Genomic DNA, 141,624 nt, shown 5'->3' on the forward strand with positions numbered 1-141,624 from the left:
ATATTTTATAAAACTAGAAATAATCAAAATGGAAAACTAAATTTCTATCAAAAATAGCTAAAGCTATAAGCCTATAAACAAATAATTAATTGTTTAACTAAATGTATGTAAAAAAAAATCAATATTCATCATGTAAAATGCATGCGACATAGATATTGCAATCCACTAGATATTACATTGTTTAAACTAATTTGCTAAAAATATTACAAAACACATAGATTACTTTAATCAAACTCCAATACACAACAAATTATCTACAAAAAACCAGAAAATTTTCCACGAGGATTTTTCTCCCTAATTCTTGCAACTTCAGCACGCCTCTTCTCTGCAAATAAACGAACCATGAATTTTCATCAGGGTATTTTCATCATCAACTTCCACAAGAAAATTGTAAAATAAAATTTAAGAAGATTTTCCCAAAACTAAATATTATCCATTCATCACCAATGCAGCTATAAAATTACCGACTACACAATAAATTACAGATTTAACTGTCAAATACACCTATCCTTTAACTTTAAAATACAGACATGTCCTACTAATCAATCTCAATTTTCTTCTTCTATAACCTAAAGTGAGGTGTCAAGTTGGATTTAAGGAAGAAAACAGAGAATCACAGTGGTCAAGGAACTCCTAACAAACAAGATGTATCTTCCTTGGTTTTGTTGGATAAAAGTAAGACTTGAATTAGACCAAAGCACTACCCATATTCATGTACTCACCAAAACCTGTACCATCCTTTGTCTGATATAAACTGGAAACTAACTGCAAGAAGGAGCCACTCTATTTACCAATGAGCTGCCGACTCCAAGAAATGCACAAGCAAGATAGATAAGCATTGCATGACTGCAAAAACAAAAACAAAAAACTTAATTAGACAAAACAATGGATAAATATAGAAGTCTCGTTAGTCAAATCAATGGATAAGTTGAGAAATTAATAAAATAGAGTAGGTCTTTAACAACACTAATGATAAGTAAAACTTCATGCAACTTTGGTTATAACTTATAAGCATAATAAGCATCATTGGCCAAAATTAATTTCAAAAGAACTGGCTGATTATGCAAGCAGAAAACACTTATTCTAGATTTACTAGATCATAGAGCTGTAAGTATTAACGCATACCTGCAGCATATAGGTCATAGTCTCAAATCCTGCCAAGACAAAATAGAAGAACTGATAATTACAAGTTTACAACCATACATAGTTAATCTCAGCATGTAGAGCTAATTTACCAAGGGGAGACAAAAGGTTCTAAATTTTTTAACATGAATGAGAAGAGAGAGTCACAGCAGACTCGGTTGAAGATGAAGCTAGACGATCATTTAAAAAAATATTAAAAACTAAGTTAGATAGATAATAAACTGAGTTAGACATATATTAAATAAAATATTTTAAGTTTCAAACTTACTTTCAACAAACTCCCGAACGTCAACAAGTTTGGTCCTTAACCAATTTTGGATGCAAATGAGGATTTCGACAGTTTCTGGAGATAATGAATTCCTAAAATGATCCAATATGCGTCATCTAGTACTAAATGTGGACTCCAAGGTAACAGTGGAAATGAGGGTGGCAGACACATCACATGTTACCTCAGCAAGGACAAGATAATTTGCGTCATTAGCTCTCCAGCAATCTAAGATATCAAAACCGAGCGAGTCATTTACACACGCCTCAGATAAATACCTCTCTAGCTCCGATCTAAACTCAATAACACCCATCTCCTCAAGATATTTGTTGAACATGATCCAAAATTTAGTCGGAAGCGGTGTTGGCTCATTAGAACTCCCCCCACTAGTAGTGTTTGGCCTTCCTTGAGCCGCATTATAACTCCCTCCACTAGCCACACGAAATGTGTTATACTACTCAATCAAGCAACCTAAAAGAAGTTTAACATTGTCCTCTATCTTACCCGTCAACTCATCCCCTTTGTACTTTTGCAACCAAAACGTCATTGCCATCATTTGTATCATAGATCAAGCACAAAATAAACATATATCATCAAGTTGAACCTATTTGTGCTACCCTAATATTTGTTATACTTACTTTTCATATTTATACTCATGGTATTAGTAATAATATCATTACTTAAGCACATATCATTTTATGTATCTTCAATTGTGCAAAGTTGTTCAAAATATACATTAGCCGTCACATACGAAAAATCATAAATGTTCAATGTAATATCATAAAAAAATTTCAGCAACTCTACAAAAATTCATGCATTTTTCCAATCACCACTAGTGGGGTTTACGAATTGTTCATCTACAAACACATATTATTCAAAGGTTTGTTTATATTTTTTCAACGGTACACAACATCAAATATGTAGAGTTCCATGTAGGAGGAACATCTAAGTAAATCATCCTCTCACTGATCTTTTCCTTTACCACACGAGCCTTAAATTTGACAAATCTTGATGACGAATATTTCACATATCTGATGGCATCCCTAATCTTTGTTACAAATTCATAAACATCCTTCAAGTCGTCCATAACAATCAAATTTAATATATGGGCTACATACTGCATGTGAATAAATTCACCATCCAATATAGTATAATTAGGGGTATAACCAATCCGGTCCGGTCCTGTTTTGGACAAAATCTAGGACCGAACCGATATATATCGGTTTTGCATTTTTCAAAACCGATTACGCCCCGGTTACCCTCCTAAACCGGTACTTCCGGTTTAACCGGTTTCCGATCCGGTCCGGTCCTGTTTTCCTATTTTTTTTAAATGTAAAAAACATATAATAAAATGTTAATTCTTATGATAAAATGTTATTAATAATTTAATATATATATATATATTATGTTTAAAGCATATGATCAATTAAATTTTCATTTTTAAGATTAAACTTTTATTTTATAAATTATAATAATATTATCTTATATATAATTATATTAATAACATATGATTAAACAAATTACAAATGTTCATATTTAAGATTAACATTTTATGTTATAATTTATAAATAATTTGTATAATATATAAAAATAATTTATATATATTTTTTCAACCGGTCCGGTTTGGTATCAAAACTGGACCGGATCCGGCCGGTTTTCATAATATAGAAACCGGTTCTAGACCGGACCGGTTCAAAACCGGACCAACCGGTCCGGTTCAGTCTGGTCCGAATCGGTTTGCCGGTTTAAATTTACAACCCTAAGTATAATCATTATCATTTATTCTCCTCCTCATGTAATCAATAGTAACATCATTTGATGAGGCATTATCAACTGTGATGGTCAAAATTTTATCAACACCTCATTGATGCAATCACAAGTCTAACACTCTCCCAATAGTTCCACCCCTATTGTCAATAATCTAGCAAAACTTAAGTATTTTTTATGCAATCTCCAATTGCAATTAATAAAATGTGTGGTAATGCACATATAGTTTATATTTTACACTAATGTCCAGGTATCGGTGGTAAGACATTTTTTGACCATCCAACAATTTCTCACTGTATATTATATTCGTTATACAACTTAATACAATCAATTTTTAAAGTAATTCGAAATGGTAAAGTAAATCTAGACTCCAAATCAACTACGAACTCAACAAACCATTCGTACTCTACTAGCCTAAAAGGCAATTCACACGTAATAAAAAAATTTTGTAGTTGACATCATAAGTTTTTCTGCATCATACTTTACTAGACCTTGTGGGCTACACACTCTTCCCTCTACATCCCCTAGATGATTGACTTTTTCCAACTCCTTTAATTCTAATAAGATAGGTTTCACATGTATTATGGAGGTAGTGTATCATAAATAAAGTATCATTCTTGTAGTGGTAATTGTATAGCTTAGCGCAATAATTGCATTGAGCTATTGGGTTATCATGATTAATATGTTGCACTTTAGTAAAGTGTTTCTAAACCACTGATTGATTACTAGGTGTTATTTTGGATTTATTGGATAAAGGTGGAATGAGACATGTAGAGTGTTGTGTATACATAGATGAAGGGGTTGGAAGACTCTCATGCTTCTCTATATCCACTAGAATAGAGTGTGCAAATCTCACTTATTCATTTTGAAACAAAATAAGATTTACCATTAAAAAGTAATTTAATATATAAATATTAATCACTTTTACCTATCATAATTTATAAATATAATTTATCTTACTGTTTATATTTTATTAAAGAAAATGATAAAATTATTACTAAATAACAATTTATATACCACTAATAGTAATAAAATAATATTATTTTAAATTTTATTTTGATTTGATGTGTCTAAGGGTATGAGCGGTTTCAAGAGTCATGATGTAGCTTGAGAATGATTTCGATAAGGTTAAAAAAAAATCTCGATAGAAATGATCGGAAGTCAAAATAACCCCAAGAAATATTGTTTAGAGCATCGTTATTGGCTTGACCAAATAAAAATGTTGGCTAAAATTTTTATAATTGATGTCAAAAACATTTCACATTAAATTGAGTAAATCTAAAATAATTTAGACTTTTGCTATAGTGGTTGGCTAAAGATGGAGAACCACAATTGATTCACCAAACATGAAAATACTATTTCTCACTCTAAGTAAATATTAAAATATTAGTTTCTCATTCCAAGTAAAAATATTATTTGATTTGTAATTAAGAAATTTAGATAGAATTTTAAATGAATTTAATCAAATATTTTTTTATTAGTATTAAATGATTTTTGAAAATATAATTTTTTTAATATTAATTTAATTAGAATATAATTATTATTAACATTTAATTAGTATCGATACAAAATATGATAAAAATAAATTAAATAAAAATTATAAAATTAATAATATATTATTATTATATAGAGAGTGAATAGATAATTTAATGTGGAGATTAAATTTAAATGAAATATGTAAATATAAAAAAGTATGATATTGATTAAATTTTAAATATATATTTAACCAAGTCAATGAGGATGTTATTATAAACAATTATGCTACGGACAATTAGGGTGGGGAACCGCCAGGGAATCGGATGTGCCACGCTAGCCGGAAAAAATTAAAAAAAAAAAAGGGGAAGAAATCGACTGAAACATTAAAAAAAAAAAAAAAGAAGAAGAAGAAGAAGAGAGAAATTTCGTGGAAGGCGTCTTCTGTCTTCGTCGTCGCATCCTATATACTGAGGCCTGAGATAGACCATAGTTGCCCCTTCAAAAACGCCTGAAGCCCCGAAAGGAAAGAACCCAGATGGGTGGTGTTTCGGGTCACCGGGTTCAGTGAAGTTCCTCCAGTTTCCTTGCTAGAATCCCACTAGTATCACGAATGCTATGAACAAAATGTGTAGCGCCGTCAACACCATGTTCACCACCAAGCTCTCCCTCATACTGAAAGAACCAAAGAAAGGTGAAGTGAGATTGAAAAACTTGGAATGCAAACCAGAAAGTGAGGAAACTGAGGATAGGAATGATTTTTGTGAACTCGGACCTATAGCTCTTCCTCATACTAAGAGCATTCTCATTGGCTTGGCTAAATTCATCTTCAAAATTTAGCCAATATCACCATTTTTTACATTTGCCTATTCCATTTAAATTCAACACCCACATTGGATTATCCATTCACTCTCTATATAACAATAAAATATTATTAATTTAATAATTTTTTTATTTAATTTTTTTATCACATTTTGTATCTCTACCAATTAAATGTTAATAATAATTATATTCTAATTAAATTAATATTAAAAAAATCATATTTTCAAAAGTCAGTTAATGTTAATAAAAAAAATATTTGATTAAACTCATTTAAAATTCTATCTAAATTTTTTAATTACAAACCAAATAGTATTTTTACTTGGAGTGAGAAACTAATATTTTAATGTTTGTTTGGAGTGAAAAATTAATATTTTAATATTTGGTGAATCAATTATGATTTTCTATATTTGGTCAATTACTGTAATAAAAGTCTAAATTATTTTAGATTTATCTAATTTAATGTAGAATGCTTTTGACATTAATTATATAAATTTTAATCAATTATTTTATTTAATCAAGCAAACGAGGATGCTATAAAAGAACCAAAGAAAGGTGAAGCGAGATTGTTGATATTTTCCAACTGTTCTTCTACATGCTTGTTGTTTTGTTCACATAACATATCCAGTTCAAACCTGCAATGACTTGACTTCCGCGTGGCCCACTAAACAGCTTCCCTTCTTCTCTGCGTTTCGAAGTTCTTCTTAAAACCAATCCTGTTTCTTATTTGCAATTTGATCTCAGTCCGTCTTTCTTTGGAGCCTGAGAGTCCTTCTATGCCTACCTCTCCCACCAAATTTCGCTTAACTTCATTTCTTCCCGTTTATCTTCTTCTTTCGCTCAGACCCAGTTAGGAAGCCACAGTTCACAAGGTATAGCATATGCCCTCAAACCCGATTCAAAAAAATAGCGTGTAAAACAAGCTCGCTGGTCTCCGAGGCGTGTCGTCCAGCTTCTAGAAGGAAGGCTTCCCTGTTAAAGCAAGCTGTCACTTCCGGCACCGCAAACCTACTGCTCGGTGCCGCCTCTCTATCGAAGCATTATTCAGTTTCAACCCGTCCAGGGCTACGATGGCGGTGTCAATTTCCAGCCGCTTTTAGCGTCCATTGCCAATTTATTCTTGACTGGCACCTTGCAAGAAATCTTCCAAGAGGCAATGTTTAATTGCTAAAACCCTACCATGTTGCAGAGCCTCTCGATATAAAAGGCCACCAGTTCGGATTCATGTCCCAACCTGCCCGATCCAATTAAAACTTAGAGGATCTTGCGAAAATGGAGATGAAGAATATCAGAGGAGAAGAAATGGCGAAGTGGGAGGTGAGAAGGAGAAGGAGAAGGGGAAAACCTTCGAGGGAGATCACAAGGGAACGGGCAAAGGGTCTTCGTGAGATGCATATTCCGAATGAAATAAACCGTTTCATTAAACCACGTAAGATACGGTTACGCTGTGATTCCCCTATCGGTTGCATTCAACATTTTACTATTATAAAAGCACCGCCCAAATTGTTTAAACCAAGCCCGAGTATACAAATCCCCTTTCTCAAGCAACCCCTCTCTCTCTTTCTCTCTCCGAGAAATGGGTCAGGCTCCATCCGGCGGGCCGAATCGCCCAGGCGACCGCAAACACGACGACGGCAATAAAAAGGAGAAAAAGTACGAGCCCGCGGCGCCTCCCTCCCGCGTGGGCCGCAAGCAGCGTAAGCAAAAGGGTCCCGAGGCAGCGGCCCGGCTCCCCACTGTGACTCCTCTAACCAAGTGCAGGCTCCGACTCCTGAAGCTCGAGCGCATCACGGACTATCTCTTGATGGAGGAGGAGTTCGTGGCTAACCAGGAGAGGCTCAAGCCCCAGGAGGAGAAGAACGAAGAGAACCGCTCCAAGGTCGACGATCTCCGTGGCTCCCCCATGAGTGTGGGCAATCTGGAGGAGCTGATTGACGAGAATCATGCCATTGTGTCGTCCTCGGTGGGGCCCGAGTACTACGTTGGGATCCTGTCGTTTGTGGACAAGGATCAGCTGGAGCCCGGATGCGCCATTCTTATGCACAATAAGGTTTGTTTTCTTCTTTTTAAAAAATTTGCGGTAGTTTTTAGGTTTTATTTTTTATTTTTTTTTGTGGAGAGAAGTTTGTGAATTCTAGGGTTTAGGAAAAAATTCTAAGGGAAGGATTATAGAAATTTTGTGCTGGATTCAAGAGTGTTAAACTTCTTGAAAGTCATAATGCTTTATGGCTAAACGGTAGGATCTGAACCATGCGTCCAATCTAGGATGATTAATGTGACTTTCCCTGTCTCGAGTTGCAAATCCTTAACTCTCTGAATTAGTCTAAAGGAAAATCAAAAGACGGCCATCAATTACTCTTTTTTTAAGTCTCCAAGTAAAGAAAAAATTGGTCAAAGTAGTACTTAATATTAATACAGTTCTGACACTAAATGTGAGATATTCGTTGGTTTTCACGTGGTAATTTCTTGTGTTATATGTATAGGACACATGTGTTGATCTAAACGAAATATTGTTCAATTGTGTATTGGTTTACATGAGATATTAATTTTTGTGGTTAATTACAATTGTAATTTGCCCTCTCGAACTTTCACTAAAATCACAATGTACCTCCAAAACTAATAATAGCATCAAAGTGGACTCTCAAACTTTCAAAACTTCCTAATCCCCCCTTCCGTCTACCATCAGTGTCAAATCTAACGGAAATTATTCATACTTGCTTACAATTTAGGTATAAAATAATTTTATATATGGTTAATGGTTAATGATTATTGATTCATTATTAATTGATAGCATATATTATTTTATATTTTATATGGTCAATAATAATAAATTAGATGAAAATTACATTTTTACAGTGAATGTTATGCACGTGAGCAGCACGTGCAATGAATTTCCATTAGATTTAATGCTGCTGGTAGACGGAATGGGGGGATTGAGAAGTTTTGAAAGTTCGAGGGTCGACTTTGATGCAATTATTAGTTTCGGAGGCACATTGTGAATTGAATGAAAATTCGAGAGGACAAAGTGTAATTAACTCTAATTTTTTATAAATGGGGCGCAAACATTTACATAAGATCAAAACCTGTGACCACACCCTCCAACCCCTTTGTGGGGGAGGGGGTTCCATTTGGTCCAAAGGCAATTGGCTGTACAATTGACATTCATTTTAGCTACATCTTTCTCTCTATACAAAGGCGATGACCTAGAGAAATGGGAAGACTCTGAATGATTATAAGGAGGAATATAGGTTCAAAAATTAATCATCACAACTAGGTCTAGCTATCTGTCATCCCAGTATTTTGTTATCGAAAAAAAAAAAAAAAAGGAGAGAAGAAGAAAGTATTTTGTTATCAAATGGTATTGAAATTTTGAATGGTATTCTTGTTGTTCATGCTTGGTTCAGGTCCTTTCTGTGGTTGGGCTTCTTCAAGATGAGGTTGATCCCATGGTGTCCGTGATGAAAGTCGAGAAGGCTCCACTGGAGTCTTATGCTGACATAGGCGGGTTGGATGCCCAGATTCAGGAAATTAAAGAAGCGGTGGAGCTTCCTCTTACTCATCCTGAATTATACGAAGACATTGGTATCAAGCCCCCCAAAGGAGTCATACTATATGGGGAGCCTGGGACAGGGAAAACTTTGCTTGCCAAGGTAAATAATTTGTTGTTTTTACGGCATGGTCCACAGTCATCTCGGAATTAAAAAGTTTGTTGGAAGCTTCCCCATGAATTTGGGTTGAAGTCCCATGCTTGTACTTGAGTGCATTCTTCACATTCTTTCCAATTAGTATGTATTAATAGTTATATATACTTAATAAAAAAACATATATTAATGATCTCTTGGAATCTGAGGGGTATTTTTAGGCTTTGGAGTCCCTTTGCTAGAAGAGTTTGGCTTAGGTTCGAAGGCTTGACATACATTTTTTTGAACATGCTGAGCTGCACTTTGAAATATGAAAGTAGGAAGTCAGTTTGGCATCGATAGATTTTATTTTGAAGATTGGCATCTGCAAGTTAGGTAGAGTCAGTTTGGCTCTTGCTTTCAAATTGGATGGAATATTCCTCTTTTCTTTTTGGGGTGGGGTTCATTTCCGAAAGTGTAGAATATTTTATGAAAGTTGGGATAAACATTTAAGCTTTCATTGCACGTTTTTCTGTAACATTGCAGATATGCTTTTTTTTATTTTTTTTAAGTATGTAATTGTATTTTAGTAGAAACATTTATAATGCATGCATGTTTTTGGCACCTGTGTGGTATTCATTAAACATCTAAAACACAATTTTAACTATTCTCATAGAATTCACCATGGATTTCCTTGCATGTTAACCCATCATAGATGTGGTTGGGAACTATGATTATGCTTTTAAATTTTACTTCAGGCAGTGGCAAACTCAACCTCAGCGACTTTCTTGCGCGTGGTTGGAAGTGAATTAATTCAGAAATACTTGGGTGATGGACCTAAATTAGTCAGGGAACTCTTTCGAGTTGCAGATGAGCTTTCACCATCAATTGTCTTCATTGATGAGATTGATGCAGTGGGCACAAAAAGGTACTTTATTTAATATAGCTCTGCCATATTTCTTTCCGGAACATTCTTCTGATAACATATTTCGGTTTATTTATTTTTACCAGGTACGATGCACATTCAGGTGGGGAACGTGAGATTCAGAGGACTATGTTGGAATTGCTGAATCAGTTAGATGGTTTTGACTCGAGAGGAGATGTCAAAGTGATTCTTGCTACAAATAGAATAGAGAGTCTTGATCCAGCCTTGCTGCGTCCTGGTCGAATTGACCGGAAGATTGAATTCCCTCTACCAGACATAAAAACGAGGAGGCGCATTTTCCAGGTACTTTGGATACAATGTCTAGAAATGGAACCATTGTTGACAAAGTTCAGTGCGTTTTCTCTATAAATATCTTTTTGCAATGTGTATTCTTTTGGGAATGCAGATACACACGTCAAGAATGACATTGGCAGATGATGTCAACTTAGAAGAGTTTGTGATGACTAAAGATGAATTTTCTGGGGCCGATATCAAAGCAATTTGTACTGAGGCTGGTTTGCTTGCTTTAAGAGAGCGTCGTATGAAGGTGACAAATCTACTTTATTTCTTTCTCTGTCTTAACATTCCGAACCCCCTCTCAGCAAATAATAATAATAATAATTGAACCTATCAATTGCCTGTCTTGCTCGTTATATGTAACTTCAATTTCTTTTGGCATTTAGGGGGTAGACTTATTTTTGGCATATGCTTTAACACATACTCGAGGGTAGGGTGTGAATATATGAATGTAAAGTAGCAAAATATTGCATATCCGAACATGTCATTCAAAATTCTTCATTTTTTTTTTTTTATTCCATTCTGTGCTTTTACTTATAAAAAGAATTCTCGCTATTTTCTTTAGTTCTAAAAGCTGTGACTTTGATGCGAGCCTAGCTTCTATTTTCTAATTCATACGGTGATATTAGTTAGTCTCAACAAAGTACACGCACTTATCATAGCTGCTTGATACTTTTGACATTTTTAGGTCTACATTATATGTTGGCTGGTTGATTCATTGCCCCGAGTAGCTTACTTCTTTAATTGTTTGACTTGACTGACTATGACTTGTTGACACCGTTCGCACTTGCTTCAGGTAACACATGCAGACTTCAAGAAAGCCAAGGAGAAGGTGATGTTTAAAAAGAAAGAAGGGGTGCCAGAAGGGCTCTATATGTAGAAGGGTAGCTAGTTATGTCAGACCGAAAAGCATTGTTTTTTTTTTTTTCCAATTTAGTTTGCTTTTTTTAATCTTCATGAGAGAAGGGCCTTAGAAATGCTCAAAAGGCTCCAAAAGAAATGCACCAAATGGCACTCTGCTAAATCTGCAGAAACTGGGTTATGAAAGGGAGTTTTTTAGTACTACATAAGGGATATATGCCTCACAGTTTCTAAAACCAGCTATAATGCATTAATCTACTTAGTTAACCAAAGAAGAAGAAGGATAAATGGATTGCTAACTGTTTTCCAATCACATATACCTAAAGCATAGGACACTTAATTGTAATGGTTCCTTGAGGAACCAGATGGGAAATAACTCAATGAAAAGTGGCAAGGAAGATAAGACCCTAATGAGAAGATGCTTGAAAAATCCAAAACCATTACTCGAAGCACGGAAATTCACAAAACACATTATATCAGTTTTAAGTACCTTATGAAACTTTAACAAAGCCGAAAGGTTTCCAAAGAAATCCAGAACCGCAACAAACAAGGGATTGTTGGAAATGGGATAGAGCTTTAAAGAAGTTACAATTAGATAAAGATAAAGGAAATTAGGATCTTTGTTTCCAGTTCCTCCTCCTAGCTGATTGTCATGTAGATAAAGACGGAGGTATTTTAAGGCTATGTTTAGAACATAAATTCACTTCAATCCATTTCAAAACAATTATTGATGGGATCTATTACTTTTTTAACTTTCTATAAAAAATTTAAACCAGTGTCAACCTACTTCATAAAGTCTCTAAGATTTTTGGATATTGGCTTAGAGAATAAGTTTAGATTTAAAATAATGCTAGATACAATTACAAGCTGTGTGAGTGACGCGCACTCATTTTGAAGAAGAGAAATTTACCATTAAAAAATTAATTTTTATATAAATTATATATTTTTTCACTTCTTTTTAAAAAAGTACGTGATACTTGCGAGTGCCTATTACAGTAAATATCATCATTTCTCTACTTAAATCTAGTTAGGTCAACTTGGAGCAATTTGAAACAAAGGACGGGATACGACCACTAAAGGTCGTTGTTATGAATGGCCTGAGCTTCAAGTTCAGGGCAAGAATCTTAAATTCAAATGGAAGATTTCCGGACAAGCAATTTTTATAATTAGTGCTGAGATGTAGTTGGCGAAGGTTAGATAAGATTCCCAGCTCTTTCGGTATGCCACCACTTAGGGTTCTCAAAAAGATGTAGATGACTGATCTCATGCGGTAGAGAACCTGAGAGGCCGTTGTTAGTGTTATGATGGATGGAGATTAGAGTAAATAACAAAAATTCGACAATCATACAAAGAACATCGATATTTAAGTGGTTTGACTTGAACAATCGACTCTAGCCAATTAAAGTCGAGCTTTAGAAATCAAGCCCCCATTCCAATAGTTAGAAAAATCAAACGAGTCAAGGAAGTAGAGATTGCCAATTTGAGGAGAAATGGTTCCTTGGAGAGCCATGCATGAAAGGTTCAGAGCTGTGACTCTTTGCACGAGTTGGCTACAGGACACCCCGATCCAATTGCAGAAGTTTGTTGCAGTAGACCAGTTACGAGCCAAGCTAGTTTTGTTAGGATCAGAGCTGAGTTGAGATTGGAAGGCAATTAGAATTGTTTGATCGGTGAAATGGTTGGAAGATTCGGCCCACCCGAGCATGCATGAATGCAGTGACAACAAACCCCAAGAGCAAGAGAATGGACGACCTTTCTGCCATCATGTGTGCTCAAAGGAGATAAAAGTTGGAGAGAAAGGTCGGGTCTCCCATCATGTGTGAGCAAAGGAGAACACCGACCTTTCTTTTTCACTTTCTTGTGCAAAGGACAAGAAGGTATTTAAGAAGCGAACACATCCACAAAAAACAACAAATGGCTAAAGATCAGCTTCTGGTGGTCCAGCTAACCACGAATCAAACCATACTTCCAATTCATAATGGACCCAAAATACATTGACAAAATAACCACAGAAAAAGCCTAACCCTACTCTAGTAAGGCTTTTTATTCATAGTTTGCCAACTCCCCAAAATTCATAAAGAGATCTCGTACAAGTAAAATTTACAAGATTAAAAATAATACATTAAATCCATTTTATAGTAAAACGAGAACTACAATTTAACATATTACATCCAACTACATTAGCTTATGAGTTTTAAGTTTGTAAGATTTATTTGTGAACTAAACATTTATCTTCATGTTATGTTGATCCAAGATAGGTTGACGTTGGTAGATTGACACAATCAACTTTTGCATGTGGGAGTAGCAAGAGATCAGACCAATATTGTTCTAAGAGTGGGACGGTGGTTAGTGCTTCTACAGAGAGAAAAGCAACTTATTAATGCAGTTTGCGGACGCAGCAATAGAACCATCAAAAAGCGAAGGCAGTGCTACTTTTAACAAAATGACGGAAACGGCTGACATGACGTTAACTGCAAGAAGCCACCGTGAGTGGTGCCAAAGAACACTTTCCGATTACTAGAACTATTATTTTCATGAAATAAATAAATTCTACTAACTCGAGGAGTAGATTCGTTTCGACATTGCAAGTCACTTCGGGTAAAATGCTCTTGCTAACAAAATGGTTTGTAATGAAAACCGAGCTGCCAAAATGCACTTTCGGAAGTTATACGCGAAAGACTTTTAAGGCACACGAACCTCCACATATTATTTCTTAACCATAATCTTTTTCCTTTATCGTTGCTTCCACTACCTCTCTTCCCAATATTTTTACCCAAATTGACGCTGAAAATCCAGAATTTACACTTAAATCCTGTGGATTTTTTTCCCTACACGTATATGCAAAACTTAGCATGACTATCCAAGTTCACTCGGGCCAACCTTTTTTTTTTTGGGTAAAAGCAAATAACAATAGTCCTGTGTCACAACGCAATCAATTAACCAGAGAACCCAGATATGTACTCACAGAGCAAGTGGCACATTAACTAAGCCAAGGCTTGAGCCATTATAGAACGATGAGATAGCTGCCGCTCATAAAGCTCCCGAAATATATGGTATTTGGCATCATGGTACTTCTTCACCTTTGGGTCTGTAGATGGATGAATGACCTGCCGTAATTCAGACATGTAAAAATACAAATGAAACCAGAATAACGGATTCCAAAATCTTTTAAGTTTGAGAGAGCAAGATGCTAGGTGATATTCTATCGGCAGCAGTGGCAATTCATCATTGATAATTCTTTCTTATGGCTGCGTTTATCTCAGTAGTTAGGCTCTTTTCTCTTACTCATAGCACAGCTAGTAATCTAGAAATATGCAAGGATACAGGCAGTCTCCATAATATATGGTAAATTCACTCATGCACTTAAAACAGTACTTATGAGTCCACGCTTGCCCTTTATGATAAATAAGATTGATATATTCAAACCAACAGACCCAGGTCAATCACGGACAAATATCACCCTAGGATTCATATACAGCCTGACAAAACAAAGACATGCATACGTACATGCATATAGTTGGCGTGCATGCGCGCACCGTAGGATTCATATCTATACATAGCATGTAGAGACGTTATATGCACACACACACATATATACATATAACATCTAACATGCTATCATGTTGCTTTTGCAAGCTTGACGTATAAAACTCCTCTAAATAAAGGCCAAAAACAATGAAGATTCCAGAAATGATTGAATAAAGAAATTAAAACAAGAGGAAAAGAACCATTATGCATACCTGACCAGCTGCATTCAGGGCCCTCATGGCCTCATTCAGACTAGAATATTTCCTTGCAGCAACCGCACTGAGAATGGCAGCACCCAGAAGCACAGACTCGCTCTCTCGTGGAAGAATTATAGGGCAGCCTACAACAATCATGAACGAGTAGGATAAGGCTTTATATATATATATATTTATAAGTAAGAAGAATTTATTAATCCACATAATTAGGCAAAGCCAAGTACACAGTAAGTGTACAAGAGAAAAACCTAATTACAAGCTAAGTGCTGTGAAAAACAGCATAAAAGTCATTATTAAAGCTAGTCCCATTCATAAAATAGCCGAAGTCATCAATATGTATAGTTTATGCTTAAAAGAAGCTAAATAGAACATTCAAGACCTTCTTCATGACTTGTCTTCACTTGTATATTTAACAGAAAATTCTTTATCGGAAGGTCAGCCATAAAGCAGTGCAGTTGATATATTCATCATACTATTCATATTTGTAAAGTTCATAAGTTTTATTTGTAGGGGTACATGTCATATATGATATAGGTTTTTCTTATGGTCTAAGTGTGCTTTCTAGTCTTTAAGTTATCAGCTTTATTAGGTAATTTACCAAGTCTATTTAATTTTATCTTTTGTTTTTTACATGTTTCCGGCTTGTGGTATGCTTTCTTTTTCTCTTCATTCCCTTTAGTTCTCAGCATGCTATCAGTCTTGCTCCATACTACTATTCTCTGCTATAGGGTCTCTGTTAACCATTCTACAGAATTATACAATGAAATCAACACCCACAACCATCAAGTTCATTTCCCATCAACTTAGGATCATCCAACCGCCTTTCCTATGCAAAGCAAACCCTAACTAAGAGATTCTCTAGGCTAAAATTGCCGCCCGCTAAGCTTATGATTCAGTTTGAAGGACAATCAACAAACTGTAAGTTACAAAAATTATTTCCTAAAGAGAAGGATTAGTTATCCCAAATAATAAAGTGAAGAGAAAACAAATGAAAAGAAACCACAACATATTGATCATAAATGCCCCCCCTCCCCTCGCGAGTGCGCGCGCACACACACACACACAAGCACAAAGGAAGAGAGAGAAACCAAGGATATCCGCATGTTCTTGAATGAATAAGGGGTTCTTTGCAAGGCCACCACATGCAAGTATTGTGTCGATCTGTGAAACAAAACAACAGAAGAAAACAAGTTTAGGAAGAACAAAAGTTTCAAAAAGCATCGACCCATTCAACAGAAATATCTGGAAAGGTCCATAAGATGCATATCTAATTCCAAGTCTCTACGGAGCAGAAGGGTCCATATTCTTACATTGTGACCATGGGCATTGCAATGCTCTACAATATGACGTGTGCCATATGCAATACCCTGTAGGGTAGCCAGGTATAGAAGAGCTAATTGCTTCTCACTAGAGTCAAGCGTTAAGCCACAGACCACTCCTTTTGATTTGGGGTCTGCAAGAGGAGACCTGAGACATAACACATTTAGCAGCTTAAATTTTGGAAGAAAAGTTTTGGCACTATGGGCTGAGAGATCAAGCTTGGCTCTATAACCATTTACCTGTTCCCATGGAAGTCAGGGAGGACATGCATATCTTCAGTCAAAGAAGCAAGAAATGGACGCTTCAGATCAAGCATCGTTGTTTCCAATATCTCATTCAGAAGTTCAAACACAGAAATATCTGGAAGATTATGAAGGAAACATAGATAAAGCTATGTTAGGCTTCTTATGCAAAGACATTCATAAAAAAGTCCAGAAACCTAAATTGAGCGAACAATCTCACTTCTAGAAGCAGCACGATTAGCAAGGGATGGAGATGCAACATGGTTTTCAATTACATGATCCAATAATGCACCAGTAGCACTCTGACCACCTTCTGTGAGCCAATACTCAGGTACCATAGCTAAACATGTAGAAAAAACAGAAACAGATGATTACGCTACTACTTGTAGATACCAAATTATCAGCTGCAAAACTACTTTTTTTTTTATTGGTTATCAGCAGCAAAACTACTTATCTCATACAAAGGACATCAAGTTATAGAATTTTCTTTTCTTTTCTTTTATTCTTATTATTATTTTTTTAAAAAGCATCCCTCGCAATTTACTAATCAAGTATCTTTGTACGACGAGGAAAATCTTAAGTGTTCCATGCCACAAAAAATCACATTGTTCACTTAATGTTGTCTTACATTAGGAGGGAATGAGGATAGGACATGCTAGGACAGGATTATAATAGGATGTGTTAGGATTTCCAAGGTTCTTCAGCACGTCAACTTTCAAACATGATCCAATCCCTTCAGCCAAATACTGAACATGAAGTTCCAGAAACGTACCTGACCAGAATGGTCCCCAAACTCCTGGAATGAACAACTTGCTCCGTGATACAGCCATATGGCAAGTAGAAGTTCCACAGACTAAAACCATCCGGTGGCATATAGCTTCCATATCATCCTCTGAAGACATAGGAAAATATCATTTTTTAATATGCATATACATTATGCTAAATTAAGCTACTATATCATGATATAATATAATCTTTCGATAAGCCATAACCTTTAGCATCAGAAGCTAACTGTGGTACACTTTCCATTACCCCCACACCACCAGCATGAGCATCAATCAACGAAGTCCCAACAGGAATTCCTGCTACAAGACCCAGTTCCTGGAAATTCAAATGACTTAGGTAAGTAACAAACTAACCAGAAGATATGTGTCAATAGTATCAACTTAAAGCACCCTCCAAAAGCCACAGAAATTGGGATGTGTCGCATTTTAGTGCAACTGAATAAATATGTTTGTTTTGCTAGTGGACCTCAAGGGACGCCAGTTGAAATCAATGTGAAATCTTCAGTACAAAATTTCTTGCCTTCGCGGCAGCTGGAGTAAGACCAGAACCCAAAGGATGGCCAGGGTAAGCTACACTTCGTCCTGTTGACATTGTTCATTGCCATGTTACAGAAGCAGCAGGAATAGCAGAGTACAATAAAGAATTAAAATTGGGACTATTTTTTTATTACAAAAAGTAGATTATAGACTTTACCTAATAACCATTCAACAAATGATTATTAATTACTCAAAGTTTACCTGTATAAAAAATAAAGAACGAAGAGAGGAGATCTATTTCAGGAATACTACTACAAATAGGAACACAATTATTAGAGTACAGATATCCAGATCAACCACCAAAGGCTTTCTTTACTTTTTCATTACTTTTTTTTTTATGAGTGAGAAAATAACTCTAGCAAACTGAATACATAATGCTCATGTCTTGGCAGTTCTTTTATTGGCACTGAGTGTCCGGAACAAAGTCCCAACATGAAAAAACAGATTCAACTGTTCAAAGAAAGGTCGAAGGATTCTTTCCTCTTTAATTATCAAAAAAAAGAAAGGTCGAAGGATTCTAAGAATAGGATCAGCCCAGGAGTACCCAAATATTTATATCCATCTGTAAAACCATCGGCATACTTGTGCAAGAAAAGTAATTAGTTTTTCCCTTTGTCACACACACACTACGCCATTGTTCCACTCACAATGTCACTGTATGGTGGGAGTTTTGCGAAGATTAAGCTAAAACTAACCAAATATACAGTTCCCATAAAGTTATTACTATATAAGCATCTGTCGGCCATTCCCCAGTTATCATTTGACTTGGGGACTACCTCTCCAAAGATTACAAAAAAATGCTAACCTGTTCAGATATTATTCATTTTCAATCATCAACACTTGACAGAATATCAACTGTGTAAAAATCATAGGATTTGAAATATGTTAGACATAGTGGTCATGAAGTCCCATCACCAAATAATAAACAATAAAGAAATTGTGCAACAAGCATACCTATCTTCGCATGATGCCCATCTACAAGATCACCTAATCCAATCTCCTCCCAGAAGTCATCATCCCATCCACAAGCTTCCATATCGCGGGAATCTTTTTCACTGCCTTGATGCATGTGTGCATGCCCAAGATAAGTCCATTTGCACACTGTGGTGCATAAACTCCGAGTATCATCTCCTGTTGCCCTAGAAGAATACAAAAAATCAGGGTAATCTTCAAGCTGCAATCCAATTTGACTTGCACATAAGAAAAATACCAGGACGTTCAAGGAGATATACTCAAGACTGGCATACTTCTAGTACCTGTATGACAACCAATCGCTCAAGTCCATCCACCTGAACACCATTGACCATGATTCTTGCAAGTTTTCTTTCACCCATAGAAGCTGAAAATATTAGACCGTATCAGAAAATTGTCAAAAGAGAAACAGTATTTGCTACCCAAATTTTTTTTTTTTTAAATAATAGATGTAGTTGATTGCCATGCTAGTTAGAATCTAACTGCCTCACCAACGTACATTTTATACAATTTTATTTTGACGAAGAAATGAAATATGGGGATCTTTACGATGGTCATCAGCCTTTTTCAACAGTATCATTCATGACCCTGCATGCCCAGAATCACTGTTTTTAACTTATCAACAGACTCAAATTTCTAGATTTGCCATTTTGCTTGTCAACAAGCCTGACAAGTTTCTGGATGCTCCACCAACTCTTTGGGTAGTGACTGCTGTATACGTCCCCTACAGTCTTAGGTTAGGTTTGGATAGTAAGTTGAGATGAAAGTTAAAAGTTTAATAAAATATTATTAGAATGTTATTTTTTAATATTATTATTGTTTTGGGATCTGAAAATGTTGAATTTTTTATTATATTTTATGTGAGAATTTGTGAAAGTTATAATGATGAGATGAGATGGGTTGAGAGTGTTTCTCAATCCAAATTGAGCCTTTAGTTTCAGTTTTCACAGCAAAAACCCAAACTACTTCTGTGTTCAAGTACATCAAAATCGCTCACATACCTTGTTCTATGTTGCACATTGAGCAAGGACAATGATGCTGGTGGTTCAATTCATATTCAAGTTCCTTAAATTAATGAAAAACTTACTGACATCAATTGTGCAAGTTGTTTCATGCTACAAAACTATATTTTGTTATTTTAGTTTTCAAGTAGCACGACACTGATCAAGTTAAGAATAAAGGTTCTTTAAAAGATCTTCAGTATTAAGACCCAACTACGAGGAAATCATAAGAAAAATGTACAAACCATATTTCTTGTGTTTCCATGAAATCTTCCATACTTGGTCAACCACCACTTTATTTTAAAAATACAAAATAAAAATTCCATGCAATCTATGTGTCTAACTTTGGGAAATATGATAAGTGGCTGCAAATCAACTAAGGCCCATTTAGAGATAAAAGTTCACCCTATAAACACAAAGCAGACCAATTGCTCTTAGAATCCAACACGATGATAACGACAACAACTACCATGCATCTGGAATCTTGCTAATGTAAAACACATAACACACGGTTGTATAGTGCAAAAGCCATGATATTAGATTGTACAGATCATAGAAGTACCTTTGGAGGCTGCATCTCCGGGGAAAGGGATCCACCACAGTACTGTAACACCGGTGAATTGCGGGAATTGATCCTTTCAGCCTGTTCTACAGCTCTATGGTCCATCCATACTATGACATTTCTTCTTGAATCACCACTCCAAGAAACTGTGACAGGAGAGCCATCGGCATCCACGGCAACTGAAAGATGTAATAAGAAACTTATGACAGAGTTTTCTTTTTCAAAATAATATGCCAAAGCAAGCTACCTGCAATTACATACCAAGAGAGCAAGTGGCTGCAAATCCCAAACCCTTCACTTCGCCAGCCACAACATCAGCAAGGGAGCATGCTGATTTCACAGCCGCACAAATGGCATGCCATATATCAGTGGAAGATTGCTGGTTTGGAAAATAAATTTTGTCAAAGATCTATATCCCACGTTTAATACACATCTATTGCTTTGCTCGACAATTATATTGACCTTCGAATGACCTCCCACGTTACAGGTGACTAGGTGCATATAGCTATAAGCCTATATCATAGATACGGCAGCTTTAATTCAGAACCGTGCCCAAAAACGGAACCGAATCTCCCATTTCACTTTAAATGGATAATAGGATCTTTATCCAATTAACTAATATCGGTGTTAATGAATTTCAATGGCTCGCTACCATTACCTCAACGCAGTTTCCGTCTTTCCAAATCTGTATCGGGCTACTAGAAGAACCCAGAAGCTTCCCATCCTCATCAAACAGACCTGCATGAAGAAGCCGAAGGCAACAAAGAATTCGTACCGTTTAAGGAGTTTAGTGACTACAATTAACATTCTTCACAAAGATGCATCAAACTCGGAAATACGCGGAGTAGCAGTCCTATTAACATAGGGATCATCTCACCAAAACATAAAAATCAATCAATACAGAGAAAGTCGTTACATATTTATTATATATGTAAAGAGGAGAGAAAATACCTGCGCGGGCGCTGCCGGTGCCGACATCGACGCCGAGAAAGATGGTGCGGGAAGGGGCGGAATCGGGTGTGGCGGTGGAGGTGACCATTTCGAGGAAGGAGGACCGAGAGTGTAGAAGTGGGGTTGTTTCGGACCACCCTCTTCTCTTACCAGACATTTGCTTGCTTTGCTTATTCTCCCTTTTATCCACTTTGCCTCTCTTTATCTTTCGTGATTTGTTTGGATGATTCGAGGATTATACGTCTAATCATCACCTCTTTTTGATCTTCTTCGATGCATAAAGATTTGGAAATTTCCTTCTGCAGATTGTCCGTATCGTTTATAACGGACTGAAAGATTTGGATCTCGACGGTCTCGTGGTAAGTAAAGGTCCTCCCGGATCTTCTACGGTAAACATTTTGTTTGGGATGAATTCATATTAAAATTAAAAATTAAATAATATATTTTTAAAATATATATTTTTAAAAAAAAAATTTTTTTTTTTTAAATAATTGTATGTTAAATTTGTGTTTAGAAGACAAATTTAAATACTGGATTGTGGGATTTTAGTTTCTCTTTCTTTCGTTCATTTTCAATAAATTATATTTTAAACTTTTATAATGATAATTATTTCACATGATAAATAGGCAATTTATTTCTTAAGGGAAGACGTGTCATGCCGAGACCTACTTATTTAGTATAAAATTTTGAAAAATGTTTTGACCACAAAAAAAAAAAAAAATTACAAAAGTAAATCTACAAAAACAAATAGTTTGATGCGGTATGTCGAAATGTAAAATTAATTTTATTGTAAACTATATCTAATAGACTACGTTAAATTATAATAATTTATAAATTTATTTTTATGAAATATTTTTATGGTCTTAGCACTTCTCTAAATTTTTTTAACCAAAAATAGCACTTAATATAAATGTACTCATTTTTTCTAGGATTTTTAATTAATAAAAGGAAAAAAAAATCTAAATAGTAAAATAGTAGTAAATGAAATGTAAATATATCATTATCCATCCAAAAATTAGAAAGCATCTCGACTATAATTTTTTTTTTATCCGTCAACAATATTTTATTGATTATACAAATAAAAAATAGTCCAAATACATTAAATATATATATATATATATATATACACACATATACACACATATATGTATAGGAATGCCTATATGTGATGTTCTAATGACTACCTGCTATCTCTAAAATTCCCCTCATTTGTTAACCGCTCACAATCTTTAAGATACAATATTTAAGATGTGATTTAGATAGTAAGTTAAGATTGTAAGAATTAAGATAAAAGGTAAAAATAAAATAAAATATTATTTTTTAATATTATTATTATTTTAAAAATTAAAAAAATTGAATTGCTTATTATATTTTATATGAAAATTTGATAAAGTTGTAATAATAAAATAAAATAAAATTAAATACTTTTACTATCCAAACGGAACCTAATTCTTGTTATTCCCTTCTATTACTATAATTTTTATACATATGTATTTTATTAATTCGTCAATTGCGAAATCAAACTTGTTTGGGTTAAACATAAAATCAGCACCAGAATTTATGTTTATACAAATCAAGATTATAGGTTTTAACTTTCGCATTATTCATATATTAAGATAAAATAAAATAAAAACTTATAACTAAGCATCTCAGTCAATTTTACATTAAAAATTAAGAAGAGAGTGACGCGTGGCCAAGTACAGAACCAGAGCATCCACCAGGGGAAGCCAAAGTATATAGGTGAAAATATATTAAAATCATGATATCTTAATATATAACAAGATAATATTTAAAAAATATTGAATGATGATAAAATAATATTTATAAAGAGAAATTATTTATACAAGTTTTAAATAGATAAGTCTCATATAAGTCATTGTAAAAAAATCGATATCACCTTAAAAAAGTGTAAAAAAACTATTATTTATTAGTGAGACCTATTATTTTACAAAATACTTGTATGAAATTTGTTTATTTGATACTTATATCTAGTATTACTCATTTATAAAATACTTACAGAATATTTATAACGAAAGAATATTAAATGATGGTAAAAGATAAGATTTTTTATCAAGAAAAATAAAAACCTTTAAAATATCCATGAAGGCGTGAAGAAGGAAAAAATTAGGAGAGTGACACTACAATAGGAGTTTGGATTTTAAACTCATTTCAATTCATCTCATATAATCATTCTAATTTTTATAAATTTTAATATAAAATATAATAAATAATTCAATTTTTTTAAATCTACAAATTATAATAATATTCTAATAATATTTTATTTAATTTTTATTTTAACTCAACTCAATTAAACATTTAAACCAAAATAATCAACTGGGAGAAGCACATTGGTTTGGTGCAGGTCTTCAGCTTATTGCACATCTAAGAAGGGCCTGACGATGGTGAACAACACCAATTATTAGGGTGAGTTTGGTTACCAAACTCATCTCAACTCATCATTACAATTTTTTCAAATCCCAATACAAAATATAATAAACAATTCAACTTTTTCAAATCTCAAAATAATAATAATATTAAAAAATAATATTCTAACAATATTTTATCATCTCAACTCAACTCACTTCAACATCCAAACACAACCTTATCTTCAATAATTCTTCCACCTTTCATTTTGTAAGCTAAATGGACAATAACTTCACGGGTATAAGCTCTTGGAAAGTTCAACTCGTGACCTATTTTTAGAGGGTTTTATTATGAATAAATATAGATAGAAGTTATTATTAAAAACATTTATTTTATACACATGATATGGTATCATCTAGACCATACATCTCTCAAAGTGAGTGTTGAGAATAATCAATTAGAAGTAGTCACGCAGTGAGTATAAAATATGCACTGCTATAATAGTTTCTCTCTAATATTACCCTTTTCTTAATATCTACAATGCAAAAGAAGGAGAATAGATCTCAAGTAGTCAAAAGAGTATTCCTTTTGGGGTGAATTGGATTCACTCGTAGACTAGGCATGGTTTGTTTAGCAAGAGTCTTCCATCTCATTTCATATTATCACATATTTTTTCAATATAAAAATAATACAAACATAAACACCTTTCATTTTTTAATTTTTTTATATAATTATTACATAATCATTACAACTTTTTCAAATTTCAAAATATAACATAAAAAATAATTTAATTTTTTTAAATATCAAAATAAAAATAATCTTAAAAAATTAATATTTTTATTTTATTCAATATTTTATTTATCTGTTTTCAAATTTTCATAAAATATATTAATTCAGATTATTTTACTATTATTTACAAATTATTTTACTATTATTCACATATATCTCATCTCACTATCCATACTATTCTTAAATATAAATAATTCAATATCTCATTATTGATTATTATGGCCCATTTGAATGAATTAAATTAGTCGTAAGTTAACAAAAAAATAAATGGACTTGAGCGGTTGAGCCAATTTTGTGGGGCCAAGCCTGATTTTGATTGGGACCAGACTTTATCTATAAGATGTAGATGTATATGGGAAATATTAAATTTACTTAATAATAACTTATAAAAAATTTATTTATTCGATAAGTATCAATTATTGATATATTAAAAATTTTAAAATTTCAAATGAAAAATAAGAAAATAAATATTATAAGTAAAAATATAAATAAAATTATAAATATATGTAACACTACAATATATATATAGTCAATTTATATACATCAAAGAAGAAGTATCACTATTTTTCAAGTTGGAATTTGAATGTATGTAAAATTTATATTATTAGAAAAACATTATATTATTTATATTATTTTTTTTAGAAAAATCAAAATAGGGGGAGGAAGAAGGGGTCATGGCCGACTCAGCTCCTTCTAGTTCCGTCTCTACGCGTGGCACATCGATGTTTACAACTGACATGTTCTTCGCGAGAGCGGTGCTGCTTGGTGTTTTGAATATGGTAGCGGTGCTGCTTTGTGTTTTGAATATGGTATTGGACGCTGTACTGATTAAGGTATTGAAACGAAATATTTTGATATCGATATTGTTTTAAAATAGCGTTTTGAGATAACATTTTAAAATAGTCAATATATAAATAAATTATATATAAAAATTATATTCTAAAATAATAGTCTATATATAAATAAATTATATATAAATACATATATATAAATTATAAATAGTTTAGTCTGAATTAATAGTTAAAAAATAAACTTGTAGTTTAAAAAAATGAAAAAAAAAACATTGGCCGAAATATCAGCCGGTACGAAATAGATATAGTACCTGTACCGGCCGGACGGCCGGTACGAAAAATTTCAACCGTACTGGCCAGTACGGTATGAAATTCAAAACTATGGTACTACTCCCACCGTTGAGAGCTCCCGCTGGATTACTGCTAGTGGATTTGAAATTTGTTTTGTTTTTTTTTTTATATATTTATATATATATATTTTAATATATTTAAAAAAATAAAAAATTTCATAACATTATTAAAAAATATTTACTTAATTATTAAGTAAAAAAATAATAATAATAAAAAAATAAAAAACTCATAGCAGTAAAAATTAACGATATAAATTAAGAGTGAGAATAGTATTTTCTTCTTTACAATGGTTTACCTTGTATAAAAAAATAATAATAATAAAAAAATTACAACCCGTTACCGGTGTTAGCTGCACCTCACTGACAACGTGTTCATGTTTGGATAACATTTTTCAAAACTCATCGCAATTTTCTTATCAAATAATATTTTAATTTTTAATTTTCAATATTTTTATATATTTATTATTTAATCATTATAACTCTTTTATAAACTTCTGGATAAAACATAAAAATTAATATATTTTTTTTCAAAATAAAAATAATATTAAAAAAAATTAATATAATTTTATGATTTTTTTATTAAATTTTTTCTATCTCGCTTGACAAATTCCAATAAAACATTTTTACCTTGAACTGTTTTATTATTATTTACACAATATTTAATTACTATTCATACAATTATAAATTTTCAAAAGAGCTCTAAACCTCTATTTTTTAGTTTTATATTAAATATTTGAGTAATGTTATTCATCATTCTAATTTCTATCATCTTATGATGTGATATTAGATGATCAAAAATTATTTATTATATTTCACTTGTAAACTTATTATCTAATACCACATCGTGGGATGATGAGAAAATTATGAGAAAATAAATGATGAATAGATTTTTCCTAAATGTTTAAGATTTACTAATTGTGTCAATGAATATAAAACAACGTAAAAATAAAAAGCCAATGATTATTTAAATGAAATGAGATTACAAGTTTATGATTTTTTTTTTTTACTCAGTAGTCATATACTATATACCCGTTGAAAATAAAATAAAAATATAAAAAATAAAAGTAACTGTATGGTGTAAGGCTTTTAAGTAAATTTTTTCTTTTGTGAATAATAGTAAAAGATTTGTGAATAATAGTGAAATAGTTTGAGTTATAATATTTTATTAAATTTTGAAAAATAAAGAGAAATTTAAATAAAAATATTATAAAGTTAAAATATTATTAGAATATAATTTTTATTTTGAGATTTGAAAAAGTTAAATTATTTTTATGTTTTGATTGGAATTTTAAAAAAATTATAATAATTAGATAATGAATAGATAAAAAATATTTATATTTTAAGAATGTTTAGGAATAAAATTATAAAAAATTTTAAGATAAAAAAATACTATTTTGAAACTCACATATTTGATTTAATTTTTAATTTTTACGTTAATGATCTCATCTCAATACTCAATCGGCACCTAAGGGTAGGTTTGGAGGGTGAGATGAGAATTTTGTGTTTTGTTTTGAAGTTTAAAATATTAAGTTTTAATATTATTATTGTATTGGGATTTGAAAAATGTGTATTGAGATTTAAAAAAGTTGAATTGTTTATTATATTTTGTATAAGAATTTTAAAAAAATATAATGATAAAATAAGATGAGATGAAAATTTTATATTTTATTTGATGTCACAAACCTGCCCTAAATCGTGTAGACTATGGTTGGCAGCGTCATGCATTAATCACTCGTTTCATCTGGTCCCCAACATACACAGTACATATCCAACCTAAACTCCTCCCATTATTGAGTTTTGATAGGATTAGTCACTGCACACCGTGACAATGTTCTTTTTCTCTCTCTTTGTTATGTTTTTTTTAGACTTTTATTATATAAGAGCACTTTTCTTAGATTAGTTAAAATTAAAAAATAGTTTTGATAAATATAAAAAAAATTTAACTTTTAACTATTTTATTCACATAAATCTCTACATTTGAATAGATATTTTTTTATTATATAATAATAAAATAATATAAAATAAATTTGATTTTAGTTATTCACATCAAATCTCCACATTATATTATACATTTATTCATTATATAGTAATGAATAACTAATAATTTAAAAAATATTTAATTTTTTTAATTATTAATTTATTTAATTTTATCATATTTTACTATTTTACTTATTATATGTTAATTAATAATCATGTTCTTATTAAATTAATATATCACTAAGTCAAATTAATATATTAATTGTGATAAAATATGTGATAGAAAGAAATAGAGAGAGAAATAATTAATAAAATATGTATTTGATGTATGTACAGTAACCTTCAAATTTGAAAAAATTTTTGAAAGTCACTGTAGCTAAATTCTAAATATTTAGAATTTGACTAATCTAATGTGAGCATATTTTACTCTTTAATAGGTAAATACTCATTGGATTTAACTTTTAGGTAATTCAATGAGAGTACTCTAACCTTTACTACAGTTCACATTCCATAATTTTTTAAATTTAAAAATTTTAAAAATTTATTTTTTTTAAATTATTTTAAATTTTAAATTTATTATTTATATAATAAATATTTGATAAAAAAATAATAAAAATAATAAAAATATAAAATATATAGTATGAGGGGATCGTAAAGATTTTTGATTTTTGATTTTTGATTTTTTATCATATATGCAAAACGCACCAGACGCCTGATCTACCTCTCTCTCTTTCTCATTATCTACGACTCTCTCTCATAAGCTCTCTCCCTCCTCGGGTGTCTCTCATCAGTCTCTCTCTCTTTCTCGTCTACGATTCTCACTCATACCGCGATAGTATTTTGAATTCGGTGGCTTCGGAGTGAGTGGTTTGGCTCATACCACGTAGGTTGTGATCCGGATGATCCTAAATAGTGGCTGCTCCCTTCATTTCCTATTTAATTTTTCCACTGCCACTCATTTAAACCCCAAAAACCCAAAGCCCGCCACTCTCCCACCACCATGCCCCACCTCTCCCACCTTTTCCTCTGCCGCCGCTACCACCTCAAGAACTTTTCCACCACCACCACCACCACCACCACCACCAACACACCCGTGACTCGCTCACCTCTCTACCTCCCTCTTTCTCACCCCACATTCCTTATCTGGGCAGCCAACACTTCCCTCGGTAAAACACTTGTCTCTGCCGGCCTTGCCGCCTCCTTTCTCCTCTCCGAATCCTCTTCCGATCCTCGAAAATTCCTCTACCTCAAGCCTATCCAGACCGGCTTCCCTTCCGACTCCGACTCTTCCTTCGTCTTTCGTAAGCTCTCCCACCTCTCTCTCCGCCGCCAGCCCCATTCCCCACTCTTCTCCTCCAACCACGTCCTCAGAGCCTCCCTCCCCGCCGCTAATTCGGTTTTGGGCTACGGGTGCGGTACGAGTTGCGAGCGTGGGATGGGTAATCTGGGGTGGTACGAGGAGAGGAGGGTCGAGGGGGAGGGGGGAAGCGGTGCGGTTTCTGAGTTGGTTTGCAAGACTTTGTACGCTTGGAGAGAGGCCGTATCGCCGCACTTGGCAGCTGAGAGGGAGAGCGGGGTGGTGGAGGACGCGGTGGTAATGGATACGCTGCACAATTGCTTGAGAGTTGAGTTAGAAGGTGCTGGAGATACGAGGAAGGAAATAGATGTTTTCTGCGTGGTTGAGAGTGCTGGCGGGGTTGCGAGTCCGGGGCCTTCCGGGTCGCTTCAATGTGACTTGTATAGGTGCGCGATCATTTTTTCTTTTTCTATTATTTTTTGGTCCAAAATTGAAGACGAGTGTTCAAATGGCTGGTTTTGGTCGTTTTCTTTGTTGACTGGCGATCACCTAGTTTCCCTTTTCTTTTCCAAATTAGTTGAATATAATAAAGTCACTATCTCGTGTAAATTTTTATATGGGATTGTTTTGAGTTCTGCCCTGCTCAAGTTATTTTTGGATTAAGATTTTGAATCTGATATCGGATGTCTTTCTGATGAAATTGACTGACCGCTCAAGACTACTGGTTGTGTATCGAAACAGTGATCATATCAAGTGACGAAGGCAGGGAAATGCTAAACGAATTTTCATAAAGAGAAAAAACCTTAATGAAAAGGTGGTACTTTATAACAGGCGTAGCTTTGGTTGACTATATTAATAATGGGTAATGATAAAACACCAACTACTTGTTGTCTACAATGTTAGAATAAAATAATATATTTTTAAATATATATTTTAATTTTGATTTTGATTTTATGCGTTTAAATTATAAAAAAGTATTTTTTATTAATAAGTTGTAAATGAATGGTAGATAAGTTGTTGTATCATTACCCATTCATAATTCATCCTTTTAGTGCCGTATCCTAGACCGATTCATGTTTTCTCAACAGAAAAAAAGTGGTTTGCACTTGCCTTATCGAATCTGAATTTCTGCTGTTCAATGCTTCGTCAATTCACGCTTGCTAAAATGGTTAGCCAGTATAGGCATATGAGATTTTCTTGGTCCGATATCGGTAGAGTAGGCATCCTACTGTCATTTATAATACAATCTGGTCAGAAGCTGGCTTGCATTTCTGGAATGCAGTGACCAAGCTCACATAAATAAGTGAAGGGGATTGAAAAATGGCTGCCAAACACGTTAAATGGGTTACTCAACAATGGCCAATAACCAATGTGTCTAACACAGGCTACTATAGGCAGAAAATTATTTGTGTTTTTAAAGCTTAAAATATCTAGTTGTTCACCTATAAAAAAAATCTCTCTGTGACCCTTAAGCTCAGATCTTACACTTATTGACAGGCCTTTGCGTTTACCTGCTATTCTTGTTGGAGATGGGCGGCTAGGTGGTATATCTGGAACCATTTCAGCCTATGAGAGTTTGAAACTTCGAGGTTACGATATTGCTGCTGTTGTTTTTGAAGATCATGGCCTTGTAAATGAGGTGCCATTGTTGTCTTATCTACGAAATAGGTAAAATTGCTCTTACTAACTTTTTTCCCTTTTTGTTCACTATATGAATTTTTACAGACTTATATGCGAAGTATAACATGTTCATCACTATCTTTTTTTTTTTTTTTAATCTTTAACATGTTCATCACTATCTTGTTAACATTCTTTCATCATCCAATATTTCTAATTTTTCATGTGTGCTACAAGGGATTTCACCTATTATCCTTTGTTTTTATTAAGAGTGCCTGTACTTGTCCTGCCACCTGTTCCTGAAGATCTGTCAAATGACCTGATGGAATGGTTTGATGAGTCTCGTGGTGTATTTGATTCTCTGAAGGAAAAAATGTTATCAGCTTATTCAGAGAGAATTAAGAGATTGCGTGGCATGCCCAAGAAGGCGGGGGAGATTTTCTGGTGGCCATTCACTCAGCACAAACTTGTACCTGAAGGAGCTGTTACTGTGATTGATTCACGATATGGTGAGAACTTTGCGGTTTTCAAGGTTTGTGTCATAGCAACGGCCAATTGGTTGATATTCTCCTTTTTCCTTTCATATTCTTCTTCTTATTTTTTGTCATTTACTTTCCTCATTTTTTGAAAGTGTTTTGTCTCTAACCCTCTGTCTCTGTCCCTCTTAATCATCTTATGCTGTGACTGACGACTACTGTAATAGGAAAAACTAACTTTGTTATGTTTCCATTGTAGGCTCATAATAATGAATTCATAACACAACAGTTTGACGCATGTGCTAGTTGGTGGACTCAAGGACCTGATGCTACTTTACAGGTCGTTCTTGCGAATGGCTTCTAAGCTCTTTTTGTTCATTGAATTGTGTACCCAAAGCATTTGAAGTTTTCTTCTGTCCAAACCATCCAGTTGCTGTGCTGACATGATTTCCCTATCATTTTATTAATTAGATGTTTGACCAAAGCACAGAGCTATTCCAATTCATATTCTTCAGTGGCTGTATCTCTGAAGGTTTTAATGTGGTTTTTTTGTCTGGGTGGTTTCAGACTGAGCTTGCTAGAGATATGGGTTATGCTGCTGCAAGATTTGGCCATGTGATGTTTCCTGAGAATGTTTATGAGCCAGCCTTAGAATGTGCGGAGCTTTTGCTTGAAGGAGTCGGGAAAGGTTTGTCCCCTTTTCTTTCTTTTCCCATCCATTTTTAGGAAAAAATATCTTATTTTTTAAAAATAATTAGAAATTATTAGCACACATATTTTTGAAAGAGTGATGCTAGTGTGCCGCCCAACTTTTGACCGCTGGGTGTGCCCACTATTACAAATTCTATATTTTATTTTTTTGTTCTTTTCCTTTTCATATTTTTTAAACATCTTTAAACATTTTTAAAAAATAAAAAATACACCAATACACTAAAAGTCACTTTCTTAACCATTAAGTAAATAATAATAATAATAATAATAATAAATAAATATGAGAGGTCAAAATGAGGGGGCAAAGCTGGGTGGCATACTAGCATTTTCCTTTTTGAAATATCTTGATACTTGAGGCTGTCTCAAGTTATCAGTTGAATCTGTATTTTTGTAGATGACTCTCATCAAGTAGGTTTGAGTAAATATTTGTCTTTTGAGTATACTGTCATCCTTAGTTTTAAGGTCAGACAAAGACAATGCTGATGGTGGGAGAGGATCCAAGGATATATTAAGAGCAGCTTGTTTTTCTCATTTATTTTCTTGTAATTTCTTGTGTTATTCTTTGTTTCCTATGTAGTTGATGTATAGTGATGATGCTACGGTTGCTTTGCATTCAGGTTGGGCTTCCCGAGCATATTTTTCAGATAATGGATCTACGGCAATTGAAATTGCTCTCAAGATGGCATTTCGTAAATTTTCCTTCGATCATGGACTTCTTTCAGATTTTCGCAAGGATAACATGGCTGGAAGAGGTGTTGAGCTTATGGTGGGCCTTGCTAATCTTTTCCCCCTGGATTACTGCTAGTTTTCATGTTCTGTGATAAAGCAGTTTTTAGATAGTTATATTCTGCGATAAAAGGAGTACTGCAGTTTTTAGTTATTTTGTACGCACTCTGAATTTTCCCTTAAAATTAGAAAAGATACGCTGTTAAGTAAGGTGGGTTAATTTTTCACAGGTTTTAGCTCTTAGAGGATCTTATCATGGTGATACTTTGGGGGCTATGGAAGCACAAGCACCATCTTCTTATACAGGCTTCCTCCAGCAACCATGGTATAAACACTTTGTGACAAAAGCATGTATTGAAAAATACCAAATCTATTTCTTCTATGTTTTGCATTTTGGAGATGTTGTAGTCAATAAATGGTATTAGGCCTCTACTTTTCTATGATTTCAGAAATGTATTTCCAGGCTTTAGATGATATCAGTCAACACTTGAATAACTCATGCATTTGTTGTACAAAAGCAGAATTAAGACATTGAAACAATTCGGTCATCATATAGTTTTTGCAAATATTTTGAGAGGACAGTTTCCTCATTCTTGTCCAGAAAAATCAATTATCAATGGAAAACAATTAATCATCAATCTTACATATATATAAAAAAAAAACAATTAATCATCAATCTTGTTCATGAATTTTATAGGTACACTGGAAGAGGCCTTTTTCTGGATCCTCCCACAGTCTATATGTGCAACAGTACATGGAATCTTGCCTTACCTGAAGGATTTCATTTAGAGACTTCGAAACTTGAAAATATAGGTAAACACATATGCTGTTATTGTTTATTGTCACTTCAGTGCCATCTCTCATGTCCATGTGACATTTTTTACAGCCTTCAATTCGCGTGATGATATTTTTCATAAGAGAAGGGATGGGTCAGATCTTGCTGAAATTTATTCATCTTATATATCAAAACAATTATCACAATATTCAGGATCAGGAAGTTTTAACCATATAGGAGCACTGATTTTTGAACCAGGTAAGATAAGTCATATTGTTAGTTTGTTTCAGCTTCTTCTGTTGTCTGTTGTCTCTGGTAAATTGTCATTTGAGTTGAACCTTCTGAAACTGAAATAAACTTTTTCATCAGCTTCGTTCTATTCTTGATGCTTTGTAACTTGAAAAGGATATAATGAGTCCCATTCTGATTCTGACTTTGATGTCATCTACTGGATTAAAATTTAAAACTAATTGTGTCAGATATGCTGCACCAGCTTGAATCTTACACATATAATCATACACATATTACAAAATAAACTAGTTCTCGTTTTGTTCTGACAACTTTATCGTTGTTCATTGAGAAAATTCTTTCTCACAATTTTATGTGCATTTTCTGAGACCACTGCCCAAAATTTTCAATTTACTGGCTCATATGATTTTTCATATTTTATTGTAAACGGGGTTGTTTTATATATGAATTACCGTGTTCTGTGACTCTCAGCATTAATAATTCTATAGAAGCAGATCTTTTGCTAATATTGGTATCAGTGGATGCACACCTGCACACTGGACTGTGCATGGATGTGATTTTTTTGGTATTTGTATTAACCCCTAGGGGTCGGCTCAAGTGGTAAATGTCTTGGTCTTAGTGGTATGTTCCCTCAAGGTCTAAGGTTTGAATCCTTTTGAGTGCAAACAATTTCTAGGGGCCATCGGACTGGAGAAACTTCTTATTAAATTATCCGATGTCTACTTACGGGAAATTCCTTGTCGAGGGCCTGTGCACTCCCAGGATTAGTTGGGAATCTGTTCTTGGACACCCGGTGATGTTTGGTATTTGTATTTGTGACATGGAAGAGATCATGTAATGTTATATGCTTTATTTTCTATTGGCATACCTGCTCTTGCCAGGAACTACACATTTTTTTTCATTCGATGTTCTGAATGTCATGCAGTTATACAAGGTGCTGGAGGAATGCATATGGTTGATCCACTTTTCCAGCGGGTACTTGCTAATGAGTGCCGACTTAAAAGAATTCCTGTTATCTTTGATGAGGTCTTTACGGGTTTCTGGCGTCTGGGAAAGGAGGTTGGTTACCCTTTAGAGACATTACATTACCTTTTCTCCTTTTTCCTTGTTCTATTTCTGTCTAGATCACTTAATTGCCTGGATTTCTTTTTCCTTGCAGACTGCAGCAGAACTACTTTGTTGTGCCCCAGATATAGCCTGCTTTGGGAAGCTGATGACTGGTGGGGTTATACCCTTTGCTACCACACTGGCAACAAATGCTGTATTTACCTCTTTCCTTGCAGACTCAAAGGTAACTTATTGCACTGGGTTGCCTGATTTTTTTTTTTTTTTTTCTAAAAAATGAAAAATTGTATAGATAATAATGCTATCATAGAAGGATAAAGTGTTTTAAACACTGAATGACCATTTTATTTGTTTGACTGCTTTTACCCTTTTGTGCCCTTTAAAGCTTTCTGTTGTTATGTACGGGGAAACAAAGACTTTTGTGGTCTTTGTATTCTTAAAATCTGAAATACCACCCGTATCTGAGAATCTGCGCTCTCCCTATTGCGTACACTCTTGTTCTTTGGAGCTCCTGATTCTGTTTAAGGCATTATAAAGTTCTTTAATCCTCTTCGTTCTGGTTATAGCTAATGGCCCTTTTACATGGACACTCGTATTCTGGACATGCTATGGGGTGTACAGCAGCTGCTAAATCCATAAAATGGTTCAAAGATCCCCAGACAAACCTCAATGTTAATTCCGAGGGAACGTCACTTAGAGAGGTTTGCTGATTTTTATTTGCTTGTTTTCTGAATTTGTATATTACAAATCTTTTGTGAGCTTATATATGTATATATGTATACGATTAGGCATCGTGTCACTCCAACCTTATATAGTTTACAATAAATGCAATAGATTTTTGCCATTGGTTTACAATCACTCCAACCTTACCAAAAAAAATTTTACAATAAATATAATAGATTTTTGCCATTGGTCTTTGTACAAAATAGTATTTCCTTCATGCCAGAACCACGAGGTGCAAGGTAAGGTTATGGTTAGTCCAGTATAGTTGTTTGATAATACATCATTAAATACATATTTATATATTAATAAAATAGGAATCCAATTAAGATATTAACTGTCTAATCATAGTCACTTGTTCTGTGTTCTTGGCATCTTGCCATAAGTAAAATTTAAATTTGTAAATCAACGAATCTTCATAAAGATAGTGTAATCTTTTCTCATGCTAACTCTCATTAGATCTCTAAAGATTGTACTGCCTCATGTTTTAAACTCATATGAATCTACCTTAATTTAAAAGTTTCAACTACCAAAGTTGAAATGTATCCAGCTTCAATTTTTTTTGTAGAAGCCTATAATTTTATTTTGAGCTAGAGAAGCCCTCCATTTAAATTCCGAAGGGTCTGCTGTTTCTTTCAAGCTCCATTTTGTCAATGTTATTTGTAATTTCAATTTTGAAGTCTTATGGATATACTCATCAATGTTATTTGCTCCCTCACCCTGCCTGCTCCCCCCAAGGAAACAAAGCGTCACACATCTTATCAGAGTATACCCTAGGTCTGACTGATAGCTATCAAATTCGTTGATGTTTGCCTTATTGACTGTGCTATGATTTTTTTATTTATGGGATCCATAAACTTATCATTTGTCTTTGTAGTTATGGGATGAAGAATTGGTGGGACAGATCTCTTCACATCCTGCAGTTCAAAGAGTTGTTGCCTTGGGAACTCTCTTCGCCCTGGAACTCCGAGCAGAAGGCAGTAATGCTGGGTATGGTCTGATTAGCTTCTCCTTTGGATTATTTTTTAGCATTATCTTCTAGTAACTATCATGGTAGCACAGCTTGCACACCACAAAAATTTCCCCATCAAATTAGCTAGAAGGTTTGTTATGCACATATTGGTCCACAAACTTACTTGAAGCATCTTGTACTTGTGCAACTTCTCTATCTTGTAACTGTATAATAAGCAGTGCATGGTGGCCCCATATGGTTAACCATAGCTCTGAGATCATCAGTAGGATGTTCCAGATTAGGCAAGTAACCAAACGAGAGGATCATCCAATAGAATGCAATTTTTCAACGTGATTTCCATTGAAAAACAGGAAAGCTAAACTAACTAACTAATGAAGGGTCTGGGATTCGCCTCGCCCTAGTACACCAATCTAGCAATTATGGTTATTTAAAAACTATAGTTATTGATCTGATGATTTGAGGATTTGCAAGTAAGAGTAGGCAGTATCTTGTGTAGTGCATGATCTCAGTTACAACTCATTTGAAACACGTGGTAAAAGAAAGAAAGAATGAATGAAATAACTGATGAGGAGACATGATCTAATCAGGTGTTGTTTTACAGGTACGCATCGCTATTTGCGAGCTCTCTTGTTCAGATACTCCGTGAAGATGGTGTTTGGACGAGGCCCTTGGGTAATGTCATATATCTCATGTGTGGACCCTGCACATCTCCTGAGATCTGCAGCCATTTACTCGTCAAACTTTACAAAGGACTTGAGCAGTTTTACCAAATCAAGGCGTATTAAAAATTCCAAGACTTATGGTAGTTGAGTCATTCTTAGCTATTCTAAATTCTTCTCTTGCCGTGGAGTTTGGGTGTTTGTTATATGTAACGGCTTCACAATCAATAAATACCTATTTGTAAGGAATTATAATCATTGACATTGTCGAAATTCTTCATCCATGCTTTTGTGGTATTTGAAACGTAGCTTCTTGATAAATATGGCAACGATGGAATGGAAGCGTCAAAAGATTAATTTGAATCAATTGAAAGCCTTGCTTTCTGAGAAAATGGCTTCATTAGTTCTTGAGTCTTATTTGCAACTTGATATGAAGGGAAGGGCATTATGTGTTGACATGGTAGAATTTGATATGTGAGATAAGTTTAAAATTAATTATTTTTTTTATATAAATATTTTAACAATAAATTTTTTTCTCATCAATCATTATTCACTATCTTATATTTCATATTTTATGAAAAATATTCATATATCCTATAAAAAAATTCTTATAACTTATAAAAAAATTATTGGTGTGAGTTGTGAGAGTGAATAGTAATTAATGTATAATAAATTAATTTTAGCAATACCTAGGTAATGCTCTTATTTTGGTGGTTTTGAATGAATTACCCTCTCCCACCAATTGTAAATAAACAAAGATGCTTGACCCTATAGTCACAGAATGTGAGGATCAAAGCAATCAAGGCTCCTCTACTCCTTCCTGGTCAAATCACAATTGATGGCTGGCTCCATTTAATTTAATTTTCTTTTATTTTCATTTCACGCAGCTAGGGTGTCAAATTTTGCATGAATATGGCGACATAGTAAAATGATTGGTATGGCGACTAATGTTGCACCTTTTCTGTGGGAAAACACTGAAAACGTGGAAGCAGCCTCTGAGACTCAAGCGAAATGTGAGAGTCAATAAGAATTGATGCCAACAACTCCTTGACAGTAGTACTGTAAAGCTTTGAGACTTTTGTATTCACAGTTCATCTCAGTTCATCTCAACTCATCTCACTACTATTTATTACTATTCAGCAACTTTAACTTACAAATTTTATTACTATTTACAATTCATCTCATTATTATTTACAATTCATCTCATCTCAAATAATTAATTAATAAGACGAAGTGAGTTTGTTCCAAATCACTCTCGATGGAGATGAGACAAAGGGATAAAGGAAAAAGGAAATGAGAGAAAGAGGAGAGGAGAGTTGGGTTGTGGAGAGGAGATGAGAGAATAGAGAGAGAAGAGAGAATGAAAAAATGGAAGAGGAGATGGGACGAAGGGAGAAAGAAAAAATTTACTTAATTTGCACACACCATAATACACATAAGCCCCTTATGTGTTGAAATTCTATTAGTCGGTGTAAAAGGGAAAAAAAACCCGACCTGTTTGAAGCATTTTTCATCAAGAGACGTAAACGAATCATCTTATTAATTTTCATGCTCTTATCCTTCGAACATCTCCTTACTTTCATTTCGGATAATCGTGTTTCAGTGAAAAGATAGCCGCTGCCGTTCTATTTCTGTGAAAAGCTTTACAGCCACCGAAAAAGTGTGGATGCATTTCACGCGTGCTTTTGTTGCCTTTTGTCTCATACTTTACATGCAAATTGGGGATGCTTTCGTTGATTGATGATTTTATCCACAACAGTTTGCCTTTTTTATCTTATCTTTTTCATAGATACGCGACTGAAGATTGCTGATTAATTATGATATGATCTCTTCATTACGATTTAGACCGATAAAATTGATAAGTTTATTTGGACATTGATAATGATAGCCTCACTATTTTCTACCACTTATTTATTATTCTATAATATATTTAAATATTTTATTTTATTTTAAATATTTTTTTAACATCCTTAATTATTAATAAAAATTTTAAAAAATATACAATTTTACTAATAGTCACTTTCTTAACTATTAAATAATAATAATAATAATAATAATAATAATAATAAATATGTAGTAGTAAGTAGTAAGTCTATCATTATCATTTGGACATTTATTGGCTTTTCAATCATTAACCTGCTGAAAATTAGATCATACTATTGAAAAATTATTCTCATCAATCACTATTCATCATCCTATACCTCACATCCTATAAAAAATATCTTTATACCTTATGAAAAACACTCTCACACTTCATGAAAAAATTATAAGTGTGAAGTGTGTAATGTGAACGTTTGTTGATTTGTAGCAAAACTTCATTCCATTACCCTCTCTCAAAACATTCATTTAATGCATTCTTGTAAAATTTTACTCATAATTAGAAACAATTTTTCTCGAATAAACTTGATTTATTTAAATCCTAAAAGTTAAGATTAATCTCATTTGGATAGTAAAATATTTTATCTTATTATTATAATTTTTTAAAATTTTTAAATAAAATATAATAAATATTTCAAATTTTTTAAATTTTTAAATAATAATAATATTAAAAAATAATATTATAATAATATTTTATTCAAATTTTAATTTTAATTTTATCTTTTCTTTTCTTTTCTCATCAATAACTTACACCTAACTTGACAAAGCATTTCACAATTTCTGTTACCTACCATGTTTGACTTTATACAGCCATAAGGAATGTACTTCAGTTTTCCTTTTTATCTTTGTGTTTTTTTTTTTTTTTTTCAATTTATATTAATGGTATTCTAATAAAGCTAAATACTCAAAAAGTTTCGATCCCAAAAAAACTATATACTTCGAAAGTAGCAATAATCGAAATTTGGTCGTTAGACGTAAGCTAAAGCACTTGAGGTGACGTCAGTGAAACATGATTTATGTTATCTAACTGACGTGGCAAGTGCGTCAGAGGCTAACGTACGGTCAAGATTTCACACTAGCTTATCCTTCGGACGGTCCGAAGGCAACGGCCAATACAGGAAATAGATCTAGCAATCATCTACGAGAAATAATCTAGTGCTGTACAGAACACGATGGTTCCCTCTTCTTCTTTTCTTTGACGCAGAATGTAAATCAGAACTGAAAAGTCAAATGAAAAGTAACTCTAATAGGTGAAACTCCGTGACTTAGAATGTGGACTACCGTGGTCTTGGGGCGCAGTTGATTATATAGAAGTTTCAACAGCCAACAGCCAGCAAAGGGGTACACTGGGACAAAAAACAGGTCTTTAAGACCAAACCGAGACTTCAGATAATGTTACATTCCTTTCGATCTTCTCGCTCACCAAACAGTCAAAAATTTCCGAACAGGTTTTCCCTCACTTTCTTGCTTTGTAGGAAAGTTACAAAACCAAAAAGAAGGAATTTATTTATTTATTTATTATGTTTTTGTTTTGGGGGAGGGGCATCAATCTCTCTTCAAGTGATTTATATATATATTTTTCTGGAAATAGTTGGAAACTTGGGGGGTGGGGGTTGTTGGAAGTTCAAAACTTTAGGGAATTCTCGAAATATGGGTTTAATTAAGGGTTTCGTCGATCTGTACTGAAAAGGCCATATTTTTGTTTTTGTGTGTGGAGTGATGCTAGGGTTGCCGAGTATGGTTTTCGTCTCGGATTTTTATTTATTTTTTAAGTGAATTTAGTGTGGTTTTGGGGTGTTGCAGATCTGGGAAGCGTGTGGTTATAAATGCAGACTCGGTATATGGAGAGGACCAAATCTATGAGCAGAGGGAAGAGGAGTTTGGAGGGGGGAGGAGGAGAGGATGATCAGCCGGAGCGCAAGCGGCCCGCTCTCGCAAGGTAAAATCCTTGTTCTTGATATGATTTTTGTGATTGAATTGCTTCTCTGTGTTTGGGGGATTACGTTTGTTGATACTTCTTCTTTCAATATGTTAAGTGAACTATGAAGTGTAAAAAATCTAAAATGTTGCTTTAGTAGAGGAGTTCCATTATTAAGACAAGTGTAGCTCAAGATTTGTTAGTTGTTACTTAGGTGCACCAGAACTTGGTGCGGACATATTTTCAAAAAACAAAAACAAAAAACAAAAAACAAAAATTTGGTGCGGGCTTGGCTTTTTAAAAGAAAGTGTCATAATTTGCCCTCAAAACATATCAAGGGCTACCTTTTCGAAAGCCTACCAATCAAGGATGCGTTGCCTTGCGGGCTTGCCTTTTTGAAAGAAAGAGTGATAATTTTCCCTCAAAACATAACAAGGGCAACCTTTTCGAAAATCCTACCAATCAAGGACGCGTTGCCTCATTACATGGGAGGCTAATATCTGCCCTTAAGAAGTGCCGTGTGTCATCACCACATGAGCCCCCACCACAGGACGGTAATTCTTTGTAGGTGTTGTCTAATTCTTTATAAGTTGCTTTCAGATATTCTTCACGTCTACTTAAAGTTCTGGAGAATTATTTGAGGCTTATAAATATTCCCTGCTACAATATGAAGAATCTAGACATTTAATTTGAGGTTTCAACCCAGCAAAATTTAGTGGTAACTACAGTCTGGCGGGTCCTTAATTTTTTATTTTTCAATTTTTTGGATAAGTAATATGAACTAGGTGATAAAAGCTAAGACCTCAGTATCCAGGCAGTATATGAAGGAGTACCCTCAAAAGTTACAATCAAATTCAGTAAAATCTACAAAAGAAGGACAAGAGGCGTTTCCAAACGCTTAGACCACACGTGCAAACTGCAAAAGAATTACGAATTTTAGCTCAGATATAGGCAACTCAACTTCATTAAATGTGTGGTTAGTCCCAGTAGGATCTTGGATTTTTGGTGTTGCTAAATCAATGCCTTGTTCCCCATCTTGTAGACTAAAAGACCTGCAGATAAAACCTACTTATAAAAAAAGGAGGCTGCAGAGAAAATCCAAATTGTGTTACATTTCAATGACATATATCTATGATTTGCTTTCCCCCACATGCGCTGGCGTGCGCGCGCACACTTGCAATTATGTATTTATTTTCCGGTACTTGATATGCATCTTTGTATGACTCATGTAGATTTATATATATATATATATATATATATATGTTAGAATGTAGTTTGTTTTTTTAATGTTTTGCTCACGTTTTGCATTTAATGTTCTGAAGCTAAATGTTGTAGTTCAGTTTTATTTAGTATGCATATTCCTTTTTATTTAAAACCATACATGTCATGCAGCGTAATTGTTGAAGCTCTAAAAGTGGATAGTCTGCAAAAGCTATGCTCATCTTTGGAACCTATTCTTCGTAGAGTTGTAAGTTCTATGGATTTTACACGGTGTTTATTTACAATCTATTTTTCTTCTTATGGGTTTGGGTTGGCTATTATTTTATGCTTAAATCATCTTTCTGACATTTCCTTTATAGAATGGAAAACACTAAACCCACCGATAATGGGTCCTAACAGTGGGTCCCAATAGGTGTTTTTTTTTCCTTAATGATTAATGAAGTATTTTTTAATGATGTGAATTTACTTATAAAAAAAATGATGTTGTGAATTTTTTTACAAAAAATATTTAAGGGTATAAAAAAATGTATGAAAAAAAATAAAAATAAAATAAAAAGGCCAAATGGCCTTCTTGGGAGATTTTGTCGGGCTACACCCTCGGTTGGTGTAGCACGACTCTTATAGAATTATCCTTTGTTGTACTGATTTGTGTATTTTTTTCATTTTCATTTTCTAGACAAGTTTTAAAATTTGCATGCTTTAATCCATTGCTTCGATTCATTTTGTGTATTGCACATCTCGTTTTTCTCACTCGTTCAGTGCAATTGATGCTCAACAGGTCAGTGAAGAAGTGGAACGTGCTTTGGCAAAATTAGGCCCTGCTAGAATTGGTGGAAGGTCTAAGATATTCTTGATCCTATTTTTGGCAGTTTAGTATTTTTCTTGTCAATAAACCCCCCCCCCCTCCAAAAAAAAAAACTCTGAATTTACGTCCCTTTTTACTTTTAATTGGGGATTAGAATAGTTAATTTCTTGAATGTTTAGCTACAAGGAAAAAAAAGATAAGGAAAGGAAAGCTGATTTTTCAAATTATATTATAGTTTTGTAAGAGGCTTACCCACTTTTAGTTGTTAACTGATGTGTTGAGGGTTTGTTTACTGATCAAAACAGTTGTTGACTGATGTGTTGAGGGCAGATTTATATGAAGAAAAATCATAAAACCAGTTCCAATATGCATTAACTCTCTCAAACCCCACGGGGTTGGCCCAAGTGGTGAAGGCCTTGGTCTTGGGGTATCACTCCATTCAAGGTCCAAGGTTCAACACCTTATGGGTGCAAACAATCATTTGGGGTTACACCTTCTGGTGAAAAGCCAACTATTTAATCAGTTCTGTATAGGAAAACTTCCGAGGGTGCAGTGCACGGGACCGGGGTTTACTTCGCAGGGGTGGGTCAGAAGGGCACTTGGAGAGGTTCCCCAACATAGAAAAAAAAAAAAAAAAAAGCATGAACTCTCTCAGGATGTAATAGAATCTCATACTTATGAAAAAATATATAGAATATTTCAGTCAGCAAGTAAGATGCTTCTACACACATCCGTGTAGTTCTAATCACATGAACCATGTGCGATTTGCCCTTGACCCATTGAATGGTCTTTAATATTCAAATCAAGGTGACGTGGGTGTTCATGCTCACTCAAGTCGAGCAACTTTGTGCTAATCTCTGCTTGTTGAAGAACTTTTTCTTTTTTAGGAAGAGGATGGTACCCCTGTTATTGACCAACCCTCACTTTTGGTGGAGTACCTTTTACAAGTAAAAAGCTTAACTTGAGGATCGGGGATAATTTTTTCTATAAGGAGTTAAGTTGAACTAAAATTCCAGGAGAGTTGTAGGATGGTTTTCTATCGGTTAATATAAATGGTTGCATTCTTGACATGGTGCTTTATTTATCTGCTTCATTGCTGTGAAAGCTCTATCATATTTCATGGTTCATTTTTATTAGTAGCTTTCTATCCAACTCAAGAAATTCAGAGAATGGGGCCTACTTGGTATCTTCTTCTAAATATTAGATATTTGGGATTTTGGCGCAAATAACCTTTTGTTCGGGCTTTATTATTTATAACTCACTTCAGTGCCTATATTTTCATCATTCGGCTTGAATGAACCTTTTTACATCTGTGGTATATTCTTCTAACACTCAAGGTTTCAGGTCTTCCCCAAAACGGATTGAAGGTCCAGATGGACGAAACTTGCAGCTGCAGTTTAAGTCCAGATTGTCTCTTCCTCTCTTCACTGGAGGGAAAGTAGAAGGCGAGCAGGGTGCTGCAATTCATGTTGTATTGATTGATGCAAGCACTGGCCATGTTATGACATCTGGACTTGAAGCCTCAGTCAAACTAGACATTGTTGTACTTGAAGGTGATTTTAACAATGAAGATGATGAAGGCTGGTCCCAAGAAGAATTTGAAAGCCATGTGGTGAAAGAGCGTGAAGGTAAGAGACCCTTGTTGACTGGGGACCTGCAAGTGACACTCAAGGAAGGTGTGGGGACGCTAGGGGAACTCACATTTACAGATAACTCAAGTTGGATAAGGAGCAGGAAGTTCAGGCTTGGCTTGAAGGTTGCCTCTGGATTTTGTGAGGGCATACGCATACGTGAAGCAAAGACGGAAGCTTTTACTGTTAAAGATCACAGAGGAGAATGTATGCTCATACTCTGTCATTTCAATTCTTCCTTCTCTTTGTTTTGGAATGTTGTGTCAATTCATATTCTTCTTGTGTCAGTGTACAAGAAGCACTATCCACCTGTATTAGATGATGAAGTATGGAGACTGGAGAAAATTGGCAAGGAAGGATCATTCCACAAGAGGCTAAACAATGAAGGAATATTCACAGTTCAAGATTTTCTTCGTCTTGTGGTTCGAGACCCACAAAAACTTCGTGCTGTATGTGTGGGATTTGTTCTTGAATTAAATTTTCATGCTTTCTAGCCTTTTTCTGATATGTTTATATATATTTCTGTAGATCCTTGGTAGTGGCATGTCAAATAAGATGTGGGACGCTCTCTTAGAGCATGCAAAGACTTGTGTCCTGAGTGGGAAGTTTTATGTTTACTATTCAGAGGATGGAAGAAATGCTGGTGCTATTTTTAACAACATCTATGAACTGAGTGGCCTTATTAACGGGGAGCAATACTTTTCTGTCAATTCTCTTTCTGACAACCAGAAGGTGAGTTTGATGTATGTGATGTGCTTTCTTTGACCATTACATCTTGTCATTACGTGCCATAAGTTTAATAGGATTTGCTTTATACCAGTGGTGCTATAGCAGTTTTACTTGCCCCATTTTTCTCTCTTTCTTTTTGATGGGTGATTTATGTACACTGCTAGTGGGTGCTGAACCTACTACCTCATCTTCCACTCTGTCCTTAGAAGGGTAGGAAATGTCACGTGAACCAGAGTTCAATGGTAGCAGTGTTTGCCAGCCTTCAAAAAATTGGGTCCAAAAATATTGCTCTGTTGGCATCCTGAAACCTATGTGTATATTATCTACTCCTAAGAAATTAAAAATTTCTCTCTGTAAATCCTCATTGCTATCTGCCGGATTCAATATTTTCTATTTTGTAATGAACTTAATCAACGTCGGCAGATTATCATTTTTTTTTAAACTTTTGTGGCTTACCATGATTACCTGCCTTATTTACTGCAGACTTGATCCTTGCTGCCTCAAATTTTTTTATTCCTTGGATTCGGGATGGCAGTCAATGATTAAGTTTTTGCCACATTGATTAAACTGCCTTTTGGCAAACAATGCTTTTGATCAGGCCTTTTGGCAAATAATTCTCTCATTTTCTTTTCATAATCTCTCCTTCTATCTCTTCCCCCCAACCCCATGTCCCCTCAATTAGGTCTTCTTTGTATCCTTTTCCTGTTCAGGAAAGTTTATAGCATGTTTCCTCTGATAGCTCTTTCACTTGGTTCCTGCTTGTATTAGGAAATGAAGAAAATAATATGTCAATAGCCAACTTGAGTTTCGCAGCTATGTAACCTGATTCTTTGTAATTCTCTCCAATTGTTCTTTTGTCACATTGTAAACCTCGCAATAGAAATCTGGGAGAGGTCATGTCAATATCATTACCTGTTGTCAGATATGAAGCACATCTTAGATCAAATTTTGAGGAGAGCATGGTTCTGTTTTTTGTCAGCTTTCTCTGCTGATGCATTGGTTCTAAGTCACATCCCTTCATTAGATATGGTGTTCTGCTCTTATTCTAGTTTAAGACTTGCTACACAGAAATCACTAGGAAGTAAACATTTACATAAGACAAAAGGAAAGAAGAATGACATCAAGTGTTGAGAAGCTAAGGCCTCGTTTGTTTTTAGAGATAAGATGAAATGAGATGAGATGAGTTGAGATGAAAGTTAAAAAGTTGAATAAAATATTGTTAGAATATATTTTTTAATATTATTTTTGTTTTGAGATTTGAAAAAGTTGAATTGTTTATTTTATTTTATGTGGGAATTTGGGAAAGTTATAATGATGAGATGGGAGGTTTTCAAAGTTTTCAAAATTTTGGGTTTTAGTCTTGAAATCAAACCAGCCCTTAAGTTACCATGAGTGCCATGAGATGCTGTGATTTTAATCATGATATGTCCTGTAAATAAAGTGATGTAGAAGAGGTTATTGTTTTTAAGTACAGGTGATTTAGTCTTAAGTAAATAAATGCTAGTGTCACTTGCTGTGTTTACAAACTTGCTGGTACACTGTACACAACTTTTACAATCTGCAGTCTGTTTTAGTTTTCTCTGGTAAAACTAATCATCAGAGGTCCTGGTTTTGCAATTCCAGGTCTATTTAGATATGCTGGTAAAGAAAGCATATGACCATTGGGACCAAGTTGTAGAGTATGATGGCAAGGCATTCTTGAGCTTCAAGCAGAATAAGAGGCCCATTGCATCCCGGAATGAACTTGATATGAGCCCATTTGATTACTCTGGTGCTTTGGATCATCAACTGCATCTACAAAGCCTGCCAGTTCCTTCAGAGCAGCCTCCCATGGATTCTGGCTTACCTGCTGGAGGTAAGCATTGCTGGCTACATTAAAGCATGCTTTTTTGTGTGGAAATAAATGCGTGGATTATTCCTTTATTTTGCTTTTCATTTCTTTTTTGTGAGTGGCCATTGGGAGGATGGAAGGAGGGGTTGAGATAACTTGCTTGATTATAATGAATAGATGTTACTGAAAATACAGTCAGCTCGGTAAAGATTTTATGAGGATTGCCTCAGAAGTTTTGTTTTGGAAAAGGAGGATATCTCATAGTGATGTAGATATGCTGGATTGGTAGTATCCTTCTCTCTTGTCAGTTAATCTGTTTGATATGCTGGGGAAGCTATCATTAGAAACTTTGTACTTATTTTTCCACTTTCGTGGATATTATTTCCCATTCTACTAGAGATGTCATTATGCGAGATGTCTGTGGATGATTGGTGCCCACATAACAAATAAGCAGCTGATTGTACCAATTTGTAAGTTAGGTAGCAAAGGGTGTGTAGATGATGGTAAACTTTGTCTTTGTTGATCTCTCTCTCTCTCTCTCATTCTCATGCATGTGCGCACACAAACACACTCAGACCCCACTTTGTACACCCTTGAATGTGTGTATTATTTAACATCCACCCAATTGAGATGGTGTAGGACCACTGATGTTTGATTTTGACATTGAATTGCTAACTTTTGATTTTCCTTGTTTGTCTGTGGCTTTTCTTCAGCTTTAGGGTACAATGATACTCTGGCAACGAGGTATTCAACCCAGTCACAGATTGTAAATTCAAATTCTCGTAGCCTGCTTGACAGCACTTCTTTTGCACTACATGACCATTTGATAAGCAACTCTCACCAAGCCCAAAGTGCAAGACATAATAGCAGTGCTGTTGCACTGGCCCTTGGTCCTCCACAATCAGCTACATCAGGATTTCAGGCTAGTAACTCTACAACTCAACCATCCACTCTTAATCCTTTTGAAGACTGGTCACAAAACCGGGGCAAGGGAGTCGATGAGTTCTTTTCAGAGGAAGAGATTCGCATTATAAGTCATGAGATGCTTGAGAATGAAGATATGCAGCATTTGCTCCGAATCTCTAGTATGGGAGGTCATGCCTCCATTAACATGCCGGAGGATGGGTTCACATTCTCATCATACATGCCATCACCGATGCCAACCTTCGATGAGGATCGTGGGCGACCTGGAAAAGCTGTTGTTGGGTGGTTGAAGATTAAGGCAGCAATGAGGTGGGGTTTCTTTATCAGGAAGAAAGCAGCTGAGAAGCGAGCACAACTTGTTGAGTTAGACGATGAATAGAAGTTGCTATGAGGATGCAGTTAGGTTTTCTCCTCTAACCTTGGCGCTGCCTTGCTCTTTTGCAAATCATCAATACTCCTAATGATTGCCAACAAACTTGTTGGTTTGAAAGTCTTGGGGATCTCTGTTGTAAATACAGCAGGAGTTCTCTTGTACAGTTTGCATGTATAGTTTTTGTCAATCACCTTTCATTCTATTAAGATGCTTTCTCATCACCATACCTTTGGTTTTGTGAACGGTATATCGTCGCATTTGGGTTCCTAGGGGTAAATGTGCTTTTCAACCCCTTTCTTCTTGTTGACTGATTAGGGGAACATTTTTGGTATGACTTCAATTTGTTGTTTGTATCATTGTACAAGAATGGTGGGTTCTAATATTATGCTAGTTCTATTTTTCTGATTTTTTCAAATTTTCCACTTCAGATGAAAGACCGAAAAATATTGTTATTGAAGCTGCAATATCATCGAGTTAAATTGTATTATTTTACCTCAAAATAATTTGATGGTGTATGGTAATATTCGACTGAACTTTAATTGGAGCAAGTTGAGCAACCGACCTCGCCTCAAAGTCAAGAAGAAGATCAAGAAGAAGAAGAAGAAGACGCAGCAGCAAAGGTAAACGGCCCCAGCAGCTGATAATTGGTGTTGAAAGTAAATTGTCTCAAAATGAGAGAATGCAAGACCCCACTCTTGGCATACATCTTGCGCCACTCGAGTCCTCCCTACCTCGTGCCTCGACCTCCTTTAATCTTCACAGCCTGTATTCAGTTCTCTTCAATTGGAAGAAGAGCTGAGAACGTTGAGGGATTATCTGCTTCAGTAGTTACTAATTATTATTATTATTGTTATTATAATAAAATCGATCAACCACAATCAGAGGTTTTCTTTTTTTCCTTTCAATATATATATATATATTAAAAGAATGAAAGAATGGCTCTGACAAAAAAATAAAAGAATTGGCATGGCTACTAAACAAATTTAGTCTAGGATGTGAAGCATTCTGGAGGGAGGCCTTGGGGAAACCTCTTTGTGTCACTGCAATAGTTGTAAATCATGTAGTTCTTCTGCGCCCATTGCAACCTCTTCTGACTGGCTGAATCCAACTCTTGTGACAGCCATGAATTACTGCTAGAGGTAGAAGAGGTAGAAGCGCAGGAAGATGAACCGGAGGACCAAACACAAGCATCTGCATTGAAATTCATATAAGAAGCAGTAAAAGGAGCTTGTGTCCAATCTGTCTTGACAAGTCCGCCCCTTGTGGCCCAGTCATCAGCATTCCAGAGGCTGGAGTATATTCTCATTGGTTGGTTCTTTGGGAATGGTACACTGCTCGACTCCATGTTCTTGAACTCTCTGATGGGGGTGCCATCCACGGAGAAGCTGAAATAAGAAAGTATAAAGTCAATACAGAGTGTATACGGGGAGGAAATGGAACGGAAGGGATGCACGATTGAGACTGCGTTGTTGGAAAAGTACTGGAGCAATACTCACATAATGCGCTGGGGATTCCAAAGGATGGAATAGGTGTGAAAATCCGCAGTTGGGTCAAACCAGAGATAGAACTGCTGCTCTCTGTTGCCCTTGCCTTGGCTGAACACATTGGTGTGAAGGATGTAAGGATTGCCACTCAGATTCCCCAAGAACTCAAAGTCTATCTCATCCCAAGCCGATCCTTTTGAAGACAACTGTGTGTAACGTAATCAGTTATATGCGTTAGCTATTGAACATTTAAGTTTGGATAAAATGGAAGAAAATACCAGTAGCGGGTAAAGCTTACATAATAGGCAGTGACAGTCCCGGCAGAGTTTCCGGGGACAAGCTTGAGCTGCATATCGATCTTTCCAAATAGATATTCATTCTTGGACTGGAATCCTGAACCAGAAGCTTTGTCAAGCGAGAGAGTAAGAAGCTCGCCGTCGTTGAGTATCTTAGCACGGCCATCTCCCCAAGTAATTTCAAAGTCCTGGTGAAAGGGATTAGCCGAGGTCGTGATGATCATTGATGGAAGAAGAAGAAGAATAAGAAGGGGCAGCAGAAGAATTGACAATACACTTGAAGAAGACGTAGAACCCATGAGTGCTAACCGTGCTATATTAATGTGTGACAAAAAATATTGGAGTTTTTGTAATGTAAAGTAGTGATGTTTTGAGGAGAAGAGGAAGGGTGTGCTTAGCGTGAGTCTGGAAGCTAGCTTTTATACTAAGGGAATGAGGACCTAAGACAACAGCATGGGAAGGGCCATAGGAAGGAGGTCGAGTCCCCTATAAATGCTGTAGCCAGTTGGCATCAAATCGCACTAACACGGACATGTCTAAAGAAAGCGTAGACGGACAAGGACGCGGTTTTGCACTGATTTTAAAATCGACGAAAGTGCAGAGTACTTACTAGTTACTGCTGTCCAGTTCAGATGAACATGCATGCATGCCTACCTCTTATATTTTCCTACTTAAAAATGCATGAAAAATAGGGAATAAAAAAAAAAAAATTATTACTCAAGAGTCACCACTAGGAAAGACAGCATGAACCAGAAAGAATAATCCCAAGGCCCAATGGAGATCGGATATCACATACCGATGTAGAGAAATCGCGACTTTTTGAGAAGTAATGGGCCTGGGGCCCGTAAAGAGAGAAGAAACTTAAGATCCATATTGATCCGGATTTCCACATTTGCCCATCATCAACAATTTGAGTGAAGCATGAAAGCTAAACGGTTCGATCGATGAGTTTGAGCAGTGGGAGTTGGGCTGGTCATGTCCTAAGGTCAGATAGTTTCGAGTTCGATACTAACTATAATTGAATCAAGGTCTCTTGCAATCTTAATTCAGATGGGTTAGGAGTGATGTACCCCACCCTAAGCCAAATGAAGCAAGGGACCCAAGAAAGAGCTTGGGTTTTGCTAGATAACAGGCTCAAGAATTAATGTTTTCATTATATAACACTAAAAACAATACAGTGTTGTTTATATAGGCAATAAGAAGAGCCCAGAACATTTGGGCAAATTATCGAATACGTGCTGTGCATGATGCACACTCATGCTAGTCTATGTCAGAGGCAGTTACAACAAGAATCCTCACTACAAACAAATCACAATGTGTATTTACGTAAGAGGGCATAACTAATCTTGGGTTTGTTTGCCATCTGCTGAGTTGTAAATATTCTGCAATGGATGTTGACTGGTTTGAGTGCCACGACAGTGAGTTGCTGAGCTGGGAGAGATATTATTGGTGCTGCTGCTATTAGCCTCCCGCGAGTCCAGCATGGGTACCAGGGTGAGACTCGACCGTAGAAGCTGAAACCTGTTGGAGACCAATGGTTTTGTGAAGACATCCGCAACCTGATCTTTGGAGGAGATAAAAGCAACATGGAGAGTTTTGGAGGCAACTTGATTTCGGACAAAATGAAAGTCTATCTCTATGTGCTTGGTACGGGAGTGCATGACAGGGTTTACTGAAAGGTACGTAGCTCCCAGGTTATCACACCAAAGAGTGGGAGGCTTAGGAAGGAAAACACCAAGCTCTTTGAGTAAGGATTGAAACCAGAGAAGCTCGGCAGTGGTGTTAGCCAATGCTCGGTATTCTGCTTCGGTGCTAGAGCGTGCGATGGTACTTTGTTTCTTGGATCCCCATGAGACAAGATTAGAACCGAGAAAGATGCAAAAACCCCCTGTGGAGCGCCGATCATCAGGGCATCCTGCCCAGTCGGCGTCCGTGAAGGCTTGCAGAGTGTACTCAGAAAAAGGTTTGATATGCAAGCCAAGGTGAGCAGTGTGTTTAAGGTACCTCAATATTCGCTTGACAGCCTGCCAGTGGGGAACCTTCGGAGTGTGCATAAATTGGCACACTTTGTTGACGGCATAGGCAACATCAGGACGTGTTAGGGACAAGTACTGGAGACTGCCGACCGTGCTGCGATAAAGTTTGGGATCTTCAAAGGTTGGAGCATCAGCAAGAGTCAATGGAGCCGAGGCAGACATAGGAGACGTCACTGGCTTAGCAAGATCCATATTTGTTTTCTTCAATAAGTCACAAATATACTTGGTCTGAGATAAATGAAGTCCCGTCCCAAGTGATTGAATTTCCAGTCCAAGGAAGAAACGAAGTGGTCCGAGATCCTTAACAGGGAAGGAAGAACTGAGAGCATGGAGCACACTTCGAATTGCCTCAGGGTCTGAGCCAGTGAGGATGATATCATCCACATATACTAGAAAAAATAAAGTGACAGAGGCATGATGATAAATGAACAGGGAAGAGTCCGAAACAGAGGCTGTAAAACCAAGCTCCAACAGCCGATTGCTCAACTTGGAAAACCAAGCCCGTGGGGCTTGTTTTAGACCATATATAGCTTTGTTCAATTTGCATATATGATGAGGAAAATTGGGATTAACAAAACCAATTGGTTGAGACATATAAACCTGTTCATGGAGCTCCCCGTGGAGGAAGGCATTGCTAATATCAAGCTGCCGAATAGACCAGTGCTCAGTAACAGCTATGGACAGTATGGTGCGGATCGTAGTGGGTTTAACCACTGGACTGAAAGTCTCGAAAAAATCCACTCCAGCTTGTTGATGGTAGCCTTTAGCTACCAAGCGGGCTTTTCGGCGATCCACAGTGCCATCAGATAAACGCTTAGTCCTGAAAACCCATCTACAACCAACAACGTTAGTATTTTCAGAAGCTGGTACAAGACTCCAAGTATTATTTTGAAGAAGAGCCTGGAACTCAGTGGACATGGCAGTGCGCCATTCATGGTGCTTGACAGCTTCAGTGTAGCATAGAGGATCTTCAGGAACGGAGGAGGTAATGGTCAAAAAACTTTTCGGTGGTGGCCAAAGAACCGTGCCATCAGTGTAAACTCTGGGTTTGAGAGAATTGGTTTGAGACCGAGTAACAATGGAGGAGATAGAGGATGAAGGAAGCTGAGCTGGAGAGGAAGATGCAGGCGGAAGAGAGGGATTTTCGGGAGGCAGAGTGTTTTCTGAAGGGATATATGGGCTGGAAGTTAGAGTTGGATTAATGGAAGGGGATACGGGATTGAGCCGAGAGGAGGAAATGGGACTAATGGGCCGAGATAGAGATTCGGATGAGGGACTAATGGGCCGAATTGAAGGAGTTGGACTATTGAGTGAAGAGGAGGTTGCGGTTTGGGCAGGCTGGGAAATAAAAGGATGAAGGCCTAAAATTGAAGGAAGGGAGGAAGTCAGGGACGTGGGCTGGTTTGGAGAGGATAAAGGAAAAAGTTGTTCATCAAACACTACGTCCCGAGAAATGTATAATCGGTCAGTAGGGAGATGAAGGCAGCGATATCCTTTATGGGAATCACTGTAACCAAGAAAAAGACATTGTGTTGAACGGAGATCTAATTTATGGCGATTGTAAGGCCTGAGATGGGGCCAACAAGCAGTGCCAAAAATTTTAAGAAAAGAATAATCAGGTGGTTTGTGAAATAATTTTTCATATGGAGAACAATGGTGTAAGGCAGGAGAAGGCAAGCGATTGATAAGGAAAATTGCCGTATGGAAGGCATCGGCCCAATAAAGTTGAGGTAAGGATGCATGGGCCATAAGAGCAAGGCCCGTTTCGACGATGTGTCGATGTTTTCGTTCTATTGCACCATTTTGTTGGTGAGTATGAGGACAAGAGATGCGATGTAAGATGCCTTGAGAAGTAAGATAATTTTTAAAAGAACGATATTCACCACCCCAATCACTTTGGAGAGACAATATTTTTGAATTGAAAAACCGTTCAACATGAACTTGAAATTTTAAAAAGATAGACATAACATCAGACTTTTGCACAAGCGGATACCACCATGTATACCGAGTAAAATCATCTAAAAAGGACACATAGTATTTGAATCCTTCACGAGAAAGGACAGGGGCAGGGCCCCATACATCTGTGTAAATTAATTGCAATGGTCTGGAAGAGTGCTGATGAGATGATTTAAACGGCAACTGGTGACTTTTGGCAGCACGACAAGCTGAACAAGAAGTAGACGTAGATGGAGAGGAAGCTGGAAGATTGTATTTGGAGATAATTCGAGAGACAAGTTGGAGTGACGGATGACCCAATCGCGAGTGCCACTGAGAAGGAGTGGTGCGCTCACCAATAAGGGCCTGTGCCGAAGTTGCAGATGGAATGATGTTGGAGAAGGAGTAGAGGCCATTACGCATGGGACCACGAAGGAGAGGGGTTCCCGTCGTTGAATCCTTCACAAGAAAATGAGAACTATGAAATTCAAACACAACCGAATTATCATGACAGAAACGCTGTACAGAAACTAAATTTTTTGTAATGGCAGGGACATGTAACAGATTTTTAAGAAGAAAAGAATGAGAGGGAGTAGAGATTTTAGAGTCACCAATGTTGGCAATAGGTAGCTCGGTGCCATCACCAATCCGAATTTGCTCATTACCACTATAAGGTCCTGAAGTGAGGTTGAGGTTGGACATATCTGAGGTAATATGGTTGGTTGCAGCCGTGTCGGGATACCACGATGAATCAGGCGAAGCACTTGAGCTGCTGTAGTTGGCGGTGAGATTTCGCGGAGGTTCACTTTGATAGGCATGATCAAAGCGAAAGTAACATTTTATGGCACTGTGACCAACTTTGCCACAGACTTGACAGATGGGTTTGCCGTGAGGGAGAGGTGAAGGTGCGAAGGTATTTGCAGAGGTTTGAGAGGAGGAGTGACGACCTCGACCACGACCGCGAAAAGGAGCACGGTTATGACCTCGGTAATTTCCTCGTCCACGATTTGTGTGATTGGGAGGGCCAGAGGTGTAATTGGCAGAGAGAATGGTGGACGCAGGTAGGTGGGTGGAATGGGCCAGACGACTTTCATAGGTGAGAAGTAAACTGTATAATTCCTCAGGAGCCATTGGTTCAAGTCGGGCTGTTATGGACATAACAAGAGCATCATAATCGCTGTTTAAGCCAGCAAGAAGGTAAGAGGTAAATTCATCAGAAGAAAGAGGGGTGCCGGCAGCACACATAGTGTCTGAAAGGTGTTTAAGTTTCCGAAAATAATCAGAAACAGAGCTGGCTCCTTTTGAAATGGTGGCTAGCTGATAACGGAGTTGAGTCACTCGCGCATGAGATTGAGATGAAAAAAGTTTTTCAATGGCTGACCAGGCCGCTTGAGAGGTAGAATGCCCAACCATTTGAGCAATGAGGTTATCGGACAGAGTAGATATAATGGCACTAAGGATCATCTGATCAGTTTTGGTCCAAGCAAGAAAGGTTGGATTAATGGTGGTTTTATCCGAAAGAAAACGAGAAGGTGGTTTACTTGAACCATCAACAAAATGAAAAAGGTCTTGACCCCGAAGATAGGGAACCATTTGTGTGCGCCAAAGAAGGTAGTTCTCATGAGTGAGTTTGACGGTAACTAAATGGGAGAGGTGTGGAAGGGAAGAAGAAGAAGTGGGTGGCGGTGATGCTTCAGCCATGGGAGCAGACGTTTGTCTTTGTAGTGGCTCTTGATACCATGCTAGATAACAGGCTCAAGAATTAATGTTTTCATTATATAACACTAAAAACAATACAGTGTTGTTTATATAGGCAATAAGAAGAGCCCAGAACATTTGGGCAAATTATCGAATACGTGCTGTGCATGATGCACACTCATGCTAGTCTATGTCAGAGGCAGTTACAACAAGAATCCTCACTACAAACAAATCACAATGTGTATTTACGTAAGAGGGCATAACTAATCTTGGGTTTGTTTGCCATCTGCTGAGTTGTAAATATTCTGCAATGGATGTTGACTGGTTTGAGTGCCACGACAGTGAGTTGCTGAGCTGGGAGAGATATTATTGGTGCTGCTGCTATTAGGTTTTAACAAAAAAATTAAAATTAATTTCTTTTTTTTTTTTCACCATATTCCTTAAAAAAATGTGAGATTATTTACTTGTTTATGATCATCGGTTGTTTTAATCTTGATCCTGATGATGAAGTTAACATATGTAATGTGACAACTAATGCTAACACGTGGGGCTATATAGAAATCGATGGAAGGCATGCTCTGTTCGGCTACGTTGGATCACTCCGGCTAGTTTCGGCTCTGGATTGCTAGTTAAATTCGTTTCTGTCAATCCCAAAATTGGTTTGAGTCGTTGGACCATCAAAATCTAATCAATACCAATCCAAAAAAACACGATTGAAGTCAAACCATTTTAATTTATTATTTATCATTACTATTTATAAATCAGTATTTATTATTTAACGATTTATCATTCTATAAATAACTTAAATATTGTAATGTCAAAACATTCCATTAATCTTCATAATTAACAATGATGGTATCACGCTCTAAGCTCATATTTGTGGTTAAAAGTGGTACTACTATGCTGCCAGTAGATGCTCGCTCATTATACTATCTAGTGCAAATTATACTTTTTTATTTCAAATATTTTTTAAACATATTTAAATATTTTAAAAAAATACAAATGTATGAATGATCAAAATGAAAAGACAAATTGAATAGGCATAATATTATTATTTTTGTAGTTATATATATATATATATTCTTGATTATATATACGAAGATGAAAGTCCACTGATCTCATCGATCCCTTAAAAATCTTTATATGATTTTAATTTATAAATAAATATCGGAGAAACACTGGCAGTCCCCTTCGATTTCAAAAAAGTTGGCATATGAACAAGTCAAGCTCCAGTCCTGGGGATGATGAGATTAATATTTTAAGGCTGAATCATCAGATAGTGGAGGTCCAGAAAGTGGCAGAGAAATTAAGACCTTAATTTATACAAACCATTAAAAGAAATTTGAAGCACTCACGTACATGACTCTGTAAATCCAAGCTCTCTTTGTTGTTTTCCATCTCCCAACTTGTGAGTACTGCCGCCCACAAGAAATCTAGACAACTGAATCGTATTTGCTTACGTGGCAGCATATGGTTGGTTGTAGAAGAAACCTGCCCGCAGCTTGTTAGAAGTCATTATTTTATAGTTTGTTCTTGAAAACCAATGCCGCCGTCCTAGAGCAGCATGCTAATGGAGCAACTATATATATATGTGCGTGTGTGTGTGTGTGATTATGAAAATGAAGCCCATTAATCCACTACCGTGTCTATGCTTTTGCGTTCCAGCTGTTCGAATCCCACTTGAACCCACCCACCTAGTTTAATAAACTCAAAGGACACAGAAGATTCCCGTTTGTGAAATATAGACCGGTATAAATATAGACGAGAAAGTACAGTTTGTGAAATCGAACGTGGCTCAGATGATCTAAAAACCACTTCTCTCTCAAACATCGATCAACATGGCTGCCTTTATTTTTTCTTGTTACCCAAATGTCTTGCTACTGCTTGTTCTGACATCTCTGACGTTTGGCTCTCTGATGGTTGCCTTTGCTGTTAACTTTAATCAAGATGTTGATATCACATGGGGAGATGGCCGTGCTAAGATACTCAGCAAGGGCAAGCTTCTTTCCCTCTCCCTTGACAAAACCTCCGGCTCCGGCTTCCAGTCCAAGAACGAATACCTGTTTGGAAAGATTGACATGCAGATAAAGCTTGTCCCCGGGAATTCTGCCGGCACTGTCACTGCGTACTATGTAAGTTTCTTGTTCAATATAATGCTTAACTTGTTCTAGTTAACAAGAAGCTTACACGAATGTGTGATATCTTTAATTATGCGGCAGTTACGCTCGGAAGGTTCATCTTGGGATGAGATAGACTTTGAGTTCCTGGGGAACCTGAGTGGTGACCCTTACATTGTCCACACCAATGTGTACGCTCAAGGCAAGGGCGACAGAGAGCAGCAATTCTACCTCTGGTTCGACCCCACAGCTGGATTTCACACCTATTCCGTGCTATGGAATCCCGGACGCATTGTGTAAGTGATTAACTAAATCACAAACATGCATTCCAAGACAAGCTCATCATGAATTGGTTTTTATTTTGGTGGATCTTTGCTTACCTTCGTTCTCTGTTTTTCCAGATTTTACGTAGATGGCAGGCCAATTAGAGAGTTCAAGAACTTGGAGGGTTTCGGCATTCCTTACCCGAAGAACCAGCCAATGAGGGTGTACTCTAGCCTATGGAACGCTGATGATTGGGCGACGAGAGGTGGGCTGGTGAAGACGAACTGGACTCAAGCACCTTTCACTGCTTCCTTCAGGAAATTCAATGCCAACGCTTGCGTCTGGTCTAATGGTGCGTCTTCTTGCAGCAATTCTAATGCCACCAATAACGCATGGCTCTCTCAAGAGCTAAATTCCACGGGCCAAAAGAGGCTGAAATGGGTGCAGACGAATTACATGGTTTACAATTACTGCACGGACACAAAGCGATTCCCTCAGGGCCTCCCGCCAGAATGCAATGTCACCACCAAGGCATGACGAATGGATATTAACCCATAGCCGGCCATGGATTATTTACACGCTCAAGTCATTTTCACTTCATCGACGTTACATTCTCTGTGCCATTTTGATTGTTGAAATGGACAATTTTCAGTGTGATAAAATAAAGCAAGACGAATGAAAAAGATTTTAAGTAATTTTGCCATAGGAGCCAGTCTTAAATTTTGCATGCTTATTCCGAATCTAGAAACCAAAAAAGTTGTCGAAACATAACGGAGGAGGCAACGCACGTCCCTTGACACCTTGGAGAGGACATTCTCCAAAAGTCCAACCCTTCAGAGCCATGCAGATGCAAGCTTAATGATTGAGATGGCGTGTATATTTCCAACTTACCGATAAGTACTGTCAAAGCATTAAATTCTAACAAAACAAAACCCAGAACATGGTCGCAATAATTAAGATGGTAATTTACGTCTATTAATTTCCAACTCACAGATAACGGTTCATGAAGCATTAAATTCTAACAAAAACGAAGCCCTTAACATAAACAATCAGGATTGTTTACATCCATGAGGTTTTGAATCTTGAACTTTGAAGAGCATGATACATTAAAATCAAGGCCTTTACTACTTGGATCAATCTCTTGGAGTTAGATGGTAATAAATATTATAGGATGCACTTCATATATCTATCTTCTTACTTAGGCTCATCAAGTACTGTTTAAGTAAGAACTAGAAGGAATTTTATTTCCCTAAATTATTCTGTTGATTATGAATTCATATCTACTGAAATTTGACTCTCTAATTTAATGATTAGATTGATAGGAATTTGGATATTTTCTCCTCTCAGAGTAAAGTGTCATTCAAAAGAAAGTCAAAAGTTTTGTACAGATGTAATTAATACAATTCGGTAATTTGCAATGGTTGTTGCTAAATTTCTTTTGAAGTATAACTATATACGACATGCCAGGCCGCTGGAAGTTACCAAAATCTGCCAACAGTACTGCTGCGCTGGAAAATCCCAGTGCTGGAAAATCACCATTCGGCAAGCTTTGGCATGGAACGGACTTGAAGAGGCAATGGACTCTATATAATGCCATCCAGCTGTCTACATCTCAGCCTAGCCTCGGCATGGAATGGACTTGATGAGTGTAGCGTTCCAACACCGCCTAGCCTCCTATTCAATATAAATCAAACACTGCCTTCCTGCGTACAAAAATCGCAAGGTGATCTCTCTCTTGTATATCGTTAAGGAATGGCTTCTGCTGCTTGTTTGTTGTGTTACAAAATTCCTGCAGTGTTGATGCTGGTTCATCTCATAGTTTCCTTTTTGACTGCTGCTTCTGCTGGTAACTTCTACGAAAGTATTGACAATACCTGGGGCGATGGCCGAGCTAAAATATTCAGAAACGGGGAGCTCCTTACTCTCTCCCTTGACAGGGCCTCCGGCTCAGGCTTCCAGTCCAAGAATGAATATCTATTTGGAATGATCAATATCCAGATTAAGCTTGTCCCTGGAAACTCCGCCGGCACTGTCACTGCCTACTATGTAGGTTCCTTATCAGACAAATGTACCGTCCGTTCATTTAGCCTATACTTCATGCCTTAAGACCTTTATGTTAAATTGTTAATACGTGAAAATCAATTAATTTTATGATGCAGTTGCGCTCAGAAGGGTCGTCATGGGATGAGATAGACTACGAATTCTTAGGCAACCAGAGTGGTGATCCTTATATTGTTCACACAAATGTTTACAGTCAAGGCAAAGGTGAAAGAGAGCAGCAATTCTACCTCTGGTTTGACCCCACAGCAGATTTCCACACTTACTCCATCCTTTGGAATCCAGGACTCATTATGTAAGTACTTATCTAGCTGTTGTATCTCCTAAAAGTATCGAATTTCTTGGTTGTCATCTGGTTTCTGTCTTAGCTTCTATGTGGATGGCGTACCCATAAGAGAGTTCAAGAACTTGGAGTCCATCGGGTTACCATACCCAAAGAACCAGCCGATGAGGATACACTCCAGTCTATGGAATGCTGATGACTGGGCTACAAAAGGTGGTTTGATCAAAACAGACTGGACACAAGCTCCTTTCACCGCTTCATATAGGAATTTCAATGCCAATGCCTGCGTGTGGTCTTCTGCAACATCTTCTTGCATTTCAAATTCCAAATCAACCAGCAGTGCTCCGCACTCTCGGGAATTGGATTCCACTAGCCATGAAAAGCTCAAGTGGGTGCAGAGGAATTACATGATTTACAACTATTGCACAGACACAAAGCGATTTCCACAAGGCCTCCCTCCTGAGTGCGCACTCACCAACAAATCCTAGAATGAACATCTGTTCTGGCACGTGTAGCTTTTGTACTTAATCTAGTTCTAGCCAATAGGAAATAAGGGATTGTATAGTATGTAATATATGCCACGTACGTGATGTAATATATGATATTAGACGCTATATTTATCCTGTAAAAACAGTTTGTACAATCTACCAATGATCTTGCAGATGGCCTTTGCAGTTTGTACTCTTATCTCATAATAAATGTTCGATAATCAAGTTTCCATACTCCCAACTTGAGTACAATCTATTAAAAATGCCGAATAACAAAATAATTGTTCTATCAATAAATCACCATGCATGACCACGATAAATGGCACAAAGAAACCACTTTTTTTTTTTTGGAATAATTTGGGCTGTTTAACGAGAACTGTTGGGTTAATCACATTTTACTTTCTCGAATTTTCATTTAATTCACAATATATCTCTGAAATTAATAATTGTATCAAAGTAGACTTTCAAACTTTTAAAACTTCTTAATCCTCCATTTCGTCCACTAGCAATGTCAAATCTAACATAAATTTACTATAAAAATATAAATTTGATCTAATTTATTATTATTAACAATGTAAAATATAAAATAATATAGGCTACTAATTAATTATAAATCATTAATCATTAACTATATATAAAATTATTTTATACCTAAATTGTAAGTAAGTATGAATAATCTATGTACACAATGAAATTATTTGATACTCATTAACTATATATAAATTAATAAAAAAATTTATTTAATGATTTATAACTTATTATTAATTGATAGCATATATTGTTTTATATTTTATATGGTCAATGATAATAAATTAGATTAAAATTATATATTTACAGTAAATATTATGAATATGAGCAATATGTGTAGTGAATTTTTATTAAATTTAATACTGATGATAGACAGGAGGAGGGGATTGAGAATTTTTAAAAATTTGAGAGTTTACTTTGATATAATTATTAATTTTAAAGGTATATTATAAATTAAGTAAAAGTTAAGGGGATAAAGTGTAATTAACTTTGAAACGTTTAGATATCATATCGTGGTGAATATCTTGGCATACAGCTGTCTGCAATTAAAGAATTTCAGCTAGAAGAAGTAGAACGCACTAAATTAATGGACACATTTTAAGAACACGATATTCATATAACTCGACCAGCTAACCAACAATTTTTTTTTTTTTAAATATTTATATTGCAGTGGCAACTTAGGCAATATTATAACCCAGTCTATTCAATTATGATTTACTGTCTTTAATGCCTTTACTTTTTCAGCAGAGTTGGTACTCTGGGCCCAGTTCTTGAGATAAATCATTTCGCTTTGTATCATAAAAGGCTAACCCCACTTGATAAAGAGTGGGTGGGAGCTGCCATGCACAAAGGCGGTGATAGACGAGTTGTGAATGAGTTGAAATGAGATAAATTAAAATAAAAAATAAAAAATAAAAAAAATATTTTAATAATATTTTTTTAATATTATTATTATTTTAAGAATTAAAAAAATTAAATTATTTATTATATTTTATATAAAAATTTAAAATAATTATAAGTATAAAATGAGACTGAATAAAATATTTTTTTTTATCCAAACGGAGTATCTACTTCGGAGCTTCGTGGTTGTTCGATCGATCTGCATTGAACCGCGTTGTTGGATAATCATGAGAAGCGTGGCGGGCCGGCGGCACCGAACCCAGTTTGGCCAGTCGTCGGTAGGTGTCAAGGCTGGCTACTAGGCCCCATGCCCATATTTTATGTCACAGCCAGCCCATTTACAACCCACACTTTCACCCATTATAACTCCTACCAATCATTTCAAATATCAAGGAACTTTCCAAAACACACCGCTTCCTTCTTTTGTCTGCTTCCTTGTATTCTTTCGTCCTATTTATACTGCTCTACCGAAGGCACATTACTCGCAGAATCACAAAAACATCAAGCTTCATAGTATCATAAAAGACATTTACTCACCACCTAGTTCTCTTCCATCGCCTTGCACTCATGGCTTCTCCTTCGCTTTCTACTTCTACTTCAAGTAGTTCATTAATGGTTCTGTTTTCCATTTGGGTATGCTCTTTAATGGTTGCTTCTGCTGCTAACTTCAACCAAGAGTTTGATATCACTTGGGGAGATGGCCGTGCCAAGATACTCAACGATGGTGAACTTCTAACTCTCTCCCTGGATAAAGCATCTGGCTCAGGTTTCCAATCCAAAAATGAATATTTATTCGGGAAGATTGATACGCAAATCAAGCTTGTTCCTGGAAACTCTGCTGGCACTGTCACTGCATACTATGTAAGTCCCTTTACACACACACATACACACTAGCACGCATAGTTGTGGCCAATAATTGCCTCATGAATTCGTGCATGTTGATTTGCTAATATCTGCACATACATGCAGTTGCGGTCAGAAGGGTCATTGTGGGATGAAATAGACTTCGAGTTCTTGGGCAACCTAAGTGGCGATCCTTACATTGTCCACACTAACGTATTCAGCCAAGGCAAAGGTAACAGAGAGCAGCAGTTTTACCTCTGGTTCGACCCCACTGCTGATTTCCACACCTACACCGTCCTCTGGAATCCCCAACGCATCATGTAACTTCTAATCCTTCTAATTTTCCAAGTATTTGATATTTTTTCAACTTTCTTCAACATCATTAACCAAATTCTCTCTTCTTTTTTTTTAGATTCTCAGTGGATGGCACTCCCATTAGAGAGTTCAAGAACATGGAGTCGATTGGTGTTCCTTACCCAAAGAACCAACCGATGAGGTTACAATCTAGTCTGTGGAATGCCGATGACTGGGCCACAAGAGGTGGGCTTGTCAAGACTGACTGGACGCACGCTCCCTTTACAGCCTCCTACAGAAGCTTCAATGCGAATGCTTGTATATGGTCTTCTGGGGCGTCATCTTGCAGTTCAAGCTCCTCGAGTAACGATGCTTGGCTCTCAGAGGAGTTGGATTCCACGAGTCAAGAAAGGCTTAATTGGGTCCAGAAGAACTACATGATTTACAATTATTGCACAGACACAAACCGATTTCCCCAGGGTCTCCCTCCAGAATGCACTGCCACCAATTCGTCCTAGATAAAAGCCAGATTATTTGACTTTATTTTTCTCTTTTGAAATGTGAAATTCTTTATTTGCTTGTAATTTTATCTCCACATAAGCAACAAGTCACTATTTTTATCGTTTGAAATGGCAATAATTTCCTTTTGAATTATTAATTACAAGAATACGGTCAATGAGTTTGAACTTTGATATGCAGCAGCCATTGTTTGTGATTGGGAACTTCCAACACTAAATTGGAATAAAAATATAGCTCATTTACTTCGATAGATCCCATCTTCTTGAATCTTGGCCAAAAAATGAGCTCGTTTTTTAAAACAAAAGGGAGACAAATTAAAGAAAGAAAAGCGATCTCCTTCGATCACATTTAATAGGATGATCTTATGCCATACAATAGTTTTAGTATTTTACAATGTCCGGACATGTTTCAGTAGGTTAGGGGAGAGTATACGCTTTCTTGGTCAGCAAATAAAATGCAAGGAAAATGCATACATGTCAATATATAGCTCTGCTCAGGCCGGCTCAAGGGGTTGTTTGGAAATAATTTTCATCTTATCTTATCTCGTTTTTTTCACAAACATTACTCAAATACAAACGTTTTCAAACTAATCATTATAATTTTTTCAAGCTTTTAAACTAAATACAAAAAATAATTTAACTTTTTTAAATTTTAAAACAAAAATAACATTAAAAAATAATATTTCAACTTTATAATATTTTTTAATTTAACTTTTTCTCTTTTATTTTTCAAAATTTAATAAATACGTAACTCAAATTATCTCACTACTATTAACAAACCATCTTACTATTATTCACAAAATTCACATCTCATCTTATTTCTCAAGCATCCCTTAGGTGCCTAGGCCCCACCATATACAAGGCTCTAAATTTATAAGTGAAAGATATTTTCTATGTTAATGTTTTTATAAAATATAAAAACTATTTTATTAAATAAGAATTTAAATAATTTTTTATATTTTTCAATTGTGCAAGGCTCGATGATGCTAAATTTAATAAATGAATAATTTATATTTTTAAATAATATTTTCTAGAGGCACAAAATTTACAATGAGACCTCATTTTAAATTGTTATATTAAATATAAATAAAAAATTTATTTAAATACTTTAAATAAAGCCTCTTTTTATTGAAAATTTTGAAAAATATTTAGAATATTTAATAAATTAATATAGTCATTTATATTTTATTGTTTTATCATTTATATTTGAAAAATATCGATCGATGTCCCAATTAATGACAGAATTATAGTTAGAAATAGTATTCTTACTCGTCACATATAGGGGAATAGTGTCTATGATTTAAATCTAAAAAAAATGTTGGAAGGGGAAAGAAATGACTCTATTTGATATCATAACTAGTTGAGTAGCTGCGCGATGCCCGAATGTAATGTAATCTAAAAAAGTGATGATTATTATTATTATTATTATTATTATTATTAATTATAATAATAATAATAGATTAAATCAGACGCTAAAAAGATAGAGTTAGAGGAAGTGGCTCAAATATTAATTAATATTCTAAATTAGATAAGGTTTATTAAAATGACCTTTCAGATTACATATATAAGACCTAAATTATCACAACCTAACTTGAAAAGAACAAAAAAAATTATATTATTTTATGGATTTGACGGTGAACAAATGGTCTCCAACATCATCAAGTCACGCGGTATTACAACCACAAACCAATCTGTGAAAATTTCTCATGCGACCATATCATCATGGCTTTTGAAAACAGGGGATACCATGCATACCACCTCCGAAGAAACAAAGAAGGGGAAGTTGTTGACACTTCCACGTACCAATCATGATGGATGAGTTGGTAGAGGCAGTAAAAGTGAGCCCACACGCACAAGGCATCATAGGCAAAGCAACTTCAAAGTTTCGTGTTCGTTTTAGGCTCCAAAACGCGTGTGCCGGCTGGATATTAATCGCCAATGAGAGTGAGACGACACAGAATCCATCTGGCTCTCGTGATGGCTATGGCGGAAAAAGCAGAGTCAATGTCCAGCTGTTCTCACTATTCACTACTAATATCCCTAACGCAAACCCTACTGACCACGCGGCAAGGAACCTTCTCAACCCTTCGTTTTTTTCTTTTTTTGTCTTTCTCTGTCATCTTTTTCACCCCTATAAATAGCGTGGCACTTGGCCTTTGGTGCATCAGTCTCATGATCTCATCTATTCAAGAAACAAACCAAAGCTTCCCTGCTCTACTTTTTGTGCCTCCGATTCTTTTGCTATAGAATCAAATACCAATTACCGATGTCTTCTTTCTCTTCACTCTGTTCAACTGCTCTGCTAATCCTGGCATTGGTCAGCTCTGTGGGGATTTCTTCTGCGGGTAATTTCAATCAAGACTTTTACATTACTTGGGGAGATGGCCGTGCCAAGATACTCAACAACGGCGACCTTCTTACCCTCTCCCTTGACGAATCCTCTGGCTCTGGTTTCAACTCCCAGAACGAGTATTTATTTGGCAAGATAGATATGCAAATCAAGCTTGTCCCTGGAAATTCCGCTGGCACCGTGACCGCCTACTACGTATGTTCTTGTTCATATATTTGTTGCTTTATCTTAATACTACGTACATGATCATTTCACGATTGTATTTGCTAACAAATGGCTCGGATATTGCAGTTACGCTCAGAAGGGTCGTTGTGGGATGAGATAGACTACGAATTCTTGGGCAACGTTAGCGGCGAACCTTATATTGTTCACACAAATGTTTTTGGACAAGGCAAAGGCAACAGAGAGCAGCAATTCTACCTTTGGTTCGACCCCACGGCTGACTTCCACACCTACTCCATTCTTTGGAACGCCCAACGCATCATGTAAGCACAAAAATCCAATCCCATAACCCATAATCGGTTCCTATATCATGTTCTTACTCCTTTCTTCCAGCTATGATACTGACGCTTTTCATTCGTTGCTTTTCAGCTTCTCTGTGGATGGCACTCCCATTAGAGAGTTCAAGAACCATGAGTCGATTGGGGTTCCATTCCCAAAAAATCAGCCGATGAGGATACACTCTAGCCTCTGGAATGCTGATGACTGGGCCACAAGGGGTGGACTAGTCAAGACAGATTGGACACAAGCTCCTTTTACTGCTTCCTATAGGAACTTCAATGCGGATGCTTGTGTTTGGTCTTCTGGGGCATCTTCCTGCGGCTCAAGTTCACCTTCCACCTCCGCTACCAATGCTTGGCTCTCCGAAGAGCTGGACTCGGCAAGCCAAGAGAAGCTCAAGTGGGTGCAGAAGAATTACATGATTTACAACTACTGCACGGACGCAAAGCGATTTCCTCAAGGTCTTCCTCCAGAGTGCACTGCCACTAGCGAGTCTTAAATACCACAATATTGTAGAGCTGTTACCATTTTTTTTGTCATATATCGCTTCTGAAATTTGAGAAACACAATTATTTCATTCATTGTGGTTGTAATGGCACAATAAAATGGATCACCGAAACAGAGTTTGGATGTTAGTTTTACTGTTTGAAATGCATCAAAAGAGATTATTTTCTATATTTGTGACATCAAATACAAGCATTACGAAGTAGAAGTGATGTGCCATTTAACTGTTTAATTTCGTTCTTATAACCGTGCAGGCAGTTGTATGCTTGTAGCTCTGAACTCTTAAAAAATAAACTTCTCTCAGTGAACTCATTTAGTTTAAATGCAATATGGAATTTCAGAGAGAACTTTTAATATTAAAATTCATGAGAGGTTTTTTTTTTTTTTTTTTAATTTAAAAAAGGGTGTGATCCTATAATTGTATTAGTTTGTTTTGATAAAAAAATAAAAACAGAAAATAGTAGTACCATAGAGATACTGTGATGTGAGTCTTAAGATAATTTATTTTCTGTTGGTCCAAATTATGTTGGCTTCAAAATCCTAAAATTACTTAAACTTATAAAATCTTTTTATAGTTATACTATTTAGTACTGAAAATAGAATTTCATTTTGGTTAAGTTGTACAAAATCATTAAAAGCCTAAGTCCAATCCAAAACTAACCTCTGCAATGTGTCAGTTCCTTATTGCCATGCTCTGACCTTTTGAGCCCTGACGCGCATTCAAAGTGGGCCATGTGGCCCGTAGTCGCCCATAATTATCGAATAAAGCATGATTGCAACAAAAACATATATTGAAAGAACTTGGAACAAAAACACAGTGCTACCACAGATCTCCTTTACGAATCCATGCCTAAGCCCCTGTTATTTGCACCATCATGATTCATCAAGTCAATTTACATAAACACTAAACAATATTTTTAGACGCAGACCAGAAATATTTAAATACATACCAAGCCCGAATTAAATAAAAAGTATTATTATTTTGCCTAGGAAATTCGGACAGAGCGAATTAAAGGGAAATTGTAGTTCGATGAGTTTCCCTAAAACTACCTGCTATGAATATGATAACAATTGATTAAATTATTAAGCAATGGGAAGGAAGGAAGGAAGGTGTGTTTATTGGAGGACCCAAGTTCGTGGTAACCCACTAACCCTTTACGTTGCTGCCACAACCTGCATCCACTTTACAGCTCACTTTTCGCTTGCTTAAAACCATCCAAGTCTCTACCATCCCACATATTACTTGCGATTCCTTAGTGGTATATCATGAATATGTATTAATATTCTATATATTCCAATTGCTTTTAGGCCGTAGAACATCAAATATGGGAGCCATTGCTTCAAATGCTTCTGCAGGGCTGCAAATCTCTCTTCTGTTTTGCTTTTTGGTGGCTGCTTTTGCCGGTTACTTTTACGATGACTTTCGCATAACCTGGGGAGAGGATAAAGCCAAGATACTTAACAATGGAGACCTTCTTACTCTTTCCCTCGACAAAATCTCTGGCTCGGCCTTCCAGTCCAATAAGCAGTATCTTTTCGCAAAGATTGATATGCAGATCAAGCTTGTTCCTGGCAATTCTGCTGGCACCGTCACTGCCTACTACGTAAGTCTTCTTCATTTTGTTTCGTTTGTGTTTGTGTTTGTCTTTTTGCCACCTTTTCTTTCATCCGGTTCCAATGACTTAGAAGATACTCATGATCATGTCGTATACATGTGTGGTTTCAGCTGTCCTCACAAGGGCAATACCATGACGAGATAGACTTTGAATTCCTCGGGAACTTAAGTGGTCATCCTTACATTCTCCACACTAACGTCTTTTCTCAAGGCAAGGGCAACAGAGAAGAGCAATTCTACCTCTGGTTTGATCCCACTGCAGATTTCCACACCTATACCATCCTTTGGAATCCCCAATGCATTGTGTAAGAACTAAGAACACATGATCTTGAAAACCTACCTGCATTATTAATTATACTGATATGAGTATTAAGTTTTCTTTCTGATCTCTGTCTAATTCTGTATTTTATTAGCTTCTATGTGGATGGCATTCCCCTCAGAGAGTTCAAGAACCTGGCATGGATGGGTATCCCATTCCCAACATACCAGCCAATGAAATTATACTCCAGTCTTTGGAATGCTGATAACTGGGCAACAAGAGGTGGACTTGTGAAGATAGATTGGACCCAAGCACCCTTCAATGCTTCCTATAGGAATTTCGATGACACTAATGCTTGTGTTTCATATTGGGGTCCCACTACTTCTTGCACTACTTCAGGGACCAGGGGAGGCTGGTTTTGGCAAACGCTTGATTACAGTGACCAGGGAAAGCTCAAATGGGTTCAGGACAATTACAGGATCTACAACTACTGCCAAGACACTGAGCGGTTCCCTCAAGGGTTGCCCCTAGAATGTTATATTTCCACCAACTACTAGCTGGAACGCTGCAAGCGCTTCGTACGTACGTCTAGCTCGAAGCCTAAATTGAAGTTTTGCTCTTTTCTTGGGTTTCCATAATTCCTTCCTTTCTTTTAATTTCTTTTTTCACAATATCATGTCGATTATCCCCCAATAAACTCGGCCTGATTTTACAGTTTACTTACGTGTTATATAATAATCATGCGTACATATATATATATATACAATTAATGAAAAAACTTTCATTTTTCATATTAATGTACGACAAGATTAATTTGCTGATCATCATACAGCTAGCAGAGAATCAAAACCATATATATTAATATTCCAATGTTATTAATGCAATTTACTAACATGCAGTTGATCTAGAGATTAAATGGTTAGCTAGATGGCAAAATTATACTGGTCCCTCAAAATTACATATTGCATGCATGCTAAATATCGGTCCGCGTGAAAATTAATTAGCTAGTTCTAAATGGCGTCGGTGAATCATATTATTATACATGAAGAATCCTAATGATTTGTTTAATTAATTATAACCCAATTGACATAGTTAACCTTACTACAATTTCATTAAGGCCGATGAGTCCAGACGTTTCTTTTAAGCGACCGGGTACCATATTGTAGTCTCTGTCTTTCCTCATCACGAGCCCTATATAGCTAATTAATTAATTCATGCACCAACATGGCAATTGTTCGAAACTACGTTAAATTAAACTGAATGAAATTAAAGATCTTATATTATTTGCCGATTACATGCAAAGCATAACTTAATTCACTAATTGATTTGAATACAACATCAATCATTAATCAGTATATGCTTTATATACGACCTAGCTTTTTAATTTCTCCCCTGATTATATATATATATATATATATATATGCAACTGTGGTTTTTGGTTTGAAGAATTATGGATCAATTGGCTAGTTAATTCGAGTCTTTTTTTTGTTTTTTATTTTTTTAAGAAGAGGACGGTACCTTAATTTTATTGATAAGCCATCACTTGTGGCGGAGGAAAACCGTGATTACATCAAGACACCTGGGGCTACAATTAAAAAAGCCAAACCCAGATATCAAAATGACTAAAACATTTTGATAATTCAAGTCACTTCAAAGATTGGATCATTGATTCAAATGTTCATTAATTAACCCAACTTGCTATATGAATTTAATTAAGGCCTATATAGCTGGCCGCAGAGATCGTATTTTTTGGAAAATTAAACAAAATCATTTTAGACGACGTTTAAGAATAATTAACCATGCATAGTCGATGTAACTAGCTAGGTTTTCCAAGTACTACTGTAGATGTTTGGGACATGATATCGCGCGCCGTGTCTTCGGCTCGTAGTACCCTTGTCTAGCTTCGAGGAAACCGACCTCCGAGTCGGTAAAATTCCTGATCTAAAAGACTAGCTAGTGGTCCGTTCTTTCCTAATTGATTAACGAGTTTCATTCGATTTATTTCCCGTAATTATAGGGATCCTTTCATGCTTATACCTTTCACGTACTTCCGAAATAATTTCCTCTGACACGCCTATAAACCCACTAATCTTAATATATACAGGGTCCTGCGATAATATTTTCCCGAATCCTGAAATTTTATTGCGATCTTCGGGTTAATTACCAAACCTCTTACAATCTTGGTGCAGTATCTCGCTAGGGTTTTGTTATGTCAAAAAAGGATAAACACAAGCTGGGTGATATTCTGGTGACGGAAAACAGTGATGGAGACCAGTTTCCGGTCGGCATGCGAGTCCTTGCGATTGATGCAAACTCAGTCTGCCTCAGATATCTAGTCGCTTTACTTGAAATATGTCGATACAAAGGTTGGTTCATTTTGAGTAATTATTTTTGCATGATATATTTTTACTCGATAGCCGGCCGGCTCCAAGGGATCGACAATGTTCTGATTCATGTCTATATATGTATCTATGTATGCCCCTTTTTTCCCTATATTTTAATTATCACGCTCCCATGTGCGCGCTGTTCTAATATTGTTTTTTTAGGTAGTTTGGTTTTTCTTCTTCACCAGCTAAAGTTGTATGAATGCATGTGCTTAATTTCGTTCTTTATAGATCGAATTTCTTCAAGTACTGCGTTAGATCAGTAGTGACGAATAATTACTTGCATCATACGCCCTGATACTATCATATTGCGTACTTGCAAATTAGTATAATCAATGGATTTAGCTTTCTTGATCAGGAGGTTTATAAATATATATATATATATATATATATATATATATATATATATATATATACCATAAAGTCCTGATACTTCCTTTAATTTGTTCGATATTTAAGCAATCGATATATTGTTTTTGTACGTAGTTAGGGCGACAACTAAAGCAGAAGAAGCTCTTCGAATGTTAAGAGAGAATAAAGATGAATTTGATATTGTGATTACTGATGTCGTCAGGCAGGATATCGACGGGTTTAAGCTTTTGCAGATTATAGGCATTGAAATGGATATACCAGTAATTAGTAAGATCTAAACTCATGATCCCGCTACCTTCTTTCTTTATTTGCTTGGAGCATATGCATGTGCACTAGCTATCTGCAGGTTGTTTCGAATTTAGTACGTACGTACGAATGACGTCGTATTGACAACCTATTACAATAAGCCATCACATTAAAACTTTTGTGTAGGCATGGCATTCATGTATCATGATCGATAGGTTGTAAATAACACGTATCCGTACGTCAAGACTACCTTAAGAGACACTGCATCTATATATAGTCGATGAACTTAATTGTTAGTCTGATTAATGTAAATTTGGAACGTCTGCAGTGGTGTCTGCAAATGATGATTTGGCAAATATAAGCAGGAGTGTAACTAATGGGGCCCGAGACTATTTGTTGAAACCTCTTCGACTACAGGAGATGAGGAACATATGGCAACATGTCTACAGGAAAAAAGTTAGTAATCCTCATGATCAATCTTGCATTACGAAAGAAATAACAGATCGAAAATCATTGACTACGAAAACAGTTCATGCCAAACTGAAAAGGGAAGAAGATGAGACAACTAACACCGATCAGTCTCGGAGTCTTTTCTCTGCGAGGAAGAAAACAAGGTTTACCTGGACCCCTGATCTACATCTCAAATTTGTTAATGCTATTCAGGAACTAGGAGATCAGGGTGGTAAGTCGTACAACACAAACATCACACGCATCTGTACTAATGTTTTCAACACAAGATACATATATGCATATATATATATATTATACGGTCGGTCCTTAATTTGTCAGAATGCCTCTTAAACTTACTGTTTATGATTTTCTGATATTCACAGATGCAGTTCCAAATAAGATACTCAGAACCATGAATGTTCCTGGACTCACTCGGGAAAATGTTGCTAGCCATCTTCAGGTGAGTTCAGGCCTAGACTACTAGCTATGTAGTTCGTATATTCTTGGCAAAGATCAATGATTCTTATTACTGTAGAAATTTGTATATTGATAATTTATAGCTAAGTTGACAATTCGATGACAGTCAAACTAAATCTATCTAGCTTCTTTTTATTCCTTGTACCGATCTAGAAATATAGAAATATATTGAAGAAGCAAAGCGCTGCGGTGATTCAAGAGGAATTACAAGGCGAGCCTGATTCGAATATATCTAGTGGAAATTCAAACAGTAAGCTGAAAAGTTATGGCACTGCCTATCGAGCTATGAGAGAGGAATTAGTACCAGCTGGTAATTTCGTCGACCATCTTGGTAATATTATTTCAAGATCTGAAGCATTAGACAGATCTCCCATAAATATTCCTCCCACGGATATGAAAGAGAGAATTCTAAAACCAAGGGATCATCAGCTGGAGATGTTCCAGTACTACAGGCAATCTCCCGGCCATTCTATAGGTCAAATACAGCAAACAGGCCGGTTACATAGTCATCATCACGTGTACGAAAACCTCCCTCCAACTCCATTGCCGACCAAAACCTACCACCTTCCTGTACTGGCAGATCACTTCAATTTTCCAAATATCTTTCAGGAAATCAAGCTGCACGATGGATACATGGGAATTTCTTCTCAGCCTTCTAGTTATAGAATTGGTTGCCAAGGTGATGCTGGTAGTACTCGACCTCCTTCTAGTTCTAGCCTTCTTGATCATGAAGCTCGTTATAGCATTGTTGACCAAGCAGCTGGTGCAAGTAGTACAAGATTGTATCCCTATCGGCCTGCTGATTATGGCTACTCACCGCCCTCTCAAATGCTTGTGGATGCTTCAATTCATATGGGTTCAACTTCCGATCAACATGCTTCAGTTCCCCGGCCCCTTCAAAACTTTGTACCTGGTACTACTTAACCTAGTGTCTATCCTTACTTTCAACAATCTGTCACTTAATTTATAATATTTAATTTTTATAATAGATTTATCCTAAAATTATTATGAACAATGCTTGATAAATTATAAAATCAATCTGGTATATATGATATTCCTATCCATTATGATTCTTTTATAGATCTAATACTTAAATTGTTATGAAAAAACTAATTTAATTTAATTTTTTAATAAATATGGCACGCTCAGGGAGTTGTGAGTACTGTGGGAGATCGCAGACGCTTGTAATTCTAATTGCTTTGCTGTGTTTTTTTTTTTTTCCCCTCGTTTTGCTCTTAGCTAAATCAACGCAATGGAAAAAAAGTTGGTTAAATATCTAGAAACTGCTGCAGGCACAAATCTCTGATAGAAAATTTGTGTGTGTCTAGACTGTCCAGACTACATGCAATATGCGGCTATGTCAGATTTAAAGGGAAAAGGCAAGGCCGCCAACGCTTTCCAATATTTTCCAGAGCACCGAAACGCGGAAAGTGGTTCCCATCATTACAGCAGCGGCTTCACGGATGATGATCTTGCTGCCATTGTCAAAGAGGTAATTAACAAGAGACTTGCTCTATGATTCTTCGTTTTGAGTGTTTTTTATTTTTATTTATTTAATGCTTAAACAAGTTATTTAATTAGTCAATTTGTAGAATGTTTTAAATATTTAAAGATGTTTAACCATGTTTAAATGTTTAACAATTTAACCCTAGCTGTTTAAAAATGTTAAATTAAAGATGTTTAAAAAAAAAAAAAAGAGAAAAGAAAAAATACATCTTACACTGGAGGCCGCACGCCCAACAGTCTAGCTAGTAGCAGGATGCAATTGAAAATAGATTTCAGCTTTCAACTAGGTAAAGGAGAAAGTCTTTTTCATCCATGACTTCCCTCCCTCTTGTTCCTTCCAATTTGTTACTTCCTAGATATTTTAATTTTTTATGCCCTAAGAAATTTTAATTTCCTTTCCGATCCGTGATTGTGTTTCTTCTGTAATCTGTATCGCAGTTTACTAAAGATGATGCCCCCCAAAGCTGTGATCACGATCGGCTTTGACCGAACTAACTGAAGCTCGCATCTTTCAGAATCCGACATAGATAATTAAACTTTGAGATAGTGATCATCAGTTGCTGTGACTCTTGCAAGTAAGATAGTTTTTTGTGCATGATGATATTAGTTTTTTTTTTAGTTCAATCGTTAGCTTTTCGGCAACGATAAAATTAATTAGCTATTTCGTTAGAGATTTGTATAAATTTTTGTTTGGAAGAAAAATTACAGAATTTGTGCAGGAACATGAGTTTCAGATTAATGTGAGGATCCTGATGCAATTTATGTTTTATGACTCTAAACTCTCTGCTATATATATATATATATATATATATATATATATATGCAGTTTTTAGATCCATATAATATATCTTCAAATTCCAACATCAAATATTATATAAAATAATTCTTTAAATTAATATGATTTGATGTGATTATAAAAAAATATTTTAATTAAATTTAATTATTTTTATTATAAAATAGATATAACAAATTAAAAATACATCAATTTATAAACTAACAGTACTACTCGGCCATCAGCATCTGTAAGGTGTCTATGAGCGTGACAAATATTCTTGGCCCACTTCCCAACGAGTTCCGGATTGGTCGTATGGTCTAACGTAATATGAAAGCCTTTTATTTCATTGATTTCCCAAGTTTTTGAGATTGATGCATGGTATATAACAGTTTCAACGTACGATACATGAGTAACGTGCTTAGTCCTAAAACTTGTACAACAACAGTCCGTGGTTGATTTGAATCGTGTTGTGATTAAAACAGGAGACCATAATTCATTTTCGAAATTACGGATTGAGAGGAATAGCGAACGATCATACATAACCTGCAGCATAGCTTTCATAAAGCAAAGGCAAATACTTAATAATTGACACGTCAGCAACAAACAGAACTGGAGATAGAAGTAGTTCGCTCTCCAGTTCTTTCAGACTCGGTAGAAAATTGGAAACACAACACATAACTGAATGTAGAAGAAGAGCCAAAATAAAAACAGATCAATGCAAAGCAAAGAGAAATTTAGAGAAGACTAGATTTCTCTGATTACCATCAATTACTTGGAGAAGAACGAACCCCAAACCAAATTTCTCAGCAATAAAGGGTGGGCTTGCGCACCAGAACAACTGAGTTGATCACGTCATTAGTTGGATGAAAGATAGATAGGACCTCAAAGCCCACCAAGTCATTCTCCTCAACAACGGGATACAAGAATGCTCGAGCCCCTTTTGCACTCCTCACCAGCAAAATGCCTCCTTGCTTCATGTACTTCCTCACGTGTCCAAGAATCTTCACTTTCTCTTCACTGCTCATCCCCACAAGGGCTGCCAAAAATATGCAATCATAATCCCCAAGCTCCTCTCTGACATGCATTATGTTGCATGTCACGAATTTCATCCTCTTTTCAAGCTCAGCATCCGAAGCAACAATCCTGCTAGCAACCTCATTTGCCTTCTCATCGATATCAAAGTTGTCAAAGTGAGCAGATTTCATGTGATGGGTAGCCATTATGATGGAGGTGAGAGGCATTGGACCAGACCCCACGAAGGCGACATTTTTGGGTTGCACGACCCCGTTTTCATTTAGGATTTCATATTCCATGTTGGCTAATTTGACGTAGTTTTCATAGTAGGGGAAGAGATTGAGATTGTTTAGCGGTTGAGGAACTTTGGATAGGAATGTTGAGAACTCAAGCTCTAGATAGCCTTCAGCACGGCCACTTAGATCAATCAGACTTTTGCGCATGATTTGAACATCTTGGGGTAAAGCCATAATGTCTATGGATGATGGGAGAGTACAAAGTTTGACAAGATGAGTGAAAAGGCTATTGACTTGCTTCGAAGGCCTAAGCGACCCGAGCTTGGATATGCTTTCATGGAGTTGCATAATGCGAGCTATAAGAAGCTCAGTGGAAATTTGGCTTTCAAAGCTAAAGTTTTGGGGGGAAGCCATTGGTGAATGTATTGTAGCCCGATCGAGATTGAGGTAAGATATAAGATTATATATGTTCTGCGCTGGCCATCTTGTGGCGTAAAGGGTCCCAAGTATTTATAGTGGCAAAGTGGAATATTTATTTATTTCATTAATTTATCATATGTTAGTAATGGCCGGAGGATGATGTTGAAGCCCTCTAGATCTCTAGTACTGGTCAGCAATGAGTGGTGTTCCATGCATGCCAGGGGCAGGGGCTCTAAATTAGTTATCTGGAGAGTTAATTTGCTTCTATATTAGGCTATGAAATATTAAAATACCTTGGGAGTATGCTTCTAATTAGATGAAGATTGCATTTAACTCTGCTACAAATTTTTGGAGTTAAAAATTATGATCATCAGCTTTGCAAGAGAAGTACTCTGAAAAATCGATAGCCAGTAAGCATCGCTGTCCTAATTAATTAGTTTATTTACTAATAATTTGGAGATACGTAAATGGATAATGGAGCTAATTAAATAAGATTTGTTTGAAAATGCTGGATTTGATTCGTTTCATACGCGAGTTGTCTTTGCATTATTGTCAAAGGGGATATAGAATGAAGTAAGCAGATCCAATAAGAGGTTCGTGTTCACACTCTAATACACGATCGATGAATTTGGACTCTCAAGACTCATCCAGGCATGGGAAATGCCTGGCATAGCTGCATCATGACCCAAAACACGACAAACATGTCCAGTCATAATGGTACAGCACCTAAAATTTTGAACTTTTGTACCACATAAAAATTATTTAGAACAACGTTAATGTTCCATTTCATCAGTACTTTTACCTTATACACAATTTGATTCGATCGGGTCCAACTTCTTCACATACAAACCCTGATTTTTTCTTCTATTTTATATACATATTAACACTAACAAGCCTTTGCTTGATCTCTCTATATAGATCTTCTTTAACATGTTATTCAAACTGAATGGTTCAATGCAGAGAGATAAATAAGTTATGACACCCAATCTTTTGGAGAGTTATCAAATATAGGACTAGATGTGAGTAATTAAGTCTACATACTAATGTCGCAAAATTAAATTCACAAATTGATGTGATTAGATTTGATATATTAGATTTATTTTACAATAAAAATTATTTTACGTTCAACTTGATGCACTATAGTGAGTCATATCAATTTATAGATTTTATTTTCTAAGTTTTTTTTGTGAACCAAACATTTATAAAGGAGAATTGTTTAGTTTTCAATATAAATATTACTCATCACTGTTAGTGGTACAATAGATCCGATCTGGTTCAGCCATGTCCGAGGTCACAAATTGAAATTGTGACCCATCCTTTTTTGGGACCGAACCGGACTGTTATCTATTGACCCGATTGGTCCAATCAATCCAATTTGGTCCATATGAGTTAGAAATATTTTTTTCTCTCTTTTCTTTTTTTGGTAGATAAATTAATACACAAAACTAATTAAATTAGAAAAATCAAAATTAAGTAAGCCCTTTATTGTGAATTATGTGACTAACTCATTAAAAAAATAATTAATTATATTTATATTTATGATGTTAATAATTTCTAAATTAATACTTTAGTAGAGTATATATCTACGTATAATATCGTATGAATTTTGGAGATACCATGACCGAGATCGAGTAAGGGTGAATTCGATCAGGTCCGAAAAGGTTTCACCCCTGATTCACTGTAGTGTGTACTGCAAAAGAAGGTGAGAAGAAAGGGTTCCAACGGCATGTATTCCCCACCGCATTAGAGATGGGTTGGGTCGAGGCTACATATAGTTATACAGTGAGCATCGGACTTTGCATACGGCCCAGTGGACAAAGTATTTTGGGACAACCTTAAACAAGACCTTGTCCACTAGCCCAATGCCAAACCTCAGACGCTTTTTGTTCATAAATTCAAAAGAAAATATATTTATAACTATAAATTGTGTAATCACTGTATAATTTTTTTTAAAAAAATTAATAAAATATAAAATTTATATAAAAAAATTAATTTTTTAATAATAAATTTCACTATTTTTTAAAATGATTATCGATATTTACGTATTTTACGATTATATGTAAAATTACACTAAATTGAATTAGTCGATGTAAATAGGTACGATACGTAGCATGGAAAGATCGATGAACTGATTTTATTGGCATTCCTCGCTGTTTATTTTAAATATATATTCTCCCAAAAAATAAAATTTGAAGTTATTCTGTTCCATACTATATAGGTATGAATTAATTAATCTAATTTCCATTTTTTAACTCTCTATATATAGATATATACTTCGATAGGTGGAAGTTGTTTTCACAATTATTTTATTGACAACGTGAATTCAGTAAGGGACGAAAAATAAGGAAATTAAACAGATAAACTTTTTAATAAATATAGGAAAATGATACACATGAAATCATTTTCACAACTTTTTATACAATTTTATTTTAAATGACGAATATTTTTTTAAAATAATTTATAAAAGTAATAATATCGTGTTACAGAAACATCCTCAATTTAAAATATGGTTATAAAAAAAAAAAAAAAAAAAACTTATAAAAAAATTGTACGCGCGTATATAATTATAATGAGCAATGCTATATACAGTCGTGGAATGCGCAAACGCCGTGCAATCGCTTTAAAAAAGAGTGGGGTTCACTATTAAAAAATTAATTTCTTTTCAGGTGGGTCCTTTATTTATTCACTTTTTTTAAAGCGACTGCACGGCGACTGCACGCTCACGACTGCAAGTATCATTTCTCAATTATAATTACGACAACCGCGTCTGATATATACGAAGTGATCTGTAATTTGTAGGTATGGATAAAGACTTTGACGAGGATAAACATACAAAATTATTGCTAAAAAATTGAAAGGACGTTCCGATCATGATCACGTACGTAATTGGCCATTACGTGTGAAATCACCTAATCTTTTTTTCTCCCATTGAATTGGCTTAAGTTATCTCAACTTCGACTTAAGACATCAAATCAAGGGAAAGGCATGCAGGTATATATGGTTGTATATGTTGAGGGTGTGAGTTATTAAGTGGTTACGTTATCTTGAGGGGAATTAGGATAATGACTTGACAAAAATGGACAAAAAAACAATTGACTTAACCAAACAGTAGATTCTCATAATCTTCACAGATTGAAACCCACTACAAAGTGATCGATCTAGATCCAAGAGTAGTAGGCATGCTCTTTTGTTTCTTTTTCTTTTCTGCTTTTCTTTTCTCTCTTTTATTGATTGAATTTGAGTGGTGGGAGTTATTTATATATATATATATATATATAAATTACTGATGCACTAATTAAGCATGCACACTGCTGACGTAAATTAAAGTCTACATCAATTTACATAAAAATAAAAAGAAAAGAAAAGAAAAAGTAAGAATTTGACTATTTCTATGAATTATACAATAACCTTTACAATAAGTGATATTAATTAATTTACAATCCAAACTAGTTAATTATTCTTAAAAAACTAACCAAAAACAGAAATGCTTGACACATGCAGAAAGCTTTACCAAAAAAACTCTATTAATTAACAACTTGTTACGATTTATTTAGAAGTTAATTCATTTATTAAGAGAAATATTTCTACTAAAAATTATTAATGGAAAATAAGTTATTTTCAGTCATTTGGTTTAGTAAAATTCCTTATGTAAATCAAAGAAATTAACTTATTTGCTGACATATATATATTGTCATACGTTTATATTCACATTAAAATAAGTAAGTAAAAAAAAATCAAAAAATTAATTATTGTCCCCGGCCATAATACAGTACCCATCGCCAGCCTCCGGCCTCCGAAGAACTTGGAGTGGTGGTGGAGATCCGGTATCCAACTCAATTAACCTGCTGGTGGCTGAGACTCGGCCGGTCCTGGCCTCCATGATTAGAGATCAGAATATTATTAGTGCATGTGGCAAAAAAGAGTAGTTCCCGGTGCCGTCATCAGTGTAATTTGTTTTGCCTATATATAGTCATGATCAGTTCCCGGTGCCGTCATCAGAATATTAGTGCGTCATGAAAAGAGATCAATGCGACCATTGAGTGCACACCAAAACTGTCCAGTTGAAGTACAGCGCCAAAGGATGTTGTGTAAGATGAATTCTCAAAATCTATTCAGGATATGAAAAGGGTTCTTTTTTTTTTTACTCATTTCGTACCTATTCAATTAAGAATTACAGCTTCACTCTTTTTTTTTTTTAAAAAAAAAACTTATATTATTATTTATTCTGCAAGGTCGTTTCCAAATTAAGCACATGATGAAAGAGTACTAAGTGAACGACAGTAGAACTGTACTGTAGCAAAGAAATTAACTCTGTTCACCCAAAAATATGACAGTAACTATATATATTTCAAAGATATGTATCAAATTAAAAGAGAAGAAAGAAAGGATTTGACGTCGGATCTATCGGGAGACTGGAGAGGCAGGATCATATTCCAATATTGTAAACGATGATCTATCTTGATGATATAAGAGGGTCACGGGCGAAAGCATTTATAACAAGCTAACAAATTGTAATCAGAAACACTACTGCAAATGGCGGATCTCTCAATCCTAAAACGTAGAGCCACAGGAAAACTAAGTCCAAGTTATACATATATATTTAAAGCCTTCTGGAGAAAATATATGCTTGCAATTGTGATTAATTATCCAGCATATATAATGTTAGTGAATCCACTGGAGAAAATATATTACTCGATCGTACCGTATGTACTGGTATATATGCGGACTCTGAAATGAATAGGTAGACCATTTGTTTTTTATGAATATATAAAAAGTACGTATAACAGCATGTGTGATAAAGAAGGGTCATTAGACAAGAATTGGGGATATTTTTGCTGGAATAATAATGCCTAAATGAATCTACAAAGATCCATCAATCAATCATTAAATCATTTCTCTGTTTCAGCTAGCATGGCCTGCCTTTTAAGGTTCTTGTGGAACAAAACAAAATGTTTTAGCATATATACTTTGCTATACTATAACATTGACTGGCCTACTACTGCATCTCCTTGTTGATGGCTCATATATATATATATATATATAGAGAGAGAGAGAGAGAGAGAGAGAGAGAGAGAGAGAGAGAGATCTTTGAGAAAAAAGAGGGCAAGTTTATCTGACACTAGAAATTCAGCATCTCCTATTGTGATAGGGATCTTTTCAGCGCAGCATCCCTTCAGGTATAGTACTATCCTGATTATAAATCAGAATGCATCATAGTGTATCATACAAAAAGGGAAATCAAATCTCAAAATGTGAGTGCAGTTTAAATTCATAGCCTTAAAGACAAATCCAGCTGGTTTAACTCTTCTTGGACGTTTTCAGGCATGTTGCCCTTACTCCTCCAAGAGCCCGCCCCTTCTCTTGAATCATAGTGATCCATATCTCCGATCCCCCCATTACATGTATCCGCAGCAAACCTACTAGCATTTCCATGATGGTCAAACCCGACTAGAGGTGGCTGAATGTGGCGAAGGTGACTTGAACCACTATAATTGGATCCTCCTGATGATGACCGATGGTTTGGTCCTCCATGAGCTCGGACGCCGCCTGAACTTAGCTCCCTGCTTTTCTTGGCCAATGTTCGTTCTAGCTTGTGAGCATTTTGGTGACCGCCAAGCGCTTGAGAACTATAAAACTTCCTTTGACAGTAGTTGCAAGAGAATATCCGAGGTTCGGCCTGACTACCCTGTGATGAGGACAAAGAAGGAGACGGCTCGAGGAAAAGATCTAGATTGGGCTGATTGTTGGCCAGGCTGAGATGAAGAGAAGTATTGGGTTGAAAAGCCATGAGAGAGAGAGAGAGAGAGAGAGAGAGAGAGAGAGAGAGAGAGAGAGAGAGAGAGAGAAGTTTGTATATAAGGTAGCTAGGTTCGAAAATGAAAGAGTGGAGATGAGAGTAGATATAGGGGGAGGGGATTTGTGTTGCAGTAAATTGGCTTCAAAGGTTCACTGTTCCTGCACCAACAACAAATAGTATTAAGGGTGGAAGGATGTTGGGCCGCCCTCGAGTGAGCGAGTGATCAGAGAGACCGAGACAGAGAGCTGCAAAGATCAGTGGGGAATCGAAGGGTTGTCTGCTCCATTAATGGCAGCAACAGAATTGCTTGTCGGTCCATGAAATACTCCCATGGTATTTGCTACATATATACAAGGGGGGAAGAAATGTTTTCCATTGAAACTATAAAATATAGAGCTGTTCAGATAAACAAATTATAAATGCAGAGTTATTAAATGTCTTGATTTTTATTCGTGCTAATTTGTCTCTAGTATTTCCTGGACAATTATAAACTAGCCCAGCTATTAATCATACGTCTAATCAGAAAGAGTTTTGATTCTTACAAGCAAAACTAAAAGACCTAGTTTTGACCATGCAGCTTTACTCGCTACCCATAATCAACAAGCTGGAGTTCGAGATCATGCTGTAATATTATCAAATTTCTAGTATTGGTAATAGATGGTGAACAAGATAAACCATCTTGACTTGACAAAACCTGCAACTAGATAAGACACCATTTACTCACGCATTTGACACAAATCATCCCGTAATCATGCACTGAACCACCCATGATCTTATATATATTATTAAGATCTCTAGATTTATAAAGCCGAATTAATCTGTGGTGCAGATCAGTCATACAGTAGTACTGCACCATACATGCATCATGATCATGATCGAAGATAAACGTCTCAGTGGTCAGACTGACCAAAGACAGTACCCCAACCCAATCTCATAAACTTTGTACAAACCATCATGTTCCAACTCAAGCGTTTAGAAAATAAAAGTTCAAATATTGGCTTATATATATTAAAAAAAAAAACACGGAGAGAGAGAGAGAGAGAGAGAGAAATTTGGCGAAGTGAAGGAGTTAGGAGATCATTGCTGCATCATCCTCATATCTGCACTTATCACTCAGGCACAAGTTACGGAGGCTCCTCAATTCTGATATTATTTTTTATTATATTATATTATATTATATAAATATATATAAAAGAGAAATTATTTGTATAAGAAAAATTCTATTCCTAAGCCTCATACACCACACACCATCATTTTTATGATTTTTTTAATTTTATTCTCTTATTAAATATGTGGTATATAAATTATGAGTAAAATAATTCAATTATTTTAAGAATAATAAAATCAAAAAAAACTTTAAAAAAATAAAAAAAATTATGATGTATGGTGTATGGGCTTATGAATAGCAATGCTCTAAAAATAAAGGAAGGATAAATCTACAATTCTTTTTACAACTCTATACAAACATGTTTTAAAATGATGATATTTATATAAAGTAATATTATTTTTAAAAATTAGTTGATAAAATATTTTTCATTTAAAACTAGTTGTATAAAAGATTATAAAAATAAAAATAATATTTATAGTCATAGAAGGTAGAAACACTGCTAACTTATTTTAAAAAAGTGAGTTAATATAAAACTTAAATGAAAAATAATTTTTTAATGATAGACTCCATTCCTTTTTAAAATAGGTGCACGACATTTACATAATACTTGATTGTATGTAATATTATTCTTTTTATTTAAATAATAAAAAATAATTATATATTATAATAAGAATTTTCTTTTAGATTATTCTACTAAAATGATGTTCGGACTGAGAGTAAAAAGACTTTTAACTTCTTTTTTAAAAAAACAATTGCCAAATAATATCACATCATTGTCCATAATGCCTTAGTAGGACCCATGCACGTACATTCCTATGCAATGTCTCAAGTCGTTTATCTTACATCACAGTAACCCCATACGAAAGTTCTTGGAATATTGATTAACTGATCAGCCGAAGCACATGGCCACCGGATATACAACTGTAGATCAGGAGACAGACTAAATCATGCGCCCCCAAACAAGCACTACCATGTTTATTCATATCAATTACGATATTAAAAAAATCGTGTTGAAACATGATTATGGGATCATAATCTTGCAGGTCGGCTATTGTTGCGCTGAGCCCTGTCTGCCATTCACAAACACAACACAGCCCACAGGAAACTGCTCCTCATGACTGTCGCCCAGCTTCTAATTTATCAGTCAACTGATCAGTGCCAATTATCTGCTTTGAGTCATAAATATTCCGATCGATCGAGTTGGCCTGGATACATAGATTCCTTGAAAACCTATAGCTAGCGCATATGATTAGCCAATGGATCTTAATCATCTTCGTAGTTCGTACATATATATATATATATATATATATATATACGTTCTCCGCAATCCCATGTGGACATTGGGATCATGCAATCATGAGTACTAAACCATGATCAGTACATTAGAAATTAGTAAACAATTAAGACACATGCAAGTCGACTAACCTTCAAACTTCAACATTCTTTCTCATGAAGAATAATTTTATAAAAGTTCATCTACATCACGCCGATACAGCACATACATTTGTATGTTAAGTTATTATTTGAGAAAATTAATTTAAAGCGAGTGTCATAATTTCAATTAATGTATAGAAGCATTTTTGTAAAAATCATCTAATATTTTTTTATATATTTAAATCGACACAAGATTATAACTTAGAAGTGCGTACGTGTTGTTAAGAATATAAAATAAATATTAATTAAATTTATATCTTTTCATTTAAATTTTTGAAATGAAATTGTGATTTCATATGACATGATACGAAATAATGAGTTCATTTGAAAAAAGGTGAGACCATGGTGCTCTAATTTGCGACTTGTTTACAGAACGAGCACACCATGCAATAAGTACTTGATCTCAAGTGCAGTCCAGAAATAAAGGTTGAGCCACTTCACCATGTCGGTAAAAAAGCTGCAATATTGGTCAAAACTTATTAAACCATGATCTGCAGGTTATTTTAGTTTTTAAACTAAATATTTCTTGGGGCGCTCCTGCTTCAAATGCGGCTTTAGTCAATTCCATTGGTTACAGTTCAAACAAAACTGGGAGAATATTATATATTAATTAACTTGGAAGATAATATACGCATGCAAAATGTCGTCTACAAATATTATTACTAGATTTGTATCCCAAATTGATATTTTTCTGAAGTGAACTTGGCGTGAGAAACATTGCAAGAGGTCATTAATTTGAATACACTTAACAATATTTGACATCACTATGGACAATGCCATCGATCTACTACAAGATCAACACCACCATCGCACTTACGTACGGTACTATATATTGGACTAAGTACTGATCCATATATACTGTAATATGAAGCATTAGGAAAGTCGCAATCCAAAGACTTGAGCTAAGGGAGAAAATGAGAGAGAGAGAGAGAGAGAGAGAGAGAGAGAGAGAGAGAGAGAGAGAGAGAGAGAGAGAGAGAAATGGGAATTAAAGTGCATATATCGTTTAGGTGGGCCTGTAGATGAGATGGGGGCACCTGCTGTTTGCGTTATCCTAAGAAGCTGATAGTGGACATGCATGCTTGCGATTTTGTCGTGTTTCATGGAAATAAAATGAGACGTCGGAGGACTACGGTTTATGGGACATGTGATCATATGGCTCTCGTTCCAGCTGCCTACTAACGGAAAATGACTTTCTACTATGCTTTGGTCATCAACTGGGGTTCCACAGCTATATATGCAAGCTCGATGGATATACCATCTCTCTCTCTCTCAAAGTGCTATTACAGTACCCAGTTCTTCTTATTTTTTAAGGTTGAAGTGACATATATACATAAGCTAGCTCTAATGGATATAACCTCATCCACCCTTAAAGTCGTTGAATGACCATGCGTGGCCGGCCTTCACTAGCTAATTTTGAAACTGATCAGCTTTTGTTCTTTTCTTTCTTTCTTCTCTCTTCTTTTCTCCCCCTCTCCCTTTTGGAACTCCTCCACTATATATTAAGATTGAGACTACAACAACGTCCATGATTTCCCATATATAATCATTTGTTGCAAACTTTTTATCCTAAAAATAGTTGAGATGAACATAGTGTGCACCTCAAAATATTTAGGGAATATTTTGAAATAATTTCCATCTCTCTCAATCTCATCTTATCGTGAGTTCATCTTATTCCATCTAATTATTTCCTTCTTAAACAATATCATTCAAATACAAAAATTTCCAATTATTTATTATAACTTTTTCAAATTAATAATTACAACTTTTTCAAATCTAAAAAAAATTATATTCTAACAATATTATAATTACTTTATAATATCTTGTATTCAACTTTTTCCCTTTCATTTCTCAAACTCAACAAATACTTAAACTCAAACAATTTCACTACCATTCACAAACCATCTTACTACTATTTACAAAATTTTCATCTCATCTCATCCATTAAGTATCCCTTAATGCTATTGCATGTGAAATTCAATATCAAATACCATGTTCAGTTCCTTTTTTTTTTTTTTTTTTTGTCTCTCTCTCTTTTCATTGCATAAAGTTTGAAACAGATGATCAATGTAGAAATCTGATCCGATCCAACCCACTTTTTGAGTGCACGCTGTTGCAAATTAGATTTTCAAAATAGGTTAATAAATATACCGAATGGAGGGCAAATGAAAGTTATTTATATCCAGATTATTTAAAAACAAAAAATGCTGCTTCAAGAAGCATATATATTGGTTCTTCTATAGCCATGCATGCAAGATCAGCAGGATTTTGGTACTGATCATGACATGCATGGTCTGGAAGTTAATTTAATATCTGATGAGTGATAAAAACTCTTTATGCTTTTTAATATTGTAGTCATTCAACGACGTTGTACTGTCCGTCACAACGTCACGTACGATGATTAGCGTCCCTCGCTTCGATCACAAACTAATGTCCCATGCATTCATGTTTTACTGGAAATATTTTGTATCAGTTACTGTTTAGTTTTATATTTTATATTTATAAATTTTTTATAAAATATGAGAGTATTTTTTATAAAATGTAATGTGTGAGATAATAAATAGTAATTGATAAGAATAATTTTTTATGTTTTATTCATTTTAATTTTGATCCATCTGCTAGTTGTAGTACTAGTTAAGATTAATTTGTTGGTGAACATGATTGATCCAATTTGATGGTTTATATGTCCACACACACACATATATACATGTATATAATATATATATATATATACATGACTGCTATAGTCACAAACGAATTATATAAAAGTAATCTCACATATTAACGAAACTTTATCATGTGATTCATCGAATCTAATTTACAATTAAAATAATTTTACAATCTGATAAATTAGATCAAACCATATTAATTTCTGAAATTACTCATTACAAAAAAATTATTTGTTTGCTGTGAGTTATTTCTTAAAAAATTTCAACTTACAACTAAAATAAGTTTATTCTCGTAATAAATAATCATTTTAAATCGTCATAAATTCATTTTTCTTATAATAATTTTTATAAAATCCATTCGTAATTAAAATATTTCTATACATACGCTTTATAGTTGTATATTTTTAAAAGTACTTGCTTCATAATTTGCATGATCCACAAGTAAGTATTGAATTTGCATAATAACGTTGTAAGAGGATTCACAGTGGCTTTTTTTTTTAAATATAAAAAAAATTGACCAAAAGATCTTTCCATTGTATTTTACATTATCATCTTTATTTTAAGTTTTTTACAGTAATCTTCGAGCCGAAAAGAATACTATTCATAATTTTAAAATATTTTTAATTATTTTATCTCTCCCGTGAAATCCAGAAGGCTACAGTAATTCTCTGGAAAGCAAGAAAGCTCCTGCAAAGCCTTCAGGGCCCACCAGTGCAACTAGTGGCATCCTTGCTAGTGCATTCAATCCAGTACTGTTGAGAACATTCCATAATTTTGAAGTGCCCCAACATTCCATAATAGTGATTTGATATTTAAATTTAGATTAATTTAAAAGATATGATAAAATAACCATCGAGAAAGCTCTAATTAACTAGTAACGACAATGAATGAACCTAATTAACTAGTAATAACGATCATGTTCATCGATCGGTACGGCGCGAGTTATCATAACCAGCTAGCTAGGGAATTGAGAATCGAAAGGTTAGACGTTTACCTCTCTAGCTCAGCTCTCTCTGTCATTGATCATTATCAATCTAATCAGACCTAGCACCCTCCTAGCTAGTCCCGGTCCATCATTAATGGCATGAAGTGCCTTAATTAATCACGGCTCTCTCTTTCATAGTGTGGTTACATTAGCATCTTTTTGTCGCATCAAGTCCACAAACTATGAAACCGATCTATCCAATCTCTCCAAGCGGAATTAAGAACATATTTTGGCTAATCAATATCATAAATTAATTTTATTTTATTATTTTATATTTCGTGTTTTTCTTATTTATACTGTATGATTCAATATTAATTAGAAATGAAATTTTAGATTACACGCAGTCCCCACTCAATCAATATGTAATTTATTATTTTTATTCTTTTATTTTAATACTTAAATATGTGTTTGTTTAAATTGAGAGACAACTGACAAATTACATGTTGTTAAGATAGAGATGTGCAGTTCTTTATAGCATAGAAAGAAAGAAGATACTAAGATTATGCTTGGGAACTAAATTTTTCTTACTTCACTGTTATTCATTATAAATATTTGAAATAGTCTTTGCATCTAAAATTCTAAATGGAACTTAAACGAGTAGGAAATTTACGTAATATTAAATTGAAAAATACATATCATCTGTTGCATTTAATTATTGACTTTAATTTATAGGGTCAAAGTTTATAATTTTTTTATAGAGTAGGATCGAACTAAAAGAAGTTTTCAAAAAACCATTTATATTATATATTTATATATATATATATATAATTTTTAAGGAAGAAAATGCGTTTATTTTAAAAAATTTATGCACTACGATGATTATATGCTAGCTTTCCCCGCGCGCGCCTTTGCTACAAGGTGCACCCAAAATTCTAGAACATCTCTCCAGCTATCTCCTTGTTGGGTCTGACGGAATTAGAATCGCTTTGAAGTACTCCGGAGGGCCGGACATAAGCAAAATATTGAACTATTTTCTCTAGCTAGCATCTAGCTCGATCAAGACCAGTAAAGTACTCAATTCGCCACACATGATGCAGTAGTTAAATGTCCATATAAGACTAGATCAAAATATGTGTGTCGTACATGCAAAGCAATTATATATATATATATATATAATTTGAGGAAAAAACTTATATTGTTATATATTTCGTAAGGACAAAATAAACCTAATAAATCGAATTTCAACTCTTTGGGAGGACATGACCCTAAGCTAGCAAGTATAATGTACTGAATTTGGCATCGCATCTGACCATCTTTTAGCTTTTAAGAGCGGATGACAATTTGCAAGTCTTTTTTTTCTATGAACCGAGAGAGAGAGAGAGAGAGAGAGAGAGAAGAGATAAAAATAAAGACAAAAGGGCAACTTCAAGTTGAAATGTCCCTGGCTTGTGTTTTGTGAGTGTCTATGAAAGGTGGCAGACAAAAGCGCAACACAAGTTGACATTTAAATTGACACGTCGGCCGGTGGAAGCTGAGGTGTCCCCACTCTGGTCCTTAAAGTGGGGATTGGAGATAACTCTCCTTGTTAAAACCAAGCATGCTGTTGGGTCGACTAGCAACTCTTTTCCTGGGAAGACACCTGACCTAACAATAACTATCTTTTTAAAAACACATGAGAGAGATCCGTCGAGTACTAAATTTCAGTACACGTTCCACATCTTTTAAAAAGCATGCATGTTTCATCTAGTGTTAAACGTCTTACATGCGCCTAATGATATGGGTTTGAGTATTAAGATCATCATCATCACCACCCTCTTTACCAAATCGTAGTGGAGATTCCAATTAAATATGCGCATTACATATGGTTTTAACAAAGTTTGAAGTTTGGATTAACTTCAATACTAAAAACCTAACCGTTCTATCAAGTCCAATTATTATTTGAATCCCCTCTAAAAATTAAGTTCTGTTCTTGAAGATAAGATTCTGAATCATGTATTAGATTCTTTACACGTGTATGATTATTTTATTCTTTAGTTAACGTCGGCAAATATCAAATGTATAAATAAGACTTTTCATTCTTGTACAGTGATAATATTTTTAACACAATGAATCTCTCACATTGTAAATTAGAAATCTTGATATGGCATCAGAGCTTTTATTCTTTCGCAATTACCCTTGCTTTCCAGAGTCTTCCATCATCCTCTGATTCTCACATCTAATTTCGAGTTTGCATATTTCATTTTTCGAGTTCGTTGTTTTGCCTAAATCGCAAATCCTAGAATCATGTTTGAGAACGTTTCATCATCTTCTTCCTCTTCCGTTGTTCATGTTGAAGTCAATCCTCGCAATCCTTATTATCTAACGACTGCAGATCATCAAAGTGTGCTCCTCGTCAGTGAGAAGCTCCACACAAGCAATTATCATTCCTGGAGCCAATTTACATTTCTTTCTTTGAAGGCGAGAAACAAGTTAGGTTTTATTGATGGATTTCTTGATCCTCCTGCTAAAATTGACTCTCTGTTTTCTCCATAGAGCAAATGCGACACTATTGTCCTCTCATAGCTTCTCAATTCCTTGTCCCCTAAAATCACCCAAAGTGTCATTTGTGTTGACTCTTCTCGTGCAATATGGCTCCAATTGAAGGAGAGATTTTCTCAAGGGAACAGATCTCATGTTTTTGAGTTGCAAATTGTCATCTCTGCCCTACGACATGATCAAAGCGATGTAAGTACTTACTTCACTGAATTGAAGGTACTTTTGGATGAATTCTTAAATTACCAACCATTACCAATATGCATTTGTCGAGGAAGTACATGTAATTCACCCAAGACCTTTGCTGCATATCATCACCAGAGTTATGTGATGACATTTCTCATGGGGCTTATTGATGCATTTGATGCCGTGAGAGGCCAGATCTTAATGATAGAACCTCTGCCATCTATTAACAAAGCTTCTAGACTTGTTATACTAGAAGAACGCCAAAGGCTAGTTAGTCAGAGACATACTCCTATATCTGTTGAGTCAGTTGCTTTAGCTGCCAAGTTAGACACTGTAGTTAGGAATTGCAAATCTTTTACCCGTAGCATGGTCACCTATTGTCATTGTGGCATTTCTGGCCATACAATTGACAAGTGCTACAAAATCCATGGATATCCTCCTAACTATAAATTTCGAGATCAGCCGAAAGGTGTCAATACCTCTGCCAATGTCGTTCAGAACACTGATTCATCTTTCTTGCCACTTACTGCGGATCAGTGTCAACAATTACTAGCCTTACTCAAACCAGTTGCTTCCTCTCTACCTCATTCGGTGAACATGGCTTTAATTCCTAATTTTTCAAGTAAATCTAACTCTATTTGTGCCTTTGTTAATTCACTTCACTCGAATTTTTGGGTAATTGGCCATGGTGCATCAGAACATATAGTTTATTCTCCATGTTTCTATACCAGCAAGCCTGTTATTGTCTCTCATTCAATCAAATTACCTAATGGTACATTTGCTCAGGTTACACATATTGGTGATGTTTCTTTAAATTCCTCTCTTATTCTCACCAATGTTTTATGTGTACCTAGTTTTACTTTTAATCTCTTGTCAGTCAGCAAAATTACTCAAACATCACAATGTTGTTTGATTCTTAAACTTCATCATTGTTTCTTGCAAGACCTAGTAACCTCGAAGATGATTGGGATGGGTGAAATGCAAGATGGCCTCTACAGGTTGACTTTTCCTCAGCCATCTACTATTTCCAGAAAATATTCTACTCCTACATCCATTTTTTCAAATCAATCTAATGTAGCCTTGTGGCACTTTAGATTAGGTCATCCATCTTCTTTTAAACTGCATTCTTTACATAGTTTATTCATGTTTTGCATTCCAAATTTGATACTTGTACCACTTGTCCAATTGCAAAGCAGAAGCGATTATCTTTTCCTATTGGTAGTCATAAATGTAATGCATCATTTGATTTGATACATTGTGATATTTGGGGACCAATGACAACTTCTATTTATGATGGTTTTAGATATTTTCTCACCATAGTCAATGATTATTCTTGGGCTACATGGGTATATCTAATGACATCTAAGTTTGAAGTTGCGTCTTTGCTACAAAATTTCTTTCTTCATGTTGAAACACAATTCAATCTCAAAATCAAAGCACTTAGCTCCGATAATGGTCTTGAATTTGCTTTAAAATCTTTTTTTGCTTCCAATGGAGTCTTCCACCAACTGAGTTGTGTTGCAACTCCACAACAAAATTCTGTTGTGGAGTGTAAACACCATCATATCCTTAATGTGCTAAGATCCATTCTTTTTATGCTAAACTTCCGCTTTGTTATTAGGGAGATAACATCCTTACTTCTGTTTATTTGATTAACAGAATTCTGAATCCTATTCTTTTGAATAAGACTCTTTATGAGCTTTTGTATCACAAAATACCATCTTATACTCACCTTAAGGTGTTTGGATGTTTATGTTTTGGTTTAACACTCTCTCATGCTCAATCTAAATTCTCTCCTAGAGCTGTAAAGTCTATTTTTCTAGGTTATCCTTTTGGTGTTAAGGGTTACAAACTGTTAAACTTAGAAACTCAGACTTGCTATATCTCTAGAGATTTAGCATTCCATGAAGAAGTATTTCCTTTTGAACCTTCTTCTTCAACACCACCTTGTGCTACAGATTTACCGTTTTCACATAATACTCAAAATCCTTCCTTCTCTTGGTCCTCTACCCAATCCTGCTCCTAATTCTAATTTTAATATTACTGCTCCTCAACAAACTGAGATCAATAATATTAATTCCAATCCTATATTTTCTCCCTCAGCTCCTTCTCTTAGAAGGTCATCTAGGACTCGAAATCCTCATTCATACCATCATTCTTATCACTGTCAACAGGTTGCTACTTTGCATTCCCCTTCTCCCACTGATCAACAGGTTGCTGGTCTTACTTCCTCACATATTTCTCACCCAATCAGCATGTATTTGACATATGATAAAGTATCTCTATCTCATAAATCTTTTGTTCTCACTACCTCTACCCTTGTTGAGCCTAAATCATATTCTCAAGCCGTCAAATATCCTGAATGGAGAGAAACTATGCAAGTTGAAATCTCAGTTTTAGAACAGAATGACACTTGAGATTTAGTCCCTTTATCTCTTGGTAAACGCCGAGTTGGATGTAAATGGGTGTACAAATTAAAGTTGAAATTTGATGGGAGTGTGCAAATATGTAAGCTAAGGTTAGTAGCTAAGGGATACACCCAATTAGAAGAACATGACTACTATGAGAATTTTCTTATCAATCACTACTGCCAAACAGTGGCCAATTTTTCAACTAGATGTAAACAATGCCTTCTTGAATGGTGAGCTTTAAGAAAAGGTTTACATGTCATTGCCTTAGGTTTTGGCAATAAGGGGGAGTCAAAATTTGTATGCAAACTTAAGAAATTTTTGTATGGCTTGAAACAAGCATCAAGGCAATGGTTTGCAAAATTCTCCTCGACTTTATTGCTCAATGGGTTTACTCAATCAAGGTACTTCAGTTATCTTTCTTCTTGTGTATGTAGATGATATTTTAGTCTTGAGTAATGATGCTACTGCTGTAGAAGCCTTGAAGTCATATTTGAACAGTCATTTTAAGATGAAAGACCTAGGTCCTTTGAAGTACTTCTTAGGCCTTGAAGCAGCCAAGTCTGCTAAGGGAATTCACCTCTGTCAGAGAAAGTATTCTCTGGAAATTATTGAAGATTGTGGCTTGGCTGGTTGTAAACCAGCACCTTCACCCATGGAACAAAATTTGATTTTGAATGCTGAAAGTGGGGATGAGTTAGAAGATCCTTCTCAATTTAGAAGATTAATTGGTAGGTTGATTTACCTAACCATTACAAGGCCAGATATTGGCTTCTCAGTGCAAAGATTAAGCCAATTCATGCATAGGCCTCGGGTACCACACATGGCAGCTGCAAATAGGGTGGTTCAATATGTCAAAGTCACAATTGGCTTGGGATTATTTTTCTCATCTGCTTCCACTGATTTCCAGCTCAAAGTATATACAAATTCAGATTGGCCAGTATGCACAGATACCAAGAAATCTGTCACTGGTTACGTAGTGTTTTTGGGGGATAATTTAGTCAATTGGAAGTCAAAGAAGTAACAAACAATTTCTAGGTCTTCGGCTGAGTTAGAATACAGGGCAATGGCCTCTGGGGTTTGTGAAAAACTTTGGTTGAAAAACTTGTTAGCAAATTTTGGAATTTCACACTCACAGCCAGCTTTAATGTACTGTGATTCACAAGCTGCTATCCACATAGCTTCCAATCTGGTATACCATGAGAGAACAAAACATATTGAGATATATTGTCATCTTGTGAGCTGGGAGAAGATGCAAGCTGGTGTTATCAAGCTATTTCATGTTAAGACAGGTTGTCAAATTGCTGATATCTTGACAAAGTCTCTCGGGTTGTACCAGTTTAACCATCTCATTGGCAAGATGGGACTATTAAATATATATATATATATATATATATATATAGTCCATCTTGAGGGGGAGTATTAGATTATTTACACGTGTATGATTATTTTATTCTTTAGTTAAAGTCGGTGAATATCAAATGTATAAATAAGACTTTTTAGTCTTGTACAGTGACATAATATTTTTAATACAATGAATCTCTAAAAATTGTAAATTGGAAAGCTTGATATCATGGAAAAGCATTGCTATTGAGATCATGAATGCTTTCAATCGGTGGATCCATGCATGCCCAGAAAGTTGAGCCCAAAAATCCTTTGATTAGTACAAGTTTAGCTAGGCTTGAATTGTGCGGCTAAGGATCTAGTTGACTTGCGTAAGAGTACTCTTATTGGAATAGAAAAAGGAAAAATATTTGCATCAGCCTACTATTCATCACACACTTAACACACTTAGTGTATTGAGATTTAAAAAAAAAAAAAAAAAAATTTGAATGCATGGTGTGTGAAGTGTGTAGGTTGATGCATATAATTACCCATAGAAAAATCCAAATAAAGTCACTCAAATGGCTAATAGGACATGAAAATATGTTATATTAGATTAGGTAAATTCATTCAAGATGAACTAGTTTCAGCTACAGTAAATCCAAGATTTCGGTTATATTTGAATGTGTACTGTAGCTTGACCAAAGCAATTGTTTATTATTATTTTGTCTTTCTCCTCTTGATTTTGCCTCTTTCTACCGAACTCTGTTGTTTTTCCTTGAGTTTTTTTTTCTTCCCTCTTGGTTTCTGCTTCTTTGCTCTACCTTAATGAAATGCACTGGCCTGATTGAACACCGCGTTTGTGGTTATTAGCATTAACTGACCATTGGAAATATGATTTTTTAACTAATAATTTAATTAGAATATGATTATTAATTAACATATAATTGGTAGAATAGTAAAATATGATAAAAATAAACAATTTTAAAAAAATATTAAATTATTATTATATTATTATTATATAAAGAATAAATAGATAATTCAATGTAAAAATTGAATGTGAATGAAATAGACAAAGACCAATTCATGTAATATTAGTTAAAAATTGCCTTTAATTTTAACTATTCCAATAAGAATGCTCTATGACTCAAACCCAACTTCAATACTTTGCTAATGACCCAAGCCCATACTAAGAATATTAACTGTAATTTACGGCTGGGCTGGGCTAATAAAGTCGACGAGCCCAACCCACTGCAAAAAATACAAGCTAAATAATCGAAAAACAATTATAGAAACGAATCAAGGTATTAATTTATTAAACTGGCGCGAACACAGACCATTTATTTTGGGTTTCTACAACAGAACGAGTCGGAACTGGACCCAATCCAAACCCTATATCACTCCGTTTTGGACCCTAAAGAAGTGGTTATTTCCACAGAACAACCAATATAAAACAAAAGGGCAGTGGAAAAAATAAATGGATGCTAGAAACTGATTAGCTATGTATCGCGTCCATTTGATCAGTTGCAATACCTGCTGCGAGTCTTGCCTTTAGCTCTTTCCTTATGATTTTGCCTGATGGAGCTTTAGGAATTGCGTCTGTGAAGAAAACTCGGTTGATTCTCTTATAGAACACAACCTGCACAAATAATTAAGCTACCACTCAGTCTGTAACATTCCACCACTTAATAAATAATGAATATGTTACGTTTATAGGTCTGAAGGATAATATTCTAAAATTAAAAATTAAAAATGATATTTTTTTTATAAAATATTTTATTAAATTAACCTTTATTTTAAAATATAATTATATAATGTGTTATGTAAAGTAATATGTTTTTCATTTTTTATTAGAAAATTATAATTTTAGAGAGTCGCGTCTCATCTTCTTCAAGAAATGTACCGTATAAAAGGAATCTAGAAAAGGTGTGCTTGTACCACGTGTCTTTTTTTAATGACACAATGTCATAATAATGTTTCAGGTTCACCTAATCTTTCTGCTAACGGGGTTTGGTATTGATTGGCTAACAACCTACCTATCCACAAGTACTTGTATAGATAATTTTAAATATAATAATTTTTTTATTATATTTAAACACATCAAATTAAAAATAAAAGTTTAAAATAATATTATTTTATTATATAATTATATACAAATTGTTACGTATCACTTTCCAATAGGATTTTCCAGCCAAAGGTTTCTACCTAAAACATGTAGGTGCCAAGAAAAAGGTTGCTACCATATTATTGCAACATGAAAACTATAGATCAGCAGTAGATTTTTTTTTTTTTTAAATAATGTTATTTTGTCATCTAAACTTCCACTTAATTTATTCTATTGATGTGACACTATCAAGTGACGCCACATGATCAATTAAAAATATAAAAAATAAATTAAATTCTCAATTTTTATTTTTTTGTATTTTTAGACTCATTAATTTTAATTTTAATATATTTTTTTATTTTTTTCATAAACTGTGTGATATCACTTCAAGATGACTGTAAAAAGAAGTTCTTTTTTAAAATCTCGAGAGTAGATCATAAATCAAAACTAGAAAAAGAAAAAAAAAATATACCTGTTTTGAAATATATTGCTTGATGTCATCCTCATTGATTTTGGAGCCATTATTTGACTTTACTACAAATGCTACAGGAACCTCACCAGCATCCTCATCTTTCAAGCTGATCAAAGCAGATCATAAAGAGGATATTATATATTAATGGGACGCTATAAGAACCTAACATTCAACTAACCAACCAACTGCTCACTTAAACAACCTCCTGAGCTTTATTATAATAACATTATGAATAATTTTATATTTAATTATAAAGTTCGTAAATATTATTTTTGTTAAATAATTATACAATAATTATATAATTCACAATTATAAATATATTTTCTCTCATAATATATACAGCGTATATATCAGTATTGTGAGTAATTAAGAAAGCTTACGGGACAACAGCGGCATCGAAGATGTTAGGATGGGCGATCAGCATTGCTTCGAGCTCAGCGGGGGCCACTTGGAACCCTTTGTACTTTATCAGTTCCTTCAATCTGTCAACAATGAAAAGTTCGTCGTCGTCGTCGATGTACCCAATGTCGCCGGTGTGCAACCATCCCTCTTTATCTATGGTCTTCGTTGTAGCCTCTATATCATTCAGATAACCTGACCATAATTTTTATAGTTCGATTATTGATCAGATTTTTCCTCAATTAAAAGATTTATAAAGTAATAACCGACTAAAATAAAAGAATTAAAAGACATGACTATATATATATGTAACGAATTTTATGGCCTTCCTTTTAATTTTAGGCCACAGAGAGTTAATTATAAAGGTCCCACTAAGCTGTTATGTTCAAGAAATTATATATCCTCCAACCTAATTTAAAATAATTTATTGTAAATGAATCGTACGATTAAAATCACAAGTGAATTATTTTTTAAGAGTAGTACCAACTATATTACATGAACTAAATTATAACTAAATATTAAAACACGAGTTTTATTTTTAGTTTCTGTATTGTAAATATTTTTGAGTTAAAGTGATAAATTAAATTTTTAAATGAAAGTTGTGTTTGAGTTATAAACTTATAATAATTTAGTTGATATTCTATCGTTAAAAAATATTATCAAATTCAATTGTCACGAGAAAAATAAAATAATAAATTATATTAAACATTGTAAATATGATATAAATAATTAAATTTATTTATTTATATTTAAATATTTAAGAAAAATAATAATTTTTAAATGATATCATATTAAAGTTTAATAATAATTTTACATTTTATCAATTAAATATTTCAAATATTAGAGAAAAAAAAAACTTACCATACGACCTATGCACCATACATAGATAAACAAATATATCATATAACTTTTTTGTCCTTTATTAGACTTGTTTATTTTTATAAATGAGATAAGGTGAATTTTAATTAAAATATTATTAAAATATATTTATTTAATATTATTTTTATTTTAAAATTAAAAAAATTAAAATTTTTATTTTATTTTAAATAAAAATTTAAAATAATTATAATAATTAAATAAGATAAAAAAAAATTAGAAATTTCTTAAAAACAAACAGACCTTATTATGAGTGGGACAATTAATTTGAAGGAGGCAGTACTGATACAATGAGAGCCACGATTCTGAGAATCATTGGAGGAAGGAAAAGTCACGTTTCCCGGAAGCAATAATGGGATCTGATGGGACATCCACCTTAGAAATAGACTCCTTACCGATCAAAAAATAAATTAATAATGCGGAGTTGGTGGACTCACGCCCGTCATCACCCATACTTGAACGACACCGATAAATAACATCATGTCAACCTTATTTACAACTAATATTTTAACTTTCTCGTTTGATAACTTACAAATTAAGTAACCTTATTTTAAACAACATAAATACTTGACTCTAAAATAAGAATGATATCCAATATAGAATTAGTCAAGTCCAAGATTTCTAAGCCCATTAATCCTAATTTTATATACTTAAGTGCATATATATCTCAAATCTACTATAAGTAATGTTAGATACAATATAAATTTTTTACATTCATTTAAAAAATATATATAATTTTTTATACGAATCTCAAATTTACCCACATTTTTAAATAGAATGTACGAGACTTTAACAGATTAAAACTATAAATATCATTCGTCAACTCCAAATATCATATAAAAATATATTATTATATATTAATCGACGATATCTTTCTCCACGTATTTAATAACGTGACATATCAGCACTACAACTTACTTTTTTTAATATCGGATGATACCATTTTCCGTGATTCTATAAATTAATTAGTTTTTTAAAACAGAAGACATAGAATAGAACACATGAACTGACAATTATAATAACTAAAAATAATAAAATTCAAAACTATAAAACATTATTAACTTTGATTAAAATTATACCTTTCATGATCTGGCTACCTCTGATGCAAATCTCTCCCGGTTGATTACGAGGAAGCGAAGCACCGGTTTCTAGATCAACGATCTTCATCTCAGCGTTTCTTACGACGGTCCCACACGCACCTGATTTTATGGGGAATGGTTGCTTTGCAAATGCCAGGCACATCGATAACGCTCCTCCCTCAGTCATGCCGTAACCCTGCACTCAAATAAATCTAGTTTGTTTTCTATCTGATTATTATAATTTTTTTTTTAAAAATTTTTACATAAAATAATTTAATTTTTTTAAATTTTAAAATAAAAATAATATTCAAACAATATATTCTAATATTCAAAAACAAACCAATTCGTCACATGATTAATTATAACCTAACCATTTTATATTTCTTAGCTATCATTCACCAGCAACTTTTTTTTAAAAAAAATTGCGTATGCTATAACAGATTTCTTCATATATTTTTCTGTGGATTAATACATAGAACACATGTCACTTGCATTCATTTAATGCTACGATATGTACAGGGCTCATATATATATATATATTAGATAATGTCCCCACCCCACACCAAAATCAAAACCAAACAAGTGGTACTGATCTACATCATTTCCCCGATTTGAAGTTGACAAAATAAAGATATATCTGGTGATGGGTAATTCAAACAACATCAACAAATTTACAGGAACGGAGGAAAGTACGAATCATAGAATTAAGAGTAAGTGGTAGATACAATTTTAAAATTTGTAAGTTTTACGTAATTTTTTTAAAAAATAATGAGATTTATTATTAAAATAATAATTTTTTCACTTAAATCTTATATTTACTCACTTTTTTTAAAAAAAATAATATACAAAACTAGCGCATCCTAAAACAACAAATATAATTTCTCTAGAGTTAAAAGCGTTTTCATTAAATTTCTAGGCAGAAAATATAATATTTAATTGGAATTAAAATCTCTTGAGATTTCTTAGAAATCCTAGTATCCTACCCGTGAATTCCATTAAATTCTAGTCATTGTTTTTAAATTCACAATATCAAAACCATTTAATTCTATTTTTTGTGTATACTGCTTAATTAATATTGAAATTCTATGAAATTAAGAAAATCTATATAACGTCAAAGTACTCTCCATGGATAGAACGTCGGTTGAACTCATTTGCCATGCATGAATTAACAGGATCAAGGACAAACCAATTAACTACCTGTCCAAGTTGGGCATTAGGCAGCTTTGTTCTAACGGCATCCTCTAACTCCTTCCTCAAGGGTGATGCTCCTGAGATCACTATTCGAATCGACGACATGTCGTACCTATGTACATCGGGGTTCTTCACGATCGCCGAGACAACTGGTGGAACGAACGGCGCGATCGTGACCTTGTATTTCTGAATAAGCTCCAACAGTTTTACAAGCTCGAATTTCTGCATTATCAGAATCTTTGCTCCTACTCTCATACCGCAAAGAAAAACAGCGTTGAGCGCATATATATGGAACAACGGCAACACGCACAGTATCACATCTTCGCTGTGAATGTACAAGTTTGGGTTTTCGCCGTCAACTTGTTGTGACACGCTAGTGACCAACGCCTGGTGCGTCAACATGACCCCTTTTGGAAGACCCGTCGTCCCTGACGAAAAAGGGAGCGCCACTACATCGTCCGAGTTGATCTTCACGGCCGGGATATCGTTCTCGTTGGCTTCGGTCAGCTCGGAGAAGTGCAAGAAGCCCTCCGGCGGAGAGTCAATGCACACGACCTTCACGTCGTTTTCTTTTGCGAAGTCTTTCACCTTGTCTACGTACGCAGCTTGAGTAATAAAGAGTTTAGAGTTTGACGCCCGTGCTTGCTTTGTTATCTCAGCTGGCGTGTAAAAAGGGTTAGCGGTCGTGATCGCTGCGCCGATGTGGGATGCGCCGAGGAACGCGAACATGAATTCGGGACAATTTTGGAGTAAAAGCATGATTACATCTCCGTGTTTGATGCCCTGCTGGTGGAGGCCAGAAGCGACCCTACGTGAGGCGAGCTCCACCTCGGCGTAAGTGTATGTGACATTGTTAGCGCCATTGATGAGACAGGGAAGGTCACTGAACTGGGATAGGCGTTCGAAACAGTAAGTGTGGACTGGGAGATGTTTTGGGATGTAAATATCGGAGAGTTTCGACCGGAAAATAAATTCTTGAGGTTCTCGGTTAGAGTCCATCGGTGTTGGCTTTAGGGAAAGGGAAGGGAAGAAAAAGATATGGGATTTCCGGGAAAACAAGGAGAAGGTGAAGAATTGGTTTGAGCTCGGTTTGTGGTGGGGGCCGGGTCTTTGTCTGGATCGTTGCGACTCCTTGTTGAGAGCTATGGAGTGTGACTGTGTGTATATATAGAGAAATGCTTTGGGATCCGAATTTGGGTCCCGAATTTATCTCCCGAATGTTTTTTTTTTTTAAATATTTATGATGATTAAAAAAATATATAAAATAAAAAAAAAACTTCTTCCCTTTTTCGGTAGATACAGCACTACTCGTACATATATTATGGAAAATGATTCTTTAAGCGAATTTGATAAGGTGATGCGACCACGCATATTTAAGGGTGCGGCTACTATGCCGCCCCATTTTGACCGCTGGGCGGTAAATTTTTTTTTTTTTTTTTTTTTCTTTTCACATTTTTTTCACATATTTAAATATATTTAAAAAATAAAAAAAATACATCAATACATTTAAAAATACTTCCTTAATCACTAAGTTAAAAAAAATAAAAATAAAAATAAAAATAATTTTTTGACCAGCGGTCAAATTGAACGGACAAAATGGGAAAGCAAAGTAGCCTTTTTTCATATTTAATGGATGGAGGCCCTCTCTTTAGCAAATCTAACGATATTCCTAAGCTCGTACCTCCTAGAGATCGTGGACCTGGCCAGTACGAGGCTACGAGCTGATATTGTTTTACAACTTTTACTCCTACTATTAAGGCTTTCTTTGATTTCTAAATCCATCGTCGTTATAATTTTTTTAAAATTTTAAAATAATAATAATATTAAAAAATAATATTTTAATAATATTTTATCATCTTAACTTAAATCAATTTAACACAATTTAACATCCAAACACAACCTTCAATATTAGGCCGAATGATTGATTTGTGAATAGTAGTAAAATACTTATTGTATTTTGGGAAAGGAAAAAAAATTATAAATTTAAAATATTATTTTCATTTTGATATTCGATAAAGTTTAATTATTTTTATTTTGTATTTGAAAATTTAAAAAAATTGTAATGATTAGTTTGAAAGTATTTATCTTTAAATATCTTTTTTTAAAAAATGAGATAGAATGAAATGATATGAATTAAAAAATTTTTCCAAACATCCCTTAATTAATCATCAACGAATTAAAGCCTTGAACTGTGCAAGAAAATAATGAAGTTTAATTGGTAAAAGGTCCTTAGTACATACTGGCCGGTAAGAAATTATGAAGGCAAGTCTTTGTCATTGTGAAAATCTAAAAGACATGGTGAAATTTTGATCGGGGGTATCCTACCATACAAATTGTAGACACTTATTGCACAATAAAATACGCGCATCGATTTTGAGACCGATGTATCTTTACTGTTTTCCAACTTTCAAATTTTTGTGGTAGTATTCTTGTATCTCTTATTGTTCCTTTTGTGATCCATTTTGAATTGTAATGTGGTTGTGTTAAGATTGTTATCACCACCTGCGAATCTTATTCTATAATTATCTTTTTAAAGTTCTTTGAAGATGCTTTCTAATTTTTGTGGTAGTATTCTTGTAACTTTTATTGTTCTTTTTGTAATCCATTCTGAATTATGTTGTGGTTATGTTAAGACTGTTATCACCACCTGCAAATCTTATTTTATAATTATCTTTTTAAAGTTCTTTGAAGATGCTTCCTTTACTCCTATGAAGACTGTTAATGTCTCACCCTAGTTTGGATTGCAGTTGCTCGAAAACTCTATTACTATGGACATAATTGTTTTGTTATGATTCCTACATATTGTTGTTGTGATGCTTCCTGTTGGCCTCACAGCTACATCAAATGAGATCGAGTAATGTTCCAACGGAGAGGGGTACCGTATGAGGCCACTACTTAGTATTTTTCATTCCCAAGCCATGCTGTTTTCCTTATAAGCCTTGATAACTTTAGGTACAAAAAAGGCCAATAGGTATTTCTCTCCTATATATTTCTCTTTTTGTTATCTCCAATTTCTAGTACTCGAAGGTGTGTGGACGTGTTGGTTGGATTTTGAATGGTTGGTGTTTGGTTCTCCCCTCTAGCAAATCTCACTCCTGGAGATAAGATCATTATACACAGACTGGCAAACAATATGTTATTGACGAGTACTTCTAACTTTAATAAATATGAGCTTCAAATGCCTGGCATCGAAATTATGTAATCTTTTGGTTGGATTCAGGCCCCACAACCACACTGGCCAGTAGTTCTAACGAAAAACTTTACATATATATTATATCACTATTCTAGTGACATTGTTCATGATTTTTTTATTTAAAAATAATAATAATAAATTATTCCTAAACTAAAAAGTGTCACATTTTTTAAAATGAAATTAAAATAAGATAGTAACGAAGTTTGTAGCATTACTTGATATTCGAGCAGGAAGTCTATCGACAATACTAATCTTTAAACCCACCGATCCATTTCTCCCAGATCCCGACTTTGACTGCAGCCTTGCAGTTCTTTTTTTCTTTTTCTTTTTCTTTTTTTGTTGGTCTAGTAAAAGCTTGCAAGTGGGCCTACTAATACACGATCGACTAGAATTATCAGTGTAGTTAACCAAGGATTAGAAGCTAAAATTGAGACCAACAACTCGTAAGTACATGTTAAGCTCGGCTTGTGTGAGGCAGAAGGTCTTCAATCAGTATCTCAATATATGTACTATCCTTGGCTAACTCACTGGCAAGACGTCAAACGCATTCTTCGTTACTTTCATCTCACCTCTTCCTTTGGCATTTCCTTTTCACCCACCTCTTCATTTAAAACAACGGCCTTTTATGATATAGATTGGGCTGGTTGCCCAGATGATCGTAAATCTACTGGTGATTTTTACATTTATCTTGGTTCTCATTTAATCTCTTGGGGTTCAAAGAAACAACCCACTGTTGCTAGGTCCTCAACTAAGGCTGAATATAAGTCTGTTGCAAGCACTACTTGTGAAATTCTCTGGTTACGATCCTTGTTAACAGAATTAGGAATTATCATTTATGATATTCCCATCTTATTTTGTGATAATCTTGGTGCTACTTACTTATCTGTTAATCCTGTTATGCACTCACGTATTAAACATGTTGTCTTAGACTATCATTTTGTACGTGATCGTGTTGCTGCCAAATCACTTGTTGTCAAGTTTCTTCAAAGCAAAGACCAAATTGTTGATATCCTCACAAAGCCGCTCTCCTCAACTCGCTTTTCTCTTCTACGATCAAGCCTCACCATCATGGCGGTGCTGCTTGAATCGCGGGGAGATGTTAGTACACCTGAATATTCGGTACTCTTGCACAGCACCTCACAACACGCATCCTCTGTCAGTACACCTCAACAGAATGCACAACAAACTGCTCACAACAGAAAGGCAACAAATCGTGTAATGGCACCTCAGGATCCTAACGATAAGGACTGTGGAAACATCTCGAATACCTTTATAAATATGATTGGTATTACTGATATCTCTATAAACAGTATACAAGCACAATGTGCTTCGGTATGTAAGAAAATACTCTCTGAAATATTCATTCTGAAAATGTATACACCCATTGAGGCATTTCAAACAAATGTCTGTCTTCATGTGCTATACAATTTCTCATCAATAACAAAGTGACAAGCTGGATTGGACCATTGGGCTGGTTGCCCAGATGATCGTAAATCTACTGGTGATTTTTACATTTATCTTGGTTCTCATTTAATCTCTTGGGGTTCAAAGAAACAACCCACTGTTGCTAGGTCCTCAACTAAGGCTGAATATAAGTCTGTTGCAAGCACTACTTGTGAAATTCTCTGGTTACGATCCTTGTTAACAGAATTAGGAATTATCATTTATGATATTCCCATCTTATTTTGTGATAATCTTGGTGCTACTTACTTATCTGTTAATCCTGTTATGCACTCACGTATTAAACATGTTGTCTTAGACTATCATTTTGTACGTGATCGTGTTGCTGCCAAATCACTTGTTGTCAAGTTTCTTCAAAGCAAAGACCAAATTGTTGATATCCTCACAAAGCCGCTCTCCTCAACTCGCTTTTCTCTTCTACGATCAAGCCTCACCATCATGGCGGTGCTGCTTGAATCGCGGGGAGATGTTAGTACACCTGAATATTCGGTACTCTTGCACAGCACCTCACAACACGCATCCTCTGTCAATACACCTCAACAGAATGCACAACAAACTGCTCACAACAGAAAGGCAACAAATCGTGTAATGGCACCTCAGGATCCTAACGATAAGGACTGTGGAAACATCTCGAATACCTTTATAAATATGATTGGTATTACTGATATCTCTATAAATAGTATACAAGCACAATGTGCTTCGGTATGTAAGAAAATACTCTCTGAAATATTCATTCTGAAAATGTATACACCCATTGAGGCATTTCAAACAAATGTCTGTCTTCATGTGCTATACAATTTCTCATCAATAACAAAGTGACAAGCTGGATTGGGCCATTATAAAAAGAGGAGCCCACCCCTTTACCAAAAACACATGGTAAAATAATTAAAACATCAATAATTTAAACGACTCATCTTCAAAATATTAAACTGACCTCAAGAACATTGAACACAAACCGTTTTTTATTTTTTTAAGTTTTTTTCATTCGGTACTTGTCCATAACATTAACATCATATATATAAATATATATATATATATATATATCTACGTAAACAAATTCGTACAAAGCGTTGCCCTTTATCCTTCTGTGTTGGACCCCTAGCTAGTAATTAGTGGTTCCTTCCACAAAGCAACAGATATAATATATATATTACAGATTAGGCATTAAAAAAATCAACATGATTGTAAAAATCAAATAGAATTTCATATTTCATTTCTCTCGGCCCGTCCCCTCAAAACCCTCTATTTATTTTCTAGATCTGGGGCGAGTCTGGTCCGCAGGTCTTTCCTCAAGATTTTGCCCGATGGAGCTTTAGGAATTGCATCTGTGAAGAAAACCCGTTTAATTCTCTTATAATAGACAACCTGCACACATACAACGCGACACAACAGTTAACTTGAGAAAATAAATTTATTTAGTTAGCTAGGAAATTAAGTCTTATACACCAAAGTTTTCGATGATCAACATGAAGTTATGTATCGGCGACAATAATTGGAAAATTAGTTAAGAGTTAGGTGTCATTGTCACCTAGAAATGCACTTTATAACATAATTGGAGGTGGCTGGCTTGCTTATGCCACGTTGGAAATTTTTTATTGATCCGCTAAATATAATATAATATATGAAAATATTTAATTATCATCTATTTTTTTCAGCATTCTCTCATCATCTCGTAATGTGGCATTAGATAAAATTTTATAAGTGAAATATAATAAAAAATCTCCACTCATCTAATATTACATCGATAATGATAAGTAACATTACTCATAACATATATATATATTTATATATACCATGCATTCACCTAATCATTTAAGGTGGCCAGCTAACTAGCTGCATTCTGCCTAAAACAAGTGTACGACGATTTTTGTTATAGATTTCGTTATTTCTTTAAATTATATGGTTAAGCTTTTTGCTACGTGAAAAAGGTCTTGAGAATAGATTACGATTGGAAATCTTGAGACATACCTGTCTGGAGATATACTGCTTGATGTCATCCTCACTGATTTTGGAACCATTTGACTCGACAACAAATGCGACAGGAAGCTCCCCTGCTGCCTCGTCTTTCATGCTGTTCAAACAGATCGAATTCGAGGATGAGCTTGTATAACCAGACATTCAACAAAGTCAAGCAGTTACGTATACTAACCAATTAGCCTTATAATTAATTAGACACGTGAAACACTGCATGCCAGAGCTAGTGTAGGAAAACTTACGGGACAACAGCGGCATCGGAGATGTTAGGATGAGCGATCAGCATTGCTTCGAGCTCGGCGGGGGCTACTGGGAACCCTTTGTACTTTATCAATTCCTTCAATCTGTCAACAATAAAGAGTTCTTCATCTCCGTCGATGTATCCAATATCGCCGGTGTACAACCATCCGTCTTTGTCTATGGTCCTCTCCGTAGCCTCCGGGTCGTTAAGATAACCTGACCAAAATTTTAATGGTTCAGTTATTAACATGCTTTTCCCCATTAAAAAAAAAAAAAACCTTTTCTGTTAACTCTCCATGAAATTGATAAGCTAAACTTTGAGATTATCCTGATTTCTTAGTGCCTAATTATTCTCAAAATGTGTTGTTTCATTAGTAGTTATAAAGTATTTCGGGAGTAAAGACACTGGGCATTTTTATCCTATTATATCACTATAAAAAAATAACATTTATGATGAATTATTTACGATGAAAATGATCATATGTGACGAGAATAAATTTATTTTTTTTGTAAAAATAATAATTTTGACAGAAAATAATTGATAACGAATAAGTAACTTATTTATAATGTATAGGATGACTGATCAAGTAAAATTTACTAATATTTTTACTTCCACAATCAATGTAAACTCAACAAAAGGGTCGACGCTAAAGATTTTCTGGCAAGTGGGAACCCATTATATGAAAACCAACGAAGGTACTGGAAATGAATTCCTAGTTCATTAGAAATAGAAATCCGAAGCTGCCAATGAAAAAAGTATCATCTCGTGAAAGTGGGTGGCCGGTTCCCCGCATGATGAAGACAATGCGCGCAAGCAATCAGCATCGTCCACATCCCGGCCGGTGTACTGGCTTCAATTATTTCTTGCCCCTTCCGTAATGCTGGGGACTACTGTCTACTTCCCATTTCTCATTGGGCGATTGAATTTCCCAGTTCTCCATTGTTAACATCGATCCACATATTAAATATTTTAATTTGCCTTGTTTATGACACCAAGTAACAATCTAAACATAATGTACCGGACGGTCCAAGCTGTACTAATTCCATATATTTAAGGCCTATATATTACCAGGTCAATTATAAGGGTGAGTTTTTGTTGGGATATTTAATAACATGACAGAGATCCAGCTAAAATGTATGAACATGATATGTAATAATATCTATATATATATATTTATATAATGCAGGCGGGGCGAGGAAATTATTAATGTATTATTATACCTTTCATGATCTGGCTACCTCTGATGCAAATCTCTCCGGCTTGATTTCGGGGAAGCGAAGCACCAGTCTCGGGGTCAACGATCTTCATCTCGGCATTTCTTACGACGGTCCCACACGCCCCAGATTTAATCTCGAAGGGTTCCTTAGCAAAAGCCAGACACATTGCTAGCACTGGTCCAGCCTCAGTCATCCCATAGCCCTGCAATAACAAGTTTCGTGGACCCATTATTTCTTAGCTAGGTGGGCGCCCTAATTGACCACGACCATTTCTCTATTTTATTTATGCCTAATATATATATATATATATATATATATATATATATATATATAATATAATACAACAGATATCTTATAAATTGTTATGTGGAACTCAGCCCCCTCTTTTTGGTAAGAAAAATATAGGCCTGATCACATTAATGACGACTGGCGTGATCTCTTCTTCACCACTTTAATAATTAGCAACGTCGCGCGCAACCGTTATTGGTGTGGATCAAATAGTACCACCTAGCTACTTTATTTTTTTGTTCTTCAGTCTTTATACAGGTACGATGGAAAACTGACTAGTTTTAATTTCCCTTTATGCAGCTTTTTTCACACCAAAAGCAATACTAAAAATTAAAAAATGTGTGTAATGTGTAGGTAGTGTGAATAGTAAAAAATTATGTAGATTTTTTCATATATATATTCAAGCAACATTATGTATATATTAACGTACGGAGGAAAATAAGCTCGATCCCATGCATGATTAATTAAACTCCTTCGTTGACTAGATGATCTCATTTATATATATATATATATATATATAATTAAATTATAAATAAAATCAATATAATTTCAAGCATATTCTTATACGTACTGAGATTACGCCCAAGTACGGTCGAAAATTAACTAGTTGCCATGATTATGTAGTAAGGACTAGCTAGCTAGGAGTACTTGTAATTGTAAGTGGTAAATTATGAATTTAACTACCTGTCCAAGTTTGGCATTAGGAAGCTTAATTCTGACCGCATCCTCTAGCTCCTTCCCCATCGGTGCAGCTCCTGACATCACTGTTCGAATCGACGACACGTCGTAATTATGGACGTCGGGACTCTTCGCTATCGCCAAGACAATCGGTGGAACAAAAGGTGCCACTGTAATCTTGTATTTCTGAACCAACTCCAGCAATTTTACAATCTCGAACTTTTGCATAATTAGAATTGCCGCTCCAACACGAAGACCGCAGAGGAAAACTGAATTTAACGAATAGATATGGAACAGCGGCAATACGCACAGTATCACGTCCTCACTATGAAAGTACAAGTTGGGGTTTTCACCGTCGACCTGTTGTGCCACGCTCGTGACCAATCCCTTGTGCGTCAACATAACCCCTTTGGGAAGCCCTGTTGTCCCTGACGAATAAGGAAGCGCCACGACATCGTCCGGGTTGATTTTCACGGCCGGAATATCTTTCTCGTCGGCCTGTGTCAGCTCAGAGAAATGCAACAAGTCCTCCGGCGCAGAGTCAATGCACACGATCTTCACGTCATTTTCTTTTGCGTAGTCTTTCACCTTGTCAACGTACGCAGCTTGAGTAATAAGGAGTTTAGAGTTTGATGCCAGTGCTTGTTTTGCAATCTCAGCTGGCGTGTATAATGGGTTAGCGGTCGTTATCACTGCGCCAATGTACGAGGCACCGAGGAATGCGAACATGAATTCGGGACAGTTTTGGAGCAAAAGCATGATCACGTCTCCCTGTTTGATGCCCTGCTTGTCGAGGCCGGAAGCAACTTTACGTGATGTGAGCTCCACCTCTGCGTAAGTGTACGTGACACCGTTGGCGCCATTGATAATACAAGGACGGTCTTTGAACTGCGATATGTTCTCGAAGCAGTAAGTATGAAGTGGGAGGTGTTTGGGGATGTAAATATCAGGGAGCTTTGACCGGAAAATGAATTCTTGGTGGTCTTGGTGGGGCTCCATCGGTGTTTGGCTTTTGGGAAAGGGAGATCAGAGGGTTTCCAGGGAGAGAAAGAGAAGGTAAAGGTTTGGTTCGAGCTCGATTTTTTGTGGGGTGTTTCCCTGGTTTGGTTTGAGTTTGGATTGGGAGGTAATATACTGCAGGTAGGTGACGGCAGGGGGAGATGATGTCAAGGGGCAGAACAGTAAGAACGAGGACCCAAACGAAGGAATTGGTACTGTTAAACTAACAGCACAGTCGAAAAAGGTCTCTGAAAGACCCATGTGAGGTTGACACGTAGCTATCTTTATAGCCAGTCAAAGTTTCATGGCTGGTTTTGCAGTTTGGCCATGGAATTAAAAATGGGTATTCCTTGCGATTCGTTGTGCATAGTCATGCGTAACACTAGATTGCGAGGGTAATCTAATCTTCATTGATTGGGACGTTGGGGTTGGTGAGGGATATATATGGGAATTGGGTGGTGGGAGAGAATTTAGGAATACAGGACAGGAAGAGGTCAGGGTATTTGACTAGAAGCCGAAAACACGTCAGATTTTGCACCTAACACAACAAGAGGATCCCCGGGGGCACTCTGGCAGGCAGACAGGCCGGCAGTGCGCAGTGGAGTCAATGCTAATGCTCTTAGCCTCCCAGATACGACCAGATATGGTTTTACTAATTTAGTAGTTCTCCAAGTTTATATTTTTATTTGTAATACTCATTTTTGTTAGTTTTCTTTTATAATTTCATCATTTTTAATATATCAATAATTGACATGTGAATAAATAAATATATGTAAATTTTTTTTAAGTATATTTAACATTTTCCTTTACTAATTTGATTATGATAAGCAAATAGATCATAAGCATTCATTCAAGGTGAGAATAAAGTAGAGAAATTAGTATTTATTGATTTTCAATTATCAAGTTCAACTATGAATGCAATATAATATCTATCTTTACATGTGAAATTGTAGAATTGTCACGAAAAGATAGAAGTGTTAACATCGTGTTTGGCACACTTTTGAGCAAAGTTCTGATAATTTAGGTTTTCGAAAACAAGCCGAGCACAAGGTAAAAAAGATTGTGGCTTTGAGAGGGTGGTTTAGGGGCCAGGTAACCTCCGATGTCAAAGTTAGTAAATATTCTTGGAGGGTAATAAATAAGTAAAAGAGTTTAGGAATCAAAAAGATATCTCTCATACTTGAGATCTGCTATTTATACTACAAGCTTGAGGAGCAGATAGTGTATGCTACCATGACGTTTGTGTTCCCTGTACTGTTCCTTGTGTCAGAGTTTGTAAATGAAGCGTGGTTCTTCGATGACATCATTAATATGGAGTGTTTTTCGGGTGGTAAAGTTATTAATTCGTGGTTATCCGACTTCATTTTCTTAGTTTGTCTCCCTTCTGGTCCGCTCATCTCCTTTTTGTTAGTAGATCAAGGGCTTCCCATATATTACGTATGTTGTGCAGGCGGACACTCGATGACTGGACACTACTCGATGGGGTCTCCGATCGACGAGTCTCATCCTTTACAGCACCATTCCTCTTGCAGGTTGTGTATAGATGAGCTTTCTCGTACACTGGGTTAAGGGCTCGTTATTCCGAGCTGGATTTTTTATATTGCTCCCTTTCATTTAGGGTCTTGCTAGCTACAGTCCCAAAAGCCAGTCCCCGCGTACACTGCTTTTTGTCTTTTGTCCATATCATCTTTATTAAATGACCAAAATGTCCTTATCTCCCAAATGACCAAATTGCTTCCAGCTGCGTAGAAAATCACAATTCAAAAAGCAGAATTTTTTGCCGCTGCCCAGCCCGCGCGTTCTAGGAATTATTCACATTCGACTTCCGGCGTGAGGCTCATCTCCTCCACCACCGACCTTTGCCTGCCACTCGAGATTGTCTCCTCCACCACGGCGTCGCCACCAACGAGGTTGCTCTACTCTCACTCTCTTTCCCCTCATTTTGTAGATCCATACCATGCTCTAATGAACCACCTCCCATTTTCATGATTTCAGTTTTGTGTTTACTCTCAAGCACCAGCCACATCTTGGATTTGGTCCTCCTTCATAGCAAAGTGTCCCAAAACGTAACCCACACCGACTGATTGTTGCAGGTATACCCTGTTTAATAATGTTCATATGTTTGATAATTATATGATCAGACCCATGGTTGTTTGATAATGATTTATATGTTTAATAATTATATGATAATGTTAAAAAAATCTCCCAGTCAAATGTGCTTAATATTAAACAAAAGCTAATGTTTAATACATTGTATATCTGACCCAACCCATAACTTTCAATATTTTAAAATCTTAATGCAGATTTGATTTAAATTGTAGATTTGAATGCATAACTAATAACATATTTGAAATTGTAGATCTGACCTAACTCATCTTAATGCATATTTTAAACCCATAACAGTCGTTGGACTATAAGTATTGTAGATTTGATGTCTGAATTAAAGAAGTGTATAGATGTGCTATATGAAAGCATATCATATGTTCAGACTATGCTTAAACAAGTATGAGCCTTGTTAAATTATTTTATAATCTTTAATTGGCTGAAAGTTTACATATACATAGAGGTGATTCCATTTTGGGTGGACAAGTTGATGGAGAAAGGGAAAGAAAGCACAAGGCCTACCAGCAGTGCTACAAGGTTGCCGGTGCCTATCAATACTACTGCATTCACTCAGGTATTCTTGTCATATCCAAAAGCTATGTTATTAGTGGAAATTAATATTTTGTAATAAATCATTATTCGATATTATTTCAGGAAATATCAAAACCATTATATCCAAATTGGTCAGCGTATAGCTATATGCATGGTTATCATGGGACAATGCTACCTACATTTTTTCCACCTTTTGTACCACGTCCAAATGCCGACCCGTACCCATGGACAAACGAGGTGAAAATTTCGTTTTAGAAGCATTTATGTTTAAATCCACACTATTGATGTTACATGTATGGTTTTTTAATATAAATTGCAGCAACCAACTGGGGTATCGTTTGGACTACCAATTCCCTATCATTTTGCTCCGCCCATCCCTTATACGGATAATTCAAGTAATCCTAATAAGATAACAGAACCCACCTCGTCTACTAGGCGATCCTTGTTTTCTTATGAGAGCACTACTAATCAAGATATCTCAAATGTGGGAGACGAGTTAATTGATGAGCAGCAGGTAAACAAAAAATTGTTGCGTTCATGTACATATTAAACAATCAGGCTCTATATATTCAAGTTGGGTTTATACCTTACTTTCCCTTTCTTGATTTGCTTTATGATATAATGCAGGAGGCTGATGATATATTACTGAGAGAAAAACATATAGAGACGTGCACTACAATTGATTCAGGGAATATTGATGTGGATAATTCATTGGTTGAGGAAGTGAAGTCAAGCAGCCATGGAAATGATAATGATGATGGTGTTATAGAGCCCAAGCCAGGGATGTCATTTAAAACTGAGCATGAGCTTTTGGACTTCTATAAGTAATATGGAAAACAAATTGGGTTTGGAGTAATGACCCAAATAAGTAAAAGGGATGAAGATGGAAGTGTTAGATATGTAACCCTTGGTTGTGCCCGTGGTGGTAAGACAAGAAATCACACTTCGAATGTTTCTAAACCACGTCCGACAACGAAGACGGATTGTAAGGCGAAAATCAATGCAATTTTCCTTGATGAGGTATTGTGTATAAGTACCGTTGAGAATGCACACAACCATGGGTTTAGTCCATGAAAGGCAAGGTTTTTTAGATGTAATCGAGCCATTGATGCTTCAGTAAAAAGGCAGCTAGATATCAATGATAAGGCAGGCATAAGTATGGCTAAAAGGTTCAACTCATTGGTTGTTGAAGCAGGTGGTTATGATAATCTTCCATTCATCGAGAAAGATGTGTGGAATTATATTGATAAGGCCCGAGTCCTTAGGCTTGGTAAAGGAGGTGCTGATGCACTTCGTCAATATTTTGAGAGAATGCAGTATAAGAATGATGGGTTCTATTCCTCAATGGATATAGATGACGAAGGAAGATTAAAGAATGTTTTTTGGGCCGATGGACGTAGCAGAGCAGCATATGGGTATTTTGGGGATGTTGTAACATTTGATACAACATACCTGACAAATAGATATGGCATGTCATTTGCCCCTTTTGTCGGTGTTAACCATCACGGACAATCAATATTTTTTGGAGCAGGTTTGATTTCAAGCGAAAATACTGATACATTTTTTTGGTTGTTTGAGACTTGGTTGAAATGCATTGATGGGAGAGCTCCAAATGCTATCATTACTGACCAAGACAGAGCCATGAAAAACGCCATAGCAATAGTCTTCCCGAATACCCGACACAAGTATTGTTTATGGCACATTATGCGAAAACTACCAGAGAAGTTGGGTTCCCATTCTAAATATACTGATAGTTTGACGAGCACATTGCAAAAATATGTTTATGATTGTCAAACTTCTGAAGAGTTTGAGAAGTCTTGGGAGGTATTACTTGATACATTCAATTTACACGAGAATGCATGGCTTCAAAGTCTATATACTGAGAGAATGCATTGGGTTCCTGTATATCTGAAAGATAGATTTTGGGCTGAAATGAGCACAACTCAAATAAGTGAAAGCATGAATGCTTTTTTTGATGGTTTTGTGCATTCGGGGACCACATTAAAAGAGTTTGTTGATCAGTTTGACAATGCATTGAGGAAGAAAGGAGAGAATGAGATTGCAGCAGACTTTCACTCATTCAACCGCACAACCCCATGTATAACCCATTTACCTATGGAGAAGCAATTTCAACAATTATATACTAATTCTAAATTTAAAGAAGTACAGACTGAAGTAATAGAAATTATATATTCTCATTGTATTCTCATCAAAACAGAAGGAGCAATTTCGACATATCAAGTTAATGATCAGTTGCAAGTTGAAGACTCCATTAAACGAGTTACATATCAGGCATACTTTAATGAAGATGAGTGTGAGGTGAAGTGCATGTGTGGACTATTTGAGATGATGGGCATTTTATGTAGGCACATTCTTGCTATTTTCTCAGTAAAAGACGTCTGATCGGTGCCTTCAGAGTACATTATGGACAGGTGGAGGAAGGACATTAAGCGTAGGTATGCTCTGATTCGAAGCAGTTATGATGACTTGAGTGATAAACCAGCTGCTGGAAGGTACTCTAATTTCATTAAACTATGCTACGAAGTTGGCACAAATGCAGCAGAAAGTGATGATTATTCAATGGATATGACACATGAGTTACAGGCAAAGAATTTGATTTACACAAAAACCAAGGTGCCACCTACACTTGCGAATACTAATACTGAGGTCAATGATGTTGAAATGGGAAGTTCAAAAAAAGTGTTGAGTCCTCGCGTTGTTAGAGGTAAAGGGAGGCCTCCATCGAAGAGGATGACACCTACAATAGAGAAGATTATGAGGAAGTCACAAACTAAGCGTAAACAGTCTGATACCAGTGCCAAGAGACGAAAAAAAAATGTATTTAATGTGTTTGTGTTTATCATACTTATGCAAAGTTGTTTCCTGAATCATTCTAAAATCATTTTTTGTGTGGTTGAAATGTAGGCAAGTAAACCTCCGGAAGAGGTCGTGAACACGAGTGGCGCTGCAGCAACAGCGGATGAGGACATGAACAGGAGTGGCGCTGCAGCAACAGCAGTTGAGGTCGTGAACACTAGTGGCACTGGAGCAACCGCAGTTGAGGTCATGAACATGAGTGGCGCTGGAGCAACAACAGTTGAGGTCGTGAAGACGAGTGGCGCTGGAGCAACAGCAGAAGAGGTCGTGAACACGAGTAGCGCTGGAGCAACAACGGATGAGGTCTTACTTTCTGGCACACAACATAGTGTCATTACACAAGTATGGCAGTAGTTCATTTGGATGTTTGTTTACTTAAGTATGATAATTTTTATTTCTAATTATTAAGTCTATTTTTTTACCTTATTACAGGTGGATCTTCAATATCATGTCTCTCTTGATAATTGATTTAGAGGCTGGTCGATGTTGGGTCATTGGCCGCTAGGAGGCATTTGGAGGCTGGTTGTTTTTGGTTGAAATGTATTTTTGTGGTCTCCATTTGTGTCGTTGTTTGTATTTGGGATTTTTGTAGTATTCATTGTGTTGTTGTTTGTATTTGTGATTATTCAGACAATCAATGTACTTGTTTTGTATTTTTTTAATGAATAATGCATTCTAAGAGTTATTTGGGATGACAGTTTTGCAGTTTATTAATGTACTGGAAAGAGCAACTGCCACATAATCCAACTTACTCATACAACAGAAATTTTTTTGCAAAATACGTTATATTGAATGGATCAAAAGTTTGGTACAATTGGAAACATAAACTGCCTATTACAATTTTGACAGGACTGCATATTATGCAGAATGTTTACAAGTCACTAACAACATACAAAAAGTCTCTAACACAAACTTAATCTTCTATTGACATTGATCGCAACAAACAACATAATATTACAATTGAAAGTCCCCAATACACGTAGAGTAGCATGCGTGCATGTGTAACGTATTTAATTTTACTTTGAAGCTCTTCCCGGTCATTAAGTAGAACCAACAATCTCTTTTGGATATCCTCTTCTCTTTTCTGAATCTCTTCCCCTACATACTGGAGTTCCCTCTCTCTCTTTTGGAATTCAACCTCTCTTTTTTGGACTTCAACCTCTCTCTTTTCGAGTTCTTCTCTTTGTTGGAGTTCTATTTTTCTGGCAACTGGACTTTCATTTCCGTCTTCAAAATCTGCACATACAAAGTAGTTACAGTATAGCTTTCCCTGTAGCAAAGAACTTGTCAAAATCATTGTAGAATGTTGAAAGATTAATAGTGTAGGAGATTAAAAGTATAAAAGTATACAAACAAAAGATTGTTAGTGATGACTTTACCTCCTTTGGACAAGTAAAAAAAGGTCTTCTTGGATTTCTTGAGGTATTCGAGACTTTGAGATGTGCAATCGACGCATAAACATATTGGAGCATTTTTCAACTTGCGATCAACCAAAGAAGATGATGAATGTGATTGCGATGAAGACATTATACTTGGTTGAGATGAAACACCCTTGAAACAAGTAACAGTAAAATATTAGTATGCAAAACTGTCTTAACGTTAGTCTTAAATGTTATTCTTTCTTCATGAACAAAATGACATATGTGATATGCTCGTAGGTAATGAGCCAGATCGATGGACATGAGCACCTCTAGGAGGAGGAGCCAATATGGGGAATCTTGATTAAATTATAGAGGGAAGTTAAAAATGAGTAAATAAATTATAGAGCATTGCTCATGGAATATGGTGATGGGATTAGAGAGTGCTTCTGACTTTTGTGCAACCAATACATCATCAAACCCAAATACTAAAACCTAGTATTCTCTCATATGTCTAAATGTTGGGAAACAAGTCTGGAAGAATTGTTTACAACTTATAATGATGGTTGTGATGATTCTGAACAAAACCATTTTTTCCAAAAATAATGCCATTTATACGGGTAATTCAATTTCTCTATGACAGTTTATAATTAACATGAACTATCTCTTACACCTTTACACCCCTCTCCATCACCCAGTACATTGCCAACTAACATGCTTGAGGCAGGACCTTAACTTGTTAATTTTGCAGAGGTGACCAGGAAGAAAACAATAGGGGATGCTGACTTTGTAACCAAATGCCTCTATATCTTCTATCTATTGTTTTCTAGTTTTATACACATGACCTCCAAAATACGTAATATAACACAAAATTGCGTGAGTCTATAAGTGTCTACTTCTCTTTAAACATTATTTTCTTTTTCTAAATTCTACTTCAAATTGTTTGGTGAGTAAAACAAGTTCAAACTAAAAATTGTCAGCACGTATATTGTTTCTCAAATTGAAGGAAAAAAAATCTAATGGCACTTTAATGGAGTTGAGGTGCTAAGTATAGAAAAATAATCTGCAAAAATTAAGAAACAAAGTGATAATTGACATATAAATCGCATAGAAAACCAACGTCCAACAAAGAACTAACCCAATCAATATCCCCTATAAAACACACGTCCAAGAAAAATCTAACCAATTCAATACCCTATAGAAAACCCACGTCCAAGAAAGAACAAACCAAATCAATACCCATATACTACAGATTCTTCAATAACAATTTTCGAACAGCAAGGAAAAATTTCAGTACCTGTGAGAGGGACGGCGACGGCGCTGCATCAACCTGTTTGCACAAAGGAAGGGGACGACGGTGCTGTATCGGAGACAGACGACGAAGCTTAAGCAGAAGGAGAGGGGGGATTTCGGGCGAAGGGGAAGGGGAAAGGGGAAAGGCGAAGGGGAAAGGGATTCTGAGCTGGGTTTCAGTTCATTTCGTCGTTCGTCCAAAATGTTTAAAACGGCGCTGTGTTCAATTTAAGTAAAACGGTGAGTTTTTGCCACGTTGGGAGTGCTATTTATACTACAAGCTTGAGGAGCAGATAGTGTATGCTACCATGACGTTCGTGTTCCCTGTATTGTTCCTTGTGTCAGAGTTTGTAAATGAAGCGTGGTGCTTCGACGACATCATTAATATGGAGTGTTTTCTGGGTGGTAAAGTTATTAATGCGTGGTTATCCGACTTCATTTTCTTAGTCTGTCTCCCTTCTGGTTCGCTCATCCCCTTTTTGTTAGTAGATCAAGGGCTTCCCATATATTACGTATGTTGTGCAGGCGGACACTCGATGACTGGACACTACTTGAGGGGGTCTCCGATCGACGAGTCTCATCTTTTACAGCACCATTCCTCTTGCAGGCTGTGTATAGATGAGCTTTCTCGTAGACTGGGTTAAGGGCTCGTTATTTTGTGCTGGACTTTTGATATTGCTCCCTTTCATTTATGGGCCTCTTGGACTTTAGCCTTACAAGAAGATTTGCTTTAAGTTGGGCAAGGAAATTCCTCTTCAAACCTGTATTAAAGTGTCGTTTGTTCACGTGTTTTGTAGAAAAACATTTATATCCTAAAATACGTAAGTTCTACGAATTATAATCGAAAAAATATGCAACTTAAGTAAAAAGAATTCTATTTTACTTAATGGTAGTATCAATTCAAGATGACTGTAAAAAGAATTCTTTTTTAAAATCTCGAGAGTAGATCATAAATCAAAACTAAATAAATATATATATATATATATATATATATTGCTTGATGTCATCCTCATTGATTTTGGAGCCATTATTTGACTTTGCTACAAATGCTACAGGAACCTCACCTGCATCCTCATCTTTCATGCTGATCAAAGCAGAGCATATAAAGGATATTATATATTAATGGGACGTTATAAGAACGTAACATTCAACTAATTAACCAACTAACTGCTCACTTAAATAACCTCCTGAGCTTTATTATAATAACATTATGAATAATTTTACGTTTAATCGTGAAGTTCGTAAATTTCGCATAATTATTTTTTAAAAATATTGAGATCTATAATATAAAAATTGATTTATTTTTTTATATAAATCTCATATTTTATTTATTTTTTTCAAAACGATTACGTAATATTACTCAACTAGGATTTGGTGTCTGGAGCGATCGGTAAATTGTGCGGTATGTGTCTGCATAAGTAATATGTATTTTTTATACGTGATTATATACATCATAAAATTATACAATTATACAATTTTTCTCGATTTACTCATATTTTTCTAAATTTTAAGAAAACTTTATAGATTAAGAATAAAGCTGAAAAAATATATAATAATATAAAATTCATTAGATTTTTTATTGTATAATTGTATTACTATTAACAAGTGAACAAAAAAAAAAGCATGTGAATAACTAATAAATTCTTCACATACTCTTTATCTCTCTAGAAACGTCTCATCAATCATCTAGCTAAATAAATTTACTACCTCTCATATGCAATAATCTTCCAGATTTATTTTAACTATTAGATAAATTCTCTTGAAACTTCTACCTATTTAACTGATTAATATGTGGTTAAAAACATCTCAAAAGTTATAAAGGAAGAATATATAAAGGTGATACGTAAGAAATTTAATGAAGTTGAGAATGACCCAAATGAAAAATAAAAAAATTGTGTAACTATATATGTAAACTCAGAAAGATAAGAAAAATTTATATGATATCATTGATATGAAACTAAATAAACTGCACAATACACATCAAAGGTAAATAAAGAGAAATAGAAATGTAAAATCAAAACTATTATATTAATAAATTTAAAGATATTTGAGTGATATACTATGTGTTTGAGTGTTGGGGTAATCTTAAATATTTTAAGAATATTTATACTTAAAATTATAATTATATAAAATATAAGACTAATTTTTAAAATTGGAGGGTTGCCCCCCTACCTACAACATAGTTCTGCCCCTGGATGGAGACCCTCTCTTTAGCAAATCTAAAGGTACTCCTAAGCTCGTACCTCCTAGAGATCGTGGACCTGGCCAGTATAAGCTGATGATTGTTTTACTCCCTTGTACTCTTAGGTTTTGTTTAGTTTTTAAATTCGTCTCAATTTATTATTATAATTTTTTTAAAATTTTAATATAAAATATAATAAACAATTTAATTTTTTCAAATTTTAAAATAATAATAATATTCTAAAATATTTTATCATCTCAACTCAATTCAATATCCAAACGCAATCTTAGAGATGAGGCCGGATGATTGATTTGTGAATAGCATATTTGAGTAAAATACTTATTGTATTTTAAGAAAAGAGAAAAAAAATTATAAAGTTAAAATATTATTAAAATATAATTTTTAATATTACTTTTGTTTTGATATTCGATAAAGTTTAATTATTTTTATTTTTTATTTAAAAATTTAGAAAAATTGTAATGATTAGTTTGAAAGTATTTATCTTTTAATATTTTTAGAAAAAAAAAATGAGATGGGATGAGATGAAAACTTTTTCCAAACATCCCTTAATTAATCATGAACGAATTAAAACCTTGAACTGTGCAAGAAAATAATGAAGTTGAATTGATAAAATGTCCTTAGTACATACTAGCCAATAAGAAACTATAAAGGCGAGTCTGTGACTATGAAAATCTAAAAGACATGGTGGAATTTTGATCAGGGATATCTTACCATACAAATTGTTGGAAGATACTTATTGCGCAATAGAATACGCGCATCGTTTTGGAATCAATGTATCTTTACTGCTTTCCAACTTTCAAATTTTTGTGGTAGTATTCTTGTATCTCTTATTGTTCCTTTTGTGATCCATTCTGAATTGTGTTGTGGTTGTGTTAAGGTTGTTATCATCACTTGCGAATCTCCTTCTATAATTATCTTTTTAAAGTTCTCTGAAGATACTTCCTTTACTCCTATGAAGGCTGTTAATGTCTCACCCTGGTTTGGATTGCAATTGCTCGAAAACTAGTTACTATGGACATGAATTTAATTGACATTGTTCATGAATTTTTTTTTTTAAATAATAAATTATTCAAAAACTAAAAAGTGTCACATTTTTTAAAATGAAATGAAAATAAGATAGTAACGAAGTTTGTAGCATTACTTGATATTCGAGTAGGAAGTCTATATACAATACTGATCTTTCAACCCATCGATCCATTTCTCCCAGATCTCGACTTAATTGTAGCTAGGGTTGTAATTGAGCCAAACCGAGCCGGTTTTTGACTTGCCGAGCTCGGCTCGACTCAAAATACTCAAGCTCGAGCACAAGCCCGAGCTCGAGATTTTTTTGTATTCTTTGTTCAACCTCGACTTGATAAACTAAACACTTAACTCGAGTTCGAGCTCGTCCTGCAAACGAGTTCGAGTCGAGTTGAGCTCAAGCTTGAATTGTGGATTTTTTTATTTTTTTGAATAAGATTTAGTAATTAATAAAAATAAAAAATAAAAAATCTAATATTAAATTTATACAACTAACAAGTAAAATCTCTATTGAATTATAACATTTTATAATATTTATAAATTATTAATATCTAACTAGTTGATATTTATCCAAAATAATAATATATTATATGCCTACATATATTATTAGCATATACACTTAATATGATAGCATATATCTATTTCATATATGGTTCCCACATACTAGTATATTAAATTATTAAGTTTTATCGACAAATTATTATACAAATTATAAAATATTCACCATATAGACATAAATAATTAGATTACATATTATATATTTAATTATAAAAATGGTTTGTTTATATTATTAGTTACTACATATATATGTATGTATATATACATAGGTGTATGTATATATTTATCAATATATGACTGAGTTTTAATTGAGTCGACTCGAGCATAAACGAGCGAGCCTTAACGAGCCTTAGTTGAGTCGAGTCGACTCGAGTTTTGTCGGGTATGTGTCATTTACAATTCGAGCGGGTATCTGCTTTCACGAGCGAGTTTTTTTTTTCACAATTTGAGTTCGATTTGAGTTTACCCAAGTTGGTACCGAGCGGACTATCGAACAAATTGATTCATTTACAGCCCTAACTATAGCCTGTAGTTCTTTTTTTCTTTTTCTTTTTTTTTGTTGGTCTAGTAGAAGCTTGCAAGTGGGCCTACTAATACACGATCCACTAGAATTATCAGTGTAGTTAACCCAGGATTAGAGGCAAAAATTGAGACCAACAACTCGTAAGTACATGTTAAGCACGGCTTGTGTGAGGCCGAAGGTCTTCAATCAGTATTTCTTAACGACCAAGTCCATACCTGGGTTGATAACGAAGTGACAAGCTGGATTGGGCCATTATAAAAAGAGGAGCCCACCCTTTACCACAAACACATGCTAAAATAATTAAAACAACAAAAATTTAAACGACTCATCTTCAAAATATTAAACTGACCTCATGAACATTGAACACAAACCGTTTTTTATTTTTTTAAGTTTCTTTTATTCGGTTGTCCATAACATTAACATCATATATCTACGTAAACAAATTCGTACAAAGCGTTGCCCTTTATACCTCTGTGTTGGACCCCTAGCTAGTAATTAGTGGTTCCTTCCACACAGCAACAGATATAATATATATTACAGATTAGGCATTAAAAAAATCAACATGATTGTAAAAATCGAATAGGCTTTTATATTTCATTTCTCTCGGCCCGTCCCCTCGACACCCTCTATTTATTTTCTCCTTGGGATCGGGGTTAATTTTCTAGATCTGCGGCGAGTCTCGCCCGTAAGTCTTTCCTCAAGATTTTGCCCGATGGAGCTTTAGGAATTGCATCGGTGAAGAAAACCCGGTTGATTCTCTTATAAAAGACAACCTGCACACATACAACAGTATGACACGACAGTCAACTTGAGAAAATAAATATATATTTAATTAGCTAGGAAATTAACACCAAATTTTTCGATGATCACCATGAACTTAGGTATCGGCGACAATATAATTGGAAAATTAGTTAAGAGTTAGGTGTCATTGTCACCTAGAAATGCACTTGGTTGCAAATTTGTAATTTATAACATAATTGGAGGTGGCTGGCTTGCTTCTACCACGTTGGAAATTTTTTATTCATCCGTTAAATATATATAATATATGAAAAGAAAATATATTTATCATTTTTTTTTCATCATTCTCTCATCATCTCGTGATATGACATTATATGATAATTTCATAAGTGAAATATAATAAATAATCTCTAATTATCTAATATCATATCATAAAATGATGATAAATAACATTACTGATAATATATATATATTTATATATTTATATATATAGCATGCTGTTCACCTAATCATTTGAGATGGGCAGCTAACTAGCTGCATTCTGCCTAAAACAAGTGTACGACGACCGAATAACCAAAAGGGCAATGCTAATTTTTGTTATAGATTTCGTTATTTCTTTAAATTATATGGTTAAGCTTTTAGCTACTTAAGGTTTTGAGAATAGATTACGATTGGAAATCTTGAACAATAACAAAAATCAAGAGAGAGAGTAGAGAAAAAAGAACATGATCCATCACATACCTGTCTGGAGATATACTGCTTGATGTCATCCTCACTGATTTTGGAACCATTTGACTTGACAACAAATGCGACAGGAAGCTCCCCTGCTGCCTCGTCTTTCATGCTGTTCAAACAGATCGAATTCGAGGATGAGCTTGTATAACCAGACATTCAACAAAGTCAAGCAGTTACGTATACTAACCAATTAGCCTTATAATTAATTAGACACGCGAAACACTGCATGCCAGAGCTAGCGTAGGAAAACTTACGGGACAACAGCGGCATCGGAGATGTTAGGATGGGCGATCAGCATTGCTTCGAGCTCGGCGGGGGCTACTTGGAACCCTTTGTACTTTATCAATTCCTTCAATCTGTCAACAATAAAGAGTTCGTCATCACCGTCGATGTATCCAATATCGCCGGTGTACAACCATCCGTCTTTGTCTATGGTCCTCTCCGTAGCCTCCGGGTCATTAAGATAACCTGACCAAAATTTTAATGGTTTAGTTATTAACATGCTTTTCCCCATAAAATAAAAAATAAAAAAAACCTTTCTAATTAATTTTAACTCTCCATGAAATTGATAAGCCAAACTTTGAGATTATCCTGATTTTTTAGTGCCTAATTATTCTCAAAATGTGTTGTTTCAATAGTAATTATAAAGTATTTCGGGAGTAAAGACACTTGGCATTTTAATTATATAACATATAGTAATAGAGTGAAATTACTGCCACGTCGTTTGTATTTCGAAATTACCTACTAATTCTTTTACTTCCACAATCAATGTAAACTCAACAAAAGGGTCGACGCTAAAGATTTTATGGCAAGTGGGAACCCATTATATGAAAACCAACGAAGGTGGAAATGAATTCCTAGTTCATTAGAAATAGAAATCCGTAGCTGCCAATGAAAAAAAGTATCATTTGGTGAAAGTGGGTGGCCGGTTCCCCGCATGATGAAGACAATGCGCGCAAGCAATCAGCATCGTCCACATCCCGGTCGGTGTACTGGCTTCAATTATTTCTTGCCCCTTCCGTAATGCTGGGGACTACTGTCTACTTCCCATTTCTCATTGGGCGATTGAATTTCCCAGTTCTCCATTGTTAACATCGATCCACATATTAAATATTTTAATTTGCCTTGTTTATGACACCAAGCAACCATCTAAACATAATGTACCGGACGGTCCAAGTACTAATTCCATATATTAATTAAGGCCTATATATTACTAGGTCAATAATAAGGGTGGGTTTTTGTTGGGATATTTAATAACATAACAGAGATCTAGCTAAAATCTATGAACATGATATATAATATATATATATATATTTATATAATGCAGGCGGGGCGAGGAAATTAATGTATTATACCTTTCATGATCTGGCTACCTCTGATGCAAATCTCTCCGGCTTGATTTCGGGGAAGCGAAGCACCAGTCTCAGGATCAACGATCTTCATCTCGGCATTTCTTACGACGGTCCCACACGCCCCAGATTTAATCTCGAAGGGTTCCTTAGCAAAAGCCAGACACATTGCCAGCACTGGTCCAGCCTCAGTCATCCCATAGCCCTGCATTCACAATTTTCGTGGACAAATACACACCCATTATTTCTTTGGTGGCCCAAATTGACCACGACCATTTCTCTATTTAATTTATGTCTAATATAAATATATATATAATACAACAGATATCTTAATTGTTATGTGGAACGCAGGCCGGTTTTTTTGGTAAGAAAAAATATGTAGGCCTGATCACATTGATGGCCACTGGCGTGATCTCTTCTTCACCACTTTAATAATTAGCAACGTCGCGCGCAACCGTTATTGGTGTGCAGCTTTTTTCACACGCTTTATATATATATATATATATATATATATATATATATATATATATATTCAAGCAACAACATGTATATATTAACATACGGAGGAAAATGAGCTCCCATGCATGATTAATTAAACTCCTTCAATTCGTCGACTAGATGATCTCAAAATTATAAATAAAATCAATTTAATTTCAAGCATATTCTTATACGTACTGAGATTACGCCCAAATACGGTCGAAAATGAACTAGTTGCCATGATTATGTAGTAAGGACTAGCTAGCTAGGAGTACTTGTAATTGGTAAATTATGAATTCAACTACCTGTCCAAGTTTGGCATTAGGAAGCTTAATTCTGACCGCATCCTCTAGCTCCTTCCCCATCGGTGCAGCTCCTGACATCACTGTTCGGATCGACGACACGTCGTAATTATGGACGTCGGGACTCTTCGCTATCGCCAAGACAATCGGTGGAACAAAAGGTGCCACCGTAATCTTGTATTTCTGAACCAACTCCAGCAATTTTACAATCTCGAACTTTTGCATAAGTAGAATTGCTGCTCCAACACGAAGACCGCAGAGGAAAACTGAATTTAACGAATAGATATGGAACAGCGGCAATACGCACAGTATCACGTCCTCACTATGAAAGTACAAGTTGGGGTTTTCACCGTCGACCTGTTGTGCCACGCTCGTGACCAATCCCTTGTGCGTCAACATAACCCCTTTGGGAAGCCCTGTTGTCCCTGACGAATAAGGAAGCGCCAAGACATCGTCCGGGTTTATTTTCACGGCCGGAATATCTTTCTCGTCGGCCTGTGTCAGCTCAGAGAAATGCAACAACCCCTCCGGCGCAGAGTCAATGCACACGATCTTCACGTCGTTTTCTTTTGCGTAGTCTTTCACCTTGTCAACGTACGCAGCTTGAGTAATAAGGAGTTTAGAGTTTGATGCCAGTGCTTGTTTTGCAATCTCAGCTGGCATGTAAAATGGGTTAGCGGTCGTTATCACTGCGCCGATGTACGAGGCACCGAGGAATGCGAACATGAATTCGGGACAGTTTTGGAGCAAAAGCATGATCACGTCTCCCTGTTTGATGCCCTGCTTGTCGAGGCCGGAAGCAACTTTACGTGATGTGAGCTCCACCTCTGCGTAAGTGTACGTGACACCGTTGGCGCCATTGATAATACAAGGACGGTCTTTGAACTGCGATAAGTTCTCGAAGCAGTAAGTATGAAGTGGGAGGTGCTTGGGGATGTAAATATCAGGGAGCTTTGACCGGAAAATGAATTCTTGGTGGTCTTGGTGGGGCTCCATCGGTGTTTGGCTTTTGGGAAAGGGAGATCAGAGGGTTTCCAGGGAGAGAAAGAGAGGGTAAAGGTTTGGTTCGAGCTCGATTTTCTTGTGGGGGGGGTGTTTCCCTGGTTTGGTTTGAGTTTGGATTGGGAGGTAATATACTGCAGGTAGGTGATGGCAGGGGGGAGATGATGTCAAGGGGCAGAACAGTAAGAACGAGGACCCAAAAGCAGGAGTTAAACTAACAGCACAATCGAAAAAGGTCTTTGAAAGACCCATGTGAGGTTTGACACGTAGCTATCTTTATAGCTAGTCAAAGTTTCCTGGCTGATTTTGCAGTTTTGCCATGGAAATAGAAAATGGGTATTCCTTGCGATTGGTTGGTTGTGCATAGTCATACGCAACACTATATTGCGAGGGTAATCTTATCTTCATTGACTGGGACTCGGGGTTGGTGAGGGATATATATGGGAATTGGGTGGCGGGAGATAATTTAGGAATATAGAAATATACAGGACAGGAAGAGGTCATTGAATTTGACTGGAAGCCGAAAACACGTAAGGTTTTGCACCTAACACAAGAGGATCGAGGAGGGGGGAGGCACTCTGGCAGGCAGGTTGTGCGCAGTGGACTCACCCACATGACCATTCACCTACTACAGTCTACATACAACTGCCGCGCGAGGAGTGCTGTACTTGATTTCACGCGGCTTTCTGCGATGGAGCCTCGAGTCTCGACTGCCGACCCCATGGCATCATTCTCCACCTACTCTCTTTTTTGTTTTGTTTTGGGCTCGGGCGCTAAGCCTCCCAGATTAGGCTAATTTGTTTTGAAGTTTAAAATTTAAAATTTTAAAAAATTTTATTTTATTATTATAATTTTTTTAAATTTTTATATAAAATAAAATAAATAATTCAATTTTTTAAAATTTTAAAATAAAAATAATATCAAAAAATATATTCTAACAATATGTTATTTAACTTTTTAATTTTAATCTCAACTCATTTCATCTTATCTCATCTCCATGTCTACATTTTTATTTGCAATACTCATTTTGTTAATTTTCTTTTGAAATTTTATGATTTTCAGTATATCAATAACTAAGATGTGAATAAATAAATTTTTTTAAATTTTTTTTAGTATATTTACCATTTTCCTTCACTAATTTGATTCTGTTCAGCAAATATATCATAAGCATTCATTCAAGCTGAGAATAAAGTAGAGAGATTAGTATTTATTGATTTTCAATTATCAAGTTAAACTATGAATGCAATATAATATCTATCTTTACACGTGAAATTGTAGAATTGTCACGAAAAAATAGAAATGTTAACATCATGTTTTGCACATTTTTAGGCCAAGTTTCGATAACTCAGGTCTTTGAAAACGAGCCCAGCACAAAGTAAAAAAGATTGCGACTTTGAGAGGGCAATCTAGGAGCTAGGTAACTTCTTATACAAAAGTTAATAAATATTCTTGGAGAGTAGTAAATAAGTAAGAGAGTTTAAGAATCATAGAGATATTTTTATACCCGGGATTTGCTATTTCTACTACAGGCCTAATGAGCATATAATGCATGATGCCATGAAGTACGTGTTCCCTGTACAATTTCTTGTGTCAGAGTTTTTAAATGCAGCGTGATTTTTCGACAACGTCATTATTGTAGCGTGTTGTCCGGGTGATAAAATTATTTATGCAGCGTGATTATCCGATCTCTTTTTCTTACTCTATCTCCCTTCTGGTCTGTTCGTCTCCTTTTTGTGAGTTGGTCAATGACTCCCCATATATTATGTCTGCTTTACGGACAGACACTCGAGAACTAGATATTACATGAGAGGGTCTGTGATCGACGAGTATCATCCTTTACAGCACCATTCCTCCTACAAATTGTGTACAAGGAGCTTTCTCATAGATTGGATTAAGGGCTCATTACTCCTAGCCGGACTTGGGCCTCTTGGACTTTAGCCTTACAAGAAGATTTGCTTTTAAGTTGGGCAAGGAAATTCCTCTTCGAACCTATATTAAAGTGTCGCTTGTTCACGTGTTTTGTAGAAAAACATTTATATAATCCTAAAATACGTAAGTTCTACAAATTATAATCGAAAAAATGGACGACTTAGTTAAAAAGAAATAACTTTTACTTTTTCTAAACAAATACTGAAAAATTTTCCGCTTAAAATTGTATATAATATTGCTATTTTTTCAATTATTTTAGAATGCCCACAACAACAACGGCATTTCTCCGTAGTTTTTTCTTCATCAGTAACGTTGATGTTTATTTTGAATCTTAGATAGATGCATGTTCGGGAAACGGTGGTAACAAATTAAGCAATTACGTGTGTTAATTTGAGATTCCATTTCGGAGGCGGGAAAAAAAAAACAATAAAATTATTACATTTTGACAAACGGTGATTTTTGCTGTTTTTTTGTTTTTGGTCATTTTATCCTATACACTCTGCATGATGAGTAATAATAAACACACAACACATTACATAACAATATTATAAAATGAAAATATTTTTGTAGAATTATGTTACTTTTATGAGATGTTTTACAAAAATACCTCTTATTTAAAATATATTTGTATAAGATGTTGTAAAAAATATTGTGTATAAATTATTTTTCTTCAAGTTTATCTATTTGTTGTTAAAATTTTTTTTATCAATTGACAACACCTTAATTTTTTATTAAGAGAATTAAGAATCGAAATCTTTGGCTAGGTAGGGTCTACTTCCACCAAACTCCAACCAACTAAATTTCTACCTAAACAAATTCCAAATGCATAAGTTTAGTATACATTTTTTATAAAAATATGAATTCTATTATAAAGAAATGTAAAAAGTTCACTTTTTTTTTTGGGTAGAGTCTATATTTTTATAAAAAATTTATATATTTAAAATTTATAAATAATATTATTCAGATTAATAATTCTTCACAATGGTCTAAAGAGAGAAAGAAAAAAAAACAAACGAAGAAAAATTATTATTATTAATTTTATAGTACGAAAAATGATTATTAAAATGCTGGAAGTTGTCATCCTAAACAGTAAACACTCATGCGTCATGGCTGTCGATAATCCGGAAGGAAATGGAGGAGATACATATGGATTCATCCGGAACCCAACCACCACCATTAGCTGGCTAGCCCCTAGCCAAGCCACCAAAAGATACGAAGAATCACTTTCAGCTTCCCAACGTTCCAAGATTGAATAGAAATTATATTTACAGTTAAATAAGATATTATGTATATAATCTTATTGATAAATAAAAATAAAATAAGAAAAAATATAATTTTAAAAAATATATTATTATAATTTTAATTTTTTTTAAATATAATTATATGTATTTATATGAATAATCTCTATTTAAAAATTAAATGTAGGCTAACTCGTAAACAAATAACACTAAACAACAATTTTTTTGGTTTGAGATTCATTTGTTTTAAGTGTTATTTGATTATCAAATAATTTCATATTTATTATTTTTTAGTTATATTTTAAAAGATGAAAGGATTTGTTTACCAATAAAAAATTTAAGAGAAAATTATATTTCAAATATAACTAAAAATTTATTTATCAAAAAAGAAATGATATTTATCATTCCCACACCACACACTAATATTTGATTTATCATTTTTATCATTCAACTTAAACATATATATTTACACATTAATATGTGTTTATTTAAATAGAAAGATAAAAATGACAAATCAATTATTATTGTATAGTGTGTGGAATAATAAGTATAATTTTTATAAATTTAAACCCATACAAAAAACTATTCGACTCCAATTAAAATAAGACTTATGGCTCGTTTGAATATTTAGAACATTTGTGAATATTTGTGAATAGCAGTTAAATAGTTTGAGTAATGATGTTTTATTGTTTTTTGAGAAATGAGAGATAAAAATTTGAATAAAAATATTATAAAGTTAAAAAATTGTTTGAATATAATTTTTTAATATAATTTTTGTTTTAAAATTTAAAAAAAATGTTATTATTTTTTGTATTTTGTTTGAGAGTTTGGAAAAATTATAATGATTAAATGAAAAATTAAAACTTTTGAAATTAAAAATATTTTATGTTTAAATGATATTTAAAAAAGAAATATCTGGAAATACTTAAATATATCTAAAAATACTTGAGAATACTGAGTACTTTATTTTGAGACACATCCATGAACAAATAAAATTGAGAAATAATAGAGTTACAACCTCTTTATAATTTTTCTATAATTCTCAAATAAAATGTTGAAATATTTATTTTAATTTTCATTTTGATTTGATGAGTTTGAATTTAAAAAATAAATATTATTTATTGATAAATTGTATACAAAATATAAATGGATTGTAACTCTATGATTGCTCAAATTTAGCCATCCACTCCTTATTCAAAACTTGTTTTAGCTTTTAAGAGCATTCTTATTGGCTTGGCCAAATTCATCATCAAAATTTAGTCAATATAATATTTTTTTACATTTATTTATTCCATTTAAATTCAACCCCCACGTTAGATTATCCATTCACTTTCTATTTAATAATAAAATATTATTAATTTACTCTTTTTTTATTTAATTTATTTTTATCACATTTTGTATCTCTACCAATTAAATGTTAATAATAATTATATTCTAATTAAATTAATATTAAAAAATTATATTTTCAAAAGTCATTTAATGCTAATAAAAAAAAATTGATTAAACTCATTTAAAATTCTATCTAAATTTTTTAATTACAAACAAAATAATATTTTTGTTTGGAGTGAGAAACTAATATTTTAATGTTTGTTTAGAGTGAGAAATTAGTATTTTAATATTTGGTGAATCAATTGTAGTTCTCCATATTTGGCCAACCACTATAGCAAAAGTCTAAATTATTTTAAATTTATCTAATTCAATATGAGATGTTTTTGACATCAATTATGTAAATTTTAGCCAACCTCCTCATTTGGCCAAACCAATGTGGATGCTCTAACAGGATCCGAAAGAAAAATATAACAATCTCACCTACCACCAATTCGTTTTGATGAGTGTCCACACACACGACCCTGGTTTTTCTCTGTGTTTTTTTTCTTTCTCATTTTTTTTTGAGAAATACTATTTTGACAACTAATTTTGACACCTCATTGAGTATTAGATACAAGCGAGTTCATGCATTAAATCACGTATCAACGCTTATATGATTTTTTTTATTGAATAGAAAAATAAAAGAAGAAAAATTATGAGAGAATAAGAAGATCCTCTATCTCACAAAAATCATTTTCATTTTCAATTCGTATCGTTTTGTTAAATGGATACCTTACATATCAATATCGGTGCGCAGTTTAATATACAAATTTGATTGCAAGAAGATTTGTTTTACCTCATTTTGACACCTATATTTTAATTTTTTTAATTAATAATTAAGAAAGTAATTGTTTTCACCTACCACCAATTTTTTTATATTTGTTAAAAATGTTTAAAAATAATAAAAAAATATGAATAAAAAATTAAAAAATATATGAAGATGAATTTGTGTTACTGGTACCCCAGCTGTCAATATGGATGGCAGCCTAGCACTTATTTATTTATTTATTTATTTATTTATTTATTTATTTTACATCTCATCAGTACAGCACGCCAAGTGACCCATATTGCCACGTCCTCACATATGTTTTATTTCACAAAAATATTGGTGAATTAGTGGACCACACGCTTCTAACTTTGCTGGTAGTTGTTGTCAATGCCCGACCCCATGTCACGAAAAGGCAAAGGCAGATTGCTCTCAACGACAATTTACAAAGAATTCCACTTTCTAGTTTATCGTTTCTCCCAACAAAATAAAAGGAAAAAAAGGTCCTTCTTCTAGCTATTTACCTGTATTGCTGTACAAATTAACAACCCGCCTTCTCATATGAAAAAATGCCGTAACACATTCAACAAAAAGTTACCTGTTTGCATGCATTTAAGCCACTGCGTGCATGGGTTGATTAGGTCAATTTTCAAGTAATGTTCAGCCACGTTGTAAACATTAATGGGTTTATCACATCATTGCGTACCATTTTTAGGTGGTGAATATCAGATACAGAAAATGAAAATGATATATTATATATTATCTGCCCTAAAATTAAGTATAGAATGAAACCTAGGAAACACATCAATAAAAGAGAAATTTATCTATGTGGTAGCAGTTAGAGGCTAGCCATCTTGATGCATGCATATACATATATATTTTCCCGACTCCAACCACTCCTAGTCAATCTTGGAAATTTGAATTAAAAAAAAAGAAAAAAAACTCAACCAAACATTGTCAAGTTGATTTGGATGGGACCTAAAAATATGAACATTTTCTATATTATATGTTGATTCTTATTTTTATCTCCAAATGTTTCATAAGCATTGCAATTGATAATTAATCTCAGCACATTAATTTTCTAAACAAACCAAATATATATCATGGTCTAAATTATAGTCAATTAAACGGAGTATTTTCGACACGCGACACGTGGGATCTGATCTCTCTCTCTCTCTCTAATAAAATATTAGAACTATTCCCATGATCTGGTCATATTGGGGTTTCTTTGAAAGGGATATTTCCCTTTGTTTATCATACACGTTTTTAGACTTGTACTAGTGGCCTTCAAGTTGCAAGGATTATGGACAATTGACCTTGTGATGATCTTCTCCCATTAGAAAATAGTCTCGAATTTCTTCTGTTTTTCTTTTTGGGTTTTATTATTCACGGAGGCTATAAAGGTTAAACCATAACCGACAACATTTATGGAATATCTTAATGAGTATGGGGTTTTTTACGTAAGGGAATGCGATCATTTGTAATTTGCTAATGGTTAATTATATATACAAGGTCATGAAGACCATTTTTGTTTCACTCGAAATAGATACTATCCATTTAATCAAAAATATATCAATCATTATTACAATTTTATCCAGTTTCCACAAAAAAATATAATAATCAATTCAACTTTTCAAATCTTAAAATAATAATAATAATAAATAATATTATAACAATATTTTATTTAACTTTCATCTCAACTCACTATTCAAACGGCACCTTAATCAATATATAATACATTTTTTTTTCAATATATAATACCTATATGTAACCAATATATAAATTTGAAGGAAAATAGATTCACTATTTTTTTAGTTTCTATTTTAAGTAATACTATACACCACTCTCATCTCACTTACATCCTATCCGCATCTTATATAGTGTGATGAAAATAAGAAAGTAGTGTGATGTATAAATTTTTTTTTATTTTTTATTATAAGTCTTTCAAAATTCATTAATATCTTGCTTGGATAATTTTTCAATACAATTGGTGGATTCAGTTTGTTAAGTGATTCGAGACCCAACAAGAAAAGGCGCCGAAAAATACTTTTATCATTCACAGGCCACAAGGCCAGACTTCGGCGATTTTTCATTGAACGGTGGTGTATTGGAGGAATTATGGGCATCAGCCCGTAGCCGCAGCACACCTGCGTGCTGTGTTTTTTTTTTTTTTTTACACTCAATTCAGTGGAGTGTGTGATAAATAGTAGGCTGATGTAAATATTTTTTCGGTATATTGTGTTGTCCCGACTCTCAATTATTGTGTTGTCTCTAAGATAGATGGGCCGGCCCACCAAGAAAATCATGTTATTTTATCGAAGAAAACGTTCCGTGTACACTTTGTTCTTAACTAATGAACAAGGTGAAGGAATTAAAGAAGTTAGGCCCTCCGTCCTAAAGGTTCATAAATACTCGAATAATTTATTTTAACATATGATTTGGTCCCTGAACTAACTTCGATCTTCGAACCAGACAACCCCTATTGGGCCGGTTTCAATAAAGGTTATCTTGGAATTAAAGCACCCCGTCATATTTATCTCGCCCTTGACGCAGGCCAGATGTCTTGATCCGATTATCACAGATTAATGGGCGTACAACATTAATCACAGGAAAAGCCCATAATCTATGCGTTTAGAACAAGAAGTTCGTGCAATCGATGCACGGGCCCCGTTACTGAATTGGTTCTGAGACCAAAACCCAAGCACTGCGATTAATAGTGATTGAGAATACCTTGGAAGCGGTCATCTATTAAAGTGAGAAAAGCAGCCCTCCATTAACATGGCGACATGTAGGTGATTTATTGTGTTTATTCTATATATGCATACACCCAACCAGAGAATCCATACACCTCTTCCTCACTCATTCGTTTTCCGTGCCTCCCTCCTCATTTCTTCCACTCCATCCTGGACGAAATCAAGATCTCAACAAACCCATCCTGCACGGCGCGAGACCCAAACGGTGGCGATTACAACTAGCACTCTCTCTTTGATCTCCTCTCTCTCTCTCTCATGCCAAACATAAACCCTAAACTCATCTGCTTGTTTGTTGCAGAGCACCACCACACCGACTTTAGAAGAGAGAGAATGCAGAGAAAAGATTGAATATATAGCCAGAGAAATACATTTAAAATAAAATTAATGGGATGATAATTCACATGAAATTGACCTTTTGTCGAGGAAGAAAGGTAACAAATTCATGAAAGAATGCACATAGAAGGGAGACATCTCGTTGGATCTAATTTTTGCGAAAAAACAATTAGGTAAGATCAGGTCAGAGAAAAACCCGGAATGGCATTTCGAATCGATGTTTGAATGTCTTCTTAAACACAAAAGGACCATAAAAGGATATAAATTCAAAATATGTTGAAGACGCATATAGTCATAAACTCCCCCGCATATGAAGTATCATAGAAGAGAGAATGAAAATGGTTAAGATGAGAAGGACAAATGCTTTAGGGGGAGAGGGTGGGTTGGGGGAGCTAGTGGACTTTAACGTTACCAGTTCCTTCCCAAGTTCAATAGCAGCTTCTTGGTAACTAGCTTTCTTCCTTGAACTGCTCCCACATAACACACAAATCCTCTCGACTCTCGACTCTCTCTCTCTCTCTCTCTCTCGGGATAATGATCTGTCTAGAAAGAAGAAGGTTGAAAGTATTGGCGGGCTGGAAGTGCTGGGAGACCAAGATGAAATGAGACCTCAGCTTGGAAACCCAATTTCTGTGAATTATTTGTGGTGATTCTGTGATGAGGTCTAACTAATTTATTGTGTTTTTACCTACTGTCGTCGTGTGAATAGAGGGCTGCTCTTCTCACTTTAATAGTCTAACCACTTCGCAGCGGAACTGATAATGATTTGGACATCCTAATCTGGCTTATGCGATTGATTTATCACCTAATAATATATCCCACATTTAATGATGGTCCCATAGCATATGATAAGTTGGGGTCCATGATACCATTATTTATTTTACATGGGAATAATATTCTAAATGTTGCTCAATTAAGTGAGACTTGTCATGACTTGTAAAACTATTTGATTAAATTATTTCTCTCAATACCTTTCGCGACTAAATTTCATTTTTATTTTTTTTGTCCTAAGCACCTTTCCTTCGTATTTAAAGTGGCACAATTGGCCCCTCTCAGTTATTTCGGATTGTTGTACTTGTTCCCCTTTATATTTGTATGTATAACATGTACAATCTTTCCTTGAATATATCTTGCCTATAACTTAAAAGCATGTATAACATCTACAGTAATGAACAGTTAAAACAGTATGTCATGCGTCCAACACTTTCTCTTCGTCTCTCATTCTTCTGCGTCTCATTCTTCTGCATGATATTTCCTTTATTTTCAGTCACAATTGTACTTCTTCGTTGATTCTTCGTTGAGTATCAACATCTGGTTAGCAATATATTGTGACGGTCGGAAATATCTAAGCTGTGTCGATAGAAGGCATGCAGTCCATATATATCTCGTGCTTTTCAAGCATTTGCAGATTTTTCGGACTGAAGTGGAAGAAGAAAAAAATTTTGCAGTGCTGTTTGAGGATTCTTCACGCTTTTGGTATGCAAAATTATTCTAATTCTACTTCTATATCTTCTTTCCATACTTTTTCAGTGCTGTTTGTTTTTCTCTTTCTCGCATATTTCTCTATTTCTCACATATTCTTCTCGGCAATTCTTCTTGTTTTTCTTCTTCGTTTCCCTTCTTCGGCAATTCTTCTTGTTTTGCAATATCTGTTTTCTTTGTTCTTCGTTTGCTTTTGGTTTGAAAAGAGTGAGAGAGAAAGTTGCCGTGTGTGTCCGAATGGTAGTGTGTGACGGAGAGAGAAACGGAGGTTCATGGTGGCCGGGTCTGGTAGAGGTTGTCGCCGGTGTGAAGTGGTGGAGGTGCAGTGGCGTGGGTGGCCGCGTACGGCGGCTTACGTTCACAGAAATCGGACAAACCCATTTCGGATGGGTTTTCGCGGGGGAGAGACACAGCTGCGCGTGGAGGACATCCGTCGTGGCTGCGTTGGTCGCTGGCGTGGCCGGGTCTGGTGGAGGTTGTCGCCGGTGTGAAGTGGTGGAGGTGCAGTGGCGTGGGTGGCCGCGTACGGCGGCTCACGTTCACAGAAATCAGACAAACCCATTTCGGATGGGTTTCCGCGGGGGAGAGACACAGCTGCGCGTGGGGGACATCCGTCGTGGCTGCGTTGGTCGCCGGCGTGAGGGGGACTTGCCGGTGGAGGCGGTGACGTTGGCCGACGCACGGCGGCGCCGAGCTGGGCTGAAACACAATGGCTCTGTCGGATGAATTGCGCACCAGAGAAGAGAGAAACCGTGAGGGAAAAAAAAGTATAAAATGAGGTCCGTGGGATGAATCGGGCACCAGAGAAGAGAGCGTGAGGAAAAAAAAAAGTATAAAATCACTAAAAAAAATAAGTATAAAATCATTAAAAAAATTATTAATTTGTAAAAAACAATCTTTGTTTTTAATTATTAATAATAAATTTTTATTTTTTGAAAGATCTAATATCAGATTATTAAATCTTTCGAAAAATATGTAAATCACTATATAGTGTATAAGACTGTCTAAATATTATATATTTCTAATAGGAACTTTAAATTATTAACATAACTTGATGAAACATAATAGAACCAAAATTTACTAATTTTAAAAAAATAGGACTCATAAGTAGAACAAATACCGCACTATTTTTGTTTTCGACCACCTTATGTGAGGAGTGTTTGTCAACTATAAATATGTGGGCCTAAGGTTAAGCAGTAGATGGAACCTGAACCCGTGATAGCCATGTAGTAACATAAATGATGGGGATGGTGATTTGTAAGCCCAACAGATAACGTATGGACGGCCCAAGATTTTACTTTGTCTATATTAGAACCGACAATAACATAGCTTGGTAACACAACTGGTCGCATACTTTGGATCTATTAAAAAAAAATTAAAAAAATCCACAACTGGGCCAACTATTTGCATGAGTTATTGAGATTAAATATAAATAAATCTTACACCATCATATTAAATATAAATAAATCTTACACCATCATATAAAAAATCCACACTGAATATGTATTTCACTTTTTTATTTTTCTTTTATTTTTTTATGTATATTTTTAATCATCATAAATATTTTTTAAAAAAATAAAAAATTTACAGCATCATTAAAAAACATTTCCTTAATCACTAGGTTAAAAAAAAAAAAAAATTGGCAAACGTCCATTGGACGTTACACTACCGCTAGTATATATACAAACACATATACACACAAGATCATCAGCTATTAGAGTCGTGTATCAGGTGTGATATTAATAATGTTTGTGTGTGGTAGGGTTTAGCTTTATCCCGAAAGCAACCACCATTTCATCCCTTAATTAAGTTGGAAATTAATGATGCAAATGAGATAGACCAAATGGACAGCTCAACTAAGATTTTTGGTTTTCATTAAAGCCTAATTTGGTTATCAAGATGTCTCGTCTCATCTCATATAATTAGGCCTGCACAACAACCTGGTCCGATTAAATTTGAGTCTGACCCGATTTGTAAAAAGTTAGTATCAACACGACACGGCATGGCCTGCCCGTACCTGACCCGTACCCAACCCGACCCATAAATTTCAAATCGGTTCAAACCATTCTTCTTGCTTTCAATCCTTCACGGCTTGACCTTCATAATTTCATTTGCAGACCCACACCCCTCTCTTGCTCCTCTGCAAACTCTGCCTCTCTTACATTGTCCATCCCTCCTCTTCCACTTCATTTTCCTCCTACTTCGCCCCTCCCAAACCCACCCTCCCTCTGTAGGTACACCTTGTGGGGCTCCATGTAGTCCTCGAGGCCGAGGGTGGTCATGGCCTACCGTAGATTGCCGCCATTGATCGTCGCTTCTCCCTCTGGTACTTGTCAGATGCCTCACCGGTGATGAAGCTTATGATCTATTTCATTTTCTTTGAGATCATCGACAACCTTCACCTCGGGAGGAAGGAAAGGCTTTGGGTGGAATCTCGTACCGATCTTTGAGACCTTAAAGGAGATATCCATATCGGAGGGTTTTGAGAAAACAGTTCAAGGTGGTGTTTGGGTCATGGGAAGTTCTTTGAGTTAGATTTATATATCGTTGAGTTAAGTTCTTCCCTTGAAAACGGGATGTAGTACTTTTGTGAACCATAAGAAGCTTGTTACGGGGGATTAGGGCAGAGAATGGTGATCTTTGTGTTGGCATTAGGCTGGCCAATAGGGAATTGGTGGTGGACAAGAGATGACGTCCGGGTGGAACTCGGCAGGTGGGAGTTGTGCCATGCAATATGGTGGGTTCTCAAGAAAACAGTTCAAGGGGGTGAATGACGACAATGAACAGATGTTAAGGTTTGATGAGAAGTTCTCTGGTAGTGATAATTCACCGAGTCATCAATTTTGACCGATAATTGTTTGTAATAAACCAGGATTAGGATTGATTCGATGAACCCGACTTTAGTTGGGTGGGGCCATGTCAGGTATTTCAGACGTACGGGCCCAAGCTTTTTATGCACGACCCTACATATAATAATTACAATTTTATCAAATTTTCACATAAAATATAATATATAATTCAAAATTTTTAAATTTTAAAACAAAAATAATATTAAAAAATAATATTTTATTCAACTTTCAATTTTTATCTCGTTTCGTCTCATCTCATTAATATAACCAAATGAAAAA

General features: G+C 35.1%; 17 protein-coding genes across 19 annotated transcripts; 10 read left to right on the plus strand and 7 right to left on the minus strand.

Moving 5' to 3' along the window:
* Window positions 1–6,070: 6,070 nt before the first annotated feature.
* On the plus strand, window positions 6,071–11,372 carry LOC108998891 (26S proteasome regulatory subunit 4 homolog B-like). Its single transcript, XM_018975633.2, has 6 exons — window positions 6,071–7,517; window positions 8,872–9,117; window positions 9,846–10,015; window positions 10,099–10,315; window positions 10,419–10,559; window positions 11,106–11,372. The coding sequence occupies exons 1-6, from the start codon at window positions 7,044–7,046 to the stop codon at window positions 11,187–11,189; spliced, it is 1,332 nt and encodes a 443-aa protein (XP_018831178.1). The 5' UTR covers window positions 6,071–7,043; the 3' UTR covers window positions 11,190–11,372.
* Window positions 11,373–13,247: 1,875 nt separating this feature from the next.
* On the minus strand, window positions 13,248–21,669 carry LOC108998884 (FGGY carbohydrate kinase domain-containing protein). 2 transcript variants are annotated; one of them, XM_035682962.1, is made up of 16 exons: window positions 21,284–21,623; window positions 20,991–21,070; window positions 20,594–20,711; window positions 20,333–20,511; window positions 19,054–19,136; window positions 18,752–18,936; window positions 17,781–17,842; window positions 17,468–17,576; window positions 17,248–17,367; window positions 16,696–16,815; window positions 16,473–16,593; window positions 16,224–16,380; window positions 16,002–16,074; window positions 14,911–15,038; window positions 14,136–14,277; window positions 13,248–13,525 (listed from the first exon to the last, which is right to left on the minus strand). In XM_035682962.1, the coding sequence occupies exons 1-15, from the start codon at window positions 21,438–21,440 to the stop codon at window positions 14,155–14,157; spliced, it is 1,815 nt and encodes a 604-aa protein (XP_035538855.1). In that variant the 5' UTR covers window positions 21,441–21,623; the 3' UTR covers window positions 13,248–13,525; window positions 14,136–14,154. The 2 variants fall into 2 exon arrangements, with proteins under 2 accessions (XP_035538855.1, XP_018831169.1); XM_018975624.2 differs by lacking the exon at window positions 13,248–13,525 and having other exon boundaries at window positions 13,792–14,277; window positions 21,284–21,669.
* Window positions 21,670–28,309: 6,640 nt separating this feature from the next.
* LOC108998892 (bifunctional dethiobiotin synthetase/7,8-diamino-pelargonic acid aminotransferase, mitochondrial) lies at window positions 28,310–37,102 on the plus strand. 2 transcript variants are annotated; one of them, XM_018975634.2, is made up of 14 exons: window positions 28,310–29,297; window positions 30,349–30,519; window positions 30,739–31,000; window positions 31,204–31,284; window positions 31,512–31,632; window positions 32,273–32,421; window positions 32,612–32,706; window positions 33,079–33,194; window positions 33,268–33,414; window positions 34,331–34,464; window positions 34,565–34,696; window positions 35,037–35,171; window positions 36,068–36,180; window positions 36,765–37,102. In XM_018975634.2, the coding sequence occupies exons 1-14, from the start codon at window positions 28,555–28,557 to the stop codon at window positions 36,946–36,948; spliced, it is 2,583 nt and encodes an 860-aa protein (XP_018831179.1). In that variant the 5' UTR covers window positions 28,310–28,554; the 3' UTR covers window positions 36,949–37,102. The 2 variants fall into 2 exon arrangements, with proteins under 2 accessions (XP_018831179.1, XP_018831180.1); XM_018975635.2 differs by lacking the exon at window positions 33,268–33,414.
* Window positions 37,103–40,029: 2,927 nt separating this feature from the next.
* Window positions 40,030–48,547, plus strand: LOC108998840 (calmodulin-binding protein 60 B-like). Its single transcript, XM_018975554.1, has 9 exons — window positions 40,030–40,148; window positions 40,504–40,639; window positions 42,011–42,086; window positions 42,618–42,676; window positions 43,989–44,482; window positions 44,564–44,724; window positions 44,804–45,007; window positions 46,628–46,859; window positions 47,549–48,547. Exons 2-9 carry the CDS (start codon window positions 40,527–40,529, stop codon window positions 48,136–48,138), a joined length of 1,929 nt encoding a protein of 642 aa, XP_018831099.1. The 5' UTR covers window positions 40,030–40,148; window positions 40,504–40,526; the 3' UTR covers window positions 48,139–48,547.
* Window positions 48,548–48,563: 16 nt separating this feature from the next.
* LOC108998841 (probable xyloglucan endotransglucosylase/hydrolase protein 23) lies at window positions 48,564–50,316 on the minus strand. Its single transcript, XM_018975556.2, has 3 exons — window positions 49,915–50,316; window positions 49,629–49,822; window positions 48,564–49,517 (listed from the first exon to the last, which is right to left on the minus strand). The coding sequence occupies exons 1-3, from the start codon at window positions 50,209–50,211 to the stop codon at window positions 49,121–49,123; spliced, it is 888 nt and encodes a 295-aa protein (XP_018831101.1). The 5' UTR covers window positions 50,212–50,316; the 3' UTR covers window positions 48,564–49,120.
* Window positions 50,317–57,349: 7,033 nt separating this feature from the next.
* LOC108998842 (xyloglucan endotransglucosylase/hydrolase protein 22-like) lies at window positions 57,350–58,657 on the plus strand. The gene is made up of 3 exons (XM_018975558.1): window positions 57,350–57,713; window positions 57,801–57,994; window positions 58,100–58,657. The coding sequence occupies exons 1-3, from the start codon at window positions 57,420–57,422 to the stop codon at window positions 58,497–58,499; spliced, it is 888 nt and encodes a 295-aa protein (XP_018831103.1). The 5' UTR covers window positions 57,350–57,419; the 3' UTR covers window positions 58,500–58,657.
* An 882-nt stretch (window positions 58,658–59,539) lies between these two features.
* LOC108998793 (xyloglucan endotransglucosylase/hydrolase protein 22-like) lies at window positions 59,540–60,971 on the plus strand. Its single transcript, XM_018975495.2, has 3 exons — window positions 59,540–60,008; window positions 60,122–60,315; window positions 60,389–60,971. Exons 1-3 carry the CDS (start codon window positions 59,715–59,717, stop codon window positions 60,789–60,791), a joined length of 891 nt encoding a protein of 296 aa, XP_018831040.1. The 5' UTR covers window positions 59,540–59,714; the 3' UTR covers window positions 60,792–60,971.
* Window positions 60,972–62,687: 1,716 nt separating this feature from the next.
* On the plus strand, window positions 62,688–64,123 carry LOC108998913 (probable xyloglucan endotransglucosylase/hydrolase protein 23). Its single transcript, XM_018975677.2, has 3 exons — window positions 62,688–63,080; window positions 63,189–63,382; window positions 63,475–64,123. Exons 1-3 carry the CDS (start codon window positions 62,787–62,789, stop codon window positions 63,872–63,874), a joined length of 888 nt encoding a protein of 295 aa, XP_018831222.1. The 5' UTR covers window positions 62,688–62,786; the 3' UTR covers window positions 63,875–64,123.
* A 1,914-nt stretch (window positions 64,124–66,037) lies between these two features.
* On the plus strand, window positions 66,038–67,451 carry LOC108998907 (xyloglucan endotransglucosylase/hydrolase protein 22-like). The gene is made up of 3 exons (XM_018975667.2): window positions 66,038–66,419; window positions 66,516–66,709; window positions 66,816–67,451. The coding sequence occupies exons 1-3, from the start codon at window positions 66,141–66,143 to the stop codon at window positions 67,222–67,224; spliced, it is 882 nt and encodes a 293-aa protein (XP_018831212.1). The 5' UTR covers window positions 66,038–66,140; the 3' UTR covers window positions 67,225–67,451.
* Window positions 67,452–68,554: 1,103 nt separating this feature from the next.
* LOC108998814 (probable xyloglucan endotransglucosylase/hydrolase protein 25) lies at window positions 68,555–69,785 on the plus strand. The gene is made up of 3 exons (XM_018975516.2): window positions 68,555–68,833; window positions 68,956–69,149; window positions 69,258–69,785. Exons 1-3 carry the CDS (start codon window positions 68,555–68,557, stop codon window positions 69,658–69,660), a joined length of 876 nt encoding a protein of 291 aa, XP_018831061.1. The 3' UTR covers window positions 69,661–69,785.
* Window positions 69,786–76,116: 6,331 nt separating this feature from the next.
* On the minus strand, window positions 76,117–77,013 carry LOC108998835 (nicotianamine synthase-like). Its single transcript, XM_018975543.2, has one exon. It carries the CDS (start codon window positions 76,975–76,977, stop codon window positions 76,117–76,119), a length of 861 nt encoding a protein of 286 aa, XP_018831088.1. The 5' UTR covers window positions 76,978–77,013.
* A 5,055-nt stretch (window positions 77,014–82,068) lies between these two features.
* Window positions 82,069–83,193, minus strand: LOC108998795 (zinc finger protein 7-like). Its single transcript, XM_018975498.2, has one exon. It carries the CDS (start codon window positions 82,769–82,771, stop codon window positions 82,253–82,255), a length of 519 nt encoding a protein of 172 aa, XP_018831043.1. The 5' UTR covers window positions 82,772–83,193; the 3' UTR covers window positions 82,069–82,252.
* An 11,234-nt stretch (window positions 83,194–94,427) lies between these two features.
* Window positions 94,428–95,066, plus strand: LOC108998807 (uncharacterized mitochondrial protein AtMg00810-like). Its single transcript, XM_018975509.1, has one exon. It carries the CDS (start codon window positions 94,428–94,430, stop codon window positions 95,064–95,066), a length of 639 nt encoding a protein of 212 aa, XP_018831054.1.
* Window positions 95,067–96,637: 1,571 nt separating this feature from the next.
* LOC108998911 (4-coumarate--CoA ligase 2-like) lies at window positions 96,638–102,630 on the minus strand. The gene is made up of 5 exons (XM_018975672.2): window positions 101,493–102,630; window positions 100,296–100,491; window positions 98,322–98,535; window positions 97,942–98,047; window positions 96,638–97,004 (listed from the first exon to the last, which is right to left on the minus strand). The coding sequence occupies exons 1-5, from the start codon at window positions 102,483–102,485 to the stop codon at window positions 96,861–96,863; spliced, it is 1,653 nt and encodes a 550-aa protein (XP_018831217.1). The 5' UTR covers window positions 102,486–102,630; the 3' UTR covers window positions 96,638–96,860.
* A 4,571-nt stretch (window positions 102,631–107,201) lies between these two features.
* Window positions 107,202–111,615, minus strand: LOC108998878 (4-coumarate--CoA ligase 2-like). Its single transcript, XM_018975615.2, has 5 exons — window positions 110,545–111,615; window positions 109,576–109,774; window positions 108,357–108,570; window positions 108,109–108,211; window positions 107,202–107,505 (listed from the first exon to the last, which is right to left on the minus strand). Exons 1-5 carry the CDS (start codon window positions 111,535–111,537, stop codon window positions 107,383–107,385), a joined length of 1,632 nt encoding a protein of 543 aa, XP_018831160.1. The 5' UTR covers window positions 111,538–111,615; the 3' UTR covers window positions 107,202–107,382.
* A 3,735-nt stretch (window positions 111,616–115,350) lies between these two features.
* LOC108998806 (protein FAR1-RELATED SEQUENCE 5-like) lies at window positions 115,351–116,595 on the plus strand. Its single transcript, XM_018975508.1, has one exon. The coding sequence runs from the start codon at window positions 115,351–115,353 to the stop codon at window positions 116,593–116,595; it is 1,245 nt and encodes a 414-aa protein (XP_018831053.1).
* A 7,782-nt stretch (window positions 116,596–124,377) lies between these two features.
* On the minus strand, window positions 124,378–128,800 carry LOC108998879 (4-coumarate--CoA ligase 2-like). The gene is made up of 5 exons (XM_018975616.2): window positions 127,629–128,800; window positions 126,853–127,051; window positions 125,752–125,965; window positions 125,504–125,606; window positions 124,378–124,797 (listed from the first exon to the last, which is right to left on the minus strand). Exons 1-5 carry the CDS (start codon window positions 128,619–128,621, stop codon window positions 124,678–124,680), a joined length of 1,629 nt encoding a protein of 542 aa, XP_018831161.1. The 5' UTR covers window positions 128,622–128,800; the 3' UTR covers window positions 124,378–124,677.
* Between the last annotated feature and the right edge of the window lie 12,824 nt (window positions 128,801–141,624).

This window comes from Juglans regia, chromosome 11 (genome assembly GCF_001411555.2).
Source record: "Juglans regia cultivar Chandler chromosome 11, Walnut 2.0, whole genome shotgun sequence".
In the NCBI taxonomy this organism is placed as follows: domain Eukaryota; kingdom Viridiplantae; phylum Streptophyta; class Magnoliopsida; order Fagales; family Juglandaceae; genus Juglans; species Juglans regia.

What these genes read in the sequence shown, in the direction of transcription:
- LOC108998891 (XM_018975633.2), top strand. Translation starts at nt 7,044, where the DNA reads ATGGGTCAGGCTCCATCCGGCGGGCCGAATCGCCCAGGCGACCGCAAA. An exon ending in CCATTCTTATGCACAATAAG is followed by an intron (nt 7,518 to 8,871) that starts GTTTGTTTTCTT and finishes TGCTTGGTTCAG; the next exon opens with GTCCTTTCTGTGGTTGGGCT. An exon ending in CGAGGAGGCGCATTTTCCAG is followed by an intron (nt 10,316 to 10,418) that starts GTACTTTGGATA and finishes TTGGGAATGCAG; the next exon opens with ATACACACGTCAAGAATGAC.
- LOC108998884 (XM_035682962.1), bottom strand. Translation starts at nt 21,440, where the DNA reads ATGTCTGGTAAGAGAAGAGGGTGGTCCGAAACAACCCCACTTCTACAC. An exon ending in AGCGATTGGTTGTCATACAG is followed by an intron (nt 18,937 to 19,053) that starts GTACTAGAAGTA and finishes GTATTCTTCTAG; the next exon opens with GGCAACAGGAGATGATACTC. An exon ending in AGAACATGCGGATATCCTTG is followed by an intron (nt 15,039 to 16,001) that starts GTTTCTCTCTCT and finishes TGATTGTTGTAG; the next exon opens with GCTGCCCTATAATTCTTCCA.
- LOC108998892 (XM_018975634.2), top strand. Translation starts at nt 28,555, where the DNA reads ATGCCCCACCTCTCCCACCTTTTCCTCTGCCGCCGCTACCACCTCAAG. An exon ending in GCTTGAAGGAGTCGGGAAAG is followed by an intron (nt 31,633 to 32,272) that starts GTTTGTCCCCTT and finishes CTTTGCATTCAG; the next exon opens with GTTGGGCTTCCCGAGCATAT. An exon ending in TCTGGCGTCTGGGAAAGGAG is followed by an intron (nt 34,465 to 34,564) that starts GTTGGTTACCCT and finishes TTTTCCTTGCAG; the next exon opens with ACTGCAGCAGAACTACTTTG.
- LOC108998840 (XM_018975554.1), top strand. Translation starts at nt 40,527, where the DNA reads ATGCAGACTCGGTATATGGAGAGGACCAAATCTATGAGCAGAGGGAAG. An exon ending in AAGCGGCCCGCTCTCGCAAG is followed by an intron (nt 40,640 to 42,010) that starts GTAAAATCCTTG and finishes CATGTCATGCAG; the next exon opens with CGTAATTGTTGAAGCTCTAA. An exon ending in AACCTATTCTTCGTAGAGTT is followed by an intron (nt 42,087 to 42,617) that starts GTAAGTTCTATG and finishes GATGCTCAACAG; the next exon opens with GTCAGTGAAGAAGTGGAACG.
- LOC108998841 (XM_018975556.2), bottom strand. Translation starts at nt 50,211, where the DNA reads ATGGGTTCTACGTCTTCTTCAAGTGTATTGTCAATTCTTCTGCTGCCC. An exon ending in GGACTGTCACTGCCTATTAT is followed by an intron (nt 49,823 to 49,914) that starts GTAAGCTTTACC and finishes CGTTACACACAG; the next exon opens with TTGTCTTCAAAAGGATCGGC. An exon ending in TGGAATCCCCAGCGCATTAT is followed by an intron (nt 49,518 to 49,628) that starts GTGAGTATTGCT and finishes TTCTTATTTCAG; the next exon opens with CTTCTCCGTGGATGGCACCC.
- LOC108998842 (XM_018975558.1), top strand. Translation starts at nt 57,420, where the DNA reads ATGGCTGCCTTTATTTTTTCTTGTTACCCAAATGTCTTGCTACTGCTT. An exon ending in GCACTGTCACTGCGTACTAT is followed by an intron (nt 57,714 to 57,800) that starts GTAAGTTTCTTG and finishes ATTATGCGGCAG; the next exon opens with TTACGCTCGGAAGGTTCATC. An exon ending in TGGAATCCCGGACGCATTGT is followed by an intron (nt 57,995 to 58,099) that starts GTAAGTGATTAA and finishes CTGTTTTTCCAG; the next exon opens with ATTTTACGTAGATGGCAGGC.
- LOC108998793 (XM_018975495.2), top strand. Translation starts at nt 59,715, where the DNA reads ATGGCTTCTGCTGCTTGTTTGTTGTGTTACAAAATTCCTGCAGTGTTG. An exon ending in GCACTGTCACTGCCTACTAT is followed by an intron (nt 60,009 to 60,121) that starts GTAGGTTCCTTA and finishes TTTATGATGCAG; the next exon opens with TTGCGCTCAGAAGGGTCGTC. An exon ending in TGGAATCCAGGACTCATTAT is followed by an intron (nt 60,316 to 60,388) that starts GTAAGTACTTAT and finishes TTTCTGTCTTAG; the next exon opens with CTTCTATGTGGATGGCGTAC.
- LOC108998913 (XM_018975677.2), top strand. Translation starts at nt 62,787, where the DNA reads ATGGCTTCTCCTTCGCTTTCTACTTCTACTTCAAGTAGTTCATTAATG. An exon ending in GCACTGTCACTGCATACTAT is followed by an intron (nt 63,081 to 63,188) that starts GTAAGTCCCTTT and finishes ACATACATGCAG; the next exon opens with TTGCGGTCAGAAGGGTCATT. An exon ending in TGGAATCCCCAACGCATCAT is followed by an intron (nt 63,383 to 63,474) that starts GTAACTTCTAAT and finishes CTTTTTTTTTAG; the next exon opens with ATTCTCAGTGGATGGCACTC.
- LOC108998907 (XM_018975667.2), top strand. Translation starts at nt 66,141, where the DNA reads ATGTCTTCTTTCTCTTCACTCTGTTCAACTGCTCTGCTAATCCTGGCA. An exon ending in GCACCGTGACCGCCTACTAC is followed by an intron (nt 66,420 to 66,515) that starts GTATGTTCTTGT and finishes CGGATATTGCAG; the next exon opens with TTACGCTCAGAAGGGTCGTT. An exon ending in TGGAACGCCCAACGCATCAT is followed by an intron (nt 66,710 to 66,815) that starts GTAAGCACAAAA and finishes GTTGCTTTTCAG; the next exon opens with CTTCTCTGTGGATGGCACTC.
- LOC108998814 (XM_018975516.2), top strand. Translation starts at nt 68,555, where the DNA reads ATGGGAGCCATTGCTTCAAATGCTTCTGCAGGGCTGCAAATCTCTCTT. An exon ending in GCACCGTCACTGCCTACTAC is followed by an intron (nt 68,834 to 68,955) that starts GTAAGTCTTCTT and finishes GTGTGGTTTCAG; the next exon opens with CTGTCCTCACAAGGGCAATA. An exon ending in TGGAATCCCCAATGCATTGT is followed by an intron (nt 69,150 to 69,257) that starts GTAAGAACTAAG and finishes GTATTTTATTAG; the next exon opens with CTTCTATGTGGATGGCATTC.
- LOC108998835 (XM_018975543.2), bottom strand. Translation starts at nt 76,977, where the DNA reads ATGGCTTCCCCCCAAAACTTTAGCTTTGAAAGCCAAATTTCCACTGAG.
- LOC108998795 (XM_018975498.2), bottom strand. Translation starts at nt 82,771, where the DNA reads ATGGCTTTTCAACCCAATACTTCTCTTCATCTCAGCCTGGCCAACAAT.
- LOC108998807 (XM_018975509.1), top strand. Translation starts at nt 94,428, where the DNA reads ATGGGTTTACTCAATCAAGGTACTTCAGTTATCTTTCTTCTTGTGTAT.
- LOC108998911 (XM_018975672.2), bottom strand. Translation starts at nt 102,485, where the DNA reads ATGGACTCTAACCGAGAACCTCAAGAATTTATTTTCCGGTCGAAACTC. An exon ending in AGGTAGCCAGATCATGAAAG is followed by an intron (nt 98,536 to 100,295) that starts GTATAATTTTAA and finishes AATTATGGTCAG; the next exon opens with GTTATCTGAATGATATAGAG. An exon ending in AGCAATATATTTCAAAACAG is followed by an intron (nt 97,005 to 97,941) that starts GTATATTTTTTT and finishes TTATTTGTGCAG; the next exon opens with GTTGTGTTCTATAAGAGAAT.
- LOC108998878 (XM_018975615.2), bottom strand. Translation starts at nt 111,537, where the DNA reads ATGGAGCCCCACCAAGACCACCAAGAATTCATTTTCCGGTCAAAGCTC. An exon ending in AGGTAGCCAGATCATGAAAG is followed by an intron (nt 108,571 to 109,575) that starts GTATAATAATAC and finishes AATTTTGGTCAG; the next exon opens with GTTATCTTAACGACCCGGAG. An exon ending in TCCGATGCCGCTGTTGTCCC is followed by an intron (nt 108,212 to 108,356) that starts GTAAGTTTTCCT and finishes CTGTTTGAACAG; the next exon opens with CATGAAAGACGAGGCAGCAG.
- LOC108998806 (XM_018975508.1), top strand. Translation starts at nt 115,351, where the DNA reads ATGGCTAAAAGGTTCAACTCATTGGTTGTTGAAGCAGGTGGTTATGAT.
- LOC108998879 (XM_018975616.2), bottom strand. Translation starts at nt 128,621, where the DNA reads ATGGAGCCCCACCAAGACCACCAAGAATTCATTTTCCGGTCAAAGCTC. An exon ending in TCCGATGCCGCTGTTGTCCC is followed by an intron (nt 125,607 to 125,751) that starts GTAAGTTTTCCT and finishes CTGTTTGAACAG; the next exon opens with CATGAAAGACGAGGCAGCAG. An exon ending in AGCAGTATATCTCCAGACAG is followed by an intron (nt 124,798 to 125,503) that starts GTATGTGATGGA and finishes GTATGTGTGCAG; the next exon opens with GTTGTCTTTTATAAGAGAAT.